The sequence below is a fragment of the Hyaena hyaena genome, unplaced genomic scaffold, assembly GCF_003009895.1.
Source record: "Hyaena hyaena isolate Hyena2069 unplaced genomic scaffold, ASM300989v1 scaffold_71, whole genome shotgun sequence".
In the NCBI taxonomy this organism is placed as follows: domain Eukaryota; kingdom Metazoa; phylum Chordata; class Mammalia; order Carnivora; family Hyaenidae; genus Hyaena; species Hyaena hyaena.
The window spans coordinates 2,476,286-2,620,464 of NW_024080704.1; the positions used below are offsets into that span (position 1 = coordinate 2,476,286).

The following is a 144,179-nucleotide window of genomic DNA, read 5'->3' on the forward strand; positions in this document are numbered from 1 at the left end:
GGAAGACGAGACAACACCTGGCAGCAGCCTGGAATCTGATTTGCTTCCTCTCGCCTTTTATAAGAGATATATTTATATACGGTTTTGAGGAGTCGCGGGGACCAAGCCGGAGCCAAGTGCCGCTGTCTCCCACCTCGGCCACACTGCTTCATTTCCCCCTCCCCACCTGCAACTGGCACCGCAAACAAGCCTTACCTCGTTGCATCTGCGAGGAGGTAGCAACAGCAAGCCCAACCAGCCGGAGGCAGCGGAGAGGAGGGAGGGGCGTGGGGGGGGGGCAGAGAGCCGGCCGAGGCCGCCCTTGGTGGGGGGGGGGGGTAGCGGGGGCTGAGCTGTGGTGAAGACCCGGCAGCCGCCCTCCTCCACCCCCACCCCTCCAGAAGCACTCTTGCCTGATTATTTGGGAACCGAATTATTATTCTTCCACTAGTTTTATTTCGTTTTTTATTGCCCCCCCCTCACTCCCCAGCCGCCCCCACCCCTACGCCTGCCTCGCCTGCGGTTGCATGGCAGCGCTGCCCGGGCGCGGGGGCTCAGAGCCGGCCCCCAGGGAAGGAGGAGGAGGAGGAGGAGGATCATGAAGCCGGGAGCCGAGGACGCGCCGGACGGCGAGCAGCAGCCAGAGGACGAGCCGGAGCAGCCCCCGCCCCGGGGACACCGGGACGCCGACCAGCGTTCACTGCCGCCGCCACAGCAGCACCAGCGGCCGCGGGCAGAGTGGGAGCCGGAGGAGGAGGGCGACTACGGCCCAGAAGAGGAAGAGGAAGAGAAGGCGAGGCCACTCACCCGCCCGGATCTGCCCTTCTACCGCCCCTTGCCCCTCGCCCCAAGGGACCTTTGATGGAGCCAAGGGGAAGGGGCCACGGATTTACAGACTGCCGCAGGGGTGGACTGGGGGCTGAGATCATGTAACTACTCCTTCCTCCTGTCTCTTCCCACACGCCCCCTTTCTCTACCCCATCTCTCTGCTCCACTGCCCCCCCGTCCCCTATACCCACACCCTTCCTCTAGCCAGGATCTTAATGCTCAGGAAGGAAGCGGATCTGCAAGGGTTAAACGATCTTTTCTTTTTTCTCCCCTTTCATTCCCCCTCCCCAGCCCATTATTTTCCCACTTCTATTCTTCTAATTGGCTTTTCCCTCTTCTGCACAGCCCTTTGGCTGCAGAGGCAAAGCACAAGTCCCTTGCCCAATTTCACCTGCAATCCCTCCTCCCCGCCCCCTCACCTCCCATCCAACTGCTCTCTTAAAAGCAACTCTGGTGCTTCTGGGGATTAATTGCCCCAGTTTTCTGCCCAGGAGAATTAAAACTTCTCCCAACCTCCTCTCCTCCCCAGTGTGCACCCCCACCCCACCCCCCACGACCAGTCACCTGCTACCTGAGGAAAACTATTTCTCTGCACATGCAGTACTCAATTTTTCACTGGGCTGGTTTGCCTTAAGCCCAGCTCAGTCCACTCCAAATTTGATTGATAATCTTCCCCACCCTTTTTTTTTTTTTTTTTTTTTTTTTTTTACAAAAGAAAAGAAATTTCCCACTGCCTAGGAATTTGAGAAGAACTCAAAAATCTTCTCCTGGGAAACTTTCTAACAACTAGACCTTGATCTCAAGGCCCAAACAGCCCTTCCTCAACATTTAAAAAAAAAAAAAAAACCCTTCCCCTCCCAATGCCCCCAAGTCAAAGGCAAAAAGGAGACACCCTGAGCAAAGCTAAGGTTGGTAGGAAGGAAAAAAGAAAACCTTTTTTGTTGTCCAGCTTTCCAGGGAGAGTTCAAAATCAGTGACTCACAGTTCTAAGTGCTGGGGGCAATTGATTTGCTACTTGGAGGGGTTGTAAGAGGAGCCAGTGAGAAAGCAGATCCCCCCCCTTAAAACACAGCTTTGCTGTGGAACCCCCCAAACCATTCTACTATCTTCCTCTGAAAAGACTCCAGCTGCCCCTCCTGGGCTCTCTGCTTCCACTGGGCACATGCTGATGCCCCTGAGTGGGCTGTTCTGGTGGTGGTGGTGCTGCTGCTGCTGTGCCTGGTACTGCTGTGGATTGTGTGCCCCGGCTCCCCAGATGTTGCGCCACCAGGGTCTCCTCAAGTGCCGCTGCCGCATGCTCTTCAATGACCTGAAGGTTTTCCTACTGCGGCGCCCCCCTCCAGCGCCCCTGCCCATGCACGGAGACCCCCAGCCCCCCAGTTTGGCGGCCAACAACAACACCCTTCCGGCTCTAGGTGCCGGGGGGTGGGCAGGCTGGAGGGGCCCTCGAGAAGGGGTGGGCAGGGAGACCACTCCTCTGCCACCTCCACCACCTTTGCCACCTTCTTCTGTGGAAGATGACTGGGGCGGCCCAGCCACAGAGCCACCTGCCTCGCTGCTCAGCAGTGCCTCCTCAGATGACTTCTGTAAGGGGAAGGCTGAGGATTGCTACTCACTGGGCAGCAGCCTGGACAGTGGCATGAGGACCCCGCTCTGCCGCATCTGCTTCCAGGGGCCGGAACAGGTGAGACCCCTTTACCCTTTTCCTGCTGCCTTATGGTGTCTCCAGGTCTTGCAGATTACTACTCACCTGCTTGTCCTCAGGAAACATTGTGCTGTCTCTAAAGGCTCCTCAGTGATGTTTCTTTTGGTTAAGTTTCCCCAAAAGATGTCTGGTTCCCAGTAGAGCCTGTTTGGTGGCTCAGTTGTACCCCAGTTTTTGCATTTTCCTTCCAATGCTAGTGTTTCCAATTCCATCCAAAAATTCCATAACCATCCTCAGAATAGACGATTCAGAAGTGATAAAATGAAGGAACTTGGTGGTACATTCATGCTTGTGGCTGAGATCTCTTTTTATCTGATTTGTTGTTTACTGACATTTCCCCCAGCCCAGTTTCAGTCCCAGATTCAAACTTCTTCCCTCTTTGGAGGGAAATGTGCAGAGATCTTGTCCTCTTTCCTGGTTCTCACAGACTGAAACACAACAAGCCTGACCTTATTCTTTCACTTTCAACTGCCCCTCCCATGTTACATTGACATCCTCAGCAGCATGTTTTAGTCACTGAGGAGGACATGGAGAGAGATTCTAGGTCCTAGAAGACTCTACTGTTTGCTAAGACACTTCTTGGCAGACTCAAGGTTTTCCTAGGTTGAAAGCAAATAGGGAAGCAGGTTGAGAGTGAGTGGAAGAGATATGGAGAAGGAAGAAAGGGAACCTTGTCATATCTACTCCTCTTCTTAGTCCTGAAGCACATCAGATTAGAATGTCCCTTAAACTCTCCCCGTCCAGGATAGGGGATCAAGTATAATCATGGACCAATCTTGCTAAGTCTGAAGGTCCTCCATAACCCATTCATTCAGATTTTCAGACAGACTCACACCAGCCCTTCCAGCTCCACTTCCAATCTAGTGTCTTCTAGAGGCTGAAGATAGCAGGTGGACATTCTCCCAGAGTCGTGAATTGTGGCAACACATCACAGAATCCAGATGGAAAAGACTCACCTGAAAATGTGACCTAGTTAGTGAAGCTGGAGAAGGAACATTCAATCACACCTTGGTCAGAGTTGTGTGGCCACAACAGCCACTTTTTCAGTAGTTTCCCAGAAGTGGAGGGAAGACTTCTTGGTGTTTCCTGAACAAGTGGTGGAGTGACAGGATGCAATGATGCCAGCGATCTTGAGTGGCCCTGGCTCTTTCTGAAGCCTTGCTCTGTGAGAGACAGGCTTGGCTGACATTTTCATTCATTTTATCTTTGCTCTGAATGGGCAACACACTTCTGGGACAGATGATGACTGGGGCCCCCGCTTGGGCATTATGAGAGGAGGTGATACAGATCTTGTTGAATTGATGTTTCTGAGAGGCTGAGAGTTGAGTTCCTCCTTCTTGTGACTAGGCTTGCCTGGAGTCCCAAATGAAGTCCTGCCCAGAGCTGAGGACTCTGTTAGATGAGAAGATGCAGGGTGCCTGCTCGGTGCCTTTCTTCCAGCCCTTCTCTCCACTTCCATTGGTGGACCTCCCACAGAGGTACAGAGTGGAGTAGCTTGGCTGGCAGCAAGAGTGGGGCCTCACTTTGGGGTGCTCCTGTTCAGCATTTTGCCCCAATCAGGAGCCTCATCTTTTCCAAAAGAAAGAATTATTTAGCCTCCTAACTCCTTAAGCTGTTTCTTTCTTCTCCCATATGGGTTGGCTTAGGTCTGCATGTCACAGAGGCTGCTGAAAGTGTGGCTTCTGGCAAAAACACCCTTGTCTCTAGAAAACGACAGGACTTGGAGCCTGTTCTGGATGATATTTCACCTGCTGTGTGAACTTCTTCAAATTGCTTTATGCCTTGGGGCCCCTTTTCCAACTTCTGTGATTTAGAGGCACCTTTTTCTGTCCTGTTTTCCTTATAAGTCTGAGGGGGAGGATTCAGAAGATAATGAGCCTGAAAACATCTTGAGAAGGATTAAAATATAATGGCAGGTATTTTGATCATGGAAAAGCAGTATTTTATTGAAGAAAGAAGAAGAAAAGGATCATTAGGGCTATTGTGAAATGCCCTCATGTGATGCAGGGTCTAGGCAGAGGTTAGGAGTTTCCTTTCTTCTTCATTATTTTTATGGTGTGTCATAAATAAAGCATTGCATTAAAACACTAATACCAATAAAGGAATGGGCTCTATTATTATGTGCAAAGAGTGGGGGGGGGGATCATGTTGGCACATTAAGACTGGATTAAGTGAAGCAATTCCTGCCTATGATGATGATATTTGGGGGTTTGCATTATTTGTGCAGGGACCAGGAGACTTTAATGAGATTGTGCTCTCATAGGAATGAGTAGCATGTGTTAGGTATGAACACGTTTTCCCACTTTTACTTGTTTCTTCACAGGATATCAGTGAGAAAGAGCAACAAAGGGGAGATGGAGGAAACTCTTTAGAGTAGGAAGAAAAAAAGACAGACAGAAAGTGAAGAGCTGAGATGTCAGTATTGTATTTTCTGTTCAGGAAGCAAGCTATCCAGCAATTGTCCACACGTGGCTCTAAAGGGAGGGCAGTCTGCAGTCTCAGTGACTGAACGTCTTGGTCTTTTCTTTGCCCAAACAAAGGCACCAAACAGCTCCCTAGTCATTTCCCACTACTCCAAGGGCTAAAAAACTGCCCTAAATGAAGATGTGGTCTCTTCCTGATAAGAGTTTGTAATGTATGTGGTAAGGGGCAACAGCAGGAGCCAGCCAGTTCTACTTTTGCACATACCTGTGATGGACTTTACACTCATTTGTCCATGCATTCTATTACTTTAAAAATACTTGTTGGGAACCTGCAGTGTGCTAGATGCTGTTCTAGGCACTGAATATCCAGGCATGAACAAAACAAGTGAGATCTCTGCTCTTCTAAAGGTGACATTCTAGTGGAGATGCAGGAACAGACCAGTAAACTAGTGGATAAGTAAAGCTATTTCAAATGGTGTTGAGTACTATGATCAAAGTCAAGTAAGGTAATAACTTAAATAAAAATGAAAGGGAGGGTTTAAGAAAGATGCAGCAACATTCAAAAGGGTGATCAGGGACAGCCTTCCCAAGGATGTGCCATCTAAGCTAACCCCTACATGATGAGAAGGAGCCACTGATGTGTAGGCCTGGGGAAAAAGCATTCCAAGTGGATGAAATAGCAAGTTCAAAGACCTGAGTGCGAACAAGCTTAGCATGTTTGAGAACCAGAAGAGAGGACAGGAGGAGGCAGATGGATGGTGTGTGTGAACAAATGCTTCGAAAGCCAACTTGGCTCCATGCTCACAAGCTGACTGAGTAGCCATCCTCCTCCTCTCAGCCATTCATTCAGGTTGGGCAGGGGTCAAGGTTCCATGGAAGTGTGGGACAAGTGCCCAGCTGGCAGTTCTTTACCGTCCATTTCTGGCTGAAGCTGCACTGGTTCACTTCGATGCACCATGGCAGATAAACTGAGATCTCTGAAGCCAGATGGCCCCATTTCGAGGCATGAACAAGTAGTACAGCCTCTCTCTGCTTCAGGTTCTTCCTCTGTAAAACAGGGATAATAATGATAGTCCTCAACTGATGGTCATTTTGAGCATCAGATCAGTCAACACAGAGCCATGCTGTCACACTGTTTTGTTGTTATTATCTCAGAGGTGAGACAGTGTTCCCCTTGCCTCATTTAAAAGGAAAAGTGTGCGCCGTTTCCCAGTCTAGTCCCTGGCAGGACTGCTGTGATTGTGGTCTGGTGGTGATAATAGATTGCTTCTTGTGCACTCAAAATCCTCTAGGTTCAGAGCACTGCTTTTCTATTTCCATCATCAAAAGTCTTTATCAAGTAAGTGCCTACCTATGCCTGCTGCTCTGCCAAGCAGGGTCTGGAGACACAGGGCAGATGTGGCCCTGCCCTTCGGGAGTTTCACAATCTAACCCAGACATCACAGAAGCTGATAGGGATCAAGAACACAGACAGTGAGTCGCAGGTGAATTAGAGTAATATTGGATACAAGAAAGAGACGTGTGCTTTAAAGTGGCTAGTGTGTGGGGTGCCTTTTCAGAAAGACAAGTGGAGGAATGTGCTACCTTTTCCCCAATTAGTCAGAGAAGGCTTCTCTGTTTCTGCTGAAGACTAAGTGAGAAGAAATAGATGTAGGTTAAGTTTAGACATCTGGAAGCAGAAAAACTGTGAGATACATGGATACCTTGACAAAGAGGTGAAACCATCTCCTAGGCACCTAGAGGTTGGTACAAGGATGAAATCCACCATGGTAGTGGTGGTGGTGGTGGGGTATCTGCTTTGGACCTAATGGAAAAGAGAAAATGAGTCTGGAAGAGACTAACCTGCATGGCCTGCCTCCCTTATTCTTCCTGGTGTTTGCTTCCCTAGAGCTCCACGTGGAGAAGGGGCAAGACTGGTGTGAAATATTTCAGTCAGTGTTTTAGGTCCTGGGGTAGTAAGAGAAGAGCTTTGCAGTGCTCAGGGGAAACTGGAGACCGGAAGATGCAATTAAGAACCCTGAGAATGGAGATCAAGTAGAGCATTTTAGGAGAGACCCATAAAGTATATTATTTTTCTTAGAGTTCTGGTTCAATTTTACAGTGTGTGCGTGTGCGTGCGTGTGTGTGTGTGTGTGTGTGTGTGTGTGTGTATGATTATTTAATTACTCTCAGTCTCCACAAAGAATGGGCCCATCCCTAACATTTATTGACTCTAGAGTAAGAGTATAGATGGAGGCTCACATACCATAAGGCAAAGTATTTAAAAGTCATTAAGTCCAGCTAAAAAACTGTTAAATAAAAATGAATTTTATCCTCCTTTCCTGACAAATAAATGTCAAAATAACCTGGAAGACAGCTTTGAATTTAGAATTATTGGATTCCTTAGAATTCTGTGCTAGCTAAATGGGGGTATCTAGTCCTTGGTCTACAGGCCACTTGGATTCTCTTTCCTCTGCTGGCTACATCTTCCATCAGGATTAGCCTTTGTTACACATGTGTGGACACACCAGCTGGCTTGCCCAAGCTCTGTTCATCCTAACCCTAAATAATTGTCCCTTGCCCCTTTCTGTTTGAACCTAAGGAAGAGAAACCTAAATGTTCCGGAAGCAGGCTCATGTGTGAATACACAGGAATTCCAGGGTCCCAGGAAATTGAAGCATGTTCTAGAAGAAGGGTATAGCTCCTCGACATCACAGACTTCCTATGTGAAGGATGCAGCTGAAGAAGGTTTAGAGTTGGGCCTTTTACAGCAAGGGACCCTCTTGCCTCGGTGTAAGGGAGGCACTGCAAAGGGACTATAAGACCCCTGGAAGCAGCAACCTGTGTTTGTTTGCTCATCATTGGGTCATCAACTCCCAATCTCCTGCCTAGCACCTGTTTCATACTCAGTAAGCTGTTATTGAATGAATGCGCTTCTAGAGCTCATCCAGTGGGAAACTCCACAGGGAGGGGACTATCAGGGAGAAAAATATTTGCTGGCATCAAATGCTGAATGTGTGCTATGCAGAAAGGGCAGAAAACTGCTCTGTGGAATAACAAAGGGCAGTGCCTTGGCCATTGATGAAATCTTCAGGGAAGCCAACTTGGGCTTAATATTAGAAAGAACTTTCTATCAAAGCTGTACCAAGATAGTATAGGCTGCCTTAGAAAGGGGGCTCAAGTGGGTGACTGGAACTAGTGACCCTCAAGATCCTTCCTGAGCTTGAAAGTTGGGGTTCATTACAATGGCATTGCTTGAGGACCCAGAAATATTTTTAAAAAATTTTTAAATGTTTATTAATTTTTAAGAGGAGAGACAGAGTGTGAGTGAGGGGCAGAGAGACAGACAGACAGACAGACAAAATATGAAGCAGGCTCTAGGCCCTGAGCTATCAGCTCAGAGCCCAACACAAGGCTCATACTCAAGAACCGCAAGATCATGACCTGAGCCGAAGTCTGAACCACCCAGGTGCGCCTCCCAGAAACACTTTAATCTAAGCAGAAGAAGATGAACTTGCATCCTTTTTCAGTTTAAGGGGTCATCTTGTTCCAGTATCTAATGCCAGTGTATGCAATACATGGCATGTACAAATGTGTCTTCGGCAAAGATCACAAAGACCAGTCTCTGTTTTGTGTTCGTGGAAATCCCAAGTTGTTGGCAATCATGAATTTATACCTGGCACAAACCACAGTAGGAAAGCAGCACGTCATGAATGATAGGCAACAGATGCCAACATGGAGCTTAGGATGCAAAACCATCCCAGAAAAGGGGAAGCCCCGTAAACTCTTCCCAGAATCATGAGAGGGCTGTTTTCCCATTTTCCCATCTTGTATCTTCCATAGTAGTTTTTCTTTTCTTTTTTTAAATTTATTTATTTCTAGGAGAGAGAGAGAGAGACAGCGTGAGCAGGGGAGGGTCAGAGAGAGAGGGAGTCACAGACTGAAACAGGCTCCAGGCTCTGAGCTGGCAGTCAGCACAGAGCCCAACGCGGGGCTCGAACCCACGAACCGCGAGATCATGACCTTAAGCGAAAGTCGGACGCCTAACCGACTAAGCCACCCAGGCGCCCCTCCATGGTAATTTTTCTATTCCTACTTTAGCCAGTCCCAGTCCTGTTTAAACTGAAAGCTCCAAGGACCCTTTCCTCACTCAGGGTTCTCACCAGTGCGCTCTCATTCTTTACTAGGAGATGATCTAAGGATATTCAACTTCCACCATCACATCCCTGGCTGCTTTCCAGATTTAGCTATCTATTTTTTTTACACGCACATACATGCACACACATGCATGGGAATAAAGCACTGAGTGCACCTGTCTCACCTTCACAGGCAGAATTAGGGATTGGAAGAAGGGAGGTACCTGGTGTCCTGACAGGTGTGGACTGATTCTCACCTCAATTGTCTGTAGATCCTCTACCTGATGCTCACTTTAGAGTCATCCTTCCTCACTTGCCAGCCTGCATCTGCTTGTGTTGGGTTGGCTAATTTATTTGGTGTGGCTTCTATCTGAGCCTCCCCACCCCCAGAAAAGTACTTGATAAAGCTGGTAGGGTAGGAGTAAAATATGGATTTCTAAAGAGTGTGGGAGGAGAAAGGCCAGATACTGGGACTCTCTTTCTCTCCCTCCTCCCCACCCCCCAACCACCGCCCTCCTCTTTTCCAGCTGGTATGTTGGAGAAGCCCAGCTGTGGCCTGTGAGTTGGGGGAGGGGGAGCTGGTTGGGGGGGGAGGGGCTACTCGAAGGAGTGTGGGAATGAGCGAGCTGCTTCTTGTTTGCTGGGAAGGAAGCCAAGTTGGAAGTGAGCCCAGATGTAAAGAAGCTGGCAAGTGAATACTGTGTGGCCTGAGCAGCACACCATCCCCCTATTGAGTGTATCACATGTAAGATGCAGTCTAAGTGTGTATATTGCATATAGTACACATTTGATACCTCCCTCTGTGTATGTTAAAAGTAAAAATGGGGTGCACGTGGGACTGGCTGCCTCATAACAAAATAGGCAAAATTGAATTAGCTACATTTTGAGTTCCAGGTAGATGCAAACTGTCAGAGAAAGAGAGGATCTGCAAATATAGGCTCTGTCTAACTCCACGATACAAGCCATCAAGGGGGACACACAGGTCCCAGTCTTGGACCCAGCTCATTGCTCTCATGAGGATTTCGCCAGGTTCCTGCTCAGAGATATTGAGGTGGACAGATCAAATTTGTTTCCTTATTTATGGAATGGTTGCTTTGGATGTGGTTGAAGTTAATTAGCATCCGTTTCTGCAGAAGAAGCCTCTCATAGCCACCCTAGTGGCCAGAATGACTCTGCATGCAGTAGGGGTTAAATATTTGTTGATCCCTTGGTCTCTTTCCTGGCACATGTTCATTTTAGACTTACAGTGCTACCTTTGGTCCCTAGTGTATGCATGGTTGAAGGTATATTGTGTGTGTGTGTGTGTGTGTGTGTGTGTGTGTGTGTTTATATACGCACATATATGTATGTGTCTATAGAGAAGTTGAGGCCCCTGGGTGGCTCAGAAGGATAAGCGTCTGACTTCGGCTCAGGTCATGATCTCACGGTTTGAGTTCGAGCCCCGCATCAGACTCTGTGCTGACAGCCCAGAGCCTGGAGCCTCCTTCAGATTCTGTGTCTCCCCCCTCTCTCTGCCCCTCCCATACTCATACTCTGTCTCTCTCTGTCTCTCAATAACAAAACATTAAAAAATTTTTAAAAAAGAAGTTAAGATGCCAGGCAAAAGGGACATGGATGCTGTCCTGAGACCCCCTCCATCCCATCCCATCTCCTTTTCAGATTTTGTAATGGCAAATAGTGATGACTCTTATTCTAGTAATCATAGTAATCATTGTCCTGGCTTGAGTCCACTTGGCCAGGAGCAGACCTTCTCTTGTTCTATTGCTGAATGATGAGAGAAACACAAGCTTTGAAGTCAGAAAGACATGAATTTAAATCCCAGTTTGGGCCCTACCCGGCTGAGTGATCTTGGGCAAGTTACTTAACCTCCCTAGACTTTGCTTTCATTGTTTAAAAACAGGAATAAAATACTCAACTTGAACACTTATCATAAGTAGCGGCCATGCTGTGTTAAAGTTTTAGAAACATAGCTGTTCATTAAATAGGAGCCCTATATAGCTCTATTCTGTCAATGCTGTCAATATGGCTCAGAGACCTGGAGTGGGACCCCAAGATCACACTGCTGCCTTTCCTACTACTCTCTCTTACTACATCCTTAAAAAAATCAGATGCTCTAAGTAAGGCTGTGCTGTGACCACACAGTAACCCCCTAGGAGTTTTTGTGCCTGACATCAGGGATCGGTTCAGATCAGTGTTCATATTCAGTGTGTCTCTTTAGCTGACTTTTTGCCTCTGTATTGCCTGATTCAGTTCAACCTCCCTGCTCTCCTGCTCAGGTCTCTCCCCCCGGCATAGTTGTCTTTATCTATCTCCATCACCACTATGTTCCTGTCAGATCTTTATTAAGCAGCACTCTCTTCTTGGCAGGAACTGTGCAGAAAGACACTTTCCTGGACTCTCAGTCCCTAGAGGCCAGGAGCAGACTATACACACAGAGTAGCATGTAGAGGAAGTGGCAGAAGACATGCTTACCCAACGTGTGACAGAACGGTGTTTGTCTTCACGGTCATTCCTAGACTAGTGTTTCTAGAAGCCTGGAATGAGGTGGATACCCCCGACAGACACGATGTTAGATAATGTTGGTCATCAAGTGAGAACGTTGTTCTCTTTTCAGTTTGTTTTCATGCCTTATGATTATGTCTAGGGGAAAATCTCACTGGAGTGATAATATGTCTTTAATACCTTTTAAACACGTGTCAGTCTTCTCTGTAAACAAAGAGAAGGCATCAGCATTAGAGTACAAGGACATACAGTAATATCTGGCTAGAATTTGTTAGTCTTGTTTTGTTTGCAGTTGTGTGCATCTATTCTGTTTTTTTATTAATCGGCTATTTTTTGTTTTTTATTTTATTTTTTAAATTTATTTCTGAGAGAGAGAGACAGCATGAGCAGGGGAGGGTCAGAGAGAGGGAGATACAGAATCTGAAGCAGGCTCCAGGCTCTGAGCTAGCCATCAGCACAGAGCCCGACGCAGGGCCTGAACCCACAAACCATGTGATCATGACCTGAGCCGAAGTCAGATGCTTAACTGACTGAGCCACCCAGGCACCCCTATTAATCGACTTTTTTTTTTAAAGCAGTTTTAGGTTCGAAGCAAAACCGGGCTGAAAGTACAGAGTTCTCATGTACTCCTTCCTTGTGAACCCCCCAACCTAACCTCATCCTGCATTAGAGTGGTGATTCGCTATAATGGATGAACCAACACTAACACATCATTATCACTCAAGTCCTTAGTTTACATTGGGCTTCACTCTTGGTGTTATGGGTTTGAAGGGTTTTGACAAATGGATAGTGGCATGTATCTACCATACATGGTATCATTATAGTTTTACTGACATAAAAATCCCCTGCTCCACCCATTCATCCTTTTGCCCCCAGCCCTGGACTCCTGACAATACAGCCTGGTTTCTTCCAGAATATCATATAGCTGGAGTCATACAGTGTGTAGCCTTTTCTGACTGGCTTCTTTCACTTAGTAATATGTATTTACAGTTCCTCCATGTATTTTTGTATCTCGATAGTGCATTTTTTTCTTTTTAGCATTGAATAATATTATATCGTATATTATTAGACAGCTTGTCTATTCCTTCTTTGGTAAATGACATCAGTTTTTTATTTATGGTAGTGACAGAAGTCTCCTTTGGAAATAAATTTATTGAAGGAAAAATGTAAGACAGAGAAAAATGTTACTCATAAAATAAATGATAGGATAGATGGTACATGCATATGTTAAAAGGTGTATGCAACTGGAGTTTACATGCCACAGATCTGGGGTGTACACTTTGTAATAGTTCTGAAACATTTGTGGATACCAAGAAGTGCCTCAAGAAGGGGGAAAATGCTGAGTCTCAGGTCATTGTTCCTGGGGTGACACCCCGGAATCTGCATTTTCAACAACTGATCTTGACAATTGTAAAGTAGGTGATTGAGCAATACTCTGTATTAGGCAGCAGTTTGGAGGGGTAATCAAAGGGGGAGAAGAGATGTCTCCACCAGACCTGAGGTTCTCAGTCAGACATACAAGGAACAGGGAACTGGGCACTGGAGGGGGAGAGGGAGCACAGGGCCACGTGACAAGGAAGGAAATGGCATGTGTCACTCAGGGCAGAGGCAGGAAGGGATATTTCTTGCATCTCTCTCTTTCCCTGCTTCAGTGATCTGACAGCTATAAGTTTCAGATGGGATGGGCACAAGATTGGAAAACTAACCCACAGAGGATTGTAACATGAGGGAGAGGTAAACTTTGATTGTGTTAAGATGCTGAAACTCAGAGGTTTGTCTGCTGCCCAGCTAATGTTAAATTCCCTGGCTAATACAACCATTAATCCCTACTCCTGAATTATGTTCAGAGAGTATTCTTGAGTAAAGTCAAATCAGGGGCCACCCTGGGGAAGGCCCAGAGTCTCAAAGCAAGGCAATGGAAAGTACACAGCCTGCCGCCCCATAGCTCAGTGAGTACCCAAAACGACATGTGTCAGCTCACAGATAACACATCACTTTTGCCTATAGCTCATTGGCTGGGTCTAGAAACATGGCTCTACCTACTAGCAGTAGGGATGGGGACTGTCATCCTCCTGTGTGCCTGGAAAGAGAGGAAATTCAGATGTAGTGAGCTCTAGAAGTCTCCCCCTCAACAGTATTAGTACCCCTCTCTTAGAGTCGTAAGAAAGGTAAATGAAAGAATATATGTAGAGTGTGCAGAACATGGCTTGACCCACAGTAAGCACTCAGTAAATGCTAGTAGTTTTGTTATTGTCTCCTCAGTTATACAAGGAGGAGGTTGGACTCAGTAGTATCCAAGCCCCTTGGAGTCCCCTGTTCTCTTCATGCCATATCAGGTGGAGGAGCAGTACCTGGGGCTGGCATACCGATTTCCCACTAGCAACAGCAGTCTCCCTAAAAGAATGAACTTAGAACTGGACCTTAAAGACCCAATCATGGGAAGAATTTGGGAAATAGGAAAGTGAAGACTGTTCCAGGCATAGTCACAATGGAAGCAAAGAATCAGAGATGCTTTTGCAGAAAATTGGCAGGGTGGATAAGAACATGGGGCCTACATACCCAAGCAGAACTTCTTTCAAATCTCACTGTTGCCATGCAGTCACTGTGTGACCTTGAGCAAATCACTTACAGACCCAGAATCTTCATTTCCTCTGCTATAGAATGGGAATGATAATAACAGTATCTGTTTAGAGGTTACTGTGAGGCTCAAATGATACAACACGTGTGAAACTCTTGGCATAGTGTGAAATGCAAACATATGATAAATTTACAAATGTCCAATAAACATTAGCTCTTGATGTTGTTATCTGATCTCACTGAGTCTCTATTGTCTTCTTCAAACTTTTCTTTGAGAATTTCTGCCTTGATGTGTGTGTGTGTGTGTGTGTGTGTGTGTGTTTCTGTCTGTGGCTGCTGATCTCAGGAGGCACTGCCAAGACATCATAGGGGGGGTAGATGAAACTAAATATACCCAAGCACTGCTGGTAGACTAAGTAAAAATTATCTCACAGATATACATACTTTTTTCCCAAATGTGTGGAAGCCATTGTGATGAATGAAATCAAAAGCATCCTTCACTTTAGTATAGCATCTTGTCAATAAATATATTCTCAATAAATATATTTTCAATAAATAAATTCTCAAGAAATAAATATATTCTCAATAAATAGACTAAAATTCTAGTCATTTGAAGGTTTGTGAAACTTTTAACATTAAAAGGGATCCTAATTGAGTGATACTCTACAAAACAACCAGCCAGTACTTTCCAAAAGTGGCAAGGTTATGAAGAATAAAAAACAATGAGGGAAAGGTCTCAGATTAGAGAAGTCTAAGAAAATGATGATAATTAAATACAATGTGTGGTCTGAACTAGATTCTGTACCAGTTAAGAGACGTTAGTGGGAGAGTTGGTGATACTTGAATAAGGTGTGTAAACTCGTAAGCAGTATCGTATTACCATTAAGTTCCTCATTTTGGTGATTGTACTATGGTTCTATAACATATTAACCTTTGGGGAAGTTGGTTGAAGGGTCAATGGGAACTCTTTGTGCTATTTTGACAATTTTTAGGTGATTCTGAAATTATTGCAAAATAAAAAGTTAAAAATAAAAATAATTAAAAAAAAATTTTTTTTTAATTTATTTCTAGGAGAGAGAAGAGAGACAGGGTGAGCAGGGGAGGGTCAGAGAGAGAGGGAGTCACAGACTGAAACAGGCTCCAGGCTCTGAGCTGGCAGTCAGCACAGAGCCCGACGCGGGGCTCGAACCCACGAACCGTGAGATCATGACGTAAGCGAAAGTCGGACGCTTAACCGACTAAGCCACCCAGGCGCCCCAAAAATAAAAATAATTTAAATGGAGTTAGTTACTCATACTTGGAGAACTTGGGAATTTCTAGTACAGAAAAAAGACCATGAGTTACAAAAACCTCGTTTAGAATTTGGGCTCTAGAACTTCCTATCTGTGGGTTTCAGGCAAATGATTAAAATCCTTTGAACATAAGTGTCTTCTATCTATACCATGGAGCAAATAGTTCATAGCATTGTTGCAGGAATTTGAGTAGACAACATTTACCCGAGTGCATGAAGGGGCTTCCCCAAAACATGAGCTCTCTGTCTGGTCTCTCCTTCCACCTCTATCCAGGGAGGATGATAAACATGCCTGGCACATTCCCCCAGGTATAAGTACTGTGTGCTAAGTGCTTTGAGATTGACAGGGTGACACCTGAGGCATGAAAGTGTTGAGTGGGCAATAAAGTTTTCCCACTATAGGACCTTAAGCATATAAACAGAGTTAATAATCATCAGCAAAAACACCATTGGCCATTATGCAGTGTTCTTTAACAGTTTTTAACCTAACACCCCAAAAGGAGCTCTTTGGCACATTGAGTGAGTGTGGGTTGTATATTTTGATATATCCTTGGCAATTCCTCCAGGAGGTGAAGAATTAAGCCTCCATGGAGCAACGTGCTACTTTATAAAGGAAAGCTTTCTAGTAGTGGGGCGCTGAGTTATCCAATATGTTTAGAAAACAGCTGTCCGTACCAGGCAGCTGCAGGTGAATGAGAGCAGGTGTGCGTGGGAGTGCAAAGGTGTCCACTCCTGTTGGGTGCATGTTTGTGGGAGTGAGCAAGAACAATAAAGAGGGGAGGGAGTGCGGGTGTGTGTGCACATGGAATACAACTATTTAATTCAGAACAAAAAGGCTTTTTAAGGTGTTGATCCTTTGTCTGTTCCAGCCTTTTGCACACCTTTACTCCAGAGAGAGCCCGGAGGGTCTAGACTTTGCAAAGTCAGTGCTGACATTTTACATAATATACACTGCCTTGTCTCTTGCTTTGGGCACCCATTAAGTGTTTGCTAGCGAAAAAAAAAATCAGTTTGGGACTCTGGACAAGTATATAATACAGTTTCAAAGATTCTTTCTCTCCCTCCGCCAACAAAACACATAGAGGTTCTTCATGATTTAAATTAATTTTCATCTTCCCTATGAATGTAAGGAAAGTAAAAAAAGTGTTTATCTGTAATGATAGCTAGTATTTGCTTCCAAACAATCTAGTGACTATAGATGATACAAGACTGATCATTGTGTTTAGAAGTGCTGAAATTGGGTGATGGGTTCATTCTAATATTTTCTCTACTTAAAGCTTTTTCATTACATTATATTTTATTTATATTTATATGTGTTATAATTATGTATATTTTATATGTTTTCTCTACTTTTATGTGTGATTGAAATTTTCCATAATAAAAATGTTTGACATATAGAAAATATGCTATAAAAAGAATTTTTAAATTTTTATTAAAATCTTTTTATGTTTATTTATTTTTGAGAGAGAGACAGAGAGACAGAGCATGAGCAGGGGAGGGGCAGAGAGAGAGGGAGACAGAATCTGAAATAGGCTCTAGGCTCTGAGGTGTCAGAGGTGTCAGCATAGAGCTCAGTGCAGAGCTCGAACCCACAGACTGTGAGGGTGAAGTCAGATGCTTAAACAGCTGAGCTACTCAGTCAGTCTGACTCTTCATTTCGGCTCAGGACATGGTCCTGGGGTCATGGGATTGAGCCCTGTGTCGGGCTCTGTGCTGAGCATGGAACCTGCTTGAGGTTCTCCCTCTACCCCTCCCTGCCCTTCTCCCCCATTTGCATGCTCTCTCTCTCTCTAAAGTAAAAAATAATAATGATTTTTTTAAAAAAATAGGGGAAGGGCATTCCAAGTAGAAGTAGGAGGTTTTCCAGAAGCTTGGAGGAAGGAAAGGAATGTCACCTCCAGGAGGAATGGAAAAGCCCAGTTTGCTTCAAGATATAAACATTCAGTCATCTTCCTTTCTTCACATCCTCTGGGTGATTAGGTTGGGTCTGCCTCCCACGGGCATCGATCACGGAAACTGTGAGTCTTGCTTAGCTTGGGGCTTGTCTGTGCCCATTCTAGCCTAATCCAGCCTGGCTCCCACCAGGAAGCTGCTTCGCTTAGCCCACTTGAGGAGGGGGACACAGGGGTCTCCCCATTGTGGGTGGCCACCATGGCAACCAACACCTCAGGTTGCTGGGGAGTGCAGCACGTTGACAAAAGGGGTGCCCAAGAACTGCAAGCATGTGGAGGTCTGTGTTTCACGGCGGTCAGTAGACAGTGTCTCATTCAAGTCCTAGGCACACTTACCTATCAGCCTTCCAAAAAAAAAGCAATATAAAAAAAAAAAAAAAAAAAAAAAAAAAAAAAAAAAAAAAAAAAATCATCGATATAGCCCAGACCCATAGTTTTCCAGACCTTCAGTGTCTCCAGCTCTCCCGTCTCTCTGTGCTTGCTCATACCTGTGGAGATCAGGGAGACACAGACCAGGGTACTATGTTTGGCTTTCTTTTTTCCTTTTTAATTAATTAGTTATTATTTTCTTGAGAGAGAGAGAAAAAGAGTGCACATGTGCACATGACGGGGGGAGAGGGAGAGGGAGAGAGAAGGAGAGAGAACCTTAAGCAGGTTCCACACCCAGTGTGGAGCCTGACTCAGGACATGATCTCATGAACCACGAAACCATGACCTGAGCCGAAACCAAGAGTTGGACGCTTAACTGACTGAGCCACCCAGGTGCCTCTCTTTTTGCCTTTTTAGATTATCATTCCCCAGTTGCCATCAACATTATTGCTACCTATGCACATGCTAGAAAACAATAATAGGTTTTGTTGCTTCTAGAAGAGTATGTTGGGAGAAAGGGATGTCCTGTCCATTATGAGATCAAAGGAATGAAGGTCCAAAGAGGTTATGTGATGTTTCTTTGCTACTGTTCTGCACACACACTGGGCTGGGCATAGATAATATAGCCATGAACAAAACAGACAAGGCTTCAACTCTCATGGAACCTACGGTTTAGGTGAAGTCTAGTGCAATTACAGGCCCTCGTTCATGCTAGTGGTCTTGGAAGGCCTTTGCCATCCTGGGCAAACTGCTCAAGCTTCTTGGCACAGTTCTGTTTGTAGCTCTTTCCTTCCCTCCACTGAAAGGCCTTCATCCTCTCCTGGATAATGCAAATGTCTTGATCAGCTTTCTAGTCCCTTCCCCACTGCATTTCTGCTTCAGATATTCACAAGAGGTCTTTTTTTTTTTTTTTTCTTTCCCTTGGTGATGTCTGGCATGAAGCAGAATTACCAGGGGCAGCAGCAATATCACTTTTATGCCTGTTGTTGCTCTGTAAACTCTCCAGACTCTGAGTAAATAATTAAAGGTGAGGTAAATGTGATGACAGAACTTCAGCTCTTATGTTCCCAGAATATACTAGAGTCTTTCAGGACAAAACTATGAAATAGAGATTACCATCCTTTACTTATGGATGTGGAGGCAGACTCAGAAAGATATGGTATCTATGTTGCTTTGTAGGGCTGGAGTTTAGATTCTGGGCTTCTGGCTCCTAGTCCAGTGCTCTCTCTACTATTTAATTAAAAATAATTAAATCCAGCAGTTATTTGTTAAGCAACTACGATGTGCCAGGCATGGTGCCAACCCTAGGAATGTAGAGAAAGAAACATGGCTCCTTCTGTTAGTGACCTTTCAGAGGGATAAGTATGTGAGGGAATTGCGTAATAATAATGATGGAGAGATGTTCTAGTTACAGCTGGGAAGAAAAGAGGGAAGGGTCAGCTCTGCCTGAGTACATCAGGTGGGCGGCCTCATAGACAAGAACCTCCAGCTGGTGATAGAGGAATAGGCAAGAGTTCACCAGAGACCTGCAGAGAAAGGGGCACCCTGGCATCTGTAAAGGTGAGGTGGTGTGGCATGGCGTGGTGGTCGTGGTCCACATGAGGAGTGCCAGGAGACAGGAGGGCAAGGACCAGAGGCCCTTGAGCATGTCCAGGGTGTTACCTCCACTAACGCAACTCCTTTCAGTAAGGTGGTGAGGAAACATCCAGACCACACCCTGACTCCACAGAATGGGTTCTGAGAAGTTCACTGTCTTGCTTCTTACTGACATGGAAAAAAGCTAAATGCCTTCAATTTGGTAACAAAGACTATTGGAATTTAGACCTAACCTTTCCCTCTGGCCTCCAGCCTCCAGCCTCAGCACCCTTACATCCCATCAGACTCTCTAGCCAATTCTCACTGCCTTCCATTTTCCATTCCCTGAACACATCCTTTGGCTTTCTGCCTTTTGATTTCCATTCAAAGGCTTTGTTTCACTAAGGACATCTTTCCCCTTTTCCTTCACCAACCCAGACCCTAACCACCTCCAAGCCCTACCTCACCTGTCACCTTCTCCATGAGGCCTCCCTCCTACATTTTATTTCTCCCTGGCTGTGCTCCCATAGCACTTACCACAGGCTGCCTGCCTCGTTAGCACCATTTACCTCCATTTCCTTTCCCCAGTGGAAGGTGAACTCAAAAGAGCTTGTTCCACGTGTATAGTTCACTTTTTATCACTCACTGTGGCTAGCAGTTGTAGGGTCTCAAAAAGGCAATATAATCTACAGAATCTAAGGCAATTAGGTATTTGAATACTTTCGTGGATCCACTCAAGAAAAACATTTTTTTTCTCCTAACCAACGTTCTCCCCTTTCTGCTAATGTGAGTGCTATGGACTGAATTATTGTTCTCTCAAATTCAAATGTTGAAGCCCCAACCCTCTATGTGATGATATGTGGAGATAGGGCTTTAAGAGAGTAAAAGGGTTAGGTGAGGTTATGAGGGTGGGGCCATCATGATGGGATTAGTGCCCTTACAAGAAGAGATACCAGAGAATTGCTGGTTCTGTCTCTACCACGTGAGGACACCGCAAGAAGGTGAATCTCTGCCAGCCAGGGTTCTCTCCCCAGAATCCAACCATGTAGGGACCCCGATCTTGGACTTCTAGTGCTCAGAACTATAAGAAATAAGTGCCTGTTGTTTAAGCCACCAACCTGTGGTCTTTTGTTATGGCAGCTGAGCAGACTAATACTGCAGGGGAGGAAGATCTATGAAGAATGTTTTTAACCATCTCAGTGGCTGGCACATCCCCTTCCTGTCATTCCTTCAATATACTCAGTACTGCTTCTGAGACTGGGAATCAGTCAGTGAGTAATTACACATGCCCCTGTCCATAAGGAGCTTACTTTCTGTCAGAGATGGAAGCCCAAGGACACTACACAGGTGGAATTGAGGGATAGTCAGCAAACAACTAATCTTCAAGAATTTTAAGATCCTGAAACACAAGAAAGACCGAAAGCCTGTCCCAAATGGCAGGAGACCAGAGAGAAATAACACAAAATGCCGTGTGGGAGCCTGGAACCCAAACCAGACATGCTCTTGGGAAAACTGGTGAAGTTTGAGTGGGATCTTTCATTTGGTGATGGTATTTGCCATCATTTCTGGTTCTCATAGTTGTAGGATGAATACGTTCGATGGTAGCATTGGGAGAGACTCAGAGGGATATACAGAAACTACTATTTTTACAACTTTTTTGTAAGTCTAAAAGTAGTTGTAAATAAAAAGTTAAAGGGAAAAAAAAAAGCAACCTGAGCATCACCCTCAATTCCTCTCTTTTACTCTGCCCTTTCTCTAACATGGGTGTTTTTCAATCAGCATATTCTATTTTTACTTCCAAAAGACCTTTCCAATCCATCCGCGTCTCCAGACCAAGACTGCCACCATCTCCGTCAGAGCTGCACTCCTTTCTCTCCCAGACTCCTAAGCCTCTGCTTTCACTCCTGTTTACTCCATGTCTCTTCTCTAAAGAATTGCAGTGACTTTTCACCCATATCGGGTTCTTAAAATTAGCTTAAAACTAGTTTGTGGATCCCCATTTCTCTGGACCATATCCCAACTCCTTGACCTGCTTTACAAGGCCAGCCAGCCTCTGCTTACCTATCCAGATTCTTTGGTTGCCTACCCTCACCTCCCACCTACCTTATCTTTCTTTCCAATTCAGAGAAGCTCCCATACTCTTTTTATCCCATTCTCTGTGCTCAGCATGCTCTCTGCCCTTCACATATGCATTTTTCCCCTCACCTGATGAGCATCTCCAATCGTGATCCTTCAGAAGTCCCTAATTCCCATATGCGTTGGGCTCTCCTCCTATAAGCTCTGCGGATCCCTTCACTTACCCTGCCAATCACAGCCCCCACCCCACTGTACTGTCACTCCTCTTGTATTCCTCCTTAGACTGTAAGCCCCGTGAGGGCAGGTGTTGTGTCTACTTGGGTCTTATTCCTTTCCGGCATCTTGCACAAAGGTCTATATGCTGAAGACACTCAATGGATTTTTGCTGAAGGAATGAGCCAACATTTCTAAGCATTAGCTTTATGCATCAAAACACTGCCTCCAAGTTATGTGGGTTCATGAGGGGGTGTTGGGTACCAAAGAAACAGATCTTACCTTTGACACATATGTGTGTGCTTGTGCATGCACGTGTGTGTGTGTGTGTGTGTGTGTAGATTCACAATAGTCTCCTGAACTTTCCTGGTATAATCTGAAACTGGCCTTGTAACACAGAGGGCAAGGAGAAGCTGAAGAAAGAGGCAGTCCACTCCACGTTCATAGATGGCAATTTTAACAATAGCAAAGGGAACTTACATATGAGGCTTGTCTTGGGCAGCAGCAAATCCAGATCTTAATATCTTATGCAGTGGCCCTAACTGGGCTCAGCTGTATATACCGTGCAAGCGTTTTCAATTCCACATCACCATCTCAAGGCTCTGCTCTCAGAGTGGAGCAGCCACTAAGAGTGAGGAAAGCAAGTGGAACGACATTCTAAGGACAGGGAAGGAGATGGGGAGCCTCTGAGTGCCAGGGGATAGCTCACAGGTTAATCAGTGCTTACCTCTTTTTGGTCACATTCCCCAACTCTGTGTGTGTGTGTAGGAGAGAGAGAGAGAGAGAGAGAGAGAGAGAGAGAGAGAGTGTGTGTGTGTGTAGAGTGGGGAAAAGTCAGTTCTAAATGTTACTTGACATTATCAGGGTGGCCAACCATCAACCATTCCAGCTTCCTGGAGGACTGATGAATTTCCCACAATGTGGGATTTCAGTGCTAAACCTAGAATCGTCTCAGATGGACCTGGACCATTGGTCACCCTACAGCAGTGCTCCAGCTCACTGCTCTGTAGACTGTTCCTTCCAGGGACACCTCAGATACTCGGTGTCTGCTTGTTGTATGTCCAGAAGCACTTGTTGCTTGGCCTAAGTTAGATCTCTAGCACAGAGCTTCTCAGACTTTAAAAATACGTAAGAACTGCAGGGAGTCCCAGCTGAATTGCAGCATCTGATTCTGCATGCCTGGGGTACAGCCCAAGGTTCTTCATTTCTGTAGGTTCCCAGGTCAATGCTGGGATGCTTCTGGTCCACAGAGCACACTTTTGAGTGCAGGGGGCTCCATGCTTCTCAGTTTTAGCTGGCATATTAGAATTATCTGGGGAGACTCTACAGATGCGCAGTCACAAACCCAGACTAATTAAGTCAGTCCATAGGGTGGGAACAGGCATCAGTATTTTTAACTCTTCCCGGTGATTCCAATGTGCAGACAGGGTTGCAAATCCCAGGGAGGCGAAAGAGAGAAAAATACTGCTGATGATAAGGGCTGATTGATTGGTCCAGATGGGCTAGGCTGTGCTGTCAAGTGATTTATTGGAAGTAGAGTCAGAAATCTAAAAGAGGCAGCTTATTTTGGAAACCCTAGAGGCAAGATTCTTTAAAAAAAAATCAGGGCATGATGGTTTGTATTCTTTGGCCGTTTAGCTGGGAATCAACAACATTCTTTGAACTCCCAGGGTGACTGAGCCGATTGCACTACCCTGGGGAGGCAGGGCCCTGTTCTGGAAGCAGCTGATAGGTGAGGGCAGAGGTCTCCTGAAACCTATACCAGCAAGTTTCACAGACAAGTTTCTTGCTTGTTAATGCTTCTTAGCAGTTATGCCAAACATTGCCCATGCTCATCAAATTGCCAATCTCATTCTCAGCAGATGAACTTGCCTCCTACTTTACTGAGAAATTTGAGGTCAGCCATTCACATTCCATCATTTCCCCCGCTTATATCTGCCTCCTCACTTCCACAAACGTGTCTTTACTTAGTGTCTCCCTCTCCCTCCTAGCTGTTTCCTTCCCAAAATGACGATACCAGTGTCCGTTGTCCTGGCTAACCCCAGCATCTTCTGTGTCCACTGGGACTTTAAATCAGCCATTGCCACCTTCACCAGCATACATGCTCTTGGACATTTCAATCATGTCCTCTTTACTGGCCCCACTCACTGGCAAGCAGGGGTGCTTAGGTCTTTAATATCCCTTGAGGGTGTAGGGGCACCTGGGTGGCTTAGTCAGTCATGACTTTCGCTTAGGTCATGATCTTGCGGTTCGTGGGTTCGAGCCCCGCATCGGGCTCTGTGCTGACTGCCAGCTCGGAGCCTGGAGCCTCTTTCAAAATCTGTGACTCCCTCTCTCTCTGACCCTCCCCTGCTCACGCTGTCTCTGTGTCTCCTAGAAATAAATAAAACATTAAAAAAATAATTAAAAAAAATATCCCTTGAAGGTGTAGTGCTCTTTCACCCCCTCATGTGCACTTCTTTTGTGCAGTCTGGTTTCTACCTCCACCACTGTCTGAAAATGTTCCTTGGAAGGTCCCTGATGACCTAATTCTAAAACCCAGTGGCCTCTTAGAAGCACTCCCTCAGTGGTTCCTCTGCCCATTAGACACCCTCAATTCTTCCCTCCTTGCCTCTAGGCTTCCCTAACCTGTGTCTGTCTTTGTTAATGTTTGTGTGTGATGCACATAAGGACTGGCCGCTCATCATCCCTCCCACCTGGCTTGTGGAGACTTGTCCCAACAGAGGGTCAGCCCAGAAGCATGGATCATGAAGTCAATTGTCCGACTGTGTTATAGCCCACATTCATTTTCCCCGCCCTCCACCATCCCATGACATAGACCAAAATAGGAAAGGAAGAAATGCAAGTAAATTACGTGTAGGAAGGGTGAGTATTGTTAAATGTATATTTTCACTGCAGATTAGTTTTTTTAAAAAGTTGAGAAGCTTCTATTCTACTTTGTCTTTCTCTACTGCCAAACTGGGAAATGAAAACGACATTCCCACACCTCTGCAACATTTCTGAAATCACAGGAAGACTCTCTTCTGAGAACTGAGCCCTCCTGCCAAATTCCCTAATGCTGCTGACGGTCTCTCCAGGGTTCCCGTGCCTGCATCCTGCATCCTACGATTCCTCCCTCTTCTTCTCCCTCCCTGCACACCTCCGTGGCACTGAATCAGTCACCAGGGCCTGCTCTGAAGGCTTCAGCATCCATCCCCTCCCCTGCATTTCCCCTTGCTTCTGATGCAATTGGAGATCTTTCTATTCATACACAGAATATTTCAATACACTTCTAACCACTCTCCCCACCTCCAGTTTTATGAACTCCACCTCCACCCCCCACGCTCCCCATCCCCCCCCCACCCCGCCCCAGTGCAGTTACAATCCTGAACTGTCTTTTGTGAGCTGTATGACCTCAGGAATATTGGTTGATATTTCTGAGTTTCAGTATCATTACCTGCAAGTACTTTTCTCACAGAACTATTCTCAGGATTCATTGAAAGCTATATAAAGAGTATATGCAGAGCTGGATGGAGGATTGTAAAGAGTCTGGAACCAATTAGGAACTCAGATATTAGCTGCCAGTCTCCTAATTCACCAGGCATCCTGCTACTAAACCTTCTATGGCTCCCTTTCGCCTCCTGAATAAGTTACCTTAACTCTGGTCCTAGTCCCCTAAGAGAGTCCTTCAACTTGGCCATAGCCTTCCATTTAAACCTTTGCTCTCGACTAATCCCTCTTTTTCTGGAGAGTGGGACAGACCACCATTACTGTCACAGACCTGCACGTTCTCGTCTTCATGCTCTTTTCCTGGGTGGTTCCTTGTGTTCAACTTGTTCTTCCCCTAACTTCCACCTGTCTGCTGTCATTGGCCTTCCAGAACAGTTTTGCAGAAGGGGAACACAAGGGGAACGCAAGAGTCTTCCCACCCTCTGGTGGAAGCTGATTGGGTTCGAGCCCAGGTGCTGCGCATGTGCTAGAGGGCAGGTACACTGCTGCACGTGGGAACCAGCTCCCAAGACCCAGTGCAGAGAAGAAGGTGGCATGTGGATCTTTCCACAGGCACTTGGAAGGTAAAACATCAGTGCACTCCTTGACCCTCTATGCAAGGTCCCTGACTCCCCCACTCCCTTCCATGACCCCATGGACTCTGGCTGGAATAAGTTCCAGAGTTTCTCTAACATCTACATGCTCAATCCCACTTCTACAGAGAGATTTGTGCCCCCTTCCCTGATGCTCCTGCAGTATCGCGTCCTAGGCCAGTCACAGCCACCTTAGCTCCCTTGCTGGTCTTTCTGCAGGTCTGCCCTCAGCCCAGCCCATCTCATCCACAAGACAGGGTGCCGACTGGAGCACCAGAACATTTGTGCACCAGAGGGGGTCCTTTCTCCTTCTAGAGACAGGCAGCTCTGGGTTCAACTAGCTGCCCTCTCTTGTGCCGGACAGATGCCTTTTGATTCCTGTCCCCCACAGACAACGGATCCTTGGTCCTTCTCATCTGTCAGCTGGAGGGAATAGCTGGAGGGTGATTATGAGGATTAACTGTAGTTATAACCTGTAAAGCCCAGCCCAGTTCCTCTTAGCCCAAGGCCACAGGGCTCAAACTCAGGGCTCTCTGGGAGAGTGTGGGTAAAGGTACATTTTCTTTGACTGGGACTGGGTATATAATTTATTTATTTTTTATAAAAATCATACACATACACCCTAGAAGTGACTCCTCTTGAAAAATTGTTAGATCGGGCCTTTTCTTCCCAATTATGGGCCATCACTAAGTACTGGTTACCTCTAACTATGGGCAGTTAGCTATCGTCCCTCCACACCCCTCTGATCTGACCCTCCATGTATATGGCTGATATATGTATATATATTTTTTAAGTTTAGTTATTTATTTTGAAAAGGAGAAAGAGAGAGCTCATGAGCAAGCAAGCAGGGGAGGGGCAGAGAGAGAGAGAGAGAGAGAGAGAGAATCCCAAGCAGGCTCCACACTTTCAGCACAGAGCCCAATGAGAGGCTTGATCTCATGAACCTGATATTATGACCTGAGCCGAAAAGAGTTGGATCCTTAACCTCCTGAGCCATCAAGATACCCTAGTGGCAGATATTTAATATTGTTGAAATACTGCAGTTTTTGAATGCCGGCTAGGGAGCAGCTGCTGTCTGGAGCACTACCATCCTGTGCCTCCTCAGCTCTTCCCTTGGGATTCACGCTTCCTGATCTTCACCAGGATCTAGCATCTAAAGGGTTATTGCCCAGCATAGTAGAGGGCATCTGGGACCCTTGTCAGGGCTACAGAGAGCTGCTTGGGTGGTGCCTGTGCAGGTCCAGTTGTTAAATATTTTGACCAGCATCACTGCCCAGATGTACTAGGCCTGTGTCCCATGTTCACCTCTGAGTCCCCAGCAATGACCAGAGGACCCAGCACACAGTAGGTGTCAATCTGGCCGACAGATTGACTCTGCTTCATCTTCTCAACAATGTTAGTTTCCCCTTGTTAAAGAACAAAAATTCAACTGAGTAAATTTGAAGATCTAACTAGCTTTACTAAGCTGTTCGTGAATAAGGCAGCATCCTGTCTAGCAGGTAGAGGGGGGCTCCAAGGAGCTGCACAAAATGGAAGATTTTTTTTTAATGTTTTATTTATTTCTAGGAGAGAGAGAGAGACAGCGTGAGCAGGGGAGGGTCAGAGAGAGAGGGAGTCATAGACTGAAACAGGCTCCAGGCTCTGAGCTGGCAGTCAGCACAGAGCCTGACACAGGGCTCAAACCCACAAACCACGAGATCATGACCTAAGCGAAAGTTGGACGCTTAACCGACTAAGCCACCCAGGTGCCCCAAAATGGAAGATTTTTAAAGGAAGGAGGGTGGGGCAAGAAAGTTATTAGCAAAAGAAAAGGTCACCTTCCCTTTGGGGAAGGGCAGGGGGTCTTGTTTGGTGGATTATCTCATTTGGGGGGGTAGCTGTGGTTGAGAGGGTGCATGTGACAGATAATCTCACTGGCGCTGATCAGGAAACCACATTCTGGGGGAGGCTGAAATTACAATTAGGTTAGGAATGAAGCCCCATTTTGGTGATCTGGCTTCAGTGATCCCATGTTGGGTCTGTTTTTCTTTTTAGCCCACTCTTTTGCCTTACCCTCCCCTACTTTCTCAAAGCTAACAGGAAACTGAGTCATCCTGGATCTTGCCCTTGTATCCAGCATTCCCTCCCAACCCCTCAACCCACACCCAATTTCTGGGGGTGGGCTGGGTTGGGTCTGATGGTGTCCCTGGGCCCACACCCCTTGGCAGCAGGCAGGCCTCTTCCAGAAGGAAGCCAGTGGCAGAGGAATACAGATGGTGCCTTCTGCCTAGTGGGCAGCCAGAATGTAGTCATGCATGAGAGACCGTGGGTGTAATCAAAACCATTTTATTTCTCAGACAATAGAAACAAACAGAACAGCAATCTCAGTCAGGACATAGAAGGACCAGCAGGGAGCATGCAGATTGGAGGAACTGCAAAATGGTATAAATTAATGAAAATGATTCTTCTGGCACTTCTCACTGCCTGCCTGCCTCCTTGGAATGGTTCTAGCAACTGCCTTCCTGGGGCCCAAGCACTTGCGGGCCAGGCACTCTGAGAGGGCAAAAACTTGAGGATTTGATAGCAGAAGAGAATGTCCCTTCTGGATTTGATGGCAGAAGGGAGAATGAGAGGGAGGAAGAGGGACTGACAACCATGGATAGAAATGTGCACATGTCCATTATGAGAAACCAGGAGGCTTCCGTGTGAGTCCTGTGCTGTTCCTGGCCGCCTGGGGGACCTTGGGCAAGTTGCCTCACCTCTCTCAGCCTTGGTTTTCATGTCACTGGATAAACTAGCTAGTGGTGTTTGCAAGTCCCAGCCAACCTTGATATTCTGTGGCGTCCGGAATACTTTTTCATGCACCCGCCCACCTCCATTTCCTCTGTTGAAATTATTTGGTTTATATATCTGTCTTGCACAGCTGGAAGTTGTTCTTAAAACCGAGGATCATTTCCTTTCTCCTTTTGATCATGAGGTCCTAAGAAGGTGCGGAGTCTGCTGGAGTGAGGGAATGATGGACAGAGGGACAGCCCTGGGGATGGCTAAGGCTGTCGCATGCAGTAGCCATGAGGGCTACTTACAAAGGAAGGGTGGGGTCAGATTAGGACATCGCTGGCTTTGACCGGCTACGGGGGTGGGGTGGGGGTGAGCGATTCATTACATTTCCACTGAGGCTCAGACTTGGAAGCCCTTCTGCCTCTTCCTCTTCCTCCCCCACAGATGCTGTCTGGGTGACGGCTGCCAGGGGAAGAGGGGTGGAGGGCATCACGTGTGAATGAGTTCCTGCCTGAAACTGCACTGCCAGCCCTTCAAAATCATTCTGGGTTTTATATTCACGTGCTACCCTATATTCAAACAACAACAACAATAGCACGCAGATGGGCAAGGTTCCCCCCAGCCCACCCAAAGGTCCCTCATTTGGGTCATGAAACCTCAGCATGGCATCCAGAACCCAGGCTGTAAAACCGATCTGGCAGCAGCCTTTGCTCCGGGAGGGACGGGTCTGAGCAGCCGGCCCCACCCTCTCGACTTCCTGTTTCCTTTGTCTGGGGCGCGGGGTCTGGGAGAAGGGGGCTGGAGAGCGGTGCGCAGGAGGGCGGCTGGAAATTCGGCGTCTCCACCCCAGACTCCGAGGGGGCGGTGCTGGGGGCGGAGCCAGGCCCGGGAGCCGGCCGCCGCTGGATTTACCCACTTGATTTCAAATCTGCCCAGCGGGAGGCCCCGGCTGCTGGTGGAAGTTAAGTGCGCCCCTCCCCCTTCCCCCCAGGCTCCCTGGTACCCTGTGGCCCGCCAGAGTCCTGGATGATAATGGCCTCCCGGAGGGTCTCCATGGACTTCCTCGTGATGCCAGCTTTATACTTGAGAAACCCCAGTAGAACCCAAAGCCCCAAGTCAGTGCCTGCCCCGAAGTGGGCAAACGAATAGACGAGTAAGCAGATGGATGAAAGACCAGGAGGGCAGATGAGATTTGAAAAGGATTGTAAAACTGCCAGACTCGCGGTGTTCATGCCTCTTTTGCTCTTGCTGAAGAAAAACACTTCTCAGCTGAGCAGCTAAGACAGTAAAGCATGTCTTAAAGAAGGAAGGGAGGGGGGAATGAAAGGATGAATGGATTTTGTATTTTGACATATTTACTAGGAAATGTGGAAGCTGCTTAGCACCTGCTAATTAGAGTCAGAGCAACCCGAATTCCCTGTGATGTGCAAATGCCAAGGGAGGGGAGCCGGAAGGATGGGTGGATTTTCCAAGGGGGATCTGGGCTTTTCCCAAGTGAGGACTGAGGACTGGAGAAGGTGGGGGAGGGTAGAGATGAGGAACTGAAGAGGTGCCCAGAAGGGCGAGGTCATTTAACATCTTGGCATCTCCTGTGACCCACCAAGCACTGTCTTTTCACAGATCATGGGTCTGCAGCTGGAGAGCACCAGGGAGGGGGTTTGGTGACCAGATCTGTCCTTTCAACTATTGCTCAGGAATTGCAGTTCTAAAGGTCAAAGGACTGGTCCAAGGTCACTCTTGTGTTCTTTGTGCTTCACTCACCTGTCTTGAGACCCTCTCCCACCACCCTGCTCCCTGCTGTTCAATTTGGGGACTGCGGAGCCATTGGAGACACAGGCCCTGGACTCTGGTGGGATCCTCAAACTATGCCTTCCCCAACTTGCTGTCTGTGTCTTTGGGGAAAGTTACTTTGTTTTCTGGGCCTCTGCTTTTTGTCTTGTAAATGGGAGATAATAATAGCATTCAATTTAGAGGGGTCTTGGAAACAGGTGATCGGATTAAAGACCTTGACATGTGGTTAAGCGTGCAGTGGATGTGGACTGCCATCTTTGAAGACTATGGAGTCCAAGGGCCATAAGTGTCTTAGGTTAGGCAATGAGTAGCTGTGTGACTGGATAGATTGGTGTCTGTTTAGGAAACGAGAGCCCATGTGAGTCCGTTCCGGAGGAGACTAGTTATGGTGGTGTTGGTGGAACTGCAAGTCCAGCAGGAGACCTTAAGGCAGAGCTGAGAGCAATGTGGGAAGGTGATTCCATCCCTAAACTGGAGGGACAGAGGGCGGACGCAGGTTACTGGAGGCTTTCTGGTGGGATCCTGGACCACTGAGGAGCAGTTGTATGGGGTACGTGAAGCTGGAAGGGAATGAAGAACCACCTCGGCTTCTCCCTAGTTCTCACCCTCCAACCTCCCACTTGGCTGAACCAGTTGGCAATGGAGCCTTAGAAGTGTAGTTAACAGGGGTCAGTGCACTGTGACATAGAGCAGAACAGGGCAAGGCAAGGAGTGACCCACACAGGGACCTGGGGCACATGACTTATTACCCTCTTATATCTTAGTGTTTTAACCTGCTTAAGAAAAAGCGGGGGAGGGGCGCCTGGGTGGCTTAGTTGGTTAGGCGTCCGACTTTCACTTAGGTCATGATCTCGCGGTTCGTGGGTTCGAGCCCCGCATCGGGCTCTGTGCTGACTGCCAGCTCAGAGCCTGGAGCCTATTTCAGAGTCTGTGTCTCCCTCTCTCTCTGACCCTCCCCTGCTCACGCTGTCTCTCTCTCTCTCCTAGAAATAAATAAAAATACTAAAGAAAAAAGAAAAGGCAGGGGAAGGGAGAGGATGCCTGATGATCGATGCGGTGTGACTGTTGTGTGGCTCCCATAGGCTGAGGCTGCAACAGCCCACAGTGGTCATACCAAGTATTCAATAATGGCAGGTTCAATCTTTTCCTCTTTTCCAGTACCAACTCTTACGTCTTCTGGAAGTCGCTGCTGACCTCTGTGACCTTATGTTACCTTGCACATACTTTTAGTAGAGGCTTTATCACACTGCGGTGCCATTAGGGATCAGGTATCTGTCTCTTCCACTAGAGGATGAACTGCTAGGAGTGACTTCCTGTGCTTGGCATCCGTTGCTCCTACAGGGCCTGTCATTCAGTAGTTATTGGATGAAAGCTTTGTAGGTCCACATATAACATATAACTGTTGAAAACATTTTCTTTTTTATAAAATTTTTTAATGTTTTATTTATTTCTGAGAGAGAGACAGCATGAGCAGGGGAGGGTCAGAGAGAGAGGGAGACACAGAATCTGAAACAGGCGCCAGGCTCTGAGCTGGCTGTCAGCACAGAGCCTGACACGGAGCTCGAACCCACCAACCCTGAGATCATGACCTGAGCCGAACTCAGACGCTCAACCGACTGAGCCATCCAGGCACCCCTGTTGAAAACTTTTTCTAAGCAATGCTGGAGTTCATGGGATATGGATTTCTAGAAGTAGTGCATCACTAACAGAATTTTAGTGGAGGGGAGAAGAAAAGACAAGAAGAGAGGTATGAAGCTCAAGGAAGATGGGAGGTATGAAATTTTGGAGAAAGACAAGGGGACTTATTCAAGGTCACATACATATGAGGGTTGCCAGATTTCCTGGTTTCTAAGCTAGTAGGTGATTTAAAAAAATCTAACTTTTGGGGACTCTGGCTGGCTCAGTTGGTTAAGCATCCAACTCTTTATGTTTATATTTTTTTCTTAATTTACATCCAATTTAGTTAGCAACGAGTGCAATAATGATTTCAGGAGTAGATTCCAGTGATTCATCCCCTATGTATAACATCCTGTGCTCATCCCAACAGGTGTCTTCCTTAATTCCCCTTGCCCATTTAGCCCCTCCCCCCCAACCCTCCAGCAACCCTCAGTTTGTTCTCTGTATTTTAAGAGTCTCTTATGTTTTATCCCCCTCCTTGTTTTTATATTATTTTTGCTTTCCCTTTCTTATGTTTATCTGTTTTGTATCTTAAATTCCTCATATGAGTGAAGTCATATGATATTTGTCTTTCTCTGACTAATTTTGCTTAGCATGATACCCCTAGTTCTACCCACGTTGTTGCAAATGGCAAGATTTCATTCTTTTTGATTGCTGACTAATACTCCATTGTGTGTGTGTGTGTGTGTGTGTGTGTGTGTACCACATCTTCTTTATCCATTCATCCATTGGTGGACATTTGGACTCTTTCCATTCTTTGGCTATTGTTGATAGTGCTGCTATAACACTATCAATATAACATTGGGGTGCATGTGCCCCTTTGAAAAAGCACACCTGTGTATCTTGGATAAATACCTAGTAGTGCAATTTCTGGGCTCTAGGGTAGTTCTATTTTCAATTTTTTGAGGAACTTCCATACTGTTTTCTAGAGTGGCTGCACCAGTTTGCATTCCCACCAGCAATGCAAACGATATCCTCTTTCTTCGCATCCTCGCTAACATCTGTTGTTGCCTGAGTTGTTAATGTTAGCCGCTCTGACTGGTGCGAGGTGGTATCTCATTGTGATTTTTAAAATTCCCCGATGATGAATGATGTTGAGCATTTTTTCATGTGTCTGTTGGCCATCTGGATGTCTTCTTCAAAGATGTCTCTATTCATGTCTGTTGCCCGTTTCTTCACAGGGTTGTTCAGCTCAGGTCAGGATCTCAGGGTTGTGAGATTGCCTCACATCAGGCTCCACACTGGACATGGAACCTGCTTCAGATTCTCCCTCTCCCTTTGCTCGCTCCCCTGCTTGGGTGCACGTGGTTTCTCTCTCTCTCAAAAAAACTTTTTTAACTTTTTTCTCTTCATAAAAAAATAACACGTTAACTGAGGGAAATTTAGGAAAGTCAGGTAAGCAAAATAAAGAAAATAAAAATTATGCATAATGCTAAGCCCCAAAATAATCACAGTAAATATTTTCGAGTTTATCTACTCAGTCATACACATATGGCATTTTTTTCCCTACTAAGAGTAGTGTCAATCTGTTTTGCAACCTATTTTTTAAAACCTAACAATAATGCTTGAGCAATTTTCCAAGACATTATATACTCTTTTACAGCACAAATTCTAAAGCATCAGAACAAACAGTCCACTGTACACATTCACTTGATTTATTTAACGCACCCTCTCTTATTGAAATTTTTGCTTGTCTTTAATATTTTACTGGACTCAGAAATCCTATGAGGAAATGCATACAGCCTAATCCTTTTTCACATTCTCATTATTTCTTCAGGATAGTTTCCTAGAAGTGGAATGACTGGTCAAAGCACATGCACATTTTTGTAGCTTTTAACAAGCATTGCTGAATTGCTTTCTAGAAAGTTGTTTTTCTTTTTTAAATTATTTGCATTCCCATTTGTTGTAGAGGAAATGGTTCTGGGTAAACTTACCAACATTGAATTGATCTATTGTTATTTTGCCAAAATCAATAGATCAAATGACCCATTTACAAAATGGCCAGTTAGGAAGATGATAGACAGGTAGGTAGGTAGGTAGGTATGTAGGTAGGTAGGTAGGTAGATAGATAGATAGATAGATAGAGCAAGTCAAAGTCAATTAATTAAATGTTCTATAAACAGAATAAATATTTTTAACAAGTATACTTATTAACATTGTTGCAGAGCAATTTCTACTGCAGAGAAGGTTTTCCTGTGCCATGGAGATTGCCATCACCTGGGAGTGCACTGGTCTCATTTTGTCCCTATAGTAGCTGGTCTTGGGGCCCCTGGGTGACTCAGTGGGTTGAGCATCTGACTCTTGATTTTAGCTCAGGTCATGATCTCACAGTTCGTGGGGTCAAGCCCCCTGTCAGGTTTTGTGCCCTGCTTGGGATTCTGTCTTTCCTCTCTCTCTGCCCCTCTCCCTGCTCACGCACTCTCTGTCTCTCTCTCAAAATAAAGAAATATTTTTAAAAATTGCTCAGTTTGTTGAAATGATGCATTTTTTTAGAGTATCTTTACATTTTTATTTATTTACTCTTAAGGTTTTATTTTTAAGTAATCTCTATGCCCAATGTGAGGCTTGAACTCATGACCTGGAGATCAAGAATCATATCCTCTGCCAACTGAGCCAGCCAGGCACCCCGAGCATATCTTTAATAATCAAAAATGTATATTTCCCCATTAGAAACTAGGTTGCTGGCATTGGAACTAGGAATCTTCCTGGTTTTACTGATTTCTTTTGAATTCCTTTTTACATCACTCTCTGTTGCTACTCTTGACATTTTTATGAGACATCGGCTCATTTCTCAATGGTCCTTTGATTGATTCCTAGCAATTAGTAAACAAAATTTAATATGTGATAAGGGTACTACTGTCACTTCTTAGTTCCCCTGCTAGCTTAAAATTGTCCAGCATTTTTAGGACTGGTTACCAATTTACTTCTCTTTCCTCAGTCATTGTATATTGATGGCAAATGTTTGTCATATTTGAGGCACTGGTCACACTCTTCATTCTCTTCTGGATTCTTGTTCTCTTTTTTTCTGCTGCTTGCCCTCTCATGTCTAGCCTTCCACAAACTTCTACTAAGCCATCTCATTCCAATTACTCCATGTTAGAAACCCACATCTCAAGACTTCCTATTGGATGGGCCTATGCTCTCTGATTTCTTTAGCAATCTGGTGAATATCTTTTAAACTTTTTCAATTGTATGCATCTTTAGCACTCATTAGCTAATTCCCCAAATTGCATATCAGCCTTAATACGTTCCTAGAAGTTAAATTTTCACATTTCAGCGTTGCCTCTGTGATAGGAATGTTTTAGACATTTGTGCATGCCATTCTCTGGTTTTTCAGTCTTTCGTCATTTGGGGGCCTTCTTTCATCAGCTCCTCAAATGACATCAGCTTTAATTTTGAATTTCTGGAATTAATGGATGCAATTCTTTCTGCCTTTTTCTTTCTTAGCCCGTCGTCTGGTGTTTATAAGATTTGGGGCCAATGAACGTTTGGCTCCGTTGTCAGCAATTTCATATCTATGGTGCATGGATAGCAGATTTAGTGATTCTGCTCTGTCATTGGTATCTTCTTTTTTGTATTTTGACCAATTTTGTCTTGAATTGTGAACTATATAGATTTTCTGCAAATTGCTACCAAGTTGATATTTCCGTTTGTTTTTTTCCAACATATAAGTCATACATCATTACTAGAAATAGCACATAGCTATTTGATAGTGGGAGCAGCTCTGAAGGTTCTATCTCCACAGAACTGCAGAAGCCACGGCTTACCTCACAGTGAATCTGGTCAATTTGCCGATCTATTGGGCTAACTTGGCTATTTGGAAAGTGCGTGTTTTAGTGAATTCTTTTCTGATAAAACAGCCTGTTTCCCTGCAAAAGTCCCATCTCCTTGCATCCCTGCCAACTATATTAGTTTTCTGTTGCTGCTGTAACAAATTACTACAATTGTTGTAGCTATAAATAGGACACACTTATTCTCTTTCAGTTCGGTGGTTTCCAAGTCCAATATGGGCCTGTCTCCCCAGACTAAAATGAAGATGTTGACACGTTGAGCTCCTTTCTGGAGGCCTTCAGAGGCAATTTGTTTCTGTTCTTTTGGGTTGTTGGCAGAAGTCAATTCCTTGTGATGACAGGAGGAAATGCCCTCCTCTCTTGCTGGCTGTAAACTGAGGGTCCTCCTAGCAATTACAGGCCAGCACATTCCCTAGCTCTCGGGCCCCTTTCTTCATCTTGAAGCCAGCGACAGCAGTTAGTACTCCCGAGGACCCTGTGTGACCCGTACCCGGCCTTCCTCTTCCACTTTGAAGGCTGGTATGGTTAGACGGGGCCCACCTGGCTGGTCTTGGCTAATCTCTCTAATTTTAGGCCAGCTGCCTACAAACCCTAACTCCCTTTTCTCGTGGAATATAACATATTTACAGGCTCCCCAGTTTAAGATATGGATGTCTTTGGGGGGCCATATTCTGCCTACCACGCCAACATTAGCTATTGTTATTAAAAAAGAGAATCACCTCAGCTAGGTTTATTTCAGGCCTAGATGTAGAGCATGGGAGAGGGGACCAATGGTGGCTTTGGCACTGTGTTACAAAAACGTTTCCCCCCCATATCCTGGGTGGAAGTGATTTCAGATGTGGTCTGTTCCCGAGAGTGCCGAGGGCCCTGTTTGCAATAAGCAGGAACGACGGCCTAGGGACAGGTGTCTTCCAGAGGCCGGGCAAGCTAAATATAGCAGAATAGAGGGGAAACAGGTGAGAAGAAAGCTGGAGGATTTTAGAGAAAGTGGGGTCAAAAGAAATCATTTTAGAGCAGAGAAATGTGTAAAGCGGGAGTGACCAAGAGGCCAAATTTGATTCACGTACCTGACATTTGCTGGGACGAGGGGTATGCACGTTCCCTTTGAGTAGAGACTGCTAGTCAGTGTCCATATTTGTTGTAGATTCATCCTCCCCATCCCGCCCCCACCCGTCCGTCCCCACCCGAGCAAAGAGGCAGCTCCACAGCTGCTCTAGCACTCTTCTTTTATGTTGTCTTAATTAAAACAAGTTTTTTTTCATGTTTATTTATTTTTTAAGAGACAGAGAGAGGTTGGAGGAGGAGTAGAGTGAGGGAGACAGAGAATCTGAAGCAGGCTCTGCATGGACAGCAGAGAGCCTGAGTGGTGTTCAAACTCACGAACCATGAGATGATGACCTGAGCTGAAGTCGGTCACTTACCCAACTGAGCCACCCAGTGTGGCTTTAAACTATTTTTTTCACGATTACTGTAGCTGAGCAGTTCTTTAATAAACTTATTGGCCCTTTGGCCAACTTCTTTTGTGAAATGCCTGTTCTAGCCTTTTGCCCTCTGTTTTACTGAGTTATCTGCCTCTTTCTTTCTGATTTGTCAGACTTCTCTATAGGTTCTGGGTTTAAGGCATTTGTCATCCCTGTGTTTTGCAAATATTCTTCTCCTATTCTGGGAGTTGCCTTTTTCCTTCCTAAATTAAGCCTTTAGATAAACTAAAGTTCTTAAGTTTACCAAATGCTCCCCACACCATGGTTGATGCTGTTTGGGTGCCATGGAAGAAGACTTCACCCATCCCAAAGATCATGAACATATTCTTCTTTGTTTTCTTCTAGAAGCTTTATAGATTTTACCTTCACATTTAGAACGGCCTTCCATCTAGAACTAATGTTTGTGTAGGAGATGAGGTGGGTTCAAGATTCCCTTTTTTTTCCATATGGATATGCCACTGGCCTGGCATCATTTATTGAAAAGACCAGTCTGTCCACCATTGGCCCTGCCATTTCACATTGGTCATAAGTCAAGTCATCATGGATTTGTCCTGTTTGTGACACCTTTCCACTAGTCTCTTTGAATTAGTTCAATACCACACTGAATTAATTACTGTAGCCTTGTCATTAGTCTTAAAGCCTGGTATTGAAAACAGCTCTGTCCTTCAAGATTGTATTGGTTGTTCTTGGCCCTTTGCATTTCCACATACATTTTAGAATCCACCTGTCAGTTTCCACAGACAAGATGGGATTTTGATTGGTATTGTATTAAATCCACAGATGTGCTTAGGGAGATGAATATCTTTATATTTTATTAAGTTTTTCTCAGCAAACTTCTGCAGTTATCAGTATAAGTTTTTTTCATAACTTTCATAAGATTTATTTTTAAGTATTCAATATTCTTGATGCTATTTTAAATAATATTCTAAATGTTTTACTTTCTTTTTACCACTGGTATATGTGTTGATTTCCAATTTTCTGTTGGCCCTAAGAATCAAGAACTTTTGCCAGATCATTTTTAATTATAATAACATATAGATTATTTTTTCCTATGTGCATGATCGTATTGACTACAAATAGTGGCAACTATACTTCTTTCTTTCCAATTTTTATATAAGTTTATGTCTTTTCTTCATTTACTGAAGTGGTTAAGACTCCCAGGAGAGTTTGAATAGAAATAAGGGTAGTGAGCATTTTTGTCTCATTTCTAATTTCAGAGGAAACTCTTCTGGTAGTTCTCCATTGAGTATTATTTTTGCATTAGAATTTTTGTAGATATTCTATAAAAAATTTGGAAATTCTCTTCTAGTCCTAAGTCACTAGGAACTTTAATCATTAATGGGTGTTAAGTTCTATTAAATCTCTTTTCTTCATCTAGTAAGATGGCTGTATGTCTTTTCTCCTTTATAAATAAATAAATGTGTTTATTATGTATATATAATGTATATTGACTGGCTTTCACTTGTTAAACAGTCCTTGCATTTCTGAACAAGTTGACTTGGTCCTTGTGTGTTGTGCTTTTTTATGTGTCACTGGGTTCAATTTGCTGATATGCGTTTTGTTTCTGATTTTTGTGTCATGTTCATGAAACAGATTGACCAGAAATTTAATTTTTCCTTTTCTTCCCTTCCCTTCCCTCTCTTTCTTTCTGAAGTTCATTTATTTATTTTGAGAGAGAGAGAGAGAGAGAGAGTCCACAGGGGAGGGGAAGAGAAAAGGAGAGAGAGAGAGAGAATCTCAAGTAGGCTCTGCATTGTCAAGAGCAGTGGGGCTTGAACTCACTGGCCAGACTCACAGGACTCAACTTACTTTGCAGGGCTGGAACTCATAAGCCGTTAGATCATGACCTGAGCTGAAATCAGGAGTTAGGCACTTAACTGACTGAGCCACCCAGGCACCCTTTTTCTTTTCTTTAATGTCAGATTTTAGTATCAAACCTATACTGGCTTCATAGGATGTAGTATTCTCTTTGCTTTATCCTTTATCCTTCCCTGCCTGCCTGCCTTCCTCCCTCCCTCCTTTCCCTCCTTCTTTTTTTCTTAATTAAAAAAAATCTTTCTATGTTTATTTATTCTTGAGAGGGAGAGAAAGAGAGAGAGAAAGAGACAAAGTGCAAGCTGGGGAGGCGCAGAGAGAGAGGGAGACACAGAATCTGAGGCAGGCTCCAGGCTCCAAGCTGTTAGCACAGAGCCCGATGCAGGGCCTGAACACACAAACTATGAGATCATGACCTGGGCTGAAGTCAGACACTTAACCCACTGAGACACCCAGGGACCCCTTCCTTCCTTCCTTCCTTCCTTCCTTCCTTCCTTCCTTCCTTCCTTCCTTCCTTCCTTCTTTTTAGTTTACATAATGTTGATATTGTTTATTTATTAAATATTTGGGCCAATTCACCAGTGAAGATATTGGGCCTCGAGTTTTCTCTGTGTGAAGATTTTTAGTTAAACATATATTTAGTAGATATAGAGATATTAGATTTCCTATTTCTTTTATATTAGTTTTGTAAGCTGTACTTTTCCAGAAAATTATTTATTTCACCTAAATTTTCTAAAACTTTTGGCAGAGTGATTTATAATAGTCTGTTATTAACTTTTTAATGTCTTAAAGGTCTGTGGTGAACTTAATTCCTGATACATATAATTTGTGCTTTTCTTTTTTTTGTCTTGATGGGTCTCGCCAGAGGTCCATCCATTTTACTATGCTTCTCAAAGACCCCATTTTCGGCTTATGTTGGACTTCCCTAATGTGCAGTTTATTTTCTGCTTCATTAACCTCTGATCTTATTTTTGTGATTCCCTTTCTCCAGCATACTTTTGGTTAATTCGCTGTTCTATTTCTAAATTATTCAGTTGAATGCTTAAGTTACTGATTTTTTTAGTCTTTCTAAAGACTATAAGTCTTTAGACTTATAAGTAAAGTTTGGTTTGTATCTCATCTTTTTGATATGTTACATTTCTATTATAAAGAATGGAAATCTCCATGTGATTTCTTCTTTGACCCATGAATTAGGTAGAAGTTTATTACTTAATCTTTAAACATTTGGTGATATTCTAGTCATTTCTTGTTCTTGATTTCTTGTTTAATTGGAGATGCTCAGAGAAAATTGAGTGATTTCAGTTCTTGAAAGTTTTCTTAGAATTTGTCTTTTAGCACAATATATGTTCAACTTTGGAGCTTGATAAAAATATACATAATGTTATCAGTATGAGTAGTGTTTTATCTGAATCTGTAGTTCAGATTTGTTTGTCAATTCTTTAATATTCTTACTGATTTTTTGGTCTGATTATTCTATCTGTTATTAAGGGAGATGTGTTAAGGGTTTCCTTTGTGATTGTGGCTTTATTTCTCCTTTTTTAAATTCTGTCCATTTTTGCTTTATATGTATTGAGTTACATGTTAGTTATATATAAATTAAGAATTGTCATATATTCCACATTATCATTATAAATGTCTCTAGTAGTGCTTCATGCTGTAAAATCTACTTTGTCTATAGTTTTCTTTCTGTCAGTGTTGACATTCTATCAGTTTTCATCCTTTACTTTCAAACTTTAATGTCATTATATTTAAGGAACATATAATTGGGTTTTTATCTTTTTAATTCAGCCTGATAATGTTTGTATATTTTTTAAAGATTTTATTTTCTTTTTTCTTTTTATTTGAGAGAGAGACAGAGAGAGAGAGAGAGAGAGAGAGAGAGAGAGCAAGCATGAGTGAGGCAGAGGGGCAAAGAGAGAGAGAAAGAGAGAGAGAGAGAGAGGGAGAATCTTAAGCAGGCTTGATCCCACAACCTTGAGATCATGACCTGAGTCAAAGTCAAGAGCCAATGCTCAAATGACTGAACCACCCAGGCACCCCTATTTTCTTTTTTTAAAAAAATGTCTTAATGTTTATTTATTTTTGATAGAGAGAGACAGATGTGAATGGGTGAGGGTCAGAGAGGGAGGAAGACACAGAATCAGAAACAGGCTCCAGGCTCCGAGCTGTCAACACAGAGCCTGACGTGGGGATTGAACTCACAAACCACGAGATCATGACTTAAGCTGAAGTTAGATGTTTAACCTGCTGAGCCACCCGGGCACCCCTAAATATTTTCTTTTAAAGTAATCTCTATACCCCATTTAAGGCTTGAACTCACAGCCCCCATATCAAGAGTCTCATACTCTATGACTCAGCCTGCCTAGTACTCCGATAAAATTTATATTTTAACTAAAGTACTTAGTGTATTTATGTTTAATATGATTACTTATATAGTTGGGTTTATATCTACCATCTTTCCATTGTTTTGTTTGTCCTACATGATTTATGTTTTTCCCCCTCTCTTTTCTTGTCTTCATTTGTATTAATCCAATAACTCCCTTCTCTTTTAGTTTTTTAATTATATATTCTTTTATTTTTTTGAGTGGTCAACTTCACTCACTGTAGTCTAATAAAAATTGCTACTTTTCCCATTTTTGAGACAATGCTAAGAATTATCAAATCTTAATGCATCTATTTGACAGACCTGGAGCAGTTCCCATTGCTGCTAAGGTTTCAGGTAGAGATGCAAGAAAAAAGTGTCCTCGCACTTTCTGTCTGTCAGGTTGTGGCAGTTAAGATTGAATGGGGGAACACAGTGAAAAGAAAAAAAAAGAATTATCAAACCTTAGAACATTTAAACCTCTTAACCACTATGCAGTTTGGGCTGCTGGAACAAAGCATTGTCGACCAGATAGCTTACTTCTCACATTCCTGGAGGCTGAGTCTGAGATGGGGTGCCAGTGTGGTGGCCTTCTGGTGAGAGTGGTCTTACAGGTTGCAGACTGCTGTGATCTTGTTGTACCTTACATAGCAGATGGAGGGCCAGAGAGTTCCCTGGAGTCCTCTCCTAAGGCTCTAATTCCAGTCATAAGGGTTGCACCCCATCATCTGACTACCATCTTCTAATATCGTCATACTGGGGGTTAGAATTTCAACATATGAGTTTGGGAGGGAACAAACATCCAGTCCATTGCAACCATTTCTGGCCATTTTTATTTTTATCATGGATTTAAATCCTACAAATATTTAGAACCCCCAAAATATCCTTGTTATTGTTTTGTGCAGTCAGTATTCTGTTTTATGTATCCACATACTTACTCTTTGAATTGCTCCTCATTTCTTCCTGCATTTTCCATCAACAACCGATAAGCTGTGGGTGGTGGCCTCTCTGCTGAGATGTGGACAAGGTTTGTAGCTGCCTCTGGAATCAAAGCTGGGACATAGTAGGAGAAACAGTGGAACAAAACCGTAAGGCCTGGGTTCTGCTGGCTACATAGACTAAGCAACTCATTTATCATTTCTGAGCCTCAGCTCTTTCATCTCTTTTTTTTTTTTAATTTTTTTTTTATTTATTTCTAGGAGAGAGAGAGAGAGAGAGAGAGCGTGAGCAAAGGAGTGTCAGAGAGAGAGGGAGTCACAGACTGAAACAGGCTCCAGGCTCTGAGCTGGCAGTCAGCACAGAGTCCGACGCGGGGCTCGAACCCACGAACCGCGAGATCATGACCTAAGCGAAAGTCGGACGCTTAACTGACTAAGCCACCCAGGCGCCCCTCTTTCATCTCTTAAAAACCAGATTGTATACCTGGTGGCCTTACCTGTCTTACAGGTATATTCAATAAATGAGATAGCAAATGTGAAAACACTGTATAAATTCTAAAACAGAGATTGTAAACTGACCCATGCCTTGCACGCAGATAGCAGATATATCTACATAGATAGATAGATAGATAGATAGATAGATAGATGCTTAGGCTACAGAGTGCTCCCTTTTTTCAACCAAGTCAATGTTTAAAAATTACATTTCACACAAAATTAAGGATTTCTGCCTTTCCTTGTGGAAAAAAAAATCTAAACATGTGGTACCCACATGTAGACCTGGCTTCCCACATGTGACCAGAGGGAGTAGTGCTCACTCTCTGTACCCTACTTCCACCCTCTAATTCTCAAAACATACCCATGTGCACTCATGTTGCTGACTTTACGCATCTCTGCCCACTTTTCACTCAATGACCCTTGCTGAGGCATTCTCAATATTAGTTGTTACCACTCATTTTCCGAGATTCACAGAGACAGAGTTTTCTAGTGTTAAGTGTTGCCCTGTGCTGAAACAGGTGACCGAGGGCGGTTGTAGAAATACTTTCCCTTGAGATCTAAAAATAAAACAGATTTATGCACGGCCTCTACTGAATGCCGGGGAAGGGCGAAATGACTGCACCAAGTTCTTTCCAGGTTTTAAATTGGTCTGGGGGTGGGGAGGAGCTATTTTAGAAACTGTATGTTGGAGGGAGAGAGGGTGGAGATTTTTTTATAGATAAATTATATATTGTAATATAACTCAACATTTGGGAAGCAAAAAGTTTCACTAAGTAGACAACAGAAAGAGCATGTCACTTTGTTTATCAAAAAGATGCATGGGTTTGTCAAAACTTATTAAACTGTCCACTTAGAATCTGGAATTCCCACTGTATATAAATTATATTCAATTTTTAAAAGCATACAGTGAAAACAGAATTTTAAAAAGGAGGCATGGGGTAAATTATAATTCTAACTTGTGTGGGGCACTTACACCATACTAAGTACCTTATGTGGATTCACTGGATTATTTTATCCTCACAATACCTTCTAAAGTAGGTACTGTTATTGTCCCCAATTTGCCAGGTGTTGAAGTTGAAGTTCAGGGTGAGGAAATAACATAATAATTTTTCCAGTTGGTAAGTGGAACAGCCAAGTCTTGAACTCCACATAAAGGACTCCAGTGCCTACCTAGATGTTCATCTGTTCTATTGTGTTCTAATCATTTGGATGATTGCAAAGAAGGAGAAAATTAATTGCTAAAAGCTTGAGGAGGAAGAAATGATGTGAACGTAACTTACTGAAGTACCCGTGTAAACACTGTTGATGAACACACTTTGCTTTTTCAATTTTAGGAATACTCATTCAGAAAACTCAAGCTGCTCAGAATTACCATTGGGTTCTTATGGGCAGGGCGGTCAAATTCCACACAAGAGGGAAAGGGCACTTTGAAGCATTGGTAGCTCTTTTTTCAAAGATAATTATGACTTTGTTGGCCTTCACAGTAAGTAGCTTTGTTTCTTGTCAGGACATTTCATGAAAAGATTTTTTAAAAATAATTTTTAACATTTATTCAATTTTAAGAGACAGAAAGAGACAGAATATGAGTGGAGGGACAGAGAGAGAGGGAGTCACAGAACCTGAAGCAGGCTCCAGGCTCCAGGCTCCAAGCTCTGAGCCATCAGCACAAAGCCTGATGCAGGGCTCAAACTCACAAACCAAGAGATCACAACCTGAGCCAAAGTCAGCCGCTTAACAGACTGAGCCACCCAGGTGCCCCAGAGACTAAGATGTTTCTGTCTTTACAGAGAATGCTCTGACCTACTCAGGGAGGTCATCTGTATATCCAGAGAACAGTGGTTCTTCATTTGAGCATCTGATGCTAAGAACCCTCCACACAGAAAAAAAGTGTTCATGTACACTTATGTGCAAATTCAGGAAGCTCAGAGATCCCCTGAAGCTCATTCATGGACCTGAAGTTAAAAACTTTGCTCTAAACCAGAATGGAGTCAGGTTGCAGGGACCAAACCAACCTTCAACTCCTTTGATTATTACAGGCACCTCATCACCAGTCTCTAGTCATCTGGTGTTGGTTTTCTTCTCTCCTAGTGGCTTGCTGTCCACTTCTTGCTTTCTCCTTGTCTGCGATAAATACATTTCTCCTTGTTACTGGTTCTGGTAAATACATTCCAGGACAAGATGGTTTTGCTGGCTCTCATTCTTGTTGCTCCCCTTGGACTTCTCTAATCATCTTCGATGATTTGCCTTTATTCACCAGGGGACACACACACACACACACACACACACACACACGAGAATGCATCATTGTACACAACCCTTTATTTTCTAATCCTTGTTTTTTTTTTAAGTTTACTTATTTAGTTTGATAGTGAGATATAGAAAGAAAGAGAGGGAGAAAAATCATGAGCAGGGGAGGAGTGGAGAGAGAGGGAGAGAGAATCCCAAGCAGGCTCTGCACTGTCAGTGCAGAGCCCGACATGGGTCTCGAACTCGTGAACCACGAGATCATGACCTGAGCCAAAACCAGGAGTTTGACACTTGACCAGCTGAGCCACCCAGGTACCCCTAGTCCTTGTCTCACAGCTGTCTCAGCTACAGAGACTTGTGTAACAGAGATCTGTCCACAGGCCCACCATCTACAGATGTCACAGTTGTTCGCTGAACCAGAGTGTCTGGTTTGGGTTGAGGGAACTGGTCGTGGGAGCAGTAGGAGGGAATAACTCCTCAAACCAGGTGTCTTGGCCTGAGTTGGGTCTTCCTTGGAAGAATGGGTGTCTTTTTCTAGCTCAGACAAATGCAGTGTGTGAGACAATGGCTGTCCTGCCTGATTAGCAGTGTTACCAAGGAGTCCAAAAGACTGATATACAGAGGATAAAATACCAACATCGCCATTCTGGTTTTGTATCACCAAGTCACCTGATCTCTTCTTTCTCCTTAATGAATAAAACTTTCAGTGTTCCCAGGGCTACATTCGCTTAGAAAAATGAGACCTGAAGGATCCATTTCCTGTAGAATCCCATCTCCATTTCACAGGATTCAGGTTTCTGCCATGGCAAGCTGAGAAGAAGAGAGGATGGGAATGGGTGGGTAATTCTATTAGCATTTATCCTTCATTTTTGCCTCCTTAACCACTAGCCATCATTCATATCTTGGCTCAAGCATCACTTTTTCAAGTCAGACCAATTCCCACTTACATGTTTTTCTAACACCACTTAGCTCTCTTGCATTGGACTTACCACCATTACAGTTTCATATTATTTGGGACATTATTGTATATAGACATATGCTTCATTAGAGTGGGGATCATTCTGTTTTTGTTTACCATTGTATCTTTGTAGCCTGGCACATGGTAGATATTAAATTAAATATTTGTTTGAGTGGATGAATGAATGGGAAGTACTTAGTCCAAGTTGTGGGAAGCCTTGGAGTTTTGACTGCGGAGCTAAAGTCCTCATACAAACACTAGGAAGTCTGTTTCCTAGACTAAATGACCCTCTTGTCACACCCAACCTTCCATTCTGAACTTCTAATTGTGTATTACAGCTCTGGCATTTTAATATCACCATTCCTTTTTGCTTTTACCCAATTTCAGACAACTTTTTCAAAATCTTACTTAAGGGAAAAGAGGCTACACTATACTCCCTTATGTGCCCCAAGAGGCTATCTAGTGTGATGGTTAAGATCATGGGCTTTGGAATCTGGTAGAGGTAGGTTTTAAACCAGGGTTATACACTGCTGGTTGTGTTATTTTTGAGCAAATGGCTTAATGTGTCTTAGTCTCAGTTACTTTGATCTGCAAAATGAGGTAATACTGTCTTCCTTGTAGGATTAAATGAGTTAAGTTATGTGATATGCTTTTCAGAGAAACTAACCCATAGTAGGTGCTCAATCAGTGGACATTTTCGTTACCAACTAAATTGGATGCTCATAAGAGAGGTAGAAAACTAAGCACCCATAGGAACTGGGCCATAAAAGGCTGAAATGTGACACGTGCCTTTCTTATTTATTTTCCAGAAAACATCACAGAAAGAATACCTTAACAGCTGACATAATTTATGGATTTGTTTAACATTGAGTCCTTTGTGTTCTCTGAGTCTACCTTTATGTCTTACCATGGTCCTAGGGTCTAAGCAGATTTTTCACCTTCCCTTTGACACAGCCCAGCACACTAGGGAGATGAAGAAGAACTAAACCAAAGCATTGGGAACAAGGGCAGTAGAAGGCCTGTAGCCTCTTTGCTCAAAATCAGCGTGTACTTCTCTAGCCATCGAGCTCTCTACAAGCATGGCTATTTGAGACCTTGAGGATGAAGTACAGAAGCTCAGGTTATATTGACCTATTCAGGAAAGGCCTGAGGAATTTTTATTCTCCTGCTCCAGACAGAACATGTAACCCATCTCAAGAGGCTCACTGAGTCTGTGAGCATCTATGAGAGACATGCATTTGGGTGCAACTCCAAGTAGTAGGGCTGCAGAAGCATCATCCTGCCCCTGAGGTGGTTGATTTGTCTCAAGGAAAACACATAATATATTCTGTAAGCATTGCAGTAATCATGAATTTGTGGGGGGGCTTTTAAAGACAGTAAATTCCATAATCCTACCACCCTAACACAATTGCTTTCATTTTTGTGTATGCCTTTTCTAATGCTTTTGTTTTTAACAATCTCTAAAGAAGTAGTTATGATGATTTTTCTTAGTCACATCACTAAGGTTTTGGGGAGAAAAATCTCTTAAGTTGTAAGTGCTTAGCTAATTCAGAATTCCACCCATGACCAACAAGGCCCTGAGGGTTGAAGCCCCTGACCGCCTCTCTGATGTCATTTTGTGTATTCTTCTATCCATGGAGGCCTTTGTGGGGTTCTTTGCTCACCCCAGACTGCTCCTTCTTCAGCACATGGGAACTGGCACTCCTCTGTCTGGAGCACGGTTCCCCCTGATATTCAAATAGTTCATCCCCTCCCTTTTTTGTTGTCGCCGCTTAAATTTCATCTCCTTCCAGAGGCCTTTCTTAATTACCTGCTAGTAGCTTCTATCACTCTCTGTCCCTTTATCCTGATATAATGATCTTCATGGCATTCATGACACCCGACATATGTATTTTAAAGTTCTCATTTGTAGTCTCTCTTTCCATTAGACTGAATCACCAGAGAACAAGGGTACTGCCTGGTTTCTTCACTGCTGTATCTCTAGCATCTAGAGCTGTGGTTGTCCTGACAGACACACACCTGACTCTTGAATGATGTGTGGCTCCCTTTGGCTCCCTACTCCTTACGTTTCGCTCAGTGCAGGTGGTGAGAAACTACCCTCCTCCCTTGGTATCACATTCTTTTAGGGATGAGCTGCTCCAATAGAAGCACTAACTTGCAGAGTCTGGAGATGAAAAACAGAGACTATGCTTTCTAAGGTACTTATAGTGAGCTTCCTGCTGCAAGAAGGGAAGATGCTCCGATGAGCCACACCCAGTCATTTCTGCAGCTCACATCCCAGGTCAGTTGGCAATGGCTGGTTGCATTTGCTTGGCAAAACCTTCTTTTCCCCGGTAACCTGTTTTCTTCATTATTGTAGTAAGAACATGATATAGACATGATATCTACCCTCTTAAAATTTTAAGTGCATAATACAGTATCTTAACTAAGTTGTACAGTATATCCTCTAGAACTTACAGTCATGCATTACTGAAACTATACCCATTTAAACAACTCCCCATTTCCCTCTTCTCCCAGCCTCTGACCACCGCTATTCTACTCTCTGTTCATATGAGTTTGACTATTTTAGATACCTCGGATAAGTAGAATCGTGTAGTATTTGTCTAGCTTATTTCACCTAGCATAATGTCCTTCTGGTTCATCCAGTTGTCATATGTCAGGATTTCCTTCTTTTTTAAGGTTGAATAGTACTTCACCATATGTATATACTACACTTTCTCAATAGAATCATCCACTGGTGGACATTTAGATTGTTTCCATATCTCAGCTATTGTGAATAATGCTGCAATGAACATGTGAATACAGATCTCTCTTTGAATTCCTGATTTGAGTTCTTTTGGATATAAGCCCAAAAGTGGGATTGCTGGATCTATGGTAGTTCTATTTTTAATTTCTTGAGGAAACTCCATACTGTTCTCCATAGGAGCTGTGCTATTTTACATTCTCACCAACAATGTACAAAGGCTCTAATTTTTCTAACCGGTCTTTTTCATAATAGCCATCCTAAGAGGTGTGAGGAGGTTTTGTAATTTTTTAAGTGTTTATTTATTTTTGAGAGAAAGAGAGAGAGAGAGCACACATGAGTCGGGGGGAAGCAAAGAGAGAGAGAGAGAGACAGAGTATCTGAAGTGGGCTCCGTGCTGAGAGCAGAGAGCCTGACGTGAGGCACCAACTCATGAACCGAGTGATCATGACCTGAGCTGAAGTCAGATGCTTAATTGACTGAGCCACCCAGGTGTCCCTCACTGTGGTTTTGATTTGCATTTCCCTGAAGATTAACAATATGGGGCATCTCTTTATATGCCAGTTGGCCACTTGTATATCTTGTTTGAAAAAAATGTCTGTTCAAGTGCTCTGCCCATTTTTCAATCAGGTGATTGGGTTTTTTTTTTTTAATTGTTTATTTGCTTGGTTTGTTTTGTTTTCCCAATTCAGCTATGGGAGTTTCTTATATATTTCAGATATTAACCCCTTCTAGGACATATGGTTTGCAAATATTTTCCCCCATTCTGTAGGTTACCTTTTCACTCTGTTGGTTATTTCTTTGCTGTGCAGAAGCTTTTTAGTTTGATGTAGTCCTACTTGTCTAATTTTGTCTCTATTTCCTAGGCTTTTGGTATCATATCCAAGCAATCATTGCCAAGCCCAGTTTCATGAACCTTTAACCCAATGTTTTCTTCTAGATGTTTTGTAGTTTCTGGTCTTACATTTAAATCTTTAATCTATTTTGAGTTGATTTTTTTGTGTTTGGTTTAAGATGAGGGTTCAATTTCATTCTTTTGCATTGTGGATATCCAGTTCTCCCAGCACTTTTTCTTTTTTAAAGTTTATTTATTTTTGAGAGAGAGAGAGAGAGAGAGAGAGACAACATGAGCCGGGGAGGGGCAGAGAGAGACTCTCAAGCAGGCTTTATGCTGTCAGTGCAGAGCCTGACATGGACCTTGAACTCATGAACTGTGAGATCATGACCTGAGCCAAAATCAAGAGTCAGATCTGAGCCACCCAGGAGTCCCCTCCAGCACTACCTGTTAAAGATGCTACACTGTCCTTTCCTCGTTGTGTATTCTTGTCATCTTTGTTGAAGATGACCGTATATGCATGAGTTGATTTCTGAGCTCTCTACTGTGTTCCGTTGATCTGTATATATATGTTTGTGCCGTGCCATATTGTTTTAATTACTGTAGGTTGGCAAAATATTTTGAGATCAAGAAGTTGATGTCTCCAGGGGCGCCTGGGTGGCTTAGTCGGTTAAGCGTCCGACTTTCGCTTAGGTCATGATCTCGCGGTTCGTGGGTTCGAGCCCCGCGTCGGGCCCTGTGCTGACTGCCAGCTCGGAGCCTGGAGCCTGTTTCAGTCTGTGACTCCCTCTCTGTCTGACCCTCCCCTGCTCACACTGTCTCTCTCTCTCTCCTAGAAATAAATAAAACATTAAAAAATTAAAAAAAAAAAAAGAAGTTGATGTCTCCATCAGAAGGAGTTGTTCTCCTTTCTCAAGATTGCTTTGGATTTGCAGGATCTTTTGTGGTTCCATATGAAATTTAATTGGTCTTTTCTATTTCTGTAAAAATATGACATTGGAATTTAGATAGAGATTGTATTGAATCTGTAGATTGCTTTGAGTAGTACGGACATTATAATACTATTATGTCTTCTCATCTATTAATGGTACAGCTTTCCACTTGTTTGTACCTTCTTTAATTTCTTTCATTGGTAATTTTTAGTTGTTTTTGGCAATTTTAACACATGATTCCTTTACCTACTTAGTGTCAGACAGTTGGAGCAATGGCTGATATTTTTCCCATGTCTTCCATCACCACTAACTGCTCTGCAATTGCAGAATTCTCTGAAGAGTCAATGTGTCCATTGTTCTCTCTTCCATTTGTATCTTCCACACCATCACCACAGGACCTGGTCGTATGTTTTCTCTCCTTTCCCTGCCTGTGGAGGAGTGTAAAAAGAGTTTGCTTTCAAAGGAACAGGAAGCTGATGTACATCAGAGCCCAAACTGGCTCCTCATCGTGGGGGAGGGTGTTGAGTGATGACAAGAACTGGATTTGATGTTTTTGAGCCCAGCGTCCCTGCAGCATTTCTTTGACAAAACATGACAAAAGCTAACTACACACAAAACACTCCCATTATCCTGGAAATCCCTATGAGGAGAGAAACTAACATTGCCAACCAATGGGGCAAACACAGACATACCAAAACCCATAGATGATCCTGAAACTTCATTTTGGCTGATGTCCTCACCTTTCTACTTGTCTCAACCCCCCTTTCCTCTTTCAGCAGATCTCTCAGTAGAGCCACGAGCCAAGTGCTGCATGGTCCCCTCTGCCCTGTCCACACTCTGGAGGCAACCACAGTAGGGAGGAAGCAGCCAGAAGGTGGAAACGAGGAAATGAAAGGAAAATATCCCTCCTACATCATATCTGCACCCCCCAGGACATCATATTAACATGGATAATTTAGAGCCAGTCACACAGGGAATAAAAATGTTGTCCACTCCCTAAAAGAGCAGTTTAATATTGGTAACAACTTTCCTTTACATGTCTAGGGTGGTAGTTCTCAGCCTAAGTATAAGAGCCATCCGGGAAGCCAGTCAAAATGCAGATTCCTAGTTCTACCCCCGAGATGCTGTTTTAGGAGGTCTGGGAGGTTCAGGTGATTTAATGGAGGTGGTTTTCTACAGGCCACATTTTGCCAAAAACTGAACTGAATGCTCTCAAACATGTCTCCTAATTCAGACATCATCCCAAGATTCTCTAAGGATAATTAGACAATATTAAAAATTTTTTTGAGCAGGGGAGGGACAGAGAGAGAGGGAGACACAGAATCTGAAGCAGGCTCCAGACTCTGAGCTATCAGCACAGAGGGCAACACAGGGCTCGAACTCATGAACCGTGAGATCATGACCCAAGCCGAAGTGGGTTGCTTGACTGACCTAGATACCAGGGTGCCCCGTAATTAAACAATATTAACAAGAGTTAAGACTGCATTTTTAAAAAGACCTTCAGGCGACTTAAGAGTGTTTTCTTTAACCCTTCAGGAGCCAGCCAGAGATTAGAGGCATGTGGCATGCAGTGTTTCTCCAATGTTAATGTGTACACAAATTATGGATCTTGTTAAAATGCAGATTCTGATTCAGTGGGTCTGAGGTGGAACCTGATACCTGATGCTCACTATTCTTGTTAGTCTTGTTTTACTTCCTATAAAATGTCTTACCTCACATTATGAAGAGTAAGTAGTATATAATGTGTGGAAGAGAATTTTCAAGATATTTACAATTATTATAATAGTTCTTAAAATGTAAAATATGGTCGAAGCCATATTTAAACCCAGAGGTCTCAGTCTGCATCTGGATCCAGATGCAGAATTTCCACATTCATCTGCTGAATTAGTACCTACTGAAGAAGAGGGAATATGGCCTGACAACCCCCTCTTGTCCTCTGCCTGACTCTCCTTGGGGTGTCCTGAGCAGTGGATGCCAGCTTTAGTGAAGAGCTTTAAATATCCTGATGCCTCAGACCAATTTCATTCAAATCTCTGGCAGTGGGACTCACACATTGCCTTTCCCAAAGCTCCTCAGGTGAGTGCACTAGGCAGCCTGAACTGAGAACCACTGTCTGGGACCTTGCTAGAAATCAGAATCTCAGGCCCCACCCCAGACCTACTGAGTCAGAATCTGCATTTGAATCGGATCCTCTGGCAAGTTGTACACACAATGGAAACTCTGCTTCGGGGTGGGGTGAGTGTCCAGACAGTGCTTTACCAGAGCGCAGGGCCGGTAGAAAGACATCAGTTAGACATTATGGCGTGGTGGGGGAACACTCGTATCAGGCAAGTGTTTAACAGGGTCAGAAGCCACTCCTGGGTTAGTTGGGACTCTAGTTCCTAGAGAGTTAGGTAGCTATCATTCCTATCCTTCCTTTCAGGCAGGCTTCCTCTTTCACCCCATTCCATCCTTCACTCTACGCCCACCTTGGATGTCTCTGGTATGCTCAACTACTAATCTTTCAAACATGTCCATCCTTATTCTCTGTGCTGGGATTCCCAAAGTAGGGCGCACAGACTGCCTGCTCCAAACCACCGTGGGTGCTTTCCTAAAATGCAGATTTCTGAGCGGGACCCCTGACCTGCAGGGGTGGGGCCAGGAGCACACAGCTGTTGAGAGAGCTTCTGCCTCAGGCTTCAGAGTTTGTGCTTTGTAGTGGCATGTGTTTTTCTTACTTCCTTGCTCTAAGGATATGGCTTTTGGTTGTGTCTCTTCTTTTTTCTGTTCCTCTGACCCCCTTTCCCCCCTTCCTCACTACATGCTCTCTAGGACTGCATATTTCTTTTTCCAAGAATGAGATTTCCTTCTTCCACCATGCAACACTCTTTCCTAGAAATTCACCTTTCGTCTAGATATTGAATCAGGGAGCTGCTCTGTTTTGCAAGATTTTGCAGGCTTTGGCAGTTTTCTTTCATGTTCAGGAAGGACTTGGGGGAGAATAGGGCCTCCTTTATTATAAGGGAGTTAGCAGGCAGGGACCCCACAATGGGGAGTACAATTAAGAATGTTCCCAGCAGGAAGACTGCTCTCCGGGAAGCACAGAGAGCTGTCAGGACAAGTGACCTTTCTAATCACGCCTGACATTTCACAGCCGCGAAGGCGGAAGGGCTGCCCTTATTCTGGAGACGTTGTGTCGCGCTGTGTCACCCCAGACACCTGCGTCTGAGGCTCTGGTGACTTAGCTTCCAACCGGGCAATGAATCAGAGCACGCAAAGGGCTTTGTTTCCCAGGAAAAGAGAAAACATTGATTGAGCAGGGGGCTTATGTGGATGGGGTGACTGTGTCTAAACCGGGGATAGAAGGGGATTGGAGGAGGATATTGCCTTCCCGGAGGATTAGCCCTGCTCCCGAGGCTCCGGTAATGCTGATCAAACAGACCTGCTCCAAAGAAGTGAAATAGGATCATCTTCCAGCCCTTTCTGGCCCAAGGGGACGGTGATGATTCATGCTTATGCACCCCAATATAAAAACAGCTTTATTTTTTTCTTATGACAAATAGTAATGCTTGTTTGTTCTAAAATTACCATACCATATATAAAGGTATAAAAAAGAAAGTAAAAACTACATGGTATCCCATCAGTCAGCGATAACCGTTCTTAACATTTTAAGGACACTTCTGTGCACATATAGTATTTAACACAAAACCTGCATCTTTCACTTAACATCTTGAACACAGTTCCATGTCAATAAAATATAGATTTTGAAATCATTATAAAATAATTTTTAATGATTTCACTGTATTCCATCGTACGAATGAATCTCTGGAGGTCGCCCCTGACTTTTAAGCATGATTTAATATACTTCTATCAGGTATACATGAGAGTAGAACATACTTCTAGCATGTTTCAATGAGCAATATCATTGTTAAATCTTCCTAAGGAACTGGGGTATTTCCTTATAATAAATTCCTAAAACTAGAATTGCCGACTTGAAGAGTGTGCGTGTCTTTAAGACTTTTGCTCCCTGTTCTCTAGAAGGGTTAGAGTGATGTACATCCTCCCCCCAGCAGGGGATATGAGAAGTAATTGCTTCTCATTACTCCCCTTAATTCTGAGGATTACAGCTTTTCAGTCTTTGCCTATTTCATGAGTGAAAAATGGTACCTGATCATTGCTTTTATGTGCATCTCTCTATTTAGTAGAGAAGTTTCACAGTTTGTCCTCTGTGTATTGGCCATTTGTGTTTCTTGTTTTGTGATCTCCCTTGACCTGTCCCCCCTCTTTGGGAGCATTAACCTTTCTCATATTTGGATTTAAGGATTTTCTAAACAGTAAAGAACTGTCATACAAGTTACAGCCATTTTGCCTCATTTACCATTGGTCTTCCTGTGCTTTCTGCCACGAAGAAGTTAAACATTCTGATGTTCTTAAACTTCTGTGTTTCCAGCTTTTTTGGAACCACATGTAGAAAGGGTGTCTTTATTCCATGGTTATAAAAATATTTATCTGTGTTTTCTTCTTGTGTGTTTTAGCTCTCTCAACTCTTTTGGTCTTTTGGCAGTTAATCCTCTGCCTCGAGTGATCTTTCTCCACTCTGCAACTGGGTGGCGCCTTCCCATTCCTCAAGACTCAGAGTAAATATCATCTCAGAGAAGCTTTGCTTTACTTTGTTATGGAATCTAAAAAAAGATTCTCCAGGCTCCTGTTTTTCTTTCTCTTAGCACCCTATTGTTTTCTTTCACGAGCTGTATCAAGAATCACAGTTACATATTTTACTTGTCTACTTACTCAATATTTGCAACTAGACTGTAGACTCTATGGAGGGCAGAAATGTCTGTTTTGTATTCCCAGCACCTAACCTGGTGTCTAACCTAGATACATGAAAGACATTTGTTAAAAGCTGTTGAGTGTTAAATTCATCTAGAATTTATTTTGGTATAATGTTTGAACTAGAGATCTAATTTAAGTGTCCCTAAATAGTATCTTGTGATTACAACGCACAGCTATAATGCAGATTGGTTCTCTTATAATCCCCATTTCACTTGGAAACCAGAAGTAAAACCTAGGAAGCAGGAGGGGGAGAGAATCAATGGCTCTCATTATCATGGCTTTCCAGCCCCACCGTCTCCTCTCTCTACAATGACTTCCATTTCTCCATTATTGCCCAGGCCCTAAGTGCTTCTCATAATGCCTATTTCAGGCCTTAGCTCAGAGTGGATCCTTAATTAATGGTATTTACTGACTGATTGAAATCATCTAAATGGTAGGGCATCAGATATCTTTGATGTCTTTCATACAATATTCACATACAATATTCACATCAGTCTTTGGGAGCCCAGAAAAATCTCTGCCCCTCCATAACCCTCAGAAACTAGATTTCTCTACATTCTTTCCATATCTAGGGATCACATCAAAATGTTTTGAATGAAGATGAGAGAGACGGGGATGTATTCAGAGCCAGCCAATGGGAGGAAGATGACAATGCCCCTTTACATGTGCTTTTAAATTTTTGAAGTGTCAGGGCCACCTAGGTGGCTCAGTTGGCTAGGCATCCAACTTCAGCTCAGGTTATGATTTCACAGTTCATGAGTTCAAGCCCCACATCAGGCTCTGTGCTGACAGCTCAGAGCCTGGAACCTGCTTTGGACTCTGTGCCTCCCACTCTCTCTGTTCCTCCCCCACTCATGTTCTGTCCCTCTTTGTCTCAAAAATAAATTTAGAAAATTAAAAATAAAACCAAATAAAATTTTGAAGTCTCATCTCATGCCACATGCCATTTGCTTCTTTAAGACTGACCTGTGCAGTTGTCAAGGAGCAAATGGCATGCAATTAAAAGAAAGAAAGAAAGAAAAAGAAAAGAAGGGAAAGGGGAAAAAAGAAAAGAAAAGAAAGAGAAGAAAAGAAAAAGAAGAAAACTGACCTGTGGAGCACCTATGGCAACTTTATGATCCAGCCTAAGGATGTTATAACTTTTAGTATTTAAAATTTGTTATCAGTAGAGTTTATCCAATTTGTGAAATTAATACACCAGGCATTAAATAATGGAATAAGTCAAAATAACTGGTTTTACTTTATTTAAAAACTGTTGTAATGAACCTAGGAATGTTCAACTTTACTAATAATTAAAGAAATGCAACTGAAGGGAGCAATTAGAGACCGTTTACCTCTGAAAAAATGGAAGAAATAAAAAAGACGAGCCAGTTCTACTCCATTTAAAAATTGTTTTATTAAACTTAAGAAATTTTCAACTTTACAGATAAGCAAAGGATACAACTTGGAACCACAACTAGATACCATTTGCTCCTAATAAATTCATTGAAATACAGGAAATTATATGTAATACTGAGCAGAATGTGGTAAGACAAATGCTTCATAAACTGTGAATGTAGAATAAATGGATACAATGTTTCTGGAATGGAATTTTCCAGAAAGAAGCAAGAGCCTTACAACTGTCCGTACTCTACTTGTTTCTAATCTTACTTCTACAATGGTAACTTCGACTGAAATGCTCAAATCATGTAGTTATTTATTGAAGTAAAAGTGTGAGAAAACCAAAATGTTTCGCAGTAAGGACATAGTTCAGCTACAGTATGGACTATCCTGGAATAGTTACCAATAATGTTAATTAATGACATTGGATATATTCCTCAATCTAATAATTACCCAGAGTTTAATTCCAGATTTTATTTTTAAATTATATTTATATTTTTAAGAAAAATGATTAGAAGAGAAATAATAAAGTAGTGACAGTGCTTAACTCTAGGTGGTAGAATTAAAGGAAATCTTTTGTTTCCTTCTTACTATTTCCCAAATTATTTATAATCCATTATATTACTTTTAAAAAATAGATTTTATTTTTATTTCTTTTTTGAGAGAGAGAGCATGAGAGTGAGCAAGGGAGCGGCAGAGGGGAGAGAAAGAGAGAATCTTAAGCAGGCTGAGAAAGAGAGAGAGAGAATCTTAAGCAGGCTCCATGCCCAACACAGAGCCCAAAGTGGGGCTCAATCTCATGACTGTGAGATCATGCATGACCTGAGCTGAAATCAAGAGTCTAACACTTAACTGACTGAACCACCCAAGAGTCCCACTTTTTAATTTATTTATTTTTCTTAAATAGTTTATTGTCAAGTTGGTTTCCACATAACACCCATTGCTCATCCAAACAAGTGCCCTCCCCCATGCCCATCAGCCCTCAGTTTGTTCTTAGCATTAATGAGTCTCTCATGGTTTTTAATTCAAAATGAGTCTTCTCTCCTCTCCCTTCCCCTTCCTTGGTGATGACCATGTGGTCTTGAGCTGCATTCACTGATGTATCAAATCTAGAAAAGAGAAGTAAGAGCTCTCGTATATGCCTCTCTTGTCAGCCTTTAAGAGTATATACCTACAGAACTGGGTTAATAAAAGGGCAGAATGATGAAGAGACTTAAAACCAGGTGACATGGAAAATGGCTAGGTAAAGGGGCAGGGACAGGAGCAGGATGGCATACTGGCTTCTTAAATGTACCTGAAGGGTATCATGAATCAGAGAGTAAATGCCTCTGTGCCACCCCAGAGAGCAAGACCCGTGGCTGGAAATAACAGACAACTAGACTTAGGTTCATTATAGACAAAACTGTGTAATGATTGGAAATGTCCCAAAGTAAAAGGGGAGCCTTACTGCTAGGGGCAAGCAATTGAGATGTGACCACCTAGTGGCATGTTGAGAGGAATCTGTCGTCACTTGAGTGGTAGTACTGATTAGCTACCCTTCAGGGTCTCATCCAGGCCAAGGATTCTGTGCCTTACCCATTGTAAAATGGGGAGGAGAGCCTTGGAGATGTCATTCCCCTTTCTCTCGATTAGTTCCTTTGTTCCAAGGATGAAGGCACCAAAGCCATTTGGGATCAGTGGTGTATGCTTGGGAATGGGATGGAACGGGGCTTAAAGATCAGGGAAATGGAGCTATGTCAGTTAGCACTCTTGGTTGTAAGTGACAGAAAGCCAACTGAAACTGTATTAAGCAAAATATTGTATTACCAAAAAACAAAAAACAAGGAAGTCAAAGTGAATGGAGTTGGGTGCAGCATGCCTGGAGCCAAGGGTTTTTATCCCTAGCAATTTCACTTTCAATTAGTTTTAAATTTTTAATACCAGTAAATGTTTTCTAATTTCCATGGCATTTATAGGCTGATTCAAATCATTTAAATGGCAGGGGAATCCAATTTCAATTTCCATTCTTCAGTCCATGTAGTGAAATCTGTCTGCATCATCACACAGGTCTCTTCGTGTGGAGGTGAGACGGTCTGTGACATCCCTGGGCTTTTGTTGTACTTACAGCTGAGGATCTCAGGCTAAGACAGTGTCTTTCTCCAAAACTTAAATTCCTTAGGAAGACCTCCTTAGATAGTTTGGGTCATGTGACCCATTCCTAAACCAATCGCTGTGTCCCAGGTAGTTGTCTACTGATTGGTTAGGCTGGGTGACATGCACACACCTGGAACCTAGGTGTGGTGGAGGCAAGTCAGCCTTACACGGACCATGTGGTTTGAGCCGGAAATGGAAAAGCAAGTGTCCTATGTCCACTATAGGGAGTTCTCTCTTATTTTAAAACTATTTTGGAAAAGGAGACGTGCCAGCTGCCACAGAAATCTATTTCCTGTCCCTACCATCTGGTAATTCTACCTCTCTTCTAGCTTGAATTCCTCCTGCTATAATTTCCACCCATCTTATTCTGTCCCATCACCAGGGTAGATTTAGATCAAAACCTCTTTCCTCACAGACCCACCATGAGGATTAATTAGGTTTTCCAGAAACCATCTGTAAAGTGCCATGGGATCTCCAGAACCAGATGCTTTGTAAAGATATGTTGCCATTAGAATCAACTCTTTATTTTTTATGCTTATCAGGGATGGAGGTGAGGATGCATCAAAAGGCAAGGGGAGATGGAAGTTTACAAACAGCACTGAGAGTTTATTGTGGCCATGGTAACTATTGTCTTCCCTCTTCAAATACTGTGCCTCTGCCATTCATGAGAAGTAAACACAAAGAACAATCATGATACATTTGAATGTCTTTACCCTTCTCTGAAAGGACTAGAAGGTAGGAGCAGGGGCCCAGGAGTGGCTAAGAGTTTGTATAATCCAAACCCAACCAGGATCAGTGTCCTGAGGATTAGAAGCTGGCTATGTTGAGTGGCTTTCTTTTTTTAGCTTGGGTTAATGAGCTATGAATGATATATAACTGTCTGGGCAATGTGCGGACGTCATAGTCTGGGCTCCACTGTCAACCTGCGCCATCTCTTCCTCAGGACTGTCAGGGACAAATGCTGGGAAGCACACTGCTTAGTGGGAAGGTCATAACACAGGGTTCAGGGAGCAAAGTGCAGTCTGAGCTTACAAGTCACACTTTAGGCAAGGCTGGGCATACTGTAGGGCTCTCCCATCCAGTCTGCTTACCTGCTGACATGGACCCACTATCAGCCCGCAGGGTGGCTGACACAGGAAACTAGTGTCCATGGCTATTGAAGAAGCAGGTCTGGAGTCCAGGGTAGGAGCTCCATGTGCCTGGCTTTATTTCTTTAAAAACAAAATGTCTTCTCCAACTTTTAATTTTAAAAACATTCAAACACATAGAAAAAGTTCAAAGAATAGTACAATGAACACTCATATAGCCTTTATCCAAATTTATCATTTTGACACATTGTACACTTTCTAGGTCGATAGATAGGTATTGAGATGATAGGTAGATGGATAGATAGGTCAATATTTAGGTATTGAGAGGATAGATAATCTATAAAGATATATAGATATGGCATATATATGTAGGAGATATTATATATATGTGTAGGTTGTGTGTATGTATATATGCATGCACATGTATACATATGTGTATATGTATGTACATCTATCAAAAACTTTTCCCTAAACCATGTGAGAGTATGTTGCACACTTCATAATACTTTACCCCTAAGTATGTCTTCATGAACCTCCTAAGAGCAGGGGTGCCTGGGTGGCTCAGTCGGTTAAGCATCTGACTTCGGCTCAGGTCATGATCTCACGGTATGTGGGTTCAAGCCCTGCTTTGGGCTCTGTGCTAACAACTAGCTCAGTGCCTGGAGCGTGTTTCAGATTCTGTATCTCTCTCTCTCTGACCCTCCCCTGCTCATGCTGTCTCTCTCTCTCTCTCTCTCAGAAATAAATAAAACATTAAAAAAAAAAGAATCTTCTAAGAGCATATTCTCCTATAAAAGCACAATATAGTCATTATACCAATGAATTTAGAATTGATACAATGCTAAGAGCTAATATACAGTTTATTTTCAAATATCACTGATCATTCTCATAATGTCCTTTAAGCTGACTTTTTTCTATCTAGTTCCCAACCTTTGTCTAGGGTCAGAACACTAACATTTTTGGAGAGTGAAGGGTCCAGACCCATTGGTTTGTAGACTGTTTCTCATTTTAGATTTGTTTGATCATTTCCACATGATTAGATTCAAGTTAAATCCATGAATTCTTAGCAGTGTGACCTTTAGCAAGTTACTCAATGACGCAGAGCCTCAATTCACTGATGATATTATATACTTCATAGGGTCGTTATGAGAACCAAGAGATAATATCTAAAGTTCTTAGCACAGGAACTGACAAAAATAAGCACCTAAAAACTGTTTGCTCTATGATTAGCATCATCATTGACATCACCATCCAGAGCTTGATAGACCTTGTTCCCAAACAGGTTTTCATCTCCCTGGGAAACTTCTGGAGCCCCTAGCCCCATTCTCCTCATCTAAAAACTAGGAAGAAGCCCTGATCTGAGTAGCTGACTGGGCTATTGTGAGAATCCAATAAGAAATATGATTGCACAGTACAAAATTGAATATGATATGAAAATGTAAGGAAGCATTGCTATTATTTTCTTCATTTAAATACTTTTAGATCATTCTCTTTTGTAACAGAAAAGCTCAAAGTGGGGTCTAAAATGAAATTAGCGTCTTTAAAAAACCAAGCTCCCATGTTTAGCTAATGCAATAGTTCTCAGATTTTTTATCAGCAAAACTTAATTTTATTTTACTTTTATTTTTTTAATATTTATTCATTTTTGAGAGACAGAGAAAGACAGAGCACAAGTGGGGGAGGGGCAGAGAGAGAGGGAGACACAGAATCTGAAGCAGGCTCCAGGCACCAAGCTGTCAGCACAGAGCCTGAGACAGGGCTCGAATTCATGAACTGCAAGATCATAACCTGAGCTAAAGTCAGACGCCCAACTGACTAAGCCACCCAGGTGCCTCAGCAAAACTTAATTTTTAAATTAGATTCATGGAAACTCAATATATAAAGTAATATATAAAAATAAATCTACTCCAGGTGAAGTTTAAGGAGGAGATGGAGTACTCGGGGGCTTTGGGTCACCCCTGCAGAGACTCCAGGCTCTGAAGAGTGAAGCTGGCATGCTGAAGACAGTCCCCAGGCACCATGATGGCAGGAGTTTCTCACGTGGCCTCAGTCTTCCTGTTGGCATTTGCTCAGAGTCATTTCATCCTTTGTTGGCTCCTTCTTAATCCGGGCCCACTTCTGCCCAGGAATGGGGTATTAGCTCTCTACCCCAGTGGAAATTTATTCAGTTCATTATTAGTCATTATTAATTGCTTGTAAGCATCTTTCTCTGGAAATAGCATTAAAGGCTTTCCACTCAGGAGACACACATTGACAGATCACATAACGAGGCACCGGTGATGTCTCCGGGCAGAGCAGCTCCCAAACTAAGTGTCACAGGCAACGTTCCTGTAGTCCTGCCTTGTCTGAAAACCAGCAAACCTCACTCTGAGCAGGGAGAACTCCATCAGGCACCGTGCTCAGACACTGCCCATGCCACAGCAGCACCATGTGCTGACCTGAACTCAGTTCCTACTGGGTACCAGCCAGGCCACCTACTTCTCTTTTAATTTTCACCATCAACCCCACCAGGCAGACAACAAAACCCTCACTTAAGGAACTTGTTCAAGGACACACAGCCATGGCTGAGTGGGATTCAAACCAAGGTCCTTTAGACTCCAAAGACTATGCACTCCCATCCTGAGGGTCATGGACCAACGTATTTTCTTAGGTCTTGTAGAAACACTGTGCCACATGGCATGGATGGCTCCCTGCAACCGTCACCTCCTTTTATTTTGTCAACATCATATGGGACAAAGTATCAATGATATTAGCTAATGCTTATTTATAACCGGCTACGTGCCAAGTGCTGTTAGTGCCTTCTATGTATTAACTCATGCAATTCTCACCACAATCCCAGGAGGTAGGTACTATTCATTTTGCAGATAAAGACACCGAGGAACTGAGAATTTCAGTGACTTGTTCAGAGGAATGTCACACTGCTAGTGCTCTATCAACTGAATGTCTGTGCCCCCCGCCCCAAATTCATATGTTTAAGTCCTAACCTCAATGTGATGGTATTAGGAGGTGCGGCCTTGGGGGGTAATTAGGTCATAAGAATGGAGCCCTCATGAATGGGATTAATGCTCTTAAAGGAGAGCTAGGGAGTTTCCTCATCCCTTCCATTATGTGAGGACACAGTGAGAACATATCCATCTATAAACCCGGAACTAGGATCTTACCAGACACTGAACCTGCCGATGCCTTAATCTTGGGCTACTTAGTTTCCTAGAACTATGAGAAATAAATGTTTGTTGTTTATAAGCCACCCAATCTAGGACATTCTGTTGTAGCAGCTTGAATAGACTAAGGCAGCTAGTAAGTGGTGGAACTCAGATTTGAACCCCGGGGAGCCTACCTCTAAGACCTAGGCTTTTAACAATTATGCTAAAGATGAACAAGGGTTAATTGCTAGCTCCAGCTTACAGACAAGGGAACTGAGAGGTGTACAGGAGTTGGATGACCTGCCCGGGATCACATCGCATTCATTATAGGACAATATGCTGGGGTCTCAGGATAATGCAGAAAAGAGGCCAAAACTTGTTCTATGAAATAAAAGTAGACTCTTTTCCACTAGTTGGAGTCAGGGCTAGACAAGCAGAATAGCTGCCAAAATAGACCATGTATGCCCAAGGGTAGAAGCCCAGAGATAAATTTAAAGCCAAGACTAGGAATAGTTGGCAAGAAGACAAAGCACAGTAACTAGGGCCAGACATTTATTCCAGGTAAATTCCTAGGGCAGAGACTGAGGTTGAAATCCTGGTGGGGACTCTCTTGAGGGCCTGTGATACCATCTTTTGGCTGGTCTAATATTTCTAAGACTTGAAAGGTGCAGAATTGTAGTTAACCGTTAATAGTTGGGGCCATATTTGGAAGTCGGTCTTCTGACTCTGATCAAGCCTGAAGCCACATGGGAAGGACTATATGTGGTACACTCTATGTGGGGGGATGCTCCTGGAGGAGGAGAGTCAACTGGGCTGAGTATGGCTGCTGGAGGATCTGGAACTTTCATTAGGCTACTGAGGGAGACCTCGCTTCCTTTGGTGTCCCTTCCTCATGCAGCCGCCCTTCTTACTGAGACGTGTACAAGAATGTTCTTTGTAGTTCCAAACAAGAAACAATCCAAAACTGCATCACCATCATGATGTATTCACACAGTGCAACATTCTACTGCAATGAAATGTTCAACTAACTGCTGTATGTAACAGCTTGAACCCATTGGTAACCGTGTTCTGCTAAGTCCTCATCCAGCGCTGGGGTGTGGGCCAATCTTGAGCTTGGTAGGGAGTGCACCAGGTCAAAGTCGAGCCACAGTGTGTCAGGAGGAACTAATGTAATTGCTGAGCCTGAAAGGGAAGGCTGGCCACGCAGAACCTGGTGAGGGCCAGAGAGTCTGTGTGAAAGTCCAGTAGGCAAATTGGGACAGATGAGGAAGGGCTTGGCACCTGAAGGACAAAGCAGAGTAGGCTGAGAAGGATGCCCTTACCATTGGCCAGAAAGGGTGGTTCAGAAAAGACAAACCCCTTGCCCACAGCACCTGGGGTGAGCTTGGGGGAGGGCATGCCTGCTTTTAAAAGGGAGTTAATGTAACCTTTAACAGTGTATCTAGGTATGGCTTCTGCCTTAGTCCATTCAGGATTCTATAAAAGAATACCATTGATTGGATGGCCTATAAACAATAAACATTTACTTCTTATGGTTCTAGAGTCTGGGAAGTCCATGATCAAAGAGCCAGCAGATCCAGTGTCTGGTGAAGACCTGCCTCTGGTACACAGATATGTCCTCACATGACAGGGTGAGGGACTTCTCTGGGGTCTTTTCCATAAGGGCACGAATCCCATTCATAAGGGCTCCACTTGCATGGCCTAGTTACCTCCCAATGGTGCCACCTCCTAAATACCACCACCTTGAGTGTCAGGCTGCAACACATGAATTTGGGGATGTGACACAAATATTCAGTGTGTAGCAGCTTCCAAGTTGCAGTGACCCAAACTCTAAGTTTTAAGCCAACCACTCTTTAAGTTGTAGCTGCCTATATATCATCTCTGTGGGATAGAAAAGCTCTGAGAGTCAATCAGCAAAGCCTTTCAACAGTCTCAAGTGGTTCCTGGAGCAGTATGGTTCCTGCAGTCAGCATGGCTACGTAGGTTATGGAATGGTGCCTTCTAGAATTGTACTGTGTACACACTTCACAAATATGTGCCTCATCCCTGCCTGTGAGGTCTGGCCCAGCCCTCTCTACACTGTTCTACTTCACTCTACACACTAGGTACACTGGCTTCCTTTCAATCCCATATGTTTGCTGTGGTGGAATAAAGATGGCCACAAACTCTTTGGCATTCTCTCATGGAGAGATGGGGTCCATGTTCCCACTTCTCGAAGTGGCTTTGCAACTGCTTTGGCTAAGAGAACACAGTAGGAGTAACATGGTGCTGGTGTCTGGTCTAGGCCTTAAGGAACCAGGACCTTCTACTTCCTGCCTCTTGGAATACTCTCTCTGGGACCCAGAGATTGCCATGTACATAGTACAATTACTCTGCAACTGCCATGTTGGAGTGACCACGTGTAGGCCAATGGTCTCAGCCAAATCTAGCTTCTAGTCATCCTCACCAAATTCCCAGATGTGCAAGGGAAGCCATCTGGGGCCTTCCAGACCAGCCCATTTGTCAATTGAATACTGCTGAGTGGTCTCAGTCAATGCCACATTGAGCAGAAGAGGTGCCCATCTAAGCACTGTTCACATTTCTGACCCATAAAATTGTGAGATTGGGAAAAAATCATGATTGCTTTAAGCCACTGAATTTTGGGATGGATTGCTAGGTAGGAATTCATAACAGAAACCCTTGCCATACCCTCTCCTTCCACAGGACCTCAGGAAATGCTGTTCCCTCTCTCTGGAGGGCCCTTTCCTTTTCTTCATGTAGTTAGTGCCTGTCTTTCTGCCCTCAGTCTGCATATGGTTCCCTCAGGGCAGCCTCCTGCTGGGTGACACCATGTCCTCTTTTTCACAGCACTTGTCAAAGCAGTAGTCTCACATTGGTTTATGTGGTTATTTGATGAATGTTTGTCTGTTTTGCTAAACCATAAGCAGGAGCTGGGTCTGTTTTATTTGCCACGATATGCCCTAGCACCTAGCATGGCACTTGGCACATAATACGCATCAACAAGAATTTCCTGAATGGATGAATGAGTGAATATGTGGAAAGGTGATCGTCTTACACCATGTTTCTTGAGACCTGTTTCAGTAAAGCTATCACAAGAGCCACATGTGCTCAGGGACAAGACCAAGTGGGTGGGGATCTGGAATCTTCTACTGTTTTGTCAATTAAAATGACTCCCCTTCTATTTATTTTAAATATTGGCATTCCTCATAGGATGCATTTGAAGAAGAGTTTCTGGCTACTTAAAAAAAAAAAAGTATGTTTGAGAAAAGAAGTATGTTTGAAGACCACTGTCCTAGACCTTCCCTTCCAATCGGCTATCCCTTGCTGCTTCTCATCTTTTCTTCCCTTCCCTTTTCCTCACAGAAACTTCCATAGAACTAATGCCTGGCAAGCGTTTAAAAATAGAAGCCCCTCTCCTTCCCTCTCTCTTCCTCCCTCCCTCCCTCCATTTCCTTTCCTTCCCATCCCCCTGTAATTTGTTGTAAAAAAGGAAACTGTCTGGATGTGCTCCACTGAAAAGACATGCTCTTCCTGACTAAATAAAACAACATGCCGATGTACTCCCCCAGCCTGGTGGTCAAGTCCCTGTGTGTCACTGTGAGTGGTGGGGCTGTGGGACCCGGCCTCCTGTGCAGCAGCTGCCCCCCTGCCCTGGGTGGGACCAGTTCACTGGCACATACACTCATACACACACCACCACTGCCACCACCACCACCAGTACCACCTGGCCACCTCATTCAGGTTTCTAGCTGGACCTTGAAGTTGGTGGCATACATGAATGTGAACATGTGAGGACCCACCTAAGGTGCTGCCCACGGGAGCTCCTCCCAGGTCTTTCCCTTCTGGAGAGGCAGGAGAAAATGAGTCATGTTGCTTCTGGGGGTGAGGCCTAGAGTACAACGGCAGTCTGGTGTGCTTTGTTAGAAGCACAAGGGATGCGTGTAAGTGTGTGTGTGTGACAGAGATAGAGAGCAAGATATAGTCAGAAACAAGATGGAAGATACCATGAGGAGATGTGCGGCCAGTGGACACGGTACAATTATAAATGAGAAAACTAATGTGACACAGTAGAAACAATGAAAGCTTTTAAGACTCAAAAGCTTAGTTTTCGATTCCCAGCTTCATCATACAGCTGCTGTATAATGTTGGGCAGATGACCTCACTTCTTTTGGCTTCACTGATCTATAAAACAGGGATAATAACACTCGCCTCTCACTACTGTCGTATGCTTAAATGAGGTCATATTTATTTGATGTCCACGTGTACTAGGCAGTTAACAAAGCACTCATGTTCTTCCCTGGGAGGGCATCTTGATGGTGTTTAGAAACACTCGCTACAAGAAAACTGACAGTGGCCAAAACTGCCCTCACTGAAATTTATAATTTATTAAAATCTGGCACAAGATCATAGCTTTTTGAGAAAGTTCAGATTGGCAAACTTTGATCCAGAAAAAATTAAATTTGGAAGGATTTTAAAGGCCACAAAATAAGACTTTCATTGATGGAAGCTATAATCATGAGTGAGTGAGTTTTAATATGGATCCCAAACCAGATCAACTGATCAAGTGGTTAACACACATTTTGTCATATAATATGAATCACCCCAATGAAAAGTTTCAATAACATTAAATGAGAAATAGAAATAGTTTAGCTGCTCTATATTAAAAAAGATTGGTCAAAAATTAAATTGGCTTAATGGGATTCTCTTTGTAAAATACATTCTCAAGGAGAGTGTACTGATGCATATATAGTTCCCATTAAAAGTTCACCCTTATAAACACAGAATCAAATGTCATGGGAGTACAAATGGTGAAACTGAAGCAATCTCAACCCTGATTATGATGATGATGACCATCATGAAAAATGTTTAGATGAAAGTGGGTGGGGTGTGGTTAGGTAGATATGTCGGGATGTCTTGATCAGAAAGAAGTGTTTAGATAGAAGGCATGCTACGATAAGGTGTGTGTGAGTTCTTGCCTCTTTATTCTTTAGGTTTATGCTGTGTTATTACTCTGAAGGGCTTGGGTAACAGGGACAACGATGGATATAGGGAGATGGCTGGTGATGACCAGCCCTTGATTCCTTCCACATGACCAAACCACCTGGAACAGCCCCCAACACAGGTTTCTCAGTCCCCACATGTGCATATGATAACTCTGGGATGAGAAGTGAGAAGCCAAAAATTCATGGAACTGGAGCTGTTTGCCATAGAGTCCGCGTATTTACATGTGGATGTCTGCCAGCTTCGCTGGGGCCATGAGGGCCCTGCCCATCCACTCCACTACTTTTCTTGTTGAGTATTTTGGCAACCCCTAAGTACCCCACATTGGCTCTTTTGACTCATGTTCTCCTCTTCTCTGTCTCTCTTCCATTTTTCTTGCCTCTGGCATTCTTGTCTGAGGTCAAGAGCCAGGACCAAAAAAGTGATGCTCCAGTGAGTAGAGATCGGTATTTATTCCAGAAGAGGGAAGTAGGACACAGGATGGGGGAAATTGTTGCAGAGGTGATGGGAAAGGGTTGTTGCAGAGGTGATGGGAAAGGGCACTCAGGCCATGTATCATGATGACATGAATGTTCACACACAGTCTAGTACACAGCCTTGAACTGACACCTACCTATCTCCTTTTCTTCTCCACATGCTAATCCAGATGCACATGCCATATATCATGACCATCGTCCAGTCTTTTGCAATGCCTCTTCACCATGCCTTGTACAAAACCCTGTCCTCCTGCAGCTTACAATTGAATATTTATCATTTCTCTGGCAAGCATTCACTGGTTGGAACTTTAAAAATACAATGGGTAGCCTTTAAGATAGTGAGCCCCCTGTCACTGAGAAGCGGGTGAATCATTAGGAATAACACAGGGATGCTTGCATGCTGAGTTGATTGGCTTCCGTGGGGTCTGTGAATGTTTTTCACACTGTTCAAGGGTTTAAGACAGGCTTGACTTATGGGCATTTAAAGAGCAAAGACAAAACAACAGAATAAAAACATAAATAGATGGTATGACTTTACATCATGTACCTGTCAGGAGTAATTCATCTCCTTTGCTGGATGGGGGTGCAGGGAGCAGGAGGAGTGGGTGGGAAGGAACAACAACTTGAGGAGGAGTTTTGCCCCGAACTTTCCCTCAAGGTTGTGCTGAGGGAAGGCTGGGACCTTGATTTAATGACCTTTTCCTCTGGTCCAGGTAAAACATCTGGTCAGGATCTGGTCATATTTTGAAAAGACATAATTTGGGCCAAGAAAACTTGTAAGAAACCAAAATAGAGGCCAGTAAACTGATTTATGTTTATGGTGGAGACACTTGCTTTTTATTACCTAGAATGATTATGTACCTACATCCAAGGAGCTCATTCTAGGATCTCGAATAGCTGAGCAGCTAAACGAAAGATAAAAATAATGTTTAGTGACATGGGGGTACGAGGAAGTGAATCAAATGCTCTTTAAAAATAACTTGGGGTGAGGCACCTGGGTGGTTCAGTTGGTTAAGTGTCTGATTCTTGGTTTTGGCTCTGGTCATGATCTCATGGTTCAGGAGCCCCAAGTTGGACTCTGAACTGACAGTGGGGAGTCTGCTTGGAATTCTCTCTCTCCCCCTCCCCTGCTCGTGTTCTCTCTTTCTCAAAATAAATAACAAAATATTTTGGGGCAAGCAGTAGGGAGCAGCTCTTTCCAGGACCCTGAGGACTCCCATGGCTACATGCTTTTCCCTCTGCTGTACTGTGGATGGACAACCCTAAATCGCTCTCTCTGGATCCCCTGCTCCAGGGCTCTGGGATGGGCAGGGAGAGGGCTTCCAGTGGTTGGTGGTGCCACTCCAGGTGACCTCCTCACCTGCCCATGCAGTGTGCTCTCCTCAGTCACAAAGAGTTCCTGATGTTAGGCCTTCAGCCTAGTTCACCTCCATGCAACTCCTGGAGTCTCGCGTTTTGCATCTGTAGAGACTTTGTACACATTATAGAATCTTAAAAAGTCGGAAACTATCAGGCACTGGGAGGGATTATTTAAACCCACAGCCCCATTTCAATAATGAGAAAAGAGAGGCCCAGGGAAAAAAAGAAGCAGACACCCACGGGGCAAGAGGAGTGGCCAGGACTCCAAGCCAAGCTTTCAACTAACTTACTCCCAGAGCTCGGTCATCCCTTACACCATCAGGGATGCATCCCCTGGGGGTATCTGCACTCTCTGAGGCACTAACTTTGCCCCCTGTAGCCTCACTCCCCCTTGCGTGGCCCAGCCATGTTTTTCAGTCCCTTGGAGAGTGGAGAAACAAGGTCTGCCCCGACTGCTGCTGCTAATCTATTACAGATGCAGGAAATGTGAGAAAGATCATCCTAGGAAGGGGTGATCTTATTTGTGCAACCAATTACGTCTTTTTTTTTTTTTAATATTTTTATTTATTTCTAGGAGAGAGAGAGGGACAGTGTGAGCAGGGGAGGGTCAGAGAGAGAGAGGGAGTCACAGACTGAAACCGGCTCCGGGCTCTGAGCTGGCAGTCAGCACAGAGCCAGACGCGGGGCTCGAACCCACGAACCGCGAGATCATGACCTAAGCGAAAGTCGGACGCTTAACCGACTAAGCCACCCAGGCGCCCCAACCAATTACTTCTTTAAATGGCTGTGCTGCCAATTTTGCCAACATTGATGGTCCATTTGGCACAAGTTAAGCATGGGAGCTTGTGTACCCAGCTGTGATCACCCGGCTGTGATCTAGGGACCAGGATTGGAGGGGAAAGGGCTGATCCCAATAATAGGAGGGCTATTCGGTCTTCTAAGGGCATGAATTAACATGACCTCCCTTGGGTTGTTTGTTCCAAAGGTCAAGAACTTCCATCCGCTTCTTTTAGGAGATGAGGTCCTCACCGTTTCAAAGAAGATGCTCTCTGCCGGTCATTTCTTTTATTCTGGCTATTTTCATTTCTATGTTCTGAGCTTAAACCAGAAAGATGTCTTGTTCCCCAGTAAGGAGACAAGAGGCATGAACAGGAGGAGTGCGGTGTGCGTGGAAACGGAAATGAGGTTTTGGTTTAGGCTTTGGTTGTAGAAGCTTGTCTTCCTATCTCTGCAAATGATAAAATTCCATTTTTTGAAAATGTTTACTTGTTTATTTTGAGAGAGGGAGAGCATGAGCGAGGGGGATGAGGGAGAGAGAGAGAGGGAAATAGAACATCCCAAGGAGGCTCCATGCTGTCAGTGCAGAGCCCAGCATGGGGCTCGATCTTATGAACTGTGAGATTATGACCTGAACTAAAATCAAGAGTTAGATGCCTAACCTATTGAGCCACCCAGGTGCCCCATAAAATTCCATTTTTAATGGTGTCCTTCAATGCATGTCTTCTCTCTTCACTGAGTTTTTGATAAATCTTTAATATAAATTTGATAATAAAAATCTAAATACACAATAAAAATCGAAGCGTTTGGTAGTTATAAATGATGTTTTATTGCCTTAACTTTTAAAGATTAATGAAATAGCTTCCTTGAAAATTCTGAATTTTTATCAAGTTCTCATCTTAAAAAATAGCTTTCTGAAAGCACCAATTTTGCTTGTATATTTTTTGGTTTTCTGCTTTACTTTTTCCCTGCAGGTTCATTCTACCACTATGTCAACAGAGTGTGGTGAGCTCCCCTCTCCTCCCCTTCGACTAGAAGTCATCCTGAAACACATTATTGAGTCTCTGCATTATTTTAAGCTCTTTGAATCTTATTCTTTCCAATAGTCCTAGTAGATAAGTACTACTATTGCCTTCATTTTGTTGATAAGGACACTAAGCTACAAGAAGGTTAAATAACTTGCTTAGGAGTCTCTGAAAACCACAACAACATGCATCATGGTATGCTTATGCGAACATGTTTACTTCCACTCATTTTCATAGGGACATCCACTGACCTACATGTCATCCTGCATTCTACATGTGCCAGGAAATGCCTTGGCAGAAAATATACATGTTGCCACGAGGACATGTCTTTCCCAAACATTATCACATTAATTTATTTGAGTGAAAAAATGTTAACATTGCACTGAAAATAAAAGCATAAGAATGCTCTACCACTGGTTCAAACTATACCAATGGACAAATGGATACACACACACACACACACACACACACACACACACTGGGGGATGGAGCTTATATTTGCAGAGTTCTCTGAGGTAGAGGATGCTGGCTCTCTTGCCGTGCAAGTGACAGTATGTAGTACTTCTGTCATGAAAATCCAGGGTGGGGTGCTCACAGAGAAGAGCAGATCTATAGGCTTAGTGCTCCTGTGCTGACCACACACACCAAGTATAGTGTGTAAGTGAGTCCTTGACCCTGGCTGGAGTCCAGCCCTGGAATTGGACCAGTGGTCTGGCCACTGGGATGAGCCCTGAATGTGGCTGGTCTTTGCTGCCATGCACCCCTTCAGGGCCTTTCCCCCAGAGCTTCTCTCACCTGCTTTGGGGGAATGGACCACCTCTTTCATGCACCTCCTGCCATGATGCTTTCACAGCCAATTAAAATTCTATTCCATTCCCAGCAAGGGAGCTGGCAGCCTTGGGTCTCCCCAGCAGGATGGACTGGCTGCAATTAATGTCTCTTCTGGAGCCTGATTAGCTAAGGAAAGGCCAGAATACTTATCCTACCCCCAAGGCTACCTATAAATTAGGAAATGGAGGTTCCCCATCTTGTTGCCTCTATTATGAGTCATCAGTTAATGCAAATGTGTTAACTCTTTCTTTTTCATTCTTGATATTGGAGCTGTATCAGAAAGCCACGATGTCATCTCTCAACTAGGCAGTCCCAGGAACACAGGGAGGAGAAACCTCCGGATTCCCTTACTATCAAAATTCCAGATTATTGGAATGAATTGAGGGCCTCCATACTGTGTTAGCCACAGGCCAGGAGTTGGGGGGTCAGCCGAAGCCACAGGCATAATGTTTAGTGTTATTATACGGAAGCTTTGAATGTAGAAGGTAATGCATAGAAATAATGCATTGAAGGGAAAAAGGAGGAAAGTCCAAAAGACAGAAAAGGAGAAGAGAAGGAAATTAACACATATGGAATGTTTTCTGCGTGCCAGACATTGTACGTATATTATAGCAAGGAATCCTATGAAGCTCTGCATTTTTACAGATGATGGAAGCAAGGCTCAGAGAGGTTAAGGAAATTGTCCAAGGTCATAGAGCTAATGTGATAGATTGATTGTACTAATGGCCCTAGATCTTTATGCTTCCGTATAGTCACTTCCTTTTAGTAATGCCTCCTCACATTGAGTCTGGAGTAGGCCACATGGCTTGGCCAATGGGACATTAGCAAACTTGATATAAGCAAAGGCTTGAAAAGAGCTTGCACATCTGGGCCTACTCTCTGTTACTGGCAGGAACTCTTCCGGCATTATGTGAACAAGCACAGGCAGTCCTACTAGATAAGAGACATGTGAGCAGAGGGGGCTCATCCTTGATCAGCAGCCTCTAGCCAACTCACATATGCATGAAGGAGCCCAGCCAAGCCCAGTCAAGCCACAGCAGCAGTACTACTCAGCCAACTTGTAGACCTGTGAAAAATAATAAGTGGTCATAATTTTATGCCATTAATTTTGGGATGCATATTCAGGAACATAGTTAGCACTGAAACTAACTGACACAGCTAGAAAATGGCAGGCTAGAAGTTGTTTGACCTTAAAGCCTGTGCATTGTCCATTCATCATGAAGAGGTAGGAAAAGGCTGACATTGTAGCCGGGAAAATAAGGCTAGATGGTACCTTTAACAGGAACGTGCCCCAGTCACACAGAAGTATTTCTGCATGCAGTGAGTGTACATACTCATACCTAGCTACCTTAGAGGGCAGTTATCCAGTTATGGCATCTTAAATGTGGGACCCGTTAGCCCTGGGTGTCTTAGCCTTGTAGCTCACCATCCCAGAGACTGAGCTATCCTGGATCTTGACAGAAATACTCTGAGTCATCCCTGTCATCATACATCAGGTCCTTGGAGAAAAAAAAGCCCCCCTACCCCCAGCATCCAGGGTAAGATTCTGCAGCCTCCAGTGGGCTACTGCTCCCAGGTTCTCCCTTATGGCTGAGACTCTCTTCCAAGATTGCCTCAGTTATCTTGCTGCAAATTCTAGACTTAATTCTGCCCGAATCCTGCGGTCACCTCTTGCTCATCTCCCACAGTGGAAATAAAGGTAGAAAGTAATAGAACGCCTGTGTTTTCCAAGTGGTGCTACTACTGACTGATGCCCATGAGAATGTGGAGAAAGAACAAGACCTTGAATCTAAGGCAATAACAGGAGGGACTCACACACTGTAAAGATGGATGGGAAATGGGTCTTCTTGCAGAAGATGACAGTTTGGTAACATGTACCTTACATGTACATGTTACAAATGCCCATGCCCTTTGAATTAGTAATTCCATTATTCCAGGACCATCTTTCAAGGAAATAATCATGGATATGAACCATGAAATCATGGATCACCATGAGAAATTTTTCCTTTTTTTTTTTTTTTTTTTTAGTAGGCTCCACACTGGGTGTGGAGCCCAACACGGGGCTCGGACTCACAACCCTGAGATCAAGACCCAAGCTGAGATCAACAGTTGGATGTTTAACTGAATGAACCACCCAGGCACCCCCACCATGAGAAATTTTTCATGACATAGTGTGAATGGAAAGATACAAGTTAAAAATAGACTGAATATTATGTTCCTGATTTGTGGGAAATTATGTGTACGTGGGGGGGGGTATAGTTATGAGGAAAATTTTGATATATAATAAATCTCTCCCTGTTTTTATATGACTTTGTCTGTCCCAGCCTCTGGACATGAGGATCCTTGGCTGTCTGCGATGTAGTAGGAAAACTTACCTTAAAAACCCAAGCAATTGTTGAAGAACTAGAAGAAAGCAGCTGAAATGATGCATGACATGAGAACAGGATCGAAAACTAAAACTTTTTGCTGATGGATGGCTGCTAGGGGGTAGATGAATGCGGTTTGAAACAATCAGGGCATCTGAGGGGAGGAGCAGTGTGGATGTGGATCACCAAATCCCAGAAAATGACTAAAGTCCCAGAAAAGTCCTGATTTTCTGCCTGACCACCTGGTTGTCTGAAAAAGGTTAAAGGCAAATAAAAGAAAGTGATATTATGCATACCAGCTGCTGATTAAATTAAGTGCAGGCCTAAAAACCATGGCAAAAGCTGAGAATCCAGATGGGTCTGGGAAAGAATGTCCCCAGTGCGTGTGCATCTTGGACAGGTGCCATCTTGGGGTCTCTGAGTCGGTGCTCAACCAAGGCCACTGAATGGCTCCTAAATGAAGGAGACTGTGGGCTATAGTCTCAGTCTTTTGGAGGGAAACACCGCTGGTCTATAAATACCCAGCCCTCTTCCTTGAGTACAGAAGCCTGGGCTGTTCTATGAACTTTGGGCTTGTTCTGTACTGTTTCTCATATATGCATCCAAGAGGGAAAACCAGAGGGCACTGGTGAGCATGGGAAGCTCCGGGACACCCTTTGCCCACATTATCTCTATGCAGGACCATTCCATACTTGAGGGTTGGGGGCAGGCCCTCTGACCAGAGGCTTGGGGGATAAAGAGAAGGGCCTTTGAAGACCACTCCCTTCCCAGCCCCAGAAGTAAGGAATATAGAATTTTTTCAAACAAAAAGTAAAATTGCCAAGATGACAGAAGCTACAAGCACTCAGAGCAACTTAACAGAAGCTTGGAGTCAACAGACCGGAGTCTCTTCACACGCCATAGTAATTCCAATTCTGCTTAGCGTGCTTATTCCTGACGGGGAAGTGCAGCCAAGACTTCAGGAATAGTATGCTTCCTTGAGAGGTGTGAAAAGAACTGGGCTGAGCTTGCCGCAGACTCTGGAGGGGGAATGGCCTGGGGAGAGGCATGGGTCCAGCAGGGGAGGGAGCCCTGAGCCCACAGCGGGAGAGTGCCCTGCCCACCACAACACCCTAGGGAAGTCCACTGCCCTCTCTGGGCTTCAGACTTTTCTGTCTGAATGGAGGATAATCTGAACGAAACTTGTCACAAAGGAGAGATGCAAGTCCCATACAGAGAAAGAACTGAAAAGCACGTCAGTGTTTATTCTTTGTAAAAGCAGGCAGAGAGTATTATTATAGGGCAAAAATCTCTTTTCCCTCTCTTACTTCCCTTCTCTCGCTAAAGTCTTTGTGACACAGATTATTCTAGCCTCTCTGCCCTGCTTTCACTGCCCCTCATAAGGGCATCACCAAGCCCTTGGTTGGCCCTGGGGACACGTTGTCACAGCTTTGTCTGAAAAAGCAAGGGGAGAGCGGAGTGATGGCTGTAAACACTCACGGCTTAATGCCTTGTCATTTCCCCATCATGGGAGGTTGGAGCACAAGCATGTGAAGGAGAAGGCTTGGGGAGGGCTCCTAGGAGACACTCAGGCCCGCAGGTGCATGGGAGCTGGGGTATCTGTTTTGTTCTTCCCTCCCCCAAAATATCAGGGTAGATAGCAGCACCTATAGGCCCCTGGCCTTCATCACACTGTTATTACCTTACACTCATTATCCAGGCTCCCAGGCAGCTTAAGTACTCACTGGTTTCAGACTGGAGAGTTTTCATTTACAAGGTGGTAAAGTGATGCAAGGTAGCAAGCTGCAGAGACCCCTTGGCCGCAGTGCGAGAGCGCGGCATCCTCTGCCTGCCTCCTTTTTTTAGGATGCGGAGAGACTCCACAAGACTTGATGAGTAACTGAAAGACAATAAGTAATGACTTACAATGAGCACCCACTATGTGCCAGGCAGGGTTCTAAGTGCTTGTCCATTGTGTATTATCTCTTCGAATCTCCGTGAGATCCTAGGGAAGCACAGGAAATATTTTTGGTCTCGCTTTACCCCTGAGCAGACTTACCACGGTCACATAGGTAGTAAATGATAGAGGAAGGATTCAAACCAGCCAGTCTGCGTCCACTGGCCCTAGCAGCCATGCTATACCGCCTCATGCATGGCTAGTGCTTAGGACAACAGCTGTCCCCTAGTGCATGCTCAGTGAGGGTGAGCTAGTGAGAGAGGCAGCCAAAGCAGTAGCAACAGTTCTAAACCTGTATAGATGTGGATGATGGGCCTGGGGCTCAGAGTGGGTAAGAAACCTGCTCAGTGCCCTTCACCACTGAGTGGAAGAACCAGGATTTGAATTCTGTGGTCAAAGCTGGCATGCAAGGCGTAGCACATAGTAAGTGTTCAATGTGTGTTAGCTATTGGTATTTGTTTTTATCATTGAATTCATAAGAGTCTTAGAGTGATGTAGGCGACAGAAGGCTTGCTGAAAAGTTATCTGGTCCAGGGCTTTGCAAAATGAGTCTCAGCCAACCTTGCTTCAAAGAGAGGAAGAGTGGGTCCACGTGGAATCAGAATCTCTGGAGCAAAGCCTGGGTAGCCTCGTAACAAGCTTCCGAGTGGTTCTTACGTAGGCTAAATTCTGAGAATCACGGAATCAAGGCCTAGATGGCTTAAAGCCAAGGTCAGCAGCCAGAGGGTGGCAGCGCTGGCGTGGGCACCCATGAGAGACCCAGCTTTTTTGCTTTGTAGGAGTCAGCCACAGAGAAGGCTCTTAGTGCCTAGGGTTGTGTTTTTCGAAACATTCCCCAAGGGCGGCACATCATCGTCATCCATTTACACATGTAACATCTGCTGTATCCCCTCAACACACAGAGTGATGTGGTAATTACAGTGACTGAAAATTAATTTTTGTAGAATGTCACCACCAACCCTTCATAGCATGCAAAGATTTTACACAACTGGAGCCGGGCATCGCTCTGCCAGTGTACAGGGGGGTGTGGGGGGCTGCCCCAGGGGGCAGTTCAGTAGTTGCCCCTTAACATGCCATTGACTTGTGCCCCTGGTGTGGCCACCCTTGAGGGAAAGAAAGAGGACTCAGTGACATGGAATTTCTGCACTTGCAACCTTGGAAACAGGCCCAGCATGCTGCCATATGCATATCGCCCACTTCTGGCCAGCTGAGGTTTATTGAAATTACATTTTTCTATCGAGTCAGGCAAAGGACTGAGGGCAGAACAGCCTTTAATTCTAGCTCTTTGGCAACGATGGCCATGACCATGATGAGTTGCACAGAAAGACAAACAGACAGGATATTGCACATTTAGGTCATTAGAATACAGATATGATTATGAATATACGCATGAGATATGACCTTCTTTCTTTCCGCCAGCCCCTCATATAGCTTCGTTTATTTATTATGCAGCCCGTGTTTGACTTTATGGAATTGGATGTTATTTAAATTCAATTATTGTGAGGTTAAGTTCTTCTTTCTAGTACCAGTTGAGTAAATTTAGAGGCAGTTAGAGGAAATAGGTACATTTGTCTTATACCAGTTAAATTATAAGGGGAAAAGCCTTGCAGGAATAAAGTAATTATCATGAAAATGAAAACCCGTGGTTTGGAGGGTTGGGTTTGGGTCTGTGGTTTGGTGTTCCTTGTCTCTTTCTGTATTCCTTGTTTTGGACTGATGAGCGGCAAGGCTGGAGATTTTTCCATAAAGAGGGAGGGTGATTACATGTGTGTGTTTTGTGTATGTGTGTTTGTGAAAGTAAGCTGCTGGTATGAGAGCAGAACTAGAAAATAATTATGTGGCTAATTGGATTTAGTGTGGATAACTATAGCTCATTAAGGCCTTAAATCTTTTTTTTTTTTTTTCTACTTGGTAATGGAGTTCTTTCTTTTTAAAATCAAATTATCTTGCAACAATTCTTTATTTCCTTGTGCAAGTGTTGACACACTGTTAGTCTCCAGGAACCAAGCTTTGGCCTTGGCGCCACTGAGAGGGGATGCAAGAAGCTGGCCGGCCTGGCCGGGAAGGGGTCATGGTCAACACTGTGGATGGTGACAGAGCCCAGGCAGCCCCGAAAGGTCTCCAGGAAGGAAACAAAGAGTTGCCCATACATTGCCTGGTACAGTACGCAGAGAATTCAGAATTGCCTGTGTGTATAATAATGGATTCTGGGGCCACAGGGATCTCTGAAGTCATCTTGCCCATTAGCCTGCCTCCCACAGATAAGGGGGAAACTTGCTGTATCATAGTCCAGGACAGCAGGAATCACACCCTCTCCTATTTATCTCTCCACCACAACCTTTGCTGGTAAGAAAGTCTTCTTGATGGGCCATTTCTCTTGATTCGAATACTAGGATACATTGACGTCTTAAAGGTCTGTAGAATCAAAAAATTGTTGCCTGGCCTCCTGCAAAAAAACATCTGGAATCTTCTAGGCTTTCCTTCAAGGAGTTGGCCCCATCTGTGTTCTTGCTTTGTCTCCTCTCTCCTCAGCCCTCCCCCACCAATCCAGATCATAGCTACACAAATAGTTGGCCAATATCATGGACCAATTTGGTTGTGTCTATAAAGTTGTAAAGATGTGTTATTGATGAGCCTTACTGTTAATTGACCCCCCAAATATGTGGAGTACAGGGAGTTGTACAAAATAGTTCTTTACTTTCCCTGTCAAACTAGTTATCCATCCCCAGACTGTCCAGAATGGGCACTGGGGAGTCCCTACTTTCTTTGGTATCCCTGACACCACTCCCTTTTCCTACCCATACTCACTCCTTATTCTTCTCCACAATCCCCATGAACTAATTCTGCCCTTAGGCCCTTTCTTCCCCACCCAAGTACACACAGGTTCTGGGTCTCCCCTGGAGGGAAAATTCTTATTTTTAAGGCGTTTGGGTCCTCTGCATCTATAAGGCCACTGTAATTTTCCTTATTAATCTAGATTGCATCTCAGAGAAAACTTTAATGTATTACTTTGCTTCCAAAAATCTCTCTTAGTTTTGGCTTACAAAATATCAGATGGGGAGGGTCTGCCAAGAGTTGGAGTGTGAGGAGGATGTTGGGGAAGTTATCTGTCCTACGCTACTACCACAGCAGTTATTACCCAATGAACACTGCCTGGAATTGGCTTCAGAGGAAGAGGGACAGAGGGGCAAAGGGTTTCTGCCTTTGTGTGTGTGTGTGTTCATAGGGGAGCCAGCAAGGCCACCTGTCTACTGAGAGCTGGAAAGGTAAGGATCTGATGAACAGGCTGCTGGGGGCGGGAGAAGAGGTGAACAGCAGGTGACCCTGAGGCGGGCAGAGATGCTGTGGGTAGAGCCTGACGGGCAGAACTGGTTTCAGAGCTTTACCCTGCCCTTCTCTTGAGCAAGTAACAACCGCTTTGAGTGGGTATCTGTATTCTTAAAACAGGAGAAATGATTATTAGTTTCCTTTGGTTATTGAGGTAGTAGGTAGTAGAATGTCTTTGAAGGCATTTTGTTAGAATTGTGAAATATCTGTAACAGGAAGATTATTGATAGGAGAATGGTCTGTAAAGAACAAAGAAAGAAGGAAGGAAATTGATCATCTCTTATTTTCCTCTCCCCTTCTCCCCCAGTATCACATGTGAGCCCTTTTATTTAATAGAAAGGACCTTCCATGCTGCCAGCAGTCATGCCTTATTTATCTAGTCTAATCAGTCTTAAAGAGTCTCTCAGATGACTCTTTTATACCAATTCTCAAACCTCCAGTACCTCCTCTCCCACCTTCCCTCTCAGCCGTTGACTTTGCTTCACATAGAAAATGAAGAATTCAGAGGAGACCTAAGCAAATCCATGGTTTATTCTCAGTTCTCATCCAACTTGACCCATGAGCCACATTTGGCAAGGCTGATGGCTCCATCTTTTTGAAACACTTGGTCTTCTTGTTTGCTTTTGAACATCCTGTTCCTTTCTCATCTCACCGACCTTCCCTCCCAGCGTCTGGTTCTTTCCCAACTCCCAGGCTCCAACATCTGGGAGTCCCCCAGGTAGCCGTGCCGGTACCCCTCCCTTTTCCTATCCACACTTGCTCCTTTGGTGACTTCACCCAGGCTCATGGCTTTAAACGGCATCTGTATATCAGTGACTCTCAAATTTATATCTTGAGCCTGGACCTCTCCCCTAAACTCCACACTAGTATCTGTTGCCGTATCTGTTTGATGCCTGTGTAATTAGGCATCTCAGCATTGACAGGTCCAAAACTGAGCTCCCAGTCTGTCCTCCAAAACGTGTCCTTCCCTCCGTCTTTCCCATCTCAAATGAAATCAACTCTCCATCCTTTCATGGCTCAGGTCAGAATCAGCTTCATCTTGATTTCTTTCCTCTTATCCACCCATCCAGGCCATCAGCAAATCTTATTATTGGTATCTTCAAAATAGATCTAGAAGCTTACTGCTTCTCAGAACTCCCACTGCTTCTATACGGGTCCAAAACAGCATCATCACCCACCTGGATTACTGCAACAGCCTCCTGTCTTTCCACTTGGCCCTTACTTCTGTCTGGTCTGTTTTCAGTATAGCAACCAGTGATCCTGTCAAACATGGTCAGGTCACATCACTTTCCTCTCCTCAAAACTCTCTTTTCGCTTTCATAGTAAGTGCCAAGTTTTTTAAATGGCTGTCTCCTGATTTGTCCCTTATTTTTCATCCTCCTTATATCTCTGACCTCATCTCCTCCTCCTCCCCTCACTCTCTGTACCCCAGAGACACCAGCTCTTTGGTGTCCCTAAAACATGCCAGGCATGCTTCTGCCTCAGGACTTTTGCACCTGATGTTCCCTCTGCTTGAAATGTGTAGCCCCCAGATATCTGTATGGTTTGCTTCCTGACCTTTCCCAAGTCTTCACTCAAATGTCCCCATTTGGTGAAGCCTATGAGCCATCCTATTTAGAATATCAACCTGCCCCCTCCCTACTATTCTATTTTCCCTTTCCCTGCTCATTTTCCTCCATGGCACATGACAGCATCTTAGGTACTTACAGTTCATTTGTTTATATTTTTTATTGTCTGTCTCTCTCTACTAGAGAATTTTGGTTAGTTCTACTTGCTGCTGTATCCGCATCCCCTAGTACAGGACCTAGAACATACTAGATGAATAATTGATGAATAAAGGAACGACTGAATGAGGCCCAGAGAGGTTAAGCAACTTTCCCAGGGTCACACAGATTGCAAGAGCCTGCAAAAAACCGAGACTTACTGGGATTAGAGTCCAAGCTCTTAACCACCACATTAGTGTCAATAAAGGATGATGTCCCTAAACTGCACCCCAAGGCTAGGGCTTCTGTTGTCTCCTTTGTTCTGATCTTCGGGAGCTGCACATTGCAGCAGGGCTGGGGCTGTCTTTGCATCACTAGACTGTATTTGTGTCTTTCTGTGGCAGGGATGCCTGATGCCTATGTGGGTGGAAAGGGAAGTCTTGGCTTACCTGCCACTGCCATGGCAACCAGGTAACCTAAGGACTCCAGAAGCAAGTCCTTTCAGATTGAGGGGAGAAAGAATTGAAGAAAGCTGAAAATAAACAGAAAGAAATCTGTGAATGGAGAAACGACTGGAGTCTCGCACCTGAAGCTTGCTGTGTCATTGGCAGTGAGGAGAATCCATCCTTTTCTCCTCCCCACCCGCCATCTCAGCCATAGCCAAAGGCTGTGGCTCAACCCGTCCTGCCTCCTGCCTCTAGCATGACCCTACTTAACCCATCCAGGAGGCCCGTGCTCTTCTGTGCAGCATCCCCAGAGAAGGAGACCCTCCCAAATGCTCTCAGCATCCTCATGGTAACACAGGGGACAGTCCTGGACCAGAAGTTGGCAGACTGGCAGATCTATATCCCTATCCTTCAGCCATCTCACAAGGGCAGACTGTCTTAGATAGTTCTTTAACTTGGCCCTCCCTCAGGGACTCAGTTGACCCTTTACCTAAGACATGCCTCCCTCTTCCTTATTTGCTATTAGGAGAACAAAATAGAGCTATAGTAGAAAAAAAATTATGAAATTAAAGTCCCCATGGAAACCTGAGTTAGAATTGTAATACTCGAACCAGACGACTTATTTGTGCCAGGCACTGTATCTCACACATTGTGGGCATGATATCACACCACCCTTGGAGGAGGTAAGAGCTGCCTGCAACAGAAAGATAAAGAAGCCTCAGAGAGAAAAAAAAAAAAAAAAAAAGAAGAAGCCTCAGAGAGGTTGAGCAACCTGCCCAAGTGTGCACAGCTGGTAAGCATGAAGAGGGATTCAACACCTGAGGAGTCAGTCTCTGAAAAACATGCTCTTCATCCCTTCCTCACACCATGTCCCTTGGGGGCCAGGGGATTAGAGAGGACCCGATTTTTCTTGCCTTGGTCATTCTCTGGGCCCCAAAGCTCCAAGTAGAACATCAAGGAGTGTCTGGCGCCCTTTGCATTTAATGAGCCCCTTTGATCTGTGGAGTTTGCTGAGCTCTGCAGACAAGATTGTAATAATCCACCAGCCCAAGGGCTGGTGCCTCAGGAGCTGGATCAGAGGGGTTCATCCTCTGCCACACCCTGGTGCCCATCCAGTCAGCAAGTGCCCCTTACTGTGCACCTGTAATGTGCTGAGTTTATGGGGCACACAGGGGCAGCCCCAATCCTGGAAGACACAGAGAAGCACCACCCAGCTGTGGGTGGCAGCCTGGGGAGAGGAGACAGGTCTGTAGCTGGCGGTCTGGAGCGACTTGGTGGAGGAGCACCAGCTGGACCAGGAGGCTGGAGGACAGACAGAGAAGAGACCATGGGCACAGGTGTGGCAGGGACTGTGGGGACAGAGTGCACAGGAGGGATGCACGGAGCAGGGTGGTAAGAAGCTCGGAGGCTGGTGTCATGAAGACCTGGCTTTACATTCTGGCCATGCCCCTGGCTGGCTGAGTGACCCTGAGCTGGTCCTTTAACCTTTCTCTTCAATAGGGTCATTCTTACACTCAGAGGAATTTACCACCTCCTGCTCCAAAACTTCAGCTTTTAACAGAGGTTACTGCACAGATCACCTTCATTAAGGCTCACCTGAGTCTGTCGGGCTGCTGGCTCATTTCCACTTCTGCTCTTGAGGAAGCAGAGGCCTGACCAGTCACAGATGGTAAAGCATCCTGGTTGAGGCCTCTTAGAAGCCTTAAACATGAAAAAGATTATGGCCCTTCTCCCAAATGTGCATAAAAATATACTAAATCATAACATACAAAACCTATGTATGTAAATGCCATGGTTACAAGAACATCTATCCAGATTTACCTTTTTTTTTTGGTTAAAATCCTAGATTGCTTCCTTTATCAAAGTTAAACCTTTCTAACAGTTTTGGTGTCCTTGCTTTCTAATCTTTATAGCGAGTTCCTAGTCTGCCTTTTGGGGTTGTCCGGTTCCAAGGGAAAGCGTGAGGGACCAGGAGCCCCTGGGCAGACAGCACACCTTTGGCCTCTAGGCCCTGTAACCGGGCACTGGGGCCAGCCAGGCCAGGTCATGCCCTCCCCTTCTCTGGATAAGTATTCTGAGGTTCAGGGACTCCTGTGAGCCCTGGTGGTTGCACATCTAGAGCCTTGATGGAGAGCCCAGGGCTTGTGATCCGTTGTGCCCAGCCAGCAACTTTGCCTGCCCCGTCTTCTGGCTGCTGCTTGGAAGCAAGACGTGCAGACTTCTCTGTCACTTGGCAGCGTTGCCAGGGACCGGAAGTCATGTCTCTTACTCCATTGGCAATTTGACATGGCTGCTTAACAACTCGATTAATCAAACCCAGCTCATCCTGTTAGAATTAATGAGCCTAGGAAATGCTGCCAGGAATAATGAGGGCTTTTGCCCCTCCCCCAACACCTCTCCCCACTCTCCCCCTCCTGCTTCTTTCTGAGAGCCACACTGCAACGACTCACTACCAAGGGCCCTTGGGCCTGGAAAGGTGTGGCGAGTGCCCAGCAGTGTGGGCATCTCCTGCTTCTACTCTCCCAGGTGCCACAGCTGCCCACCTGGAGCCAAGACTGGCCGTGTCCTGGGGGAGCAAAACTTGTTCATCAGACAGACATGAATGCCATCAATATGGTATGGAAAGTCTGTTTCAGGCACTGTACTAGGTGCTAAGGATGCAAAGATGGGAAAGATATCGTCCTTGTAAGGGATCATGGTGTAGTAACCCAGAGACAAAAGGGGGAAGTGCTACAGCAGAGGGTATGGATGGGAAGGGCGGGAGCCACAGAGACGGGGCCCGTCAATACTGGAGGAGCAGCGTGGGGAACAAAGAAGGGTTGTATGGGGATCAGGCACTCTGAGCGTTTCTGCCACCAAGTTCATTCATGGCGCCTACGTACAAGGAGTGCTGGGCAAGGTGCTGGGGTCCAGAGGTCCACAAATGGACATGGTCCCTCTTCTCGTGGAGTGGGCAGTCTCATCTCTATTCCTCAGGACAGGGCAGGGAACCTGAGAAGACATTTGATTAACTTTTTCATTTACTCAAACACAAATGTTGTTGAGGGCCTTCAGGGAAGAGGGCTAAGCATTGAGGGAAAGGAGTGAACAACCCCTCATCCTTGCCTTCCAGGGCTTCTCTGACAAGTAGACAGGCATCCTTATAAGGATGCACTCAGTGCTCTAACAGGGATATGCTCAAGGTGCTCAGCACAAGGAACTCAGAGATCAAAGCACTGAGCTCAACCTGGAAGAGTCAGGGGCGACTCCCTGTAGGAGGTGGTCTGGAAACTATCATGAAGATAGAGAAGTAGTTTGACAGGTAGAACAGGTACAAAAGAACGTTGTAGGCCTCATCCAGGCCAAGGCGTGGTCTTTGAATGATAGGGATTGAATTGGAAGGGAAAGATGATTCTGTGCATCTTTGGAGGAAATCAGTGGTTCTACAGTCAGCAGCAAAAAGCACGATTACATGTGTGTCTTATAGGTCAGGTGCTCCTGTGGTTGCTTATTCAAAATGGGGAACAAAGTGTGGTTTCCTGAATGGTGGAATCTCAAAGTTAGCAGGGACGTGGCTTTAGTGGCCAAATCGCCAACACACCAGTGTGGGGCACAGGGACATCTTCTGGGCCCTTTGATAGGAGTGAGGTGGAAGGGCTGGATCCACAATAAATGAGTTGGAGTGGGGAGGGAAGGCAGAGGGAGTAAAGAGAGAAAACCTGGGGCAGATCAGAAGAAAGTACAGGTTGGGGGAGCGGGGGGGCCCAACTGTCAAGTCCCTAGGAAAGTAAATGAGGGACTTGGGGGTGGTGGGATTTAGCCAGCAGAAACCACAGACTCCAAGCCGGGAGGGAGAAAGCCAACACAGAAGGGGAAAGATGGAAAGGGGCAGGGAGGCGACAGGAAAGGAGTCAGGGAGGCTCACACAGGTACTTTGGGGCCACAGTGTTGGGCCTGGCGGGAAGCAGACACATGCCGGCTTCAGTCACGGTCATTGACATGTGGTCACAGGGCGTTCTGGAGGCTAAGCTCATCTCTGCGGTCCACTTATGAGGGGCTTCAAATCCTGCCATCATCTCGCTGGGCCAGGTCCCCTGCCTTTCTACTTCCCAGTCCTGCCCCAGACTAGGCTTTGTCAGTCAGGGACCCCGGGGGCAGGGTGGCGGGGTGGGCTTCACAGAGGCACCTGAGTCTCCACTGCTGGCCTACAGGGGAGAACAAAGGCTTCAGACTGGAGCTCCAAACTCGAGCAAAAGAACGCTCACAATATATTTAGAAGACTTGCCTTTGTTGTTGACATCTCACTATTGGGAGACTTTACATAAAAATTGCTCCTTAGATTCCCCCATGCAGAGTGGGCTGGAGCTCATAGTGGCTTTCCCTTTAACTTGGGGTGGGGACCTTAAATTGACCCGTGTCCCTAGCTGCTGCCTTGTGTCACTCACATGGTCTGTCTGGCTCCGAGGGCATTAGAGCTTAAGACCCCCTCACAGAGAAGTCCGTCAGGCTGACACCCTCCTCGGAACGCAGGGGGCTTCCATAGAAACCGACCCGCTCATCCTTACAGGCACCCTAGGACTGGGGCAGCACCCAGTGGGCGCCCAGACTCCGAACTGTTTATTGAATTCTCTGAAGCTGCCCGGCGCCCTTGTCCCCCACGGATTCCGGCGCTTCCCAACAAAGCGGGTGACCTGGCTTCAGTGGTGTGGTCTTCCCTACCGGGGTGGCCTCAACCCTCACTCGCACGCCAGGCGGGGACCTCACCGCCCTCTGCCTCTCTCCCTGCAGGGGGAGCTGCTGAGCCCGTGCCGCTGTGATGGCTCGGTCAAGTGCACGCACCAGCCCTGCCTCATCAAGTGGATCAGCGAGCGCGGCTGCTGGAGCTGTGAGCTCTGCTACTACAAATACCACGTCATCGCCATAAGCACAAAGAATCCTCTGCAGGTATGACCGGGCCGGAGGGTCCAGGCCAATCTGGAGAAAAGGAACAAGATGGGCTACGTGGGCAAGATGGCAGCGGCCTATGGGCAGAGGGGATGAGAGAACTCTTGTGTTTTCTCCTCAGCCTCAGCAAGAAGGGACAGAGATGGGGCAAAGAGAAAGGAAAGATCTAGAAAGAGAGAAGGGTGGAGTATGTGACGGTAGACAGGATCAGTGAGCTAAGGGAGGGAGGGACAGATGGATGGATGCATGGATGGATGGATGGAAGCTGAAAGAAAAGGAAGGAGGGAGGGGAGGCAGAGAGGAAAAGAAAGGAAAGAGGGACAGACCAGAGGGCAGATGAGAGCAGGATGTAAAAAGGACAGAGGGTGAGGGGCGTGAGGAGGAAGACTGAGGGAAAGCTAAGGGCAGGAAAAGACGAGATGAGGAGAGAGGAAACTTTAATGTGCACTGAGTTCACCTGGAGTCTTGCTTAAAAAGCAGATTGTGACTCAGAAGTCTGGGGGGGGGTGCTCGAGATTCTGCATGTCTAACACCCTAGGGGTGATGCTGATGCCGCTGGACCATGGCCCACACTCCTTGTGACAAGGCACAGGGGGAAATGGAGAAGAGACGGGAGAGGGAGGCTGCGAGAAACAGAATGGAAGGAAGAAGGAAAAGGGAGGGCGGGGAAGGAGCTACCCTGAGGGGCAGAGAGGGCCAGGATGGGGTGGGGCCTGCCTCGGGGATTCAGACAGGGCTGCAGCCCCACCCTGTTGTCTCCCAGCCGCCCTCCCCCACCCCCCCACCCTGTCCTGACACATCCATCATCCCGGAAGCTGCTGGCAGGCCCCACCCCGCCTCGAAAATCCTCCAAACCCAACAATGGTGCCTGCGAGGAACACCCTCATGTACAGAGGACCTTGCTTCTGGAAATTCCTCCACATGTGCATGGTCAGCCAGTTGAGCCACACAGTCCATTAGCCAGCACGCCAGTGAGGCAGGGAACTTTGGTGGCCGGATATAGTTGTTTCCCTTCCCCTTTCTCAGGGGGAGGGGGCAGGGTGGGTTCTGCGAGCCCAGGAGGGTGGTGTTCCTTGTGACTGTGGGGGTGGGGCCTTTGCATGGTGGGGGACAGTGTCCAGGACATTTTATTTTAAACAAGATGTAGTTGTACATGAGGCGCTCAGGAATGAGTGTGTGTGTTTGTGTGTGCGTGCGTGTGAGAGAGAGAGGGAGAGAGAGAGAGAGAGCTATTACATGCATGTGGGCCAGCCAGCAGGGACACCATTTCCAGAAGGAGGTACTAAGAGTCCCAGCACCTCAGCCACCCTGATGGTACATGGAGGGGTCAGAATAGGAGCCTGTGCTGGTTCCACCTCTAATCATTCATTTCAAACCTTGAAGCATCTTAAAATAACAGTGTCAGGAGACTGCTGATTCCATGCCCTCTGGGGTGTATTAACTCTCTTCTTCCTTCTCAGCTCACTCAAGCCTTAGAAAAGGGTCCGAGTCCAGATCCCACAGACCTACCCCAAAGTGCCCCCTTGCCTCATAAACAGGCATCGAGGTTTGACTCATAAAATGAAAAACCATTTAGGGACAACTTCTTCCTGGGAGTGAAAAAAAAAAAAGAGAGAGAAAACGTTATTCTAATCTTTTAAGTATGGTGAGCAAATGGCAGTATTGACAATATTGATGTATCCATTTCAGTTGCTAATATGTCTTCAACTGTGAGTTTCCAAACACTGGGGACTCTCTCTGATTCTGTTGCTCCTGGAAATACGTAGTGTGTGCTCAGTAAATAAATGCCATTTCACTTTTCCAGATTGCACCAGAAAAAGGAAGTAGTCTGGCCTAGCAGCGGTATTGTGAGGCTGTGCCCCATGTTGCCCCAACGGTGTGTCCTGGGCTTCTCGGCTGGCCAGGAGTGAGACAGCCGCAACGGGGCAGCTCCCTGCTCCCCCAGCCCAGCCCAGCCGCCTGCAGCACAGGCGGAGTGCACGGCTGCCAAGATACTTCTGCTGTCAGAGGGGGGCGCTTTCTCCCAGGTCTCGGGGCGCTCACCTTGTGGTCCACGCCCCATACAAAGTTGTGAGAGCCAGTGCTTGTGACGGCACGTTTTCCCAGTGATACTCTGCAAGAGTCTGTTTGCAGCAGAAGCCCCACCAAGAAAGCATTTCCAGGGTAGCCTCTGGGCCCAGTGGCTGCTTCTCGCCCTCTCTGCAACAACTGAGTTGCAGTTATATATTTAAAAAATTTTTAAATATGTTTTCAAAGTTTATTTATTATGAGACAGAGAGAGAGAGAGAGCACAAGCAGGGAAGGGGCAGAGAGAGAGGGAGAGAGAGAATCCCAAGCAGGTTCCACGCTGTCAGCACAGAGCCTGACGTGAGGCTCCATCTCAGGAACTATGAGACCATGACCCGAGCCAAGATTAACAGTCAGCGCTTAACCAGGGGAGCCACCTGGGGTGCCCCAGAACTGCGGTTATATTGATGAATGTTTAGTTAGTGCTTATGGAGACGGGGGCATTTACTCTCTAAGTATTCACACATGCTATCCCCTTTAATACTGAAAACAACCCAATGCAGTGGACATTATTATTCCCAATTTACAAATGAAACAGAGGAGGCGCAATTTACCCAGGGTTGCCCTGGTGGGGCAAGCTTGCATACGGGGATCTGACTCCTCTCACCTACGGTGTGCAGGCGCGGACTTGGTCGCGTGCGTTTAGGAATCCCCCACCTCGACATGCACCACTGTATTTTTGCTGAAACTTAATAAAGGGTGGAGACGATGGCAGCTCGTCCCCTGCAAAGCGCTGATTGAAGAGTTACTTCATTCAGCCCTCACAATACTCTAGGAAATGGGAAGGACCAATTATTTCCTTTTTTTTTTTTTTTTTAACGGAAGGGAAAATTGACAGCCGTCATGACGTATTGACTTCTGTGAGGCCACGGCCACACTGCGCAGGCCGGGGCAGAGCTCTGCCACAACTGGGTCCTGACTTCTTGCTCGGTGCCCCTTCCTGGGGTTGGGGGACACACCCAGCCCTCAGGCTCTTCCGTTCCCTTGCTGCTGCGGCCCGGCCCGGGAGGCCAGGACATGGAGGGGCTCACCATACTATGATCAGAACCTCATCGGAATGAAGCCCTGGGTGTTGAGGGTAGCAGAGCCTGAAACCCTGCTCCACTTCCCAAGCCTCCCTTTGAGATTTCAGAGCTCTCTTGTTCTCTGCTTGCTCTTTGCAGCTCTCTTCCCCACACCTCTCGTGGGGGCTCACATGGGACAGACAGAAGACCTCATCTACAGCACCCCCCCCCCCGTTCTTTTTGCATCAAGCTTCAAGCAGTAGTCAGGGGCCCTGCTTACGTTCTACAGCTAGCTTGGGAGATCAGGGGTTAGGGTAGCTTTCGGGATTAAGGAGACCTTTCTGTGCCTCTATATTTGGGGGTTTTAAAGTCTGGAGTGGGAGAAAGTGAAGGTTGATGATGACCCAGTGGTCAAAACAAAAAGCTCAGTCAAGAACCCTCTTCACAGACAGAGAGAGGCAAGCTCTGGAAAAAACATTTGTAGTAGAGTATTTGAGAGGAGTCTGTAGGATCAGACCATCTTCTGGAAAATTCCCTTGTTTTGTGTAACCCTAGGCTAGGGGAAGCAGTGGAAAATTTAAAGGCCCAATTACCTGTAATGGGATGCTATCTGTACAATTAAATGTAAAGGCTGATGTCCTACATCTAGACTAGCAAGTGAAAGGTATTCCAGTAGTTACAATTCCTTAGGGACTGCTGGTCAGTCCTCCTGAGGGCGACTCAGTGCTTCCATCCAGGCCATTGGATGCATAGTGAGGACTCACTGTTGTCAGATAGAAGGTCGTCTGTGTTTCCTGAGGCATTCAGGCTGAAATGCCTGCTGGAGGTGTCCTCTGCCAGGCTTTACACAAATCCCTACAATCAGAAGATTGTCCTGCCCTCCGCCTTCCCACATCTGATCCTGTCACTTCCCCTGTTAAAAGTATTCAACAGTATCATGTTTACTCTTAGGACAAAGCCAAAACTCTATGCATATTCTCCAAGGTTCCACATGATCTTCTCTTATTTTCCCAGCTGTCTCACTCCACACTCCCTTTTGCTTTCTCTGTTCCACCCACTCAGGTCTTCTTCCAGGTTTTCATATTCACTATGCTTTTTTGTCTGCCACGGGACCTTTGCACATGCTTTGTCCTGTGCCTAGAGCACTCTTCCCTCCTCTCTTTGCTTAAACTCCCACTCAACTCAAGCATTGTTTTTTCTGACTAGTCAAATCCCCCATAAAGGCTCTCACAGTTCTGTGTACCTCTTTTCTTATGCCTAATAAATTGCAACTATAAATAATTATTTGATCATCTGTGTTCCCTAGACTATAAACTCCATGAGGATGGAAATCTTATGTGTTTTTGCTTGCTGCTTTATCTCCAGCACCTAGCAGAGTACATATTTGTTGAGTGAGAGCATGAATAAATCCCAAACTAAAAACCAACTCCAGGTTCACTTAGGCTTGTGCTACCTAGGCCAGCCATAGAATCACATAATTTCAGAGTTGAAACCACCCACACCCCAGCTTTCAATCTATCCATCAATACTTCTATTAGCATAGTGCTTTTTATGTTAAAAAAAAGTGAAATCTCAGTGTTCATATATAGTCAGTAAATTATACGGCTTTTCTTATCTCTCCCTTATATCCCATGTCCTCTCCTTGTCTGTTGCATTGGTAATCTCAAGCACTTATGTTTAATGACATGCCAGGTGTTGTTGTAGAAAATAAGCAAAAGAAAGGCCTGTGTCCCATTAGTGTGAAAAGCACCTCTTAGTATGAAAATAAACAGTGCTGCTCTGGAAGGAATATTCTGGGCCCTAGAATACCGTCTACACTGCCTCTGCATCTTTACTTTCTCCTTCCCATTTCTCTGTCTGTATCATAATCAGTTATAAAGGCCTTCCTTCTCTGTGATGGCTGCCCAGAACTCCCGCCCTACGCTAACTTCTGATCATTTGGTGTGATACAGGTTTCCTCCATATTAAAAGTGCAATATAAAACGCAGAAACGTACAAAAATAGCCATTTTATTACAAGTTAAAAAGCCCTGTATTAAATCTTGAAGCAGAGGTGAGAGGTCGAGGCAGCAGAAGGAAGCAGGACGGGAATGGAATGGAAATGGGGTCAGCGTATCCCAGCCACAGCTAACCTGCCCTTCTCTTCTTTGCAGTGGCAGGCCATCTCTCTGACAGTCATTGAGAAGGTTCAGATTGCAGCCGCCATCTTGGGTTCCCTCTTCCTCGTTGCCAGTATCTCTTGGCTCATCTGGTCAACCTTCAGTCCCTCGGCAAAGTGGCAGCGCCAAGACCTCCTCTTCCAGATCTGCTATGGGATGTATGGATTCATGGACGTGGTGTGCATAGGTGGGTCTGGGGGCTTGTCTCTGTGGGAAGTAGAGAGCTACATGGTGGTGAGTTAGACAAATCTCTCGGGATTCCTCCCTCTTGGAGGCCAAAACACCAGGCTTAAGACCTGTAAGCTCAGGAGGAGCCAGCATCTTAGATTTGAGGGGTAAATGGGATGAGGGGGGAAGTAGACCAGAGAAGGAAGATCTAAATCTTTCCCGAGTAAACCTGTTCTTGCCCAGTTGAAGATAAGGATAAGGAGGCTTGCCTCCAAGAAGACTTGAGAAAGGACAGTTGGTCAGTCTGTCTGGCTCAAGCAAGATGTGGAAGCCCCCTTCTCCGTTGTGTTCTCCGTGGTTGCCAAGTCATCACAAGGGATGATTATACATTTAAGTCCATTCTCTTCACAGTAAATGCCCAGAAACAGCCATGATGATACTTGCTCCTCCCCTCCTTCTCAGCTTTCCATGAACCTATCACAATACCCAAGATTTCTCTAGTCTAGAATGTTTCAAACTGTATGTAGTTCTAGTTTTCCGCTCACAGCTTCAAGGAAACCAGTTTTGGGAATGGGCAATGGAATGCAGCACAGAAAGGCTCTGAATCTTCACCCTTGCTTTACCCTTCATTTTTATACTTTTATCCATTTCCATATGTTTCTCTTCTAGGTAAGATTTTGTTTTAAAGTCTTCGATGTTTTAGCAAAAAGTTGGAAACCCACCCCTCTAATTCCTGCCTGTCCCTTTACACCACTCCCAAATCTATGTTCCTTCCTCTCCTAGTATTAGGTTGGTTGGTGGAGGGCTGGGTCTTTCTGTTTCCCCCAACAAATGGTTATGGTTTTCAACTCTGGAGTCCTCATTCAAGGGACTGAGGTCCTGGTTTTCTCTGAGTGACATGAAGCATGCTTAAATGCTGGTTATACATCCTAACCTGGAACCCCCAGGTTGTCCCCTAAGCCATGATGCTGACAGCACTAAAGTTCTACAGTGCTCTTCTCTTCGCTTTACTTTGTATATTGTATCAATTATGCTACACTGTTCTGTTTGGCAAGGAAACATCTATTAGCTAGAATTTGGCTATGAGGATGCTATGTGGATTTCTTTGGAGTTCTTTAAATTAGGAATCAGAGAGGCCTGGAGACTTGCATGCTGATTACAGCAGCCAGAGACTAGTGATGCAGGTGCTTGAATACTCGTCGAAGCTTCTTGCTGCCTCTCCTTGCTCACGAAACCAATACATCAACCCCCAAGTTCCAGAGCCTTTTTTAAGGCAGTCTTCTATGGCACGGAGACAGTGAAAGAAGCAGACTGCCCGGTTTTGGAGGACTATGGAAGAGAGAGGACCGTGAATAAGGAGGGATTTGACTTTGAGCATTTTAATTTAGTTTCCCCTCCACCAAAATCCCTTCCCACCCCGCTGAGGCATGGATTGTTGCTGCCAGAAACCAGGTGTGTCTCCATATGGAGGTGTATGGCTCTGCCATGAGGGGGGCAGCAGTGGAGAGCCTGGAGGAGCCTCTCCAGCTGCCCTTCATTCTCCTTCAGGCAGGCTTTTGACTGGTCCCTGATGTGCGCTTCTATGAGAGATGCTTTCCAACACGTGGTGTATTAGTCAGCGTTGGCTGTGGTAACAAGCAACTCCAGAATTGCAGTGCCTCACAACAACAAGCATTTATTTCCCGTTCACGGGTCTGCATGAAGGCTGCGGCTCAGCTGGGCTTGGCTCTGCTTAGCTTCTGACTGTGCATTGGGTCCCAGCCTGCTCTGAGTGTCTCTTCGCGCTGGGGCCCAGGCTGGAGGAGCAGCGACTGCTGAGTGCACTCTTCTAAGCAGGTCCAGGAGCACAAGAGAACTGGGGGAAACGTGTCGTGCCTCTCAGAGCTTCTGCTCAGTACTGGCACACTGTCTCTTCTGCCCAAACCCGTGGTCCAACGCAAGTCGTCAACGAACCCAGCATCAGAGGTGTGGCCCACGGAAGCATACTGCTCCTCTGCTGGAGGGAGCGAAGGAGCAAAAAAGGAGCGTAAATACCACCTACCGTTCAGGGAACCGTACATTTGAAGACTAAGAGAAGTAAACATAGAAGAGAACATGTGATCAATCTATACAACTCCTGTTTTGAAGTTGAGAGAACTGGGGCCCAGAGAAGGGAAGCGATCTGTTCAAGATTGCTCAGCTGTGATTAGAAGCAAGATTACTGGTCCGGTGCTCTTTCCATTATCCTCTTGAATCAGACAGCAGGAGTCATCAGTGTTTCTTATGGGACGTCTGCAGATGCCACCTCTGACTTTGAGTGCACCTGGACCCAGGTGCATTTGTAGGAAGAGCCGTCACAAACAGTCCTGCTCCCTGTGGCTCTGAGCCACCCAGAACCCAGCACCCCTTCCTGCTTGGGCCTTCCTGGCACTCTGGTCTCTCCTGTAATGTCTCCCACTGAGTAGGGCTCCACAGAACCATCTTGTCCTCTCTCTCTTTCTTGGCTCCTCTCCATCTGCCTCCCTCCAACCCACTTCCCTCTCTCAAACTCTCTCTCTTATATACATACATATATACATCAGTCACCCAATTTCTGGAAGAAGCACAGTGAGATAAATATTGAGAGTTTTAATATTGCTTTCCTTCCTTCGAAGCTTTTAGGAAAACGTAATTTCTCAGGGTGCAAAGCCACATCATGATCTATCTGTTCTGGCTCTGACAAGCCAGTGACTGCTTGGCGACAAACATTGGACAAGAGGGGGGTGTATAGGGACTGTAATTGCTTTTGGTGCTGTCCAGAAGTAGTCAGATATATTTATATTTAGACTAGCTCACCTTTAAAGAGTTTAGACTTTCTATAATTTTGTTGGTTATAACAGGAGCTAATTCCATTTCAGAGCATTTTCCAAGGGGCAATAACTTTCTTCCCATTTTTTAGATGGTGAAACTTATACTGAAGGGTTTTGTCTTAGACTGACTCAGGCAGCAGAGGAGGACTCTCAGTTCAGTGTTTTTTTCTAGGAGAGGTTGTCCATAGGAGGAAATGCTAGAAGGCAAAATCAAAAAGAGAGTAATATGTGATCTAAAGAAGAGAGTGAAAGGTGATGTATAGTAGTTGAAATGCACAAATTCTTATGATGGTTGAAATGAGGGTGATTTTGATGATGGTGATGATAATCAGTGGTGACGATGGTGGTTTCCAGGGTGAAGTTCAGGTGTTGGTCACTTCTCTTCTGCAGTGTTCTGGCCAGTTGAGGGAAAGCAGCCAGTACTGCATAAGTGGTTGTAAAGTATCAGCCTTTTAGGGACTCTCTGAAAGGGGCAATCAGGCAGAGCCTGCAATGTCTCTAGGGGTATATTTATTTTTAGCCTCAACTAGGCATTTAGACTCACAGAAGTACCAGACAGCACAGCTGGCACTAGATTCACTTAGAGGAATTTAGGACAGGAATCACAGCCTCCGCGAGGCAGGTCCAGCTTACCTCTCTGCAGGTGGGTCCTTGGTGCACTCCATATCCTAGTCCAGGGCTAGGCTGTCAGCTCCAAGATAATAGCTCAGAAAGAAGGAGGTGAGACCCACAATGAGGCATGGAGGGTCCACCTTGACATAGTTTCTCCATAAGAGTCATGTGCAATTACAAGTGTCCTTGTACTCCAGAAAGCCCACAGCTACAGCCTCCCACCAGATATTCGCAGTAAAGCACCCACTAATCAGGGGACTTCCAACCCAGGGAATGTTGTTACACAGCTGACACTTACCTTTATCAGATTTCCAGGGGAAGCAAGCCAGAATGCCAACTCAGCATCTAGCTTGTTTTGAGAGAAGGAGAAAGTATGCCATCACTTCTGTCCTACTACCTATTCATGATAGGACTTCTGGACACACAAACCTGTTTCACTGAACCAGTGAGAGGCAGAGGAGCTGGACAGGGAACAGAGACACGGCTGGCTGAGCCAGAGGAGGCATATGTGATCTTCTGACTGCACAAAAATGGACCGCATGGATGAGAGTGCTAGAGGGTGGCACCTGTTTTACTATTGAAGTGGTCATCTGTTTCAAAACTTGATCAGTTAGCTTATTCCCATGGGAAAGGGGAAGCTTCCTTTCCAGAAGTCCTAATAAAGTGGAAGAAAATGATCTGAAAGAGTAGACCGAGGAAGAGATGATTCCTTACTAGAAAGTAGGTAGAAGTGATAATGGGAGATGTGAGTATTCTCAAGAAATGTTGGTTGAAAAAAGATGTCAGATAAAAGTATCCATATCCATAGACCCAAGATCCTTGGATAGATGGAACAATGCAGTCCCTGGATAAAAATTTATCATCAGAAGAAGGAAAATGAGTCTAGTCTTACTCAAAAGGCTGAATGAGAAAGGAATAAGACCGTCTGTTTAAATGAGTCTTTGGGGGCGCCTGGGTGGCTCAGTAGGTTAAGCATCCGACTTCGGCTCAGGTCATGATCTCACAGTTTGTGGGTTCGAGCCCCATGTCAGGCTCTGTGCTGAATGCTCACTCAGAGCCTGGAACCTGCTTCAGATTCTGTGTCTCCTTCTCTCTCTGCCCCTCCTCTGCTCACGCTCTGTCTCACTCTATCTCTCAAAAATAAATAAATGTAAAAAATAAAATAAAAAAATAAATGAGTCTTTGGACTTTCTCTATTTTTCAAACACCAAGAACATCTTTTCTATTCTGTAAGACTGTTGAATGGCCTCAGATAGTAAAGAATCTGAGTAAACATAAAGTATATAGCTTTAATTAATCCTTAAAAATAGATTTACTTTTGTTATCAGAGCAGCACTCTGAGGGAAAACTCATAAGAGTGGGAAGGACACAAAGAGACACCCCATTGGTCACCAACACCAGCTCAGCAGATATTCTCTGCCATGAAGCCAAGAAGATGCAGAGTCTGGGACATGGTCATCTTGTTGCCATGGAGCCACATCAGCCCCATCCCTGGCTATGTCCACCTGGCTGGCCTCCAGGGAAAAGTCTTTGGTTTTCACCAAAGGATTTTGCCTGAAATGAGTGCCAGAGAGGTCTGGGTTCTCTGTTGGATGCATCATGGGCCCAGGGTTATGGACAATGGCTCTAGACTTGATTATATGAAAAGGTTGTACATTCTGGGATACAAGCCACCGCTACAGATTAAACATCTCTTGGCTTGGAGTCCTAACTTCCTAGACTAATCTCGGCCACTGTGAAAAGCCAAAACTAAGTTGCTGTGGATAGAGCAAAGCACCAAACCCCTAAAAGGCAGAGAAGAACCAAGAAAGTGCACAATAATACTAAAAAGATCAGCGGGGTAAGTAGTATGATCCATATTTAACAGGCGAGGAAAGCTTTAAAGTAATTGTTCTCCAGGACACATAGCTAAACAAATAGCAGAGCTGAGAATTGGACCAAGAACCTTGGGCTCCAATTCCAGTTCCAGGGCGCTTTCTACTGCCTGTTGTTTTTTTTTGTTTTTGTTTTTGTTTTTATCTCTGATTGCTCTGTGAGATTGCAAATGCAGAGCTTGGATGAGGAGGCAGGTTGAGGGGAAATTGGTCCAGCAGTATCTTCACCCAGAGGGTAATAGCTGAGGGATAAGACATTTAGTGAGCCCTGGCTGCTCTTGTCCTGTATTCAGGGTCTTGGGAGTTCCATTGTTGCCCATTCCTTTTGATCAGTGCTATTCTGATACCAACTGAGAGGGAGGCTTAAGAAATTGAGATGAAATTTGGGTGGTTTATCTCCCCGTGAGACACTCTGCTGAAGGGAATTTGGGCAGGGGAAGCTAAATCTCCTGGTCAACATGAACTTAGGGAATCCATTCATTCACTAAAAAATATTATTGGAGGGCCACCTGGGTGGCTCAGTCGGTTGGGCAGCCGACTTCAGCTCAGGTCATGATCTCATGGTCCGTGGGTTTGAGCCCCATGTCGGGCTCTGTGTTATCTGCTCAGAGCCTGGAGCCTGCTTCAGATTCTGTGATTCCCTCTCTCTCTGCCCCTCCCCCACGCAAGCTCTGTCTCTCTGTCTCAAAAGTAAAATAAACATTGAACAAATTTTATAAAAAATATATTATTGAAAGGGCACTCCCAATAATAAAACACTTGCTCTCAAGGATCTTACATTTCACTGAGGTGGTAGACAAGTTAATCATTTATGTCAACAATAAGAGCTGGGACACAGAGATAAGTGAACACAGAAGACGACTGAGTCAGAAGGGCTCAGGATGGTCAGATCTATTCATTCAGTAGCATCTCCTGCCTATCTGGTTTTGTTCCTAAAACTAGGGAACTTTAATAACCTTTAATAAAATAATGAATGAGATAAGAATCCATGCCTTCAAGGAGCTCATACTTTACAAATAAATCACAGCATAGTAGGAACCAGGATAAGATAGGGAGAAAAATGGAACAGAACAGAGAGCAATTAACTCTCTTGGAGGAGTCCAGGAAGGCTTTCTGAAGGAGAGAATCCTGTCCTTCAGCTGGTTTTGAAAGATAGATCAAAGTGTGTCCAGAAGAGTGGGAAAGAACATTCTAGACAGAGGGACTAGCATGTGTAGAAGTACAGAGACTTGAGAGAACCAGGTATACTTGAGAAACTTGGAGCAGGCTTGTAGGGATGGCTCAGTGTCAAGAGCCAGAGTGGGAAGGTAGGTGAAGGGCCATAAGGACATGGAGGTTGGCAGGAGCCAAATCCCATAGTGTCAGCAATCATGTGCTAAGGAATTCAGACTTTACCCTGCTGGTGATAGAGTAGCATTGATAAGATTTTATAGAAGAAAGAAATATGGTCACATGTATGTGTGTTTTAAAGAGATAACTTTGCAACTGGGGAGGATGGGTGAAAGCTGGACAGACTAGAGAGGCGGGGGGGGGGGGCAGTTGGAAAATTGCTGTCAGAGTCTGAGCAAAAAGAAAAGAAATGTGAAACAGTGCAGTAGAGAAGAAGTGTATTGGATGACTTTGAGAAGCACTAAAGATGTGGATGAGATAGGTCTGTATTATCTTTGAAGCAAGTAGGAACTGAGGGCTCTGGCATGAGTGGGGACTGGATGCCAGAGCTGGGTATGAGAATGAGGCTGGCAGTTGGGTGAAGCCAAGGTGAACCAAAGGTGTATCTTTGGCAAAAGCACCAAACAAAAGGACCACTGTGAGCCTAAATCCCAGGCAGTGAGGTAAGAGGCAGTTCCTAACTGGACGGTTTGCAGTAGAAGAGAAGCAAGACACATGGAGTACATTATGGGCTGCAAAGAGAAGGCTGTGCCAGGAAAGAGACTCCTTGCAGGGGTAGAAAGAGGGAAAGGGCCTTTTATGGCCTCTTGTTCATAGAGGAAGATTTTGAGGGCATTGGACCAGTTCTGATGAGGACTGGTGACTAAAGAGAAGAGGGGAGGTAAAGAAAGGTTTCTGTAGGTAGTTGGATAATAAAACTTGAACATGGGTTTGGGGGTCAACAAGAAGGTGGGTACATCTGTGGGTTTTGACAAGATAACTTAGGAGGAGCGTTCGAAGAGTGGGTGGCTACGGATGGAGACCTGGGGACCATTGAACACTTAAAAGATGGGTGAAGACAGAGAATGAGGAAAACAGGAGGGAATGAGTCATCAAACCCAGAGTGGTGGGTTTCTGGAAGGAGTGGCGGAAACATGCTGCATAATGGTCGGGCAACATACTGCTCAGTTTCTTATTAACCTGGGGACCTCAAGCGATTTGCTCAACCACTCTCTGCTTTCCTTTTCTCATCTGCGAAATGGGATGGTAATACCATCTTTACACTGTTGTTGAGAAGGTTGAAAAGATGGTGTATGTGAAGGAGCAGGAGTTCATAGAAATCAGTGGCCTGGCTGGTTAGCACTTGACCAGGTGGATTCCTCTCAGAATAAAGGTTTACCCCCCAACTCTGCAAAGCTTTGCTGGGATTGTTAAACCCAGAAGCCAGTCACAGCCTAGAGAGCCAGACCTCATGTCCTCATATAATTGAGAGTCTGCTGTTATTTGGAGCCGTGCCTCTTCTGGAAGGTTTTTGATTCCCTCACCTGTGTCCCCTCAATGAGATCTGATTACAGTGAATGTCTTCATGCCACCTGCCTCCTCTTCCGTCATCTCTAATGTCACTGTCTGCCCCAGCAGAGAAACTTGACAGAGCCTTGCAGCAAACAAATGGGCCAGTCTCTGCTCCAGTGGGTCAAGTTATTAGGATTTAACAAGAGCAAATTAATTAAGGTCTTTGGCACCAAAAACATTTTTTTTCACTCCACAGACTCAAGAGATTGGCCACCCAAAAGTCAAACCTGCAAAAATGAGGACCTCATGCTCATCATGTCTGGTTTTTTTTTTTTTTCCACTTGTGAGTAGGATGTGGTCAAGGAAAGGAAGGAAAACAACATTTCTGAGATTGTTCCAACCCTATAAACAGTGGAATATGGTAATTAACAAAATTATAGAAAATCTTTTGTTAAAGCTTCCTCTGTGTGCTGTTCCTTGAGGTCCTTTCCTATAATTTAGAGATAACTGGTGCCTGCCCTCTGAGATAAAGGAATTCAAATTCTGATTTATAGGAAGTGGGCACAGGGTGGGAGCAGCAGCAGTAGAAAAACATTATGTTTCAAACTTAATTTTAATTCACATTTACTAAAAACACATACATGGCACAAAGATTCCTTCCTGTCTTCCTTTGGGCTAGAAATGACCCCATCTGTCAAACCTTCTAATTCTCTGATTAGGACACTGAAAATATGGAGAAGGCAGCCTGGTACCCTAGAGAGGCTAGGAAATAGGAAACCTAGGTCTGAAGACTAGATTAGCCGCTAACAACCTCGATGACCTTGGGTAAGTTACTTCGAGTTTTTATAGCTTAGTTAACTCATTTATAAAATGAGAGGGTTGAGCCTGACAACTTGCAAGGTCCTTCTAGATCTGACATTCTAGGATTCTGAAGTCCCTTCCATTGTGAGAAGATGTCATCATTCTCAGAGGTTGACAACTGTGGCTTTGGGGAGGGGGGCGGGGAATTCCCAATAATGTTTGGCCACAGACCAAACAACTGGTAAGTGCCAGCCACGTAAATGGGCAAGATGATGTTTCAGTCCGTGTTCCATTAAATGCATGTGGCTTATCCAACTTTCCAGATTCACTTCTAGTCTACCCACCCGCTGCCTCCCCCCAGCCAGGGCTTCCTATGCAAGGCCACCTCTCTCCACAGCTGAGCTGCTAGATGCTCCGAAAATGAAGATGACGGATTTAGAAGCAGACACGCCAAGTGAGCACTGTCCCCCTCAGAAGAGACCCCTGGGGAGGCAATTCATTTATTGCAGTTTGCTGACAGTGCTCAAAATATTTTAGGAACACCTCTTGGGAAACTGTCTTAAATGCCTGCAGCCGTGTCTTTGGAACAGCTTTAGGAGTGGCGTGTCTGTCCGTTGACAGTGGGTCTATGGCTAGAAAAAGCCCCAGTCGAGTAAATAAGGTAGCTACTCGAGACACTAATAGATTTTAGGGGTGACCTGAAACATGCCATTGAGCCAAAAGCTGCTTTTCTCTTGTGGCCCCTACCCTGGTGCTGAAAGTATTTTAGTTAGGGTAACTCCAGCAGGTTATATGTGTAATAAGTGTATATAATTTCAGTGATTTAATGCAGTAAGAAGCTCCTGATCAGTGGGAGGTTCTCCTTCACACAGAGATTCAGGGACATAGGCTTCTTCCATTTTGTGGTCACAGCGCCCTAGGCTTTTGAATCTTTTATCTCCAGTGAGCATGGATAAGGCATGTGCATGCACACACTCACACATACACACACACAAACACACACACACTTTCCCCCTCGTATCCATTCTTTTTGCTTTTTTAATGTTTATTACTTATTTTTGAGAGAGAGAGTGTGTGTGTATGAACAGGACAGGAGAGAGAGAGGGAGACACAGAATCTGAAGCAGGCTCCAGGCTCTGAGCTGTCAGCACAGAGCCCAATGTGGGGCTCGAACCCACCGACTGTGAGATCATGACCTGAGCTGAAGTTGGATGCTCAACTGACTGAGCCACTGAGGCACCAAGGCACCCCACCCCTCATACCTGTTATTAACCTTGGCCTGACTCATGCTCACATGCAGTACTGGTCACCTGGCTCCCCGTGGATGCAAAATGCTAAAAATATAATTCCTTCTCAGTGGCGGCTCTGCACTGAGAAAGAGAAGAGTGGGGTTTTGGTGGACAGTTAGTCATGTCTGTCACAGGCTGTGTCATTGAGAAATTTCCAGAAATGCGCTGAACTAGGATAGCCTAAGTGAGTGTCCCAGTTTGCAAGGATAATCTTTTTAAAATTCCAGGATTTTAGGGGCACCTGGCTGGCTCAGTCAGTAGAGCATGTGACTCTTGATCTCAGGGTCATGAGTAGGAGTTCGAGCCCCTCATAGGTGTGAAATCTATTAAAAAAGGTTGTAAAACAAAAATTAAAATCCCAGGATTTTATTTTATTTATTTTTAAGATATTTTTAATGTTTAATTATTATTTTTGACAGAGAGAGAGAGAGGTGGGGTGGGGGGAAGACAGAGGATCCAAAGCAGGCTCCACGCTGAGAGCAGCAAGCCCAATGTGAGGTTTGAACTCATGAACTGTGAGATCATGACCTGAGCCAAAGTCAGATGCTCAATGGACTGAGCCACCCAAGTGCCCCTAAAATCCCAGGATTTTAAAAGACAATACTTTTTAGAATTTGGACATATTTTCTTAAATAAACTACTTTTGTAACTTTAACATAACTCCTTTGAGATGAAGTCATGTGAAACTTCAAAGTAATGCTAATAAAATAATTTATTATTTTATTAATTAAATTTAATTAAATTAATTTATAAATTAAAAAATTTATTATTCATTATGTACCAAACACTGTAAAAAGTACTTTACATGCATTATCTTATTTATTCCTTACAACCTAATGATGTAGTTACCATTAAACTGCCCATTTCCTGATAAGAAAAATTGAGACTAATAGGAAAATCACCCAAGGTCATGCATCTAGCACTTGGTCTCATCCGATTTCACCCACATCTGTAACTACTCCATTATAACAATGTAACACACACATAAATAAAAACACATAGTACTAATTATTATGAATTCAAATAGAAATTGTATCTCATACCTACAGACTATTAAAAAAATGATCTCCTGCATAGCTGCTGTCTCTGGGGTGCCCATGACCTAGAACATGAAGGACGCAGCAGCCCAGGCACATGGCCCTGTTCTGTTTCCGGTGAACCTTGTACCTGTCCCACCACATGTACAAGCTGTGTGTCTTTGGGTGGGATGCTCAGCCTCTCCAAGCTCAGTCTCCTCTTCTGTAAAGTGGAGATAATACCCCCTATCTTATGGGATTTCTGTGAGAGGTACACTATATTTGCAAAGCCCTTTTATTTATTTATATATTTTTGCAAAGCCCTGCTGGAGTGACAGAAATAGCAAGCATTCATTAAGTACTTGCTATCATTACCATTGCCATCATCATCATCATCATCATCATCATCATCATCACTCTGACCTTCATCACCGTCACTTAGTGTGACTGAGAAATGCAATTCTGGCAGTTTCTGTCCAGATAGTGAGATCTCTGAGCTTTGTAGAGAAGTCTCACCAGCAAAAACTACAGTGTGTTGGGACATAGCTTCACACACACACTTCCAGGCATGGACCCCTCACATATATCAATTCAGGGATAGCTGGGGCTCTGGGGATATTTCTCTTCCCTACTCAGTTCTACCAAGTTAAGCTCATTCATTTCAAGGGGGTGTCAGTGTTCTTCATGATTTTCTAGCCGAGGTCTTCTCACAGGTGGGCAGAGGGACCAGGGTGGTTCTGGCCATGATGGGTTTAGAGACATTCTGTACAGCTTGACCAAGGTCAACTGGTTTGGCAAAGGACCCTGCCAGGAAGGGAATTATAATAGAAGTCACAGTCAAAATGGCAGCCTCTCCCTGGATACTGACAAGGCATCAGCAGGATGGAAACAGAAGGGGAAGGTGATTTTGCTTCACCCTCATCAAGTGCTTTCAGTATCTTCTGTCCTTTGGGTCTTTATTGCCAAAAAAGTTGGCCAAACCAGGACCCAAAGCATTTGAGTCAAGGTGAGGCTGCCCAGATGAGGTCTCTGGATCCACATCTCATCATCCGTAGGGAGGCTCCCAGAAGTACATTCTGGTTACACTTGTGAGAACACGAAGCTGTAACCATAAATACTGGGTAAGTGGCTGCACTGCCGATGTCATCTCACAGCGCTACTTCCTAACCACCCCACCCCTTGCAAAAAAAAACAAAAAACAAAAACAAAAACACCTGGCTGGTTAGACTGATTTCTTTCCCACACTTGCCTGAAAGGTTCTTTAGTGCAGGTTCTGACCGGGCTGGACCCTCGAGAGGTATTGTCCGGAAGAGGAGTTTGGCAGTGGTGGGCTTCCGTGTAAGTCCTGCCCCGCAGACAGCCCTGCAGATGGGGAGCGTCCCCCCAGCGGGCACTGCTGAACGCTCCCGGCAGGGGGAGAGGAGGCAGGAGTGGAGGCTTGTCACATCTGCAGAATCCGCTGGCCTCCAGCTCTCCTTTTGGCTCCAGCATCTTGTTCATCTATAAACAATGACTCAGACTGAGGACTGGGAAGGACAGCGAGGAGATGGAAGAACAGGTGCTTGTGCGTGGGAACAGGGTTGGCGAAGAAGGAGGAAAAGATATGAGTGAGCTTTTTCTCTTTTGTCATTTCCATTCCCACCCCCACAGTGCTCAATATCATGTGGCTTAGAGTGTCAAATGTGTGCCAGGCACAGTGCCAGGTATCAGCACATAGGACTCATGACCTCAGATAATCTCATAACAAACCTATAAGGAAGGAGGTATCAGGCCCAATTTTCTGACAGAAATACTGAGGCTCAAAAGAAGAAGTGGCTTACCTAAATCCACAAGGCTAGAAAGTGGTAGATACTCTGAATGTCCAATGCACGTTCATTGGCGAGTTACCTCTAAACCGTGAAACCTGAAATTCTTTGGGTCCAGAAGAAGCAGCATCCATTTCTTTAGTTGCCTCCCATCTTCATATCTGTCACATCTGGAACTAGAGTATTTTTTAAAAATTACCTATAGCTCTTTATTTGACCAAAATTTCGAGCCTTCCATGAGGCAGTAGGCCAGGACAAGGATCATGTTCTAGGCAGTGTTGCTCAAGTGTGCTCTGTACACAGGCAGGATCAACATCACCTAAGAGCATCTTAGAAACGCAAATTCTTATGTTCTATGTTCTAACAAGCTCCCTGGCTGATTCTGATGCATGCGGAAGTTTGAGAGGCACTGTTGTAGAATTGTCTGCAACTTTTTTTGCCACTTAAATCAGGATAGTAGCAGGAAATAGGGGGTGGGAAGGAGAGTTTTTGGCATTGCTGAGGGGCCAGAGGCTTCCCTGCAGACTTCTCAGTTAGCCTTGGCCTGTTACCTCCATACATGATAAGGACCAGATTTTTTGTCACATCAAAGAAGCACATAGTAGGTGCTCAGGAAGTATTACCAAAATAGAATTAAATTGTATCTCACTGCTTTGGACACAGCAAGAGCCAATGGCCAAAATTCAGCAGCCACGATTGGGAGGCCAATCCCAGCCAAGGGTTGAGGACTCCTTGACAGAGCTGCCTCAGCGGTGAGTTAGGGGCAGAGGGGAGCCAAGCGGACAGGACCGCCCAGTCACAATAGCCACCTTCCTCCCCTCCTCATGGGCTAACCAAAGGGCCACTTCAGCTGGAGGCTCGGGGGAGAGATATGATTACAAGCAAAGGATCCTCCAGCTTTGTGAGGAAGAGTTGCCCCCAAAGGTGGGGAGAGACGTTAGGGAGGTGAAGGTGGTAATTCTTCTGGGACTGGTTGTCCCACAAACACAGCCCAGAGTTGGGCACTGTGCAGGTAGTTATAGGTTACTATTAAGTTAAATCGAAAATAACCCCAGAGGGGCACCTGGGTGGCTCAGTTGGTTAAGCATCTCACTCTTGATTTCAGCTCAGGTCATGATCTCACAGTTCATAAGACGGAGCCCAATGTTGGGCTCTGCACTGAACGTGGAGCCTGCTTGGGATTCTTGCTCTCCCTCCCTCTCTACCTTTCCCATGTTCTCTCTAAATAAATAAATAAACTTAAAAAAAAAAAAAAAGAAAAAGAAAAAGAAACCCCAGAGAAGGACTCAATCAAAACTTACTGAGTTTCCTGGTATTTCCATGCATTATAATGTTCCATTTTCTTCTACTATTTCTCTGCCTCCCTTCACCAATAGCTTTTCCCTGTCCTATTCTAATTTCATCCTCTCTCTCCATCCACTGCCATTTCCAACTCATATTCCTTCCCCCCCACCTCTTCAACTTGCCTATTTTCATCTTTCCCAATCAGATGAGCACCACCCATCTTCCTCCATTTTTTTTTTATTCCGCTATCCGAGGAATCAATAAGTAATATGTAGAGTGGAAAGCAGAGGAAGAACTAAGGGGAGTGGATGTGAATAAGGTAGTTTGTGCTTTTCCCACTTTTGCCAAGTAAGCATTATCTACAAAAACAGGTGCGCTTTCCCCCCTTCAGCCACCTATCCATTAAAGTGGTTTAATTACTTCCTGATCACTAGACAGTTAGATAATTAGAAGGCAGCGTTCAGACCAAAAATTTAAGCCACCCTCTTCAATCAGGGTAAAATTGTGTGATCAAGAAGCTAATTAAGAACCAAGTGTATGGCTCTTACTGGAAAGAGTTAGTTTGGGGCCTCAAAAGATTCTGCTTCTCTCTCCCTGAGACTCCCATCTCCTCCATCATCACCGAGGCTTCATTAGACTCCTGTTACTGTGTTGGCTGCCCAGGCCTCAACCGTTCCTGGCCTCTGTCCTCGAGGGGCTTACAGTCCAGGAAAGAGTTTGTGGAACTAGTTAACATATGAATGCAGCAGTGCCATAGGACTCATGTCCACAAGGTTGAAGGAAGTGATGAGGTCAGCACGCTGGGAGACGGTGATGAGACAAGGGGCAGAGAGGAGGTCACCTTGTCCAGAGTCAGGCCACAGCAAAGGGTCCATAGGTGGTCTTCAAGAGATATATAAACCTGAAATTCATCTGTCTGGTTTGTGTTCCAGGGAGATGGTTCTTAGCCTTCATCAGATCCTCAAAGGGGCATCTGATCCAAAAGACTAAGAACAACTGGTCCCCAGGGAGATGGTCTCTCCAACAAACTTTTGAAAACATATTGCCGGAGTGCAATCTCAGGAACTGTGGTCATACTAGAGGAAAGAGTGATAGTGGGTGGCTGTCTTGTCTCCTAGAATCAGTGTGTGTTCAAGGTTGGAGGAGCTCTGAGGGTTTCCATCTTTGCTTGACATTGAGGATGCTGGAGTGACTCATCGCCGTTCGCTCCTGTGAGTCAGCTCTTCCCTCCAGAGGCCAGGCCAGCAGCCGTCCTTACACTGACAGTTGCTGCAGGGTGAATCCCGAGTCATGTCACTCCCTGACACAGGGCCCAGCTCCTGGACCGCTCTCACAATATGGACAACCATCATTTTCCTATTCTGCTCATCCCTTAGCTGGCCCCATCTTCCAGCCCTTTCTCTGAACCTCATGGTCCATCACCAGCAACTTCTTCTCTGAGTGTTCCTTTCATGGAAACAGCTGTATCTGAGGACACCGTTCCTTGCTGCCTCAAGTGGTAGCTTCTCTTTCTCCCATATACTGTACTCTACAGGGCCTGGAGGTGAGGTCCGCATCCTCCTTATTCTCCATCACCCCTTCCAAACCGCCTGTCTTCCTTTATCCTTCAGAAGCTCCCTTTGAAGTGCATGTCATCATATTTGGCTGTCCCTTTCCCCTTGTTGATGCTCTTGGCTGCTGGCTGCCTACTCCTCACATTCCTGGGTGTACCTGGTTCATGCACCCCCTCCCACTATTCCCGTCTTCAGCATCTCTGTGATCCGTGCCTCTCAGCGGAGGTGGTACCATCTTCTGCCGGGGGGGGGGGGGGGGCATTTTGGAAACATTTGAAGCTTTTTGTTTGTTTTTGAATGTAGTTGTTCCCTAGAATTTATGTTGAAATTTATATTGTCTGGTCTAAATGATTTCTTTACATTATTTGTCAGGGCATTATATTAACTTATTTTAAAAAAAAGAAAACATAGTAGCTTATATTACCTTATGAATTTCACTTCAGGATAGAAAAGGGAGTGTTAAACTATATTTGTTATTAAAAAGGGGCATTTGGTCTGATAGCACTGAGGATGGCTGATACAGATAACCTGTCTGACTCCTTGATTACCTCTTTACTCCACAGGCCTTTTCTTCTAGCCCATCTCAGCCTCTGCTCAAGTGAACATTTCCTAGACCTCATCATCACCAAGAACAATACCACTACCAAAGTCTGGATTTAAACATCTCTCTCTCTCTGCCCATCATTCGCACCCCTATCCTTGTAGCTCATTGACTCTAGCAATTCTATAACTTCAAAGAGATGTCTTGGCATTGACCCTATTACTTTCCATTTTTTCTTTTCATTATTATTTATCCCTTCTGTGTATCCCTTTCCTCCTCCCCAGCTCAGACTCCATGGGCCACTGTGATAATCCCTCCCTTGCCAACATCCATAATTCCTTCATGTCCTCTCTTGCCTGTCTTGCTTTCATGGAAAAAGTCTACACTAATTAAACCCAACTTTCTTACTCCATAGGTGCACCTAGCCAGCAGTTGAAGTTTGGAGAGAAACTACACAACTCACCTCAAATTTGTGGCCACAGATCTCAAATGGACACTCAACACCGTCAGACAATTCTACCATATCTTCTTTGTAAATTCAGTCTCCCACTTTTCCAAGATAATCATTTCCCCCTTTTTCTTCTTTCCAACAATCTTCAACACTTCCTCTTGTATCCCTTCCATCCTAGCTGATGACATCATAGAAGAAAAAGACACTTGGATGAGAACTACTTGATTTTCACATCTATTAACCTTTCTCCACCTGTGCCCACCAAGCCAGTGGTCACTCTTCATTCCACATGAGCTGTTTTCTCAACGGAATTTAAGAGTTAGCCCACTCGTTTTCTTGAAACATGTCCTTCTCTAGACTTCTGGGTCTATACACTTCCTGGTCTTGCTTCTACACCATTTATCGCTCATTCAGGACCTCCTCTGCTGGCTCTACCTCCTCCAAACTTCTATACCTCAGAAGGCCCAGGAATCTGTCATTGGCCCTCTTTTCTAATCGGTCTGCCTTCCTGGGCCATTCCTAAGACTTCAGATTCTACCTCTACAATGATGATTTCTACCTCCAGGCCAGACCTCTCCCTAACCTTCAGACTCATATGTTCAACTGTCTACCTAGCTCTTCCAGTGAAACTTCTACCAGACATCTTAAATTTACCATAATCAAAATATAACTATTAATCACAGTGGAAGGCTGAATAATGACCCCCAAAGACATCCAGGTCCTAATCCCTGGAGCCTGTTAATGTTGTCTTATATGGCAAAAGGGACTTGCAGATATGACTAATTTAAGAATCTTAAAATGGGGAGAGTATCGTGGGTTATCTAGGTGGACTTGTAAGCACAAGGATTCTTTTTTTTTAATTTTTTAATATTTGTTTATTTCTGAGAGAGAGACAATGAGCAGGCAAGGGGCAGAGAGAGAGGGAAACACAGAGTCTGAAGCAGGCTCCAGGCTCTGAGCTGTCAGCGCAGAGCTCAGTGTGGGGCTCAAACTCACAAACCATGAGATCATGACCTGAACCAAAGTGAGCTACCCAACCAATTGAGCCACCCAGGTGCCCCAACACAAGGGTTCTTATAAGAGAGATGCAGAGAGAGACAATGACGGAAGAGTAGGAGATGTGACATTGGAACAAAGAGGTGGAGTGATGTAAGAAGGAGACAGAGAATGCAGGTAGACTTCTAGAAGCTTAAAGGCAATAAGATGGATTCTTCTCTCAAAGCCATCATCAGCCCTCTGATCCCTTCACTATAGACTTCTGTCTCCAGAATTATAAGAGAATACATGTGTGTTGTTTTAAGCCACTAACTGTGTCATTTGTTACAACAACAATAGGAAACTAATAGTCATGGCAACCACCACATAAATCCTCACTCTCCACCCTCATGCTATCCACATCTCAGTAAGTGGCCACCACTAGTCTACTGTTGGCCAAAAGCTCCAGGGTTGTCCAGAGTTTTCGCTTGACTCACACCTTACCTGTCAGTGAGCCTGTGAACTCTGCCTCTACATATGTCCTGACCACACAGTTTTTCATGGAACCCACTGCTCTAACCCTGGTCAAGGCCACCATCTGTTCCTGTTTGAATCACTACTTGAAGCACTTCCTGCTTTGTCACCTGCTCATAATGTTCTCCCTCATCGTTTTCTTGTTTCACAGGAGCCAGAATGAACTTTCTGCAGGGTAAACCAGATCACATCACCCCTCACCCCTCCCTTAAAACCCTCTAATGACTTCCCATTATACTCAGGATACAATAGAAATCCCTTGCCATGGCTTAAAAGGCCTTATCATATTGACCTCTGTGCCCCCTTATTCCCTTGTACTTCCTGCTCATCACTGCACACTGGTCACAGTGACCTTGTTTTTGTTGCATGTGCATTCCATTCCCACCTCCTGGCCTTTGCACTAGCAGTTCCTACCACCAACATGCTCTCTCTCCAGATCTTTGCATGGTCCCCACTTCTCATCATTTATGTCTCAATGTATATATCACCTCCCTCCAAAAGCCTTTCCCACCACCCTCTCGATAAAGCAGGACCCTCAGTGTCTGTAGTCGGTGATTATTTAACCCTATTTGATCTTCCTCATAGCATTTGTCAGCACCTGAAATGGTCTTATCAGTTTGGTTATGTGCCTGCTGTTGTCTCTCTACTAGAATATAAGCTCTTGGAGGGCAGGACTCTGCCTGTGCTGTTCACTGCACCAGCCCCAGTGCTTGGCACATAATAGACACGTAATATTTATCTTCCTGGTTGTCTGGTATGGCTTCTTTCTGACTTTACACTGCTTCTGGCCAGTATAACTGTGTCAAAGTTCTCTTCCCCAGGGCTTTGTTTCAGTAGAATTGGGCAATTTGTTAAATAGCAGAAAGTTAACCAATGGATTTCCAGACATCATTTTGCTGGCATGGAATGACCATTGGAATCTTTCATGGCACCTTTGAAAGCACACAGTTCATTCAATATCTGCTCGGTGCGAGGTGCCATGGCTATATAGCAGAGGGAGGAAAATATATTTCTATTATGCCTCAACAGATGATGATTTTGGGTTTTGCCAAGCCAAGAGTGGAAAGGGTGGAGGAGAGGTGGGCAAACGCGTTGCATGTAGGCACTTGACGATTTCACGAACTCAGTACGGTGGCCTTGCACCTTCTATTTCTGAAGACTCGTGGAGCCTAGGAATACAGGGGTCAGATCTGAAAGGGAGGCTTGAAAAGAACAAATCAAACCGATACCAACCCAGCTTGCCCCTACATCTATATCTGTGTATGAATATAGGGAGACCGTTTTTCTGGAAGTGACTTCCTGTCTCTTGTCCTTTTCTTTTCTTTCTCCCTCCCGGCCCCCTCAGGTCTCATCGTGCACGAGGGACCCTCTGTGTACCGCATTTTTAAACGGTGGCAGGCTGTCAACCAGCAGTGGAAAGTGATGAACTATGACAAGACAAAAGACCTGGAGGAACAAAAGTCAGGAGGCAGGACAAACCCTCGGACCTCCTCATCCACCCAGGCCAATGCCCCCTCCTCCGAAGAGGAGACCATGGGCGCCCCTGGCCCTGAGGAAGGCCCTGCCCGGGCGGCCAGCCACCCCTCAGGCCCTGTGTCCGATCACCACTGTGCTTACACCATCCTGCACATCTTGAGTCACTTACGACCTCATGAACAGCGGAGCCCCCAGGGCGGGAGCCGGGAGCTTGTCATGAGGGTCACGACAGTGTGAGGGGAGAGACCTGGAAAGGAGACCGTGACCATGCACAGAGATGGGGAGGCTGGGCCAGGAAGGAGCCAAGGCCCGGCAGGCCACAGTCTGGGGAGCAGGTGTGGGGAGTCAAAGTGGCATCCCAGGGGCCGGAGCAGAGGGCTGGCAGAAGGTGGTGGGTCTTGTGGGGCCCTGGAAGCAGGGTCAGAGCTGGAGTGAGTGAGTTTGGTGTCCAGAGCGCTTTTCGTGATTCTAATCAGTCAACCCCCATTCTCCAACAAGAGCAAGAAGAACCAGTACAAACTCAACAAGGAAGTGCAATACAGCTTGAACGTAACAAAACACAAGGACAAAAGTCCCAGATGTGCCCATGCACAAAGCACCTGGGAGAAAAGGAGGCTTGGGGAGGGCGACGGTGAGTTGGTGGTGGAGGTGCCCCTGCGTGCACGAGCGGTGGGAGAAGAAATGCAAAGAGGCAAAGAGTGTGCAAAGGAAAAGCACTGTAGCCTGTCTTGTTTTCCCCTTGAGTTTGTTTGTTTCTCCCTGGGCTGTTTTTGGGGCAGTGGTGGGGAGGGAGAGGGATGGGTGTGGGCTGGCAAGGATGACAGATGGCATTTGTGGCCCCTGGGGTCATCTGAGTGGGCAGGATTCCTGACTCAGATGGCTTTAGGGACTCTGGGGCAATGTGCAGGGGGAGGGGGAGATGTTGGTGTGAGCCCCTGGAAGGAGGGAGACTTTGCCTTCCTTCCAAACCAGGACCTCCCAATTTCAGATGGGCTCAAAGAGGGCTTAGGTTTGGAGATGGGTGTCTTTTTGTGCCCTTGTGACTTTATTTTCTGGTGGTTTGGCTCAAAGATGTTTACAAGAAACACACACACACAACTAGAGAAAAGTACAGACTTCCTGTGGGTATCTCAAGCACAGTCCTGCTGCTGTGGCTTCAGCCTTCAAAGCTGTCAATCCAGGAGCGACTTTCCCAACTACCCAACGCTGCCCATGGCCAGGACATGCTCAATGTCATGCCTTCTCCTGCTTTGGCGCATGCAGAGACCCAGGGCCCCCTAGGACAGACCACCTCCCACCCAGGGCCCCCCAGGATAGCTGCTGTAGCGGATGGGAGGAAATTGGCTGGATGTGCCCCAAAGAGTAGAGTGGAGACCAATCTCAGTATTCCTTGCAGCTCGGAACCCTCACCCGAGGGCAGTAATCCCTCAGTGCTACTTTCTCCCCTGCCCTCCCATGCAGCTGGGCAGGGCCCCGGGACCCTGGCAGGGAGCACTGTCCCTCCAGCCCAGCCTGCTGGTTCTTGGGACCTTGCCAGGAAGGTCACTGGGGTGGTCACCTGCAGAGTTTCTCATTGTCAATGAGAATGGCCGCGCCATCCATGGGTATTAAAGGGACACTGTCAAGTACTTTTTTAAACTAGTTTTTAGGGTTTTTTAAAACTCTCTGTTGTTTGTATTCTTCTCTTAAAAGCTTGAAAATAAAATTTCTTTCCCTATCATTAGTGTCCTTTTCTGTATGTGACTTTTTCTTTCCTCTATCCAGCTCTCCCCCTGTGGCATACCTTGACTTCCCTTCTCTTTCTTTTGTCTGTTCCAACCCTAATGGAGGGAGAGAGGTCATCATGGTAGGGGTGTATAAAAAATTTTTGGAAGTTGGGGAAACTGGGCATAAATAATTATAGACTATTTCTGTTCCCTACCAAAAACCAATCAACCAAACAAACAAAACCCGATAAACCTGAGTGTAAGTGGCGATTGATATTTGATGTCCAGATAATATCCTGGCTGCATTGAAGCGTGCATAGTGGAGAGTTGGCCATATCTAGATGCTGGGGAATTCTGAAAGGACAATGCATGATTCAACCACATTTTTATGGACGAGCCAGGAAAAGGTCACAGAGTGCTTACTCTCTTTCTAGGAAAGAAAAAAGGCAAAAAATTATCCTATTTGGGGACTAGGCTTTTGGTCCTGGTCCAAGTGAGTGGTGCAGAGTGACAGAATCTAATCACAGCCGCAAAATTTAGAAGGACCCTACAATTATGAGGCCTCATCCCTGCCTGTCAAAAATCAAATCTGTCACCATCTTAAAGCACAGAAAATCACAGAATTTTTTAGTCTCTATGAGATAATTTGCTACTATTTTGATGTTTTCCCCACTGGATCCAAGGACTCCTAGCAGAAGGTAGGGGCGTGGCTTGCCTACCAACAATAACCAATTCCTAGGAGTAATGATGTGCTTTATAAGCAGAATTCACTATACTGTGGAGGTGAGAAGCCTAGGAAGCAGGGGAGAAACACATTTTGCATTTTTCCTTGTCCCCCTTTCTCAATTTTCCTATTTCCTAGTAAGAAGCAATCAAGGGTCATTTTTACCTCTAAGGGTCTGATGCTATTATAGCAGCGATGCAATGGTCCTAAAACCTCCCCTCGCTCCATCTCCACCCACCCTTATTGACAGAATGGCAAGTGGGAACCGGGAAGTGCTTGGGGAGCTGTGGACAATTGGATGACACTCCAAGATGACTCCAAGTAATCTGGGTCCAGGGTCTGGGCTGCACCGGGTTGGTGGCCAGCTGGTTAGCGAAGAATCCACTTGTGGCACCATAGTGAATCACAGGTCCTTCTTCATGCTGCCTCTCCTTCCTCAGCATCTCCTATCTAGTCCTCACCCAGCCCACCATGGGAATAAGAGTCCCCTGGGTGAAGGCTTTCTTCCTGCCCAAACCCCGACCCAGTGAGAACTGCAGCCCTCGGTATCCCCCCAACCCCTGGCCACAGGTCCCCGGGACAGGCCCTTTCCTTGAAATAGGTGGCCTGCAATTAGGTACCAAAACACCTCACCATCACACTCAATTTTGACCCAAAGTCTCCGTACATAATCAGGGGAGAGGAGGAGCCATGGTCAGGGGGTTTCCGGAAGGAAAGAAAAGCAGGTTTACCCTGTGCTCATGACCTCTTCATTTGAGAGGAAACGTCTGGAAAACAGAGCACCCTCAAGGTGCTGGTCCAAGTCTGGTGCTCTGTGTCCAAGTAAGGCCCTGCCGGCAAGGAGAGGCGTGGGGCTGGGACAGTCAGCAGCGTGGCACAGAGCACCCCCAGGGTGTTCATGCTCCAGGGGGCAGGTCCTCTCTGCTGCAGAGGGAACCATCTGCTTCCAGACCTCTTAAAGAAGGGAGCAGACACTTGGGTTCCGCTTCTGATTATATTGTCCTTTCCCCCAGTCACTTTGGAGAAATAAGAAAAGGAGCTAAGCATGTAGTTCTTTCCATATGTCAAGACTCATCTTGAACTTTTTATGTATATTAATTTATGTAATTCCTCAAAACCACCCTACAAGTTGAGAACTGCTATTACACCCATTTTTCAGGTGAGAAAACTGAGGACAGAGAAGTTCAGTGCATTGCCCAAGGTCATGTAGCCATACACAGCCATGCTAGAATATATACCTCAACAGTAGGGTGCCAGGCATTTGGCTGCTAATCACTACATTATATTGCCTTTTAGGAAATGCATTTGAAAGGTTTATCCTGGGGGCGCCTGGGCGGCTCATTCTGTGAAGCATCCACTTAGGCTCAGGTCATGATCTCACAATTCATGAGTTTGAGTCCTGCATCAGGCTCTATGCTAACAGCTCAGAGCCTGGAGCCTACTTCAGATTCTGTGTCTCCCTCACTCTCTGCTCCTCCCCTGCTCACACTCTGTCTCTGTCTTTCTCAATAAACGTTAAAAAAAAAAAAAAGTTAAAAAAAACCGTTTAAAGAAACGTTAAAAAAACAAATAAACGTTAAAAAAATTAAAAGGTTTATCCTGATTTGAGTGGCACTGGAGGCAAATGAATGAGCTCTATGCCAGCTGGGGGTAGCCCCGATGCTATCTGTGTCATGTGCCCCCCAAAGTCAGCTAACGTCAGCTCAGAGGTCTCCATACTCCATCCTACTGGAAGGTTGATGCCCTCATCAGGATTTTTAGTAACAGAGGTCTCCATACTCCATCCTACTGGAAGGTTGATGCCCTCATCAGGATTTTTAGTAACCCGGATCACGAAATTTGTTCTGGTTGCTTCCTGTTCCGGTTTCCAGAATCTCCTGAATTTGGGGTTTCTATTCCATCCTAGACTCCTTCACTATAGTTCTAGGTTAAGCCCAGACATGATTACGCCTCCTTGGTTCTTCCTCGTACCCAGCATATTACCACTTTTAACTGTGTATATTACAGCTTACCTGGGAATTTGAAGGTAACTTGAAGATTATTCACATAAAAAACCTGTAGTGAGAACTTGCTCTATGGAAGGTCTGGACTAGGAGGATGTCTCAAATATCAATCAGATACAACTACAGCCTAGGATCCCACTATCTAGTTACTAGACTCTAATAAGAGAGTCAGCGTTTCTCATCAGAAGCCTTTCTAATGAAAGAGCCTGACAAGCTTATTCTTACTAATGTAAAAACTAAATTAACAATATGCCACAAGATTTCGTCTCCTGGGGGATTAGCATTTTTAAGAGGAGATAATTTTTTAAAGTTTATTTATTCTTGAGAAGAGAGAGAGAGAGAGAAAGCACAGGAGGGCAGAGAGAGAAGGAGAGAGAATCCCAAGCAAGCTCCATACTGTCAGTATAGAGCACAACTGCACAAACTGTGAGATCATGACCTGAGCTGAGATCAAGAGTCGAATGCTTAATTGACTGGGCCACCCAGGTGCCCTTGAGAGATCATTTGTAAGCAAGGGGAATAACTCTGTAAGTGGTGGAATTTCAATGCTCACTGAGCAGATGAAGGGTGTGTTGTGTTCTTTTAGCCAAGTGGATCATAGCTGTGTCTGTGAATTTGACACAAAGACATATATGCAGAAAGACAGAAACACAGAGAGTGTATGACAAAAGCTGTCCCTAAAAAGTGACATGGAGTCACGGCCTGTTGACTGAGCCACCCTTTGGATTTCCTCAGGAGGACTGACACCCAGGTAACAAGAGGAGATGAACAGAAGAGGAAGGTCTCTATCAGGCCCTCTGAGCTCTGGAATACCGCCTGGTTGGAGCAACCTTTTTGTGTAGAGGCTGGATTTGGTATATCACCTCCCTGTCCCAGCCAGTGGCCATTCCAAGGGGTGATTTGTTGAGAATGGGATCCTCTGTACCCTCCAACATGGGCTGCTGTAGCTCTCCAAAAAAGGGACATATAAATTCTGGAATTGCCACTTCCCTGAGCATGCTGAGAGCCTTCACCAGCCTAGTGAATCACGATGGCATGATTGGAAGGCCTAGTCCCTCCTTCAAAAGCCTCAAGGCTGGGACATTAACTCATGTCGTCTGTCACTCCTCGAATCATTTTGGTGGACACCTGTTGCTTTGGTCCACCCAGTACCCAGAAACCACCTTTCCACACTACCATGTTGTTTTGGAAGGGCTGAACCGCTAAAACCTCTCCAGCCATAACAGTGAGACTGTGACTCAGGCTTAGATGACCAAAGTATCTTATTTCTCTGGCCATGGGGATTGGGTCAGAGATGGGCACATGTTTAAAGTCAATCCAAGTCTTTGGGACTTTTCTATCAGAGCTAGTGGGAGATAGCATTTTCCTCCACCATGGTTGTTAGGAACCTGAGAGTCTGGGAAAATGAAAGACTCCCACATTCTGCCAAAGGGAAAGCACTTAATCTTGGGATAAAGGTCAAGCAGAGACACAGATACAAAGAGCATGATGGAGAAATGCTCCTGGACTCCTGGATCCATGACTGAACCTGTTCCTTCACTAGATTTCCAGGGACATTTGCTGATAAACTTGATTTTTGTTTACATTAGTCTAAGCTGCAATTTATGTCACTTGCTACTAAAAAAAAAATCCACCATGAATACAAAGATTTCCATATATCCAATGACAAAGTTTGGGTTAAATCCATGGCACATTGATTTTGGGGCCAAAGGAACCAGAATGGGTTGTCTCCCTTTCCTTTTGATTAGGGACCCAAGTTTACTTTATGACAACATTTGCTTCTATTATTCTCCCCCGATTGTCTTTATGAATCTGTTCAAGGTTATGCAATGATTAAAAAGATAATATGCACAGACATGCTTTTCAGAGAGTGTTATCTTAAACAGTATCTTTTAAAAAACTTGTTAAGATTGTTTTGGGGGAGAGAGTGAAAGGATCTGAAGAGAAAAGCAAGTAGCCCTTAATCAGAACTCTGACATAAGGGCTTAGGAATGGGAAGGACCAGTTATGAGGCTGCAGGACAGAGCCAGGGTACCAGGATTTATAGCAGAAGGTAGGAGGCAAAGCTGGGAGCTAGATCTTGACCCACTGGCCAAAGTCAAAGGGTCTCCCATTATCCTTGACACTGACCATGTAGATGCCATGGCCCTCCCATATATGCCTCCTTAGTGCTACTGCTACTGCTCTTAATGGATTAAGAATACCTGGTTCTGGACATTATGAATGGGGACCCACAGAAGCAGCCAGAACCAAGTCAGAATCCCTTGCCTTATGGGCAAGTAATGTAGCTTTTCTGGTCTCTGGTTTCTTCATTTTAAAAATAGAGATCATTTGTCTCTCAGGGTCTTTGTAATATCAGAAATAATGCATATAAAATTGGCAGGGAACAAATTATTGCTATCATCATTTTATTGTTCAACAGAGTAATAGGAAAGTTGTACCATTACTATAATTATAAGAAGCAAGGTTAAATCAAAGCAAAAATGAGTATTGTCACCAACACGGTCTCATTTCAGTTTTCATTCAACTATAAGTAACAGATACCCAACTAGCAGGAGTTCAAACAATTAGAGGTTTATTTCTCTTCTGTAATGAGATGTCCAGAGTGGGTGGTTGCTGGCATTGGTCCAGCTGCTCAGTGATGCCACAAGTGACTCAGGCTCTTTCTTTCTGCTCTGGCATCATTAGCATGTTTATTTGTCACCCATGGGTGTAACCTCACAGTCTTAAGTGGGCAACGATAGCTCAAAGCAAGAAAGAAAGGAAAGGTGGCCCTGGTCACATTGTTCCTTCACATCGGGAAAACTAAAGCTTTCCCAGAACCATGCTTCTACTCCTGGATGCTTCCATATGTGCCTGTGTGAGAGTGTGTGTGTGTGTGTGCTGGCCAGAAATGTGTCATATAGTTACTCTTAGCTACAGAAGAAGCTGGGAAAGTGATCTGTCCCACCCTGTGGATAAGCAGATAAATTAGTGTGCTGTCTTAGAGGGCCGTTTGGTAGTACTCTATTGAATTTTAAATGCATATATCCTTCAAACTAGGGATTCTATTTTTTTGGAATTCTAGAGAGAGAGTAGCAGATGCTGTCTTCTCAAGGAGCTTGGGAAATGAGGATCAGAGTTATATCATTGTAATAATGAAACAAATTGGAAAAAAATTAAAGGTCTATCAACACAGGAGTGATGGGGTATGAGATACTCCATCCACATCAGAGAGAATGTCATAGACCTTGAAGGAATGACAGGGACAGAGTCCAAAGTCATGTTGTTAACCAGAAAATATAATCTGCAAGGCGACAGGTACAATGATCACATATGTGAAGATGAACCAAAAAAGAACCCCACCCTTATTTCAATTTAAAAATGCCTTATTCCAAAAGAGTATGGAAGGGATACCACCAAGCTGATTAGAGGTATTTGTTTGTGGGAGAGGATGAGGTTGGGGAATGAGAAGAGCAAACTTTCCTTCCATGTGTGTTGTTTCCATTTTTTTTAATGTTTATCTTTGAGAGAGAGAGAGAGAGAGAGAGAGAGAGAGAGAGGAAGTGGGGGAGGGGCAGAGAGAGAGGGAGACACAGAATCCGAAGCAGGCTCCAGGCTCCAAAGCTGTCAACACTGAGCCCAACGCGAGGCTCGAATTCATGGAAGATTATGACCTGAGCTGAAGTTGGACACTTAACTGACTGAGCCACCCAGGCATCCTATTTCCATTTTTATAATAGGGATAAATTCCTGTAATATTTGTGCAATTTTTAAACTTATGGTACATATTATGAAATTTCAAATAGTTACTAAAAACCAAGATTGGGAGCTTTCTAGAAAACAGATGCCTTGTCATTGGAGGAAAATCTTTCCTGAGAACTTTGCTTTGGAGGAGGGGCTGCCCCGCAGGGGTGTGGGGTAGAGGAGCCCTGGGGGCTTCCAAGTTTCTGTGTTTCTATGGTTCTATGATAAGGCAAGTCTGAGAGCAAAGAAATTTGCAATTGAGAGTTTGTTTACTGATCCAGTGGAGGCCAAGGGCAGGGAGGAGGATCTCAAACAGGGACCAAGGGGGAGAAGAAGGGGGGAAATAGTGGGGGAGAGGGAGAGAGGCAAACCATGAGAGACTCTTGAATGCTGAGAACAAACTGAGGACTGATGGGTGTTGGGGGGGAGTGGGGAGATGTGCATGGAGGAGGGCACTTGTGGGGATGAGCACTGGGTGTTATATGGAAACCAACTTGACAATAAAGTATTTGTAAAAAAAAAACCAACAACAACAACAACAAAAAACAACAGGATTTAGGAGTGGCCTCCCCCAACCTCACTTTGGCCATGGGCCTCCAGACCAGAGGTTTTCTGGAGAGGTCTCTGCAGCTCCCAGAGGTCTTGAGTCTTTGCTGCCAGCACACACACGTGAGAAGAGCCTGCCTGGCTGGGAGGTAGTGAGCGCATCTAGCCAGGTGGCTTGGAGAGTGGCCTCCTGCCGGCCCAGCCATATGTGCCCAGATGAAGCTGCAGACAAAGCTGGCCAGCAGAATTAGCGTCATCCAGGCTGTTGGTGGTTGGTTCTTTCCCTTTCTCTCCTACTTCTCTATTCCCACCTTCCAAATCCTCCTCAAGCAAGAGTTTTCAAGAAGCAACCAAACTATGCCTTCTAGTAGCACATGATGGTGGACAGAATGTATGATGCCAGCGCGCCCTCCCCATGCCCCCTCCAGGTTCCAGCCCTCAGGAGTCGCTGTGCTCTGTTAACAGGAGCCAGTCAGTCCTCTGCCCTGGGGACATGTCAGCTAGGGATAGTCACGGAAGGCTCCCACCTGTCCAGCCAAATGCCTAAAACCTCCCGGGCGCCAGTCCTGGCCTCAGAGCCTGCCAGATGTGACTTGGGAAAGTCAGTCAAGGAGACTAACAATGGAGAAACTGGAAACAAACCAGGTAAGGGCTGCTTTCCGGGGTCTGAAGCAGATGGGGACCCTAGGGAATCAGGCAGAGAAAACCAACAAACATCAAATAAACAAAGAATTCTCCAGCAGCAACACCACCAAGAAGAGGAGACACAACAAATGAAGCATGTTCTTTTTGTATGCATTTGAACATTTTCATAATAAAATTATGAAATTTTCATAATTAACAAAATAGCCCTCATCAGAGCACCCTTCTGTGCCCTGATTTATATAGTCTCTCTGGCCTGGAAGGCCCTTCCTCCCAGACTCTTTGGGCATGAATCCTACAGATCACACATGACCCAGGCTGAATGCTACTTTCTGTAGGAAGCCTCCCCTGCTGGCTCCTCTTTCCTCTCCCACCCATGAGAATCAATCATGGCTTCCACTCAGTTCTTATTTCATTTTGCGTGTACCATTCTGATAGCAGCTACTCATTCTCACTTATAAAATAGTCATCTGCATGCTAATCCCATCAGCCACCCTGAGAGTTCCTTAAAGGCAGGGATTTTGATGCATTAATCTCTCTACCCTCAGCACCTTATGCATGATATAGGACAATGGGAACTGATCGTTGAATAGATAGATCCATCATTTATTTATTCCATAAACCTTTAGGGTGCCTCTGAATTTAATAGGCATTGTACTAGGCAATAATGTTAACAAGACAAATAAGACAGTGAACCCATTGGTCTCCTGGAGTCCCAGTCTGGGAAGAGAAGACAGCCATATAAAAGATAATTATAGTGAAGAGTTATCGATGCAGTCATGAAAAGTGTGTACAAAATAGAGGGGAGGGTGTGAAGGAGAGAAGGTTCAATTCTACCTGACCGAGGTTAGGAAAATCTTCAAGAAGAGAGGTGATTATAACTTGGTACGTTAGTTCAAGTCCATACAAAAAGAGGGTTAGAGAGTCCCGGGATTCATTCGTGCAGAGAATAAGGGAAGGTCTGAGGAAGAGCCCTCAGACCACGGTGCAGGGTTAGCTCCCATGGAAAAAGGAGGAAAGGGTAGGAAGAGTCTCCTTCTGGGTAGTTTCAAGAAAGACGTGGCCAGACCAACGAGGAGACCTTGAGCCAAAGTTGCCCACTGGAGGAATCTTCTATCTCGTTGGATGGGGCTGCCTTAGTGACCCACTGTGCCCTGCCATTGGCTGGGAGCAGCCCACAGGAATCACGGTCTTGGCATGAGTATGGTAACTGTGACCACAGGACACATGACTGACACATTATATTTAAGTGTCAGCAGGCACATAGTGAGGAAATGTGGGAGAAGACAAAAGGGAAAATGCTCCATGATGATGTATCTGCATAAGCAAAGACACCAAAGCATGCAACAACGCAGCTCACCAGCAGTCTGTGGCTCACCAGCAGTCTGTGGCAGTTGGGCATGAATGCAGCACCCGCTGGGGTGTGGGGAGGGATGACGAAGCAGGAGATGAGGTCGGCTGGGTGGCAGTGGTTCCACCATGGGGGTCTTTCACGTGAGCAGTGGGAAGTCACTGAAGATCAGGAGGTATCAGAGCAGACAGGAGCTTGCAAATAAGCCCTGGCCGCCGTGGGCAGGAGAGCTCAGTGGAGGCAGGCCAGAGAGGAGGCCCTTATAAACACTTGGGAGTGACTTACTGAGGACTGGGGGACAGGGAAAGGAAGAGAGGGATGAATGAATGGAAGGGTGGATGAATGTAGGAACGAATGAGTGAACATACACAGTCAGGTGCAAGCCAGCTGTGCTTCTCTCGTGGACAGCTCTGCTGTCTTCAAATCCCTGAACAGCTACCTACTATCATTCCTTCCCACTGAATAGTCTCCATTAGGTGAAAATATTCCCTGATATATTACGATGGAGAAAAAGTCTCTCCACAACATCTTGCTCTGTGAAAACGCATGAACACTTGCCCCCTACCCCAGGCTAGTCTAGACAGGCTGGCATGCAACTCCCCTCTCAGCTGCAGCACGAATCCCCAGGAGGCGAGGCCGTCCTTCTTCGCTCCATTCATTTCCAGGGCCAGATGGCGTTCGCCTCATTGACTTTCACTGCTGATGTCGTCTTGTTTGCTGGTTTCTCACAGGTTGCTTCAGTGCGTTTCTTTCCATCCATTCTTCCACTTGCCCCAGTTTTGCTGTCTGTGTCACGTTCATCATGATGGCAGGGGGACAACTGGAGCTCTCAGCAGGTAGACATTTTCAGGGAGCAGGCCAAATCCAGTTGCCACAGCTAATCACCCCACCTCCCCGCCTCCCGGCTCTGGGATAACATGGCGGTGGGGGCCCTGAGAACAGGAGACTCAGTTGTTGTTTTTAAACACTGCTGAGTAAGCAAGATGGCAAGGACCCCAATAACAGCTATGAGCAAAAGGATGATTTCTAGTCCAATCTAATTCCTTCTTTCCAAGCTCTGTTCCCATCTTGCATAAAACTAAGTCTAAAAAGCAACTTCAGGGACATTCCCCATCTGGGTGCTCTGTTTGGTCCCCAGCAAGGACAATCATCGGGGACATGGGGCCTCCAGGCCTCAAGTGCCTTCCCCCAAATGAAAAGGCTCCATTCTCTTCCTAGGCAAACATCCTCTTCCACCTTTAAAATCCAAGTATACTTCCTGCTAGAAGCCATGTTTCCAGCAGTCCCTGTTACGTTCTGCCTTCTGTCCAATTGTGGTTAGTTGTTACTTGCTTTGATCTGAGTTCCCTTGCATATTAGGTGTTTCTGTTCTATCATTTTCACCGACTCTCAGATCCTCAAGAGTGAGAACGAAGCCTGTACCCTCCTTTCGCATCTCCAAGAGTCTGGGGAAGAGCCTGTGACTGAGTGGTGTTGGTGTCTGACTTCCAAGGCCTGGCTTCTAGTTCTCCTCTAGCCACTCTGAGTTCTCAGGCCAGCATTGACCCTGTCCACTCAATGGAAAGACCAGCTTCTGGTCACCCACATGCCCTTCCAGGGCTTGGGTACAATGCATGTGACTGGTGAAGTGCTCTGACATCTTAAGAAAAAATAGGACGGAGAGACTCACGGCCATGTTCAGAAACTGAGCTACGCTGGAAAAAAAAATTCCTGCCTTACATTTTTCATATATTTCCATCATTCTTGTATACTCTGGTCCTTTTAATTTGGCTCTGCCACTTGCCTTTCTCAGCCCTGGAAGTGTTTATGACATCATATAACCATCTCACATTTGAATTTAATTGACTCTAAATATATTGTTAAAAACCTTCTACTGACTAGCACACGGCACTCTGGGCCCTGACTCTGCACTTCGGTGGTGATGGTGGTGGTGTGGTGTGCCTGTGTGTGTGTGCACGCGTGCTTATCAATGTATGAGTATTAGAAAGAAACAATCCAGCAAATGCCAACTGGCAGCCTCTCTGGATCAATAATATTAACGATTTCAGAGACTTCCAAAGAGCTACTGCCAACTCTTTTGGCTTTTTTCAATACTATTATCACTACTACAAGGACACCCTAAGGCCCTTTTACTTAAAGACATAACAAAATGCCCCAAGTGAGAGTACTGTTGATTTTTGTCTTCAAGGCCTGTAAAGCTCAAAGCTTCTTAGAGGGGTGAATGGTTGGGGCTAGGCCTGACCTTAAATTGTAGTCACAGAGTCAGAGGAAGGGATGGTATGGTCTTCTGAGAGCTCATTTTTTGGATAGTATCCATGTGACCACTTATTCTGACTCACCCTGAGAATTTCCACTTACCTTTAGGAAAGACGTGCTTAAAAAGACCTTGAGGTTCATTGGCAAAAAAAAAAAAAAAAAAGGTAGTGTTTAAACCCCTATTCTGGTTCCACACTGTTCTGCCATTTATTTGGTATGTATTCTTCTCAAGGCCCTCCATTCCTTGGGGCATTGTTGCCTGTTCCCTGGGGTGTGGGAGTGGGACGCCCTAATGGTGAATGACCGCTGAGAATCTGAGAAAGGCTTGAGAAATCTGCAGAAATCATTTGTTCATTCATCCATTTGACACACATTTCTTGAGAGCCTACTCTGAATCAGACATTATTCTAGATTCCAGACTGATGGTATGCAACAGAATTTTGAAAGTGAGCCACATATGCAATTTTATTCTATTTTTAAAAATTTATTTATTTAAGTTCAGGTTAGTTAACATACCGTGTAGTATTGGTTTCAGGAGTAGAACCCAGTGGTTCATCACTTCCATATAACACCCAGTGCTCATCCCAACAAGTGCCCTCCTTAATGCCCATCACTCATTTAGCTCATCACCCATTTAGCCCATCACCCATTTAGCCCATCCTCCTTACCCCCTCTCAGCCACCCTCAGTTTGTTCTCTTTATTTAATAGTCTCTTACGATTTGCTTCTCTTTCTGTTTTTATCTTATTTTTCCTTCCTTTCCCCTATGTTCATCTGTTTTGTTTCTTAAATTCCACAGATGAGTGAAATCATATGATATTTATCTTTCTCTAACTTATTTCACTTACCATAATATACTCTAGTTCCATCCACATTGTTGCAAATGGCAAGATTTCATTCTCTTTGATTGCCGAGTAATACTCCATTGTATATACCTACCACAGCTTCTTTATCCATTCATCAGTTGATGGACATTTGAGTTCTTTCCATAATTTGGCTATTGTTGATAGTGCCACTATAAACATTGGAGTGCATGTGCCCCTTCGAACAGCATTTTGGTGTCCTTTGGATGAATACCTAGTAGTCCAATTGCTGGGTCATAGGATAGTTCTACTTTTAATTTTTTGAGGAATCTCCACACTGTTTTCCAGAGTGGCTGCACCGGTTTGCGTTTCCACCAACAGTGCAAAACTGTTCCCCTTCCTCCACACCCTCGTCAACATCAGTTGTTTCCTGAGATGTTAATTTTAGCCATTCTGACCGGTATGAGGTGGTATCTCGTTGTGGTTTTGATTTGTATTTCCCTGATGATGAGTGATGTTGAGCATCTTTTCATGCGTCTGTTAGCCATATGGATATCTTCTTTGGAAAAATCTCTATTCATGTCTTCTGCCCATTTCTTCACTGGCTAATTTGATTTTTGGGCATTGAGTCTGATAATTCTTCATAGATTTTTGATATTAGCCCTTTATCCAATATGGCATTTGCAAGTATCTTTTCCTATTCCATCAGTTGCCTTTTAGTTTTGCTGATTGTTTCCTTCGCTGTGCAGAAGGTTTTCATCTTGTTGAGGTCTCAATGGTTCATTTTTTGCTTTTGTTTCCCCTGACTTTACTTAAAAGTTTGAGTAATTTTAAACTTTCTAGTAGCCACATGAAAATAGTAAGAGGAAACAGGTGAAATTATTTTTAATGATATGTTTTAGTTAACCCGCTAGAGCCATGGTACTATCCTTTCAAATGTAACCAATATACAAAGTATTAATGAGCTATTTTATGTTCCATTTTCATCCTGACACTTTGAAATCCAGTAGGTGTCTTACTTATGGCACATCTCAGATGATGGCCACATAGGTGCTGACACTGAAGACGTGCACTTGGAAAGAGCTGTGGTTGACATTCACTGGGTTCTTGTTAGGAGAGAGACACAGGGCTAAGTACTTCCCATCCACTAAATAATTCCATCCTACAACACAGCTAATAGGTACTGCTTCACAGAGAGGACAAAATGGAGGCCCAGAAACTAAAAGTTGCCCCAAACCATATGGCTCCTGACTCCTGAGCCAAGGAACCCAGTCTGTCTGACTCCATGTACTTGGGCATGTATTTACTATTCTACTTACCGCATCCCTTTGGGCCAGTTAGCCCGTCTGAATCTGTTAACAGCATGTAGTAGCTTCTAGCTCTCAGGCCCATTGTGAGGGATAAAAGAAAACTATTGAAAGTGGCATGAATCGCTTGCTCTCTCTCACTCAGGATCCCAAGAACAGTCAATGCCCTTTGATTCCTCCAATTTAGATTAAAGCCACCCATAAGCTAATAGGTTGAAATTCAGTGTCAGCCTTTTGGGGTCCTCTTGGTCCCTGTGACTTACGGAGTTCTGAAAGAACATCTTACTGGCTCCATAGCCACCCCTGTATCCATGTCCCCGTGTGCCATGCAGGGCCGTGTGGAGTGCTGGGCCTCCCCCAGTGGATGGTTCACACTGAAGCTGACCTGAGCGAACACCACAGGATACCACTCTCCACTGTGGATTCTTCAAGCCACAGCTCAGGGGCAGCATGTGACCTTAAAAACTTCAAACTTTTGAGCCCACATTAAAAAAGAACACATTAAAAATCTTTTCACATAAGACCCTAGATTTATAGTTTATCTCAAAAAAAAAAATACGATGACAGTCCATATTCCCACATGACTACCACTGAGTAACATCTGTCCCTTTCAGAGGGGGAGTGTGCCACCAATGGCCAGTGTCCTCACCACTCCCTACTGATCCCTGGCACTGAAGAAGATGAGGATTTTCATTTATCGTCACACGTTTGCCATTGCTCTGACTGTGGGGACCTCTCCTTCTGTATCCATGTCTCTGCAAGCCAGACCAACATGGGCAGCCTGGGTGTTTCCTAAGATCCATTTTCCCCTTCCCCCCTGCCCCCTCAACGCTGGCACCTTGCAACAACTGCCTGGTCCCAGGGTCCAGCCCTTCAGCCGTATACACAGCCACTCTCCTCTCCAAAGGTGCTGTGCCAGGGTCGATTCAAGCATCCATCCCTGCAGAACCTGCAAAATCCAAGCTTCTTTCCAGTTCTGAAGAGCCTTTGAAATACTGGGCATTTACTCTGTTCTCCAGTGATGCAATTTGAGTAGCAACTTCCGAGGAGGCTGACCTTAAAAATCCCAGTGGTCCAGGGGCGCCTGGGTGGCTTAGTCGGTTAAGCGTCCAACTTTCACTTAGGTCATGATCTCGCGGTTCGTGGGTTCGAGCCATGCGTTGGGCTCTGTGCTGACTGCCAGCTCAGAGCCTGGAGCCTGTTTCAGAGTCTGTGACTCCTTCTCTCTCTGACCCTCCCCTGCTCACGCTGTCTCTCTCTCTCTCTCTCCTAGAAATAAATAAAAACATTTTAAAAAATTAAAAAAAAAAAATCCCAGTGGTAAAAAAAAAAAAAAAAAATCCCAGTGGTCCATTTCTTCTTTGCTGGGAGTTGGGGAAACACCCACATTGTCTCACCGAGTTGTCTTCCCTAGAAGATCATGCAGCGAAGGGGCTGAAAGCACAGTGTTGGAAGCCAGGCTACCCGAACCCAAACCTGGCTTCCAGCACTCACTACCTGTGTGAACTTGGAAAAGTCACTTGGCGTCCCTGCACCTCATCCTCCCATATGGGAGTACTGAAGTACACAGGTGTTTCCATCAGTACCTGGCGCTGCTGCTGTCGCGTGAGTGCTATCATTCTGATAACAATGCAGACCTGGTTTCCAGCAGGTCACCCTGCTGTACCCTTTAATCTGTCTGCCATGTAGGAGGCGTAGCAAAATTCTTATTGTCTTCTCTCTTAGTGCCATCGTCACAGATGCCACTCTGGGAAAGACTTCTCTTATTTTTATTTGTTTATTTATTTATTTATTTATTTCTCTATTTATTTTTAAGTTTATTTATTTATTTTGAGAGAGAGAGATAGCATGCAAGCAGGGGAGGGGCAGAGACAGGGAGAATCTTAAGCAGGCTCCCTGCTGTTGGTGCAGAGCCTGATGTGGGGCTCGATCCTCCGAGTTGTGAGATCATAACCTGAGCTGAAACCAAGAGTCAGCTGCTTAATCAACTGAGCCCCCCAGGCACCCCCAAAGACTTCTTCTTTTAGAGAGTTTGATTGCATAGCAGGGACTAAGGGCGCTTTGTCGCTTTTCCACACCAATAAATATTCATGATAATCGGCAAGGAAACTGATCCAACTAAACAGTCCCTGTTTCCTCCGCGTAGTGTTCAACAAAGGGGGAGATGTGTACCCCAGAGTACAGGGACACCCAGACCCTTTGGACGAACAAGAAGGCCTGGGCCTGTCCCCCCGTGTGGACACGCACAAGGTGGTGGGCTGGCTCCCTGCCCGACTACACCCTCACGGTACAGGGACAGCAGGGAAGGTGGAGCTGGGCCAGGGTGCTCTCCCACACACAGACTCTAGAAGGAGAAAAGAGGGATTCTGCTCTGCAGCCAAAACACAAAATGCCAAAGGGCAGGATAAGCATAGTAAGGGACCAAGGTCAACTGGACCCGATGAGCAGGTTGTAGAGAAGGTTCAGGAAGCCTGGGGACCTGGGTCCCAAGAGCAGCAGTGCCAGTGACTACCTGAGTGACCTCAGTCAGGCAAGCCCTCCACTCTGCTCAGACTCCTCAGCCAGGGAGGGGACAGACCAGGTGTCCTCTGCTGTTCCTTCTGGCTGTGACACTCTGTGCCCAACCTTGGCCTCGTGGCCACACTTGTGTGTTCTGTCCACCTCAGTCCTGTCAGACCTATGCTGTCATCTCCCATAGCAAGAATCATGTCTATAAGATTTAGGCTTTGTATCAGGTACTTCTTCAAATCTCAGACCCAAACTGGGCTCGAGAGCAGCTTTTCTTCATTGGGGTAGCTTCCATGCCAGGCGCCCCATATTGTGTACTCATCAGTCCTTCCTTCCATTAATTCAATAGCATTACACGCTTGCCCCACATAACACATCACGGGCACGAGGCAGAATGAGGAAGACAACAACCCAGAGCATAAAATCCAGTAAGTTGTCTATGGGACACGACCCTGGATCTCTGAGAACTGCTGTGTCACAGCATCCTGTCATGTCCCTGCTTAAACAGACACGCGTGGCTACCCCACGGCACCCTAACGTCATGAGTCAGGTGGGTGGAGGGGGTCCCCGAGGACTGGGCCCACCTCTAGGGCACCATGCTCTCCAGGTCATTGCTCTAGCCGGAGACACAATCCTCGTCCATGCTACCCTTTTCCTTCCTTTTTTAAGGGCCAGCGGATGGTCTGCAACCAAAGCCATTTCCAGACCTTCTCCCTCAACTGTGTTGTGGGCTCTGGCGTCTGGAGCTTCTCTTCTTTTCCCAGAAGCCTGGATGGCCTCCCACTGACAGAGCCCGATAATAAATGAGTTCATTACCCCTCGGCTGCTGGGGCCCATGACAGCCCATCTGCTGGCATGATTAATTAAAACTTTGACTGGGGAAGGAGGTGTCATCCCAGGGCTGGAAAGCAATTAGCTGGAGCATCTTCCAGCCGTTCCTTTCTGACCAATGCCTGAAGGAGAGCAAGGTCTTCGAGGGTCAGTCCCATCACCTCCCTCTGCTTTGTGTTCCCTGCAGAGCCTCGTCCCCAGAAGCCAGCTCGCATTAAGCAGAGGCATCTGATCTTCAAATTCCCCAAGTGAGGCAGGGGAAATGTTTCTTGAGAAGTGGATTTTTCGACTCCTCCAAGGAGTGGAGAGTGTTAGGAGTTTGAAAGAGGGTTTCACCCTCTCTTTTCTTGACCCCTGTGCTCAGGGACCGTGAATTCCTCATTTGCCGTCTGCATCCAGGGACGTTCTAATCACTCTCTCTGTCCCGCCAGCTGCTGTGAGGCAAGGCTGTGAGGTAAGGCCTCAGGAGCAGGCACAGCACTTCAGCCCACGGCACCGGAAGCCCCACATTTGTGTGTGTGTTGGGGAGGGAGGGGATGTTGGTGCTTTCCCGGTCATAGGTAACACCGCTACTCTGGTCCTCAACTACCTGTGCTAAAGGTTTGCTTATCTCTATGTCAGAACCCAGACAAGGTAAGTCTCAGACTCCAAGAAGGAACTCCACTGTCTCTGAGGTAGAGGCACCAAACTTCGGTCTTTTTTGTGTAGCCCACAGGTCCTGGAATATCAGAACGAGATCCAACTTGGGTTTCTCACTTGAATGAAGCCATAGTAGGTACCAATCTGCACCCTCACAATGTAGGACCCTCACAACCTGTTGCCTTTGGTCTATAAAAATTGCGTATCTGTTTCTGTCTCACTTCTTCCCCCACATCTGAGCTCCCAGTGGTCTTCTACTATCCCTGAAACAAAATTTACTTGGGATCTATCATTCACACCAAGGTATAAACAGCTGATAACAGTTTAAACTATTATCTTTATTAGGAGGATCTCCATTTTTAACAAGGACCAAAGCCTTGAGCTATGAGAAGGAGATAGGTGCACTTTCAGAAAAGAAACCAATGAATGGAGGGAGGGAACTTTGGAGTCTTTGAAACCTTCTAGGAGTGAATGTTCATTCTAGAAAACACATTAGATAGGCCTCTCTGTTTTACTGTATCGTCAATATTGCCCTCACAGGAGTTAGCATCATTTTGCCATAATATCACCAGGAGGTTGCAAGGTTCCTCCTCTGGACGGCCTGTCATGTGAGACTCACATACTCTCAAGAACAAAGATGGAGATGTCCTAGAAATGACCTTGAAATTTTTACTCATTTGCTTCCTGTAGGTGTTTGTGCTTTTTACTACCATGGCGTGAAGAAGACACGGCTGAGAGACAAGCGGTGAGTATAGCTAAGAGAAGACAGGCAGGAAGGTGGGGTCATCCTTGTGGGACACTGACTTACACCAAGAGATGGCTTCAGAGTTTGAGTTTTGCTTTCCCTGCAGATTCACTGTGGGATCATTAAGTCCCAGTCTCTCTGCATCTGTATCTTTTACATGGTCCTGTGACTTCTTATTGTATGGAAATGGGGCGACAATCAAGAAAATTTCATGTGGCAGAAGTGTTGAATTTAAACAGGGGAGAATTCTATTACTTTGTTTCAAAGCCCCAGTGGCTCCCCGAGAATGGCGGGTGTGCTCAGTCTTGGGTGTTTGTCAGTTTCACTTCCCGCTGGGCCTAGAACAGTGTCTGGCACCCGGTAACGAATACTCTGTATTTGTGGAGGAAAGGAATGGAATCTACTAGGAAGTATCCTTCAAGCCCTCAGGTAGTCCAGTGTTTATGAACTTTTTAAAGTCATGGAGCCCTATGACCAGACAATATCTTACATGTATCCGCAGTAAAGAAAACAGAGAGGGAGCTACTCTGGTTCAAGCGTGTGTGTATGGAGGGGGGAGTTCCCTCACCCACCTCCCATTCTGAGTTTACTGATAAGAAGCTTGGGGCCTGAGAAAGAATGAAATCTGGCCATGTGTAGCAACATGGATGGACCTTGAGGGTGTTATGCTGAGCGAAACAAGTCAGGCAGAGAAGGACAAATATCATATGCTTGCACATATAGGAGGATTAGGAAGAACTTAACGGAGGACCGTGGGGGAGAAGAAGGGGAAAAATAGTGGGGTAGAGGGAGGGAGGCAAACCATGAGAGACTCTTGAATGCTGAGGACAAACCGAGGGCTGGGGGGGGGGGGGGGGGGGGGGGAGGGGGGAGATGTGCATGGAGGAGGGCACTTGTGGGATGAGCACTGGGTGTTATATGGAAACCAACTTGACAATAAACTATTAAAAAAAAAAGAAACTTGGGGCCAACAGGGATGTGTAACTTGTGGAGCTACCTCCAGGCCCAGGTGCCTGTCTCCTCATCCAGTGATCCCCCCACTACACTGAGGCTACCAGACTGCCCAGTGATGGGCCTGAGGTGCCCTGCCTGGCCACCCCATCCCCCTCCAACTCTTCTCAACCAGAACAGCCCCATGCTACGTGTCATATATGGGAAGCTTCTGCCTAGGCTTTCATTTGAGGGAAGGGTTACAGTGCTTAAAAAAGAAAACCATTGCTGGGGGACTGGAAGAGGAAGAGTATTGAAATAGAGGTTGACTTGGTGGGGGGGAACCTCAATTTCCCTTTATTATATGGCCCCGAAGAAGCCAGAACAGACATACCAAGGCAGGGACTAGACGTATACTCTCCCCTCTGCTTTCTTTAGGGGCTTGTTTCATTCTGTGTTTGTGTGTGTGAGAGGGGGCGGGGGGGAGAATGCTCTTGCCTCACTGACCAGGATTTAATTTGGTAGGAGAAAGGGAAGAGAAAGGGGGAGGTGAGGAGGGAGAGAGACAAAGAATCTCTGTCTCGTGCACTCCAGCTCTGAGATGCACAAGACCAAAGGCCTCCAAGCTACATGGGAAGGAGCAGTGAGGCCACCTTCCTGCCGGGGTCCTTCAGGCAGATGTTTAGAGGCAAATAATGCCAAGAGTAGGAGGGAAACCCCAGGAGATGGTACCCAAACTTGGCCACATGTGGAATCAGCTGGAGATCTTTATACACTATGATGCCTGGCTCCTGGATCTGGATCCAGTCGGCGGAATCATGACCTGGGCCATGGGAGTTCTTAAAGCTTGGTGGGTGTTTCTAACATAGAGCCAAGTTTGGAAACCACTGCAGGGAGAGCGGGGATGCATAGCCCTGCCTGAAGCCTCCCCAGTGAGCAGCCTATGTGGCTCTTACCCTACTTCTCACCAAGTGTAGGCCCCAGGGGACAGGACCCCAGACAGGACAGAGTGCACAACGGCGGGGCCGGCCCTGTGCTTATTCTGCTCCTCAGACCACAGGTAAACCACAGTCACAGGTGGGTCAAGGTGACACAGACCAGAGGTTTGCAGGAGGCTGCAGAGAACAGGAGGCAGGAAGTTGTAAGGACTTTCCTGAAAGGGGGGAAAGGTCAGAGAGGGTTGTGGCTATGGTGGGAGGGAGAGGGACAGGTGTGTCAAGGTGGAGCAGGGAGCGGCCAGGTGGCTTGCTGAGAGGAGGAGGGAAGAGGCTGGGGGATAGGCTAACTCAGCCTGGCAAGTGCACAGAAGGGGGCAGTTGGGCACATGCCCTTGACACCAGGCCTCAGTTTCCCAGGAATCTCAGGACCCTAGAGGGAGGGGAGAGATGAGCTTCCACCACCGAATGGCTGTTGGTGGCTGCTGGTGGGGTCAGCTCTTGGGGGCTAGCTGGTTCGGACCCTCACTCCCTCCCCAGTCCTTCCAGCAGCTTTCCAGCAGCTCTCCCCGCACCCTCTCCACCCTTGCTGCACGTGTCTGCCAGCATAACCTCGCCGAAGTGCCCATCTGACTGCATTTCTCATTTCAAACACAGGGTTTTCCCACAGCTGCCCATCATTTTCCATCATGCATCTCACCCTCCAGCCAGACCTCCGTGAACCTGGCCTCAGCGCCGCCCTGCTCCTCCCTCTTTACTAGATTCTATTCTATTTGTGGTCTGTCTGAAATGCCACCAACTCCAGAAAGTGTCCTCGCTTACTAAGACTGAAATTCATGTCTACTTCAGTCCCTTCGAGCTCTTCTTGGGTCCCTTTTGGAGCCTTTCCCACCTTGCGGATTCTGGCTTCTTGTGAACTTGGAGGCCTAGAAATGTGCTCTCCCATTCTGACCTTTGGGGTGCCCTGCGGTGGTTTGGAGACAGCAAGTGAGCATTGCATTTCACTAAATGGAATTTTATGGACAAAGAATGTGGGACACAGGTCAGCAAACAGGTGTGCATGTGCACCTGCTCGTAGGGTACCTGGAATATCAAGACAAGCACCCCTTCTGGCCAGATGTGGTCCTGGATAAAAGATCCTGGTGTCCCACGTAATGCCCATTAGAGCAAACATAAAAGGAAGGGCCACAGGGCTGGGACTAGATGCTGAGCCTGTGGTCCCTCTCGTGTAAGAATTCATGGATAAAAAGACACAAAGACACAACATAGCAATAACAGCCAACATTTGTAGAATACTTCGCACTTTGTGTCACGTTCACATTCTCAGTAAATACTTCGCAACTGCAGACACTTCACAATTCCGCAGTCTGACCCTTTCCACTCACACAAGATGCACACTTGTTGCCTCCCCATTGAGTGAGAACATCTGACACATGTGCGTGTGCACCTGTGTATGCATGCACACGTTTAAAGAATTTTAAAAAATTTATTTATTTAGAATGCATGAGTGAGGGGAGGGTGCCGAGAAAAAGGAGAGAGAGAACCATAAGCAGCTCTGCACTGTCCGTGCAGAGCCTGATGTGGGGCTCACCCTCACAATTTACAAGACGATGACATGAGCCAAAACCAAGAGTCACTCAACTGACTGAGCCACCCAGGTGCCCCCACACGTTTTAATATACAGAAAGGAGACTAAAATAATTGAGCCCCTTCCATATTTCAGGTGCCATTCTAGGTACCTGACAGACACAAAAACATACTCCCCGCAGGCCTGCTCACATGTCTCCGTGTGTGTGTCCAAGTCAACCCACCCCCTCCCCGTACCACACCACTCTTTGTTACTCTGCCTGTCTGTTCCCTGCAGACATAATACCCAATCTTAGTGGCTGTTGTGGGTTGATTTGTGAACCCCATAAAAGCTAGGTTAAAGTCTAACTCCTATTATCTCAGAATGTGACATTTGGAAATAGAGTTGTTGCTGGTGTGATTAAGTCCTACTGAAGTATGGTGGTCTCCTAACCCAGTGACTGGCTCCTTATAAAAAGATGCTCTCAGGAATGAATATAGTGGCCCAGCAAGGGAATGAGTGCAAATATATGTGTATGCTAGGTACGGGAATGTACCTGCATGTGTGGCAAGTGTATGTATGTGAGTATGTATGCATGAGTCTGTGTGCACGCATATATCATGCCTGTAAAGTCAAGGAACTGTTTTTGCCCCTCTCTCTTCACACACACAGACACACACACACACACACACACACACACACACTCTCTCTCTACTTTTCAGCCCTGTAACTTCGAGTGTCTTCTTGGCCTAGATTATTAATAAGAGTCACACACTCCCCTGCCTCCTTTTGCCAGTGGGTCCATGGCAGTTTAAAAGTGTGATTAAATCCTTATTAGGACACTGATCTAAGTAGCCCATAAAAGGCATCTAACCTTGAAGCTGTTGGGAGGATGCAGGGTCCACAGAGCTAGAAATAGGGGAGAGGAATCTTTAAACAAAGGAGCCACGTGACACTTGCAACGTGACCAACCTGCTAGGGTCTAAGACTTCAAATGCACAACACACACACACACACACACACACACACACACACACGTCTCTGCCCATTTAGAACTCAAGCTGCCTTTTCTATTAGAGAGCTTCCTATTCTTCTTCGGCTTCAACATTCAAGAAACCTCTCCATTTTGTTGGAGAAAACAGATGATGTGCTGGGTGATGCACCCTGGATCACAGAGCAAAGTAAGGATAGAGATGGAGTTGTTCCTCTGAATGTTGTCACTGATGAGCTAATCCATGTAGGACTGGGATGTCCACTTGTAGAGGAAGAGCAGGGCATTTTAAAGCCAGACAGATGCTGGTATAGAGAAGGAATAGAAAACTGCAGAGGCTGATAATGGGGTATATTAACTGTGCACCTATTATGTGCCAAGCATTTGTGTGGGTCATCCTCCACACTGGCAATGCTGGACACTACATGCTATTAGCACAAACCCTGCTCACAGTTGCAGAAACTAGAGCTAGGATGGGGTGAGTAACTTGGCCAAGGTCATAAGGCCAGGAAATAGTAGTGACAAGATTTGAAATGTAGACTGTCTGATTCTGGGCTCAGGTCTGAATTATTCATGACATCCGGTGGACATTAAATTCTAGGAAAGAGGGATGCAAAAGGTGTTGTGAAATCACCAAATGCCCAGACTCTGCAAATGCATGAAGCCCTGGCTTACAAAATTGAAATTCCATGTCGTACTTCTTCCTGGGTGCCCCTCCAGCTCCCACATACCCTTCCTGGGTACAGTGGTCGGGGCAGGCAGGAAGCTGTGCACGCTCATAGCGCTCACCCAAGTTCTGATGTAATGACAGTGAAGGGCTTCAAGGGGCGTGACATGCCTCATAAATAGGCCCTAGGCATGGAGACCTAGGAGAAGCCTGGGCATCATGGCAGACAGCAGAACTCGCTGCAGCTCTATCCCGAGACTTCTGCAAGAATCCCTGGCGATCACACAGAATGTAGGGGGATGGGTGGGGGACTGAAAAGCACGAGCACCGGCTTCTTCAGTAGACAATGTTACTTCAAGAACGTATTTTAAATCTCAAAGCCGACAATTAGCAAACATCCTGCAAACGGGTTAGTCTGGGTTTACAGAGTTAGTAAGGGAAGGACCTAGGTGGCAGAGACTTCCAGTTGGGATATCCGTTCTCTGCCCCGCCTCCCTGAATGGCCTCCCACAGGGTGGCGGGAATAACACACCCTCTGGCTCTGCCAGCCTTCCCTGTCCTGAGGGTTGGATATGTGACAGATTTCTAAATTCCTGCCCAAAGGCAACTGTGGTCTAGGACCACTCTTGTTTTTCCAGATAGAGGCAGTCACAGCTGGTGCTGCCCTGGCCGCCTTTCCGTCTTTGGATGGCAACAGGAGGAGGGAAAGGCCCCGGGAACTACAGCCTTGCTCAGGCGTACTGGGCCACAGAATTCCAGGCAGCTGTCGGGGCCAGACTTTGCATCCGTGGAGAGAACAAAGCCTGATTTTGTTGAAGCCAGTGGTAGCTGGTAGTCCCATCGTTTACAGCCCAAAGCTTTCTGGACTGTCCTGACTGCGCGTTCACATCTGTGCTGCGACATCAGCCAGGGCGGCGAGGGGCAGGTACTTGAGTTCATCCCTTCTGGGAAAAGATTTTGTAACATTTTAATATTGTAAAAATTGGGATACAGACTAAAAAGGCCACCGTGTTTTATCCCCCACCCCCACCCCACCCCCCTTTTGTAACAGAATTGCTGGGATTTTGGATTTTAAGAAAGAACTGTATTTAAAAAGATCTCTGGAAACAGACTGTGAGACAGACCCATCGGGTTCCTGGCTCTCCAAAGCTCTCATTGCTTCCATTGCCTCCTGTTTGTCCAACCTGAACGGAGGGTCTAGCAACTCTCCTGCTGCTTTGACAACAAGGTACTTGTGACATGAAAACTCAAGCCGTTTATGCTAAAATATTTGTGCGGCTAGTGACAAAACTTTTTCTCAAATTGTCTTTGAGCCTCTGATACATCCTCCTGGATACCTGCAGTGGCTTCCAACTTTTAAGAATATATTTGATGTCTGAAAGCAGTGGGAGGTCACCTCTGGCCAAACCTTGTGAATAATGATCAAAATAACGCAGATGGGTGGCTCTAAGTGGATGACTAAACCAAAGGCGTCGCTCCCAAGACTACTTTGAAGAACACCAGAACTCTAGCCCTTTTCCCCGAGTTTCTAAGTCCCACACCCACCACCACTGGCTTTGAACAACCTGAAAGCACTGTCCAGAGTGGCCCGAGGCTTCCTTTCTCCCACCACTCATGCCCCACAGCCTGCGTCTCAGCTCTGTCCACTTGTGAGATCTCGGTTTAGAATTATTTTTCCTCTTTCAGTAAAAAAACAAAAACAAACAAACAAACAAAAAAATGTCAGAAGCAGACTGGTATTTCTGTATTATTGCTCATTCCTCAGCTTTTTGTCTGATCCAAGATAGACTCTCCTCTCCTCAGAGGTGAGTACATTCTGACTTTCTGTTCTACTCATCTCATGTGGCAACACTGCGACACAGGGTTGACAGAGATGGTTCCTGGGTGTTGCTGAAGCTGCAGAGATGATGTGTCCCTCTCAGGGCAAACTTCTGCTGTTTTTTTTTCCCAACCCCATCAGACATTCCCAGGCAAGGCTGGAGCTTTATACCACCTGGCAGCAGAAATGCCCTAGGATTCCCTTTTGTACTTGCCCGTTGCCAAATGTGGTCAATGCAAACTGGTAAGAAGTGGGACATACTTGCCAACTTTTTATTCTTGGTAGGACTGAGATAGACGAAAGTCATGTATGTATCCCATAAGACTGTCTAGATTCACTAGGAAGGTGAATTTACCATGCCCTTCCCTCTGTGTGTGAGCAAGACTGTTTCTAATCCAAGCAGGCAGACCAGCAGAGAGGGGAAAGGAATTTCTTTCCTGTTTTCAAAATCCCTGGAGATCTTTCCACAGGGTATAAAGAGTCTTAACACTAGAACAGACACAGCATCCTGCGAAATGAACAAAAGCCACGTGGCCACGTGGAATATGTGTATGCATCTTTGATGAGGTGGATGATCTTGCCTCTATTTCCCCCACTCAAAGCAAGTCAAACCCAACAGCTTGGACTGCAGCTTTAAAATTGTGAGCAACGACGGATGTGCCAGGTTTAAACTTTAAGAAACCTATGTAATCCGGAGATGACTAGAATCCCCATGGTCATCCTGTTTCACCCTTACCTACCTCAAAGCAAGTGACAGTTCACAGCACATGTGCAACCTCCAAAATAACCAGCTCCAAACACATTAGTGAGAAGTGGTTATTTCACTGAGTATTTAGCAGTGAGATGGAAGATTCAGTCATAACGCACACAGGACAGAACTAAGAATAAAATGCTCTATACACACCAGTGCTTTCCTAATCCCTGACATTCCCCTTCCCTGCCAGGTGCACAATCTCTCTCTCTTCACCCACCTCTGCCTCTAAAACTCTCCCCTTATTTATAACATAATGTTCATCAAAAGAAAGGGTGGGAATTAGCCAGAACACTACCACTACCACATCTGTTGTTCGTCAACGGCATCATCTTCCTCCTACCGGCCTCTCTCCATCCTGCCCTCCCACTATCTTCTCCTGGATCCTTACACTGGCCCTGCAAGGCCTACTGTAATAAGAGGGTGTAGAGAGAACCAGAGTCTCACATAAGCTAAAACGTGATACAAGACATGTCCTCCGGGGCCTGCCGGGGCCCTTACCATCTACGATGCTGCACAAGTGGATGGGCCTGGGAAACGTAAAACGTGAGGGCTTGCGTCTGGGTTGCCTCTTCTCACCCCAGGCAGCACATGTTCTCATTATTCCAGCTGTCCCTGCAAAGCCATTGATAACCCCCCCTTCCCCCCAGGAATGAGAAGATGAGAAGATCTCAGTCAGGTCCTGACCTGGCTTCTCCCTGGCCATCCTTACCACATATGAAATACAAGTGACCTTGTTATTCTGTTGTTTACAGAGGTTAAGGGACTTGCTAAGGCCACAGAGCTGTCAAGTGTTACTGACATGAGGATTTAACAAACCTAAGAGTATTAAACATCTAGGGACACTTTGAAGCACTGTACCATGATGTCTCTCTAAATAGAAGGAAATCTCGTCCAGAGCTAGGTTCATATGGAGAAAAGAGGTGTTTCCTTCCTTTCCAAGGTGACCACAGAAGGCCAACACTACCTACACAGAGATTGTAACTGCTGATTGACCTATATGGTGGACTGATCTCTAGGGAGGTGAAACTGTAGACCGGAGGAAGCCCCCTCTCTATCTCCCTCCTGATTCTCTCCTGCCTGCTAGCCGGAGGGAGGGAAGGAGGACTTACAAATGTGACTGGTGACTGAGTTGTGTCTATGAGGGTCATCAAACCTTTAATAGCTTACTTATAACCTCCATAGATTTTTCTACTTCTGCTCCATGATGCCAGCCAGACATGAAAACCAAGGCCTACTCTGAGTAGGCCCTACAAGATGTCCTTGCCCTGTCCTAGGCTTGGCAGCCACCTGGTGACAAGATCTGGATGTAGGAAGCAGACTATAAACTGAAGCCCCCAGTGGCTCTCCTTATGCTGGTTTCCATTGTGCGTTTGCTCCTTTTGTGTTCCGCTCCAGCAGGGCATTCACAGGAAGGGGGTGTTTGGCACGGCAGAATGTGGTCATTCCTTGGAATGAGTTAGGGTTTGATACTAACTTAATATGGTCAAAATCTAGGGGGACAATATAATCTATAATCCCTATCAGGAGGCCATTATGCCAGGACAATAACTCCCAAGTAAATTGGGATGCATGGTCACACTTCCCTGGGTCCTAACCCCCTACCTTGATCACACAGAGACCTTAATTTTCATGTAGTAACTAGAAAGAAAGCCTCAGTCCAACAGCAGTAGATAATTATGAAAGTTAGCACTGGTACAGTCAAGGTTCTAAAAGAAATAAGACAAATAAAGATGGGAAAGCAGACCTATTCAAAGGTTCTGCCCATGTCCTCTATTTTGGGTTTCCAAAATAACATGGTGCTTTATTTGTATAAAGCATTTTACAGTTTACAGAGAACAGTCACAGGCATGTTCTTCCTTAACAAGCCTGGAACGCAGGTGATAGATTCGCAAGCTGACGAAGGCCACACAGCAGCAGGAGAGGCAGAACCCGATTTCAAGATCTGGAATATCCTAGTGTTCTTCCTCTGCCCATGCTGAGACTGTGGCCCAGACAGAGTATCTGTTGCTTGAATCAAATCAACTGCAAAGGCAGTCATTACCACTGTACATATTCAAAAGAGAAGTATGTATGTGTGCATTTATTTTTAAAACCACCGGGAACTAGGTAAAAATACTGCCTATTCCCAACATGCTTTTCTAAATAATTGCCCAAGATTCTAACAATTAGTTTACAAAATTTTTTGGCAAGGAATCAAACTTCGACATTTAAAAGTGGTTCTTAGCAGGGTGGCAGTACGTACTCTTGAAGGGGCATTTGGGTTGTGACTGAGGGGTGAAGGGGAGCCCCCTCCTTTACCTCTACCTCCTCTGTAAATCAACAAGCTATCTTCCTCCATCTGTGTGGAGAGGCTTCTACACTCTGCAGATCGGTTTCCTGGGTGTTCCAAGTGATCTGACCTCAATACAGCCGTGCTTGATGGACAATGGAAATCCTGGTCCCCCTACTTTCCAGTCATCTTAACTCCTCCCTCTATAAGTCAACAAATGTTAGTGGCGTAGAAGATCAAAGGAGATTTGCATACAAGATCTTCTGATTTGCATACAAGCCTACCATTCACGGGGCTATTAGGCATGTGAGGCTTAGCCCAGGCCGGCAGACCATGATGCACTGCTTGTGGCTCTAACACCTGGGGGTTCTATAGACCTGCAAAACTCTCAGGGAAACGGGGCCTTGGTGTGTTGTCTAAAACATCATGCGTGCCCTCACTCAAAAGAGTATGTTCTGATCAAGTCTACACAGCACGTATACTGTGCCTACAGGAAATGGATTTAGTAACCACGTGACTAATTTAGTCCTTTCTCTCCCTAGCCTGTTAAATTCATTTCTTTCCTTCTTCAGGTATTCAGATAATTTAGGTAAAAGCAGGGTTAGAGAAGCACAAATCATCCCACCATGTACAACACAGATCAGAAAGTTATTGGCAGATCTAAAGGCCTAACTTGATCCAAACTTTTCCTGATTTGACAGAAGGACTGTCTCCAAGAGGGAACTCCCCAAACTGCCAAAGATGAGGGACGCTTATCAGGCCCTACGCCTGATTCATACCATCAGGAGGGGCTGCTGAGAATAATGTAGAATTGATAGTAAAAAGCTTCCCCTCTGCATATGAAATGTCTCCATTCTGTCCAAGTCACAAACATGCCCCGGGCTTCAACCATTCAACCAGACAGGAAGGTATGGATGGCATCATCCACTGGGCTTGCTTTAAACGGGCGCTGGGATGTCAAGATTGACTAAGGTGTGCATAGTATTGAGGGGATGTCCCAGAGGCCTGCATTAAAACCACTCTCTCACCTCAGCTGGCTGGGAGATCCATTTTCAAGCAACACACAGAGGGTCTCTAATTCCCGGCTTGGCACTGAAAAATTCTTTTGCAGACAATTCATAACGAGTGGCAATCCACAGAAGGAGCGAGTCATTTAAGCCTCACCACCACCTCTGCAGAGTGAAATGAAGCAGTAACTGTGTACAGAGTGCGGAAGGTCTGGGAGACTGGTTGCCACAAAGTTCGTGACACCAAGGGGGAGGAGTTCAAACTCAGGAAAGGAATGAGGTCTGAAAAAGTAAGAGTTTTGCTATTTTCTCATTTAAGGAAAGGAAACATCACCCAGAGAGAGGGGAAAGGAGACCCTGGAAAAGAATGGTAAATTAAGGGAGTGTCAGAACACAACCACACTGTCTCTGTGAGACCTGTAGGTAGGTAGGAATGAAACGATAAAATCTTAACTACGGGGGGTGAATTTCTCCATTGTTTTGTGTTTCTGGGTTCACGAATCTGTCAGAAGCTGGCCCAGGAGAGCATTTCTTCATGAGCACACCACCGTAGCTCGGTGTGCAGGTAGTTGGTGCCCCCTCCCACCCTGCTCAAGGAAAACCACTTACACATACAGCTGACGTAAGGTGAGGACGAAAGGCTTAAATAAGAAAAGAGAGTTAGCCCTTAGCCATGGTTTCCCAAACCCAGCTGTCTGGCGGTAAAGAACGAAAGCCCCTGTATGACCAGTGTAAGCTGTTGAGGGGCTGGACAGTGGGCTGCACCCGTGGGGCAGGACTCAGAAGCTCACCAATGACACGCCATAGTTCCGGACGGGGCAGCCTCACGAGGCCTGTGTCCTTACCAATATTCCAGGTCAAGACGAAATTCGTTTTCCAAAAACTTCAAAGCACGTGCATAATATACTGAGATCATAAAGACCACCAAAGAAATAATACACTGATCAGAAAAGAACACTGATTCTTTATAAACGTGTATGGGATCTAAATGACCCCCCCCACCCCCCACCCCCAGCTGTATGTACTCATTCCAGAGGATTAGGAGAGTCTCTTCCAAAGAACCTACAGAGACCATCCTCAGAGCTTCCAGTCCCCTTGAACGGCCTCCTCTGGACAGAACTACCAGCTTGACAGCGGTGACAG

The 144,179-nt window shown here is 45.3% G+C and overlaps 2 protein-coding genes and 1 non-coding gene across 3 annotated transcripts in view; 2 read left to right on the plus strand and 1 right to left on the minus strand.

Moving 5' to 3' along the window:
• Positions 1-1,775: 1,775 nt before the first annotated feature.
• Positions 1,776-113,079, plus strand: MARCHF4 (membrane associated ring-CH-type finger 4). The gene is made up of 4 exons (XM_039233158.1): positions 1,776-2,491; positions 87,059-87,214; positions 92,438-92,630; positions 112,181-113,079. The coding sequence occupies exons 1-4, from the start codon at positions 1,970-1,972 to the stop codon at positions 112,546-112,548; spliced, it is 1,239 nt and encodes a 412-aa protein (XP_039089089.1). The 5' UTR covers positions 1,776-1,969; the 3' UTR covers positions 112,549-113,079.
• Positions 41,646-41,778, plus strand: LOC120232469. Its single transcript, XR_005528574.1, has one exon. It is a non-coding gene; the product is annotated as a small nucleolar RNA SNORA31 (small nucleolar RNA).
• Positions 113,080-144,046: 30,967 nt separating the features above from the next.
• XRCC5 (X-ray repair cross complementing 5) overlaps positions 144,047-144,179 on the minus strand; it is an 89,382-nt gene continuing 89,249 nt past the window's right edge. Inside the window, exon 21 of the mRNA XM_039233146.1 lies at positions 144,047-144,179. This exon is cut by the window's right edge and continues 44 nt beyond it. The gene's annotated coding sequence lies outside the window, so the exon portion shown is untranslated.

Coding starts and splice junctions, on each gene's coding strand:
- MARCHF4 (XM_039233158.1), top strand. CDS start 1,970: ATGCTGATGCCCCTGAGTGGGCTGTTCTGGTGGTGGTGGTGCTGCTGC. Junction 2,492..87,058: donor GCTTCCAGGGGCCGGAACAG/GTGAGACCCCTT, acceptor CTCTCCCTGCAG/GGGGAGCTGCTGAGCCCGTG. Junction 92,631..112,180: donor CATGGACGTGGTGTGCATAG/GTGGGTCTGGGG, acceptor CGGCCCCCTCAG/GTCTCATCGTGCACGAGGGA.